The sequence below is a fragment of the Erpetoichthys calabaricus genome, chromosome 1 (genome assembly GCF_900747795.2).
Source record: "Erpetoichthys calabaricus chromosome 1, fErpCal1.3, whole genome shotgun sequence".
Lineage (NCBI taxonomy): Eukaryota > Metazoa > Chordata > Cladistia > Polypteriformes > Polypteridae > Erpetoichthys > Erpetoichthys calabaricus.
The window spans coordinates 338,973,220-339,088,487 of NC_041394.2; the positions used below are offsets into that span (position 1 = coordinate 338,973,220).

General features: G+C 39.8%; 3 protein-coding genes and 2 pseudogenes across 4 annotated transcripts in view; 2 read left to right on the forward strand and 3 right to left on the reverse strand.

Moving 5' to 3' along the window:
• Positions 1-641: 641 nt before the first annotated feature.
• LOC114667243 (gastrula zinc finger protein XlCGF57.1-like) lies at positions 642-19,310 on the forward strand. The gene is made up of 3 exons (XM_028822477.2): positions 642-846; positions 4,209-4,522; positions 17,383-19,310. The coding sequence occupies exons 2-3, from the start codon at positions 4,246-4,248 to the stop codon at positions 18,813-18,815; spliced, it is 1,710 nt and encodes a 569-aa protein (XP_028678310.1). The 5' UTR covers positions 642-846; positions 4,209-4,245; the 3' UTR covers positions 18,816-19,310.
• A 19,343-nt stretch (positions 19,311-38,653) lies between these two features.
• Positions 38,654-47,368, reverse strand: LOC127525827 (myoglobin-like; annotated as a pseudogene).
• A 3,660-nt stretch (positions 47,369-51,028) lies between these two features.
• LOC114667834 (uncharacterized) lies at positions 51,029-54,421 on the reverse strand (annotated as a pseudogene).
• A 19,397-nt stretch (positions 54,422-73,818) lies between these two features.
• LOC114667370 (zinc finger protein 501-like) lies at positions 73,819-91,101 on the reverse strand. Of its 2 annotated transcripts, none has more exons than XM_051926200.1 (3): positions 85,559-85,627; positions 84,762-85,135; positions 73,819-77,533 (listed from the first exon to the last, which is right to left on the reverse strand). In XM_051926200.1, exons 2-3 carry the CDS (start codon positions 85,096-85,098, stop codon positions 76,380-76,382), a joined length of 1,491 nt encoding a protein of 496 aa, XP_051782160.1. In that variant the 5' UTR covers positions 85,099-85,135; positions 85,559-85,627; the 3' UTR covers positions 73,819-76,379. The 2 variants fall into 2 exon arrangements, with proteins under 2 accessions (XP_051782160.1, XP_028678484.1); XM_028822651.2 differs by lacking the exon at positions 85,559-85,627 and adding an exon at positions 90,854-91,101 and having other exon boundaries at positions 73,820-77,533.
• A 7,475-nt stretch (positions 91,102-98,576) lies between these two features.
• The window catches only part of LOC114667922 (zinc finger protein 436-like), an 84,573-nt gene continuing 67,881 nt past the window's right edge, over positions 98,577-115,268 (forward strand). The window contains exons 1-2 of the mRNA XM_051933754.1: positions 98,577-98,876; positions 106,812-107,273. Of these exons, the coding sequence (XP_051789714.1) occupies positions 106,850-107,273 (424 nt within the window). The 5' untranslated portion in view covers positions 98,577-98,876; positions 106,812-106,849. The remainder of the gene's footprint in view (positions 98,877-106,811; positions 107,274-115,268) is intronic.

Consider the following 115,268-nt stretch of genomic DNA (forward strand, 5'->3'; position numbering starts at 1 on the left):
ACATTATCACCGGAATTTGCAGTAAATATTGCCACCCCATGGGGCTGTGTCATGATTCCAGTATTGTTTAATATTATCATTAATGTCATTTTTGGACCATTTGTGACAGAATTAGGTGCTCTGTATTATATGCAGGTGATGACGCCATGTGGAAGTGATGCCATAATGTTAAGTAATTGGTATAGGTTGTACAACAGACATTACAGATGGTGGAAAACTCGTCGTTGGATTGGGGATTTAAATCTAAATATTTTTTAACTACAAGAGTATACGCAATGGATTTTTTTTTAAATATGGGCAGTCTTTATCTAGTGTTCCAGTGTTTAAGTATCTATCTAGGCCTATGGTTTAATACAAGACTGGTATAGCGGCTGTATTTAAGATATTTAAAGGATACATGTAAACAGGTCTTCAAACTAATGCGTGGTGTGGTGGGATACGACTGAGTATTCCTAGATGAGTAATGCAGACAGTATATTACGGTTTAAGTTTAACTGTTTATTGTACAGAGGAAACCGCTTAAAACAAGTTTGCTATTGATAAAAAGTCATTCAAGCAGCTGCTCTAAGAATCTGCTGCAGAGCGACTTACATTTCTCCAGTTACTGCCGTTCTCCTAATCTGTCTTTCATTGTTTTAATGGAGACCTGAGGCGAAAGAGGCGGCGCGCAGTTTAAACCACAGGGAGCGAGCACGTAAACGGCGTGTGACGTCACCTAGAGCGACGAAAACGGAAGTCGACGCGCGCCTCGTGTTTGATATTTTACTTGTACAGAAATCTGTAAGCGAGATGTTGGGTTCTTACTGTTGAGGGAAGTGGTTTTACTATATCAGCTGGAAGCAGACGGTGAGTGATCCGAGTCTGGGGCCGTTTTTTTTTTTTTTTTTTTAAACTAAATTTAAGATTTTTATATTCGCTTTTGTCAGAGTTGCTAAATGTGACTTAAATCAACGGTAGGCGGATTCTGACTGCACGACCTAGTTCCCATATGTTGTTCCGCGTGATTTGTCGTTTATTGGCTTCATGTTGTGGGTCAGTGCATTTAACTTCATAGTGCTCAGACACACTCGTACTGGTTGTTACTGTAACGGGCACAGTGACGGAAAAACGGATAAACTCGCAATCAGACACGATCTAACCTCCTTTGGAGCCTAGGCGGGGTGTACGGATATCGGCCCTCGTTGTCCGTAGCTGGAAGTCGGCATTACTTAGTCTCGCGTAGCCAGGCTTGATACTCAAACGAGAATACTGTACACGTCCGGGGATAATCCATTCATCCATTTCTCGGTGCTTATCTGAAGCCAGATCGCGGGGGCAACGGTATGAGTAGTGAGGCCCATACGCCCTTTTCCACAACCAGTGTGGAATTCCAAGGCGTTCCCAAGCCATCTGGGAGATAAACGCATCACAGAGAACCGTTGGTTTTCCCCGGGCCTAAAAAACCTCCACAGGGATGCGTTCAGGAGGCATCCGTATCAGATGCCCGAACCGACTCATCTGGCTCTACTCCGAGCTTCTCCCGGATGCCTGCCTTTCTCACCCTGTCTGTAAAGGAGAGCCCAACCACCCTTCGGAGAGAGGTCGTTTCGGCCGCTTGCATCCGGGATCGCATTCTTTCAGTCATTACCCAGAGCTCATGACCACAAGTGAGAGTTGGGACGTAGATCGAGAGCTTCGCCTCTTGACTCGGCTCCTTCTCCGCCACTACAGATCGGTATAGCGACCGAATAATTTCAAATTATGTTTTATTATACTGTTACATTGTATTCACTATGCTACTGCTTTGTTCGTCCGTGCGGCGTGGGTAAAAAAACTGGTCCACTACAAAGATATCCGTCAGGAAACCTTTAATAATTAACTAAACATTATCCAGAATTATTCAGCCATACATTTGCGTTAAATTTAATGAAATAGATGCTATTCAACAGGTCGTTGCTCCAGCTCAGAGTACGGAGCGCTTTTAGTGTGCGTCCATACACCAATCCCACGAACAAACAATAACCAAAAACCCGCGCTTTTACTGTGCCTGACAACCAAGACAACTCGGCACGTGTCAGAGTCACCCTGAACTTTAGAGCCGTTCAAACAATAGCCCTGAAATTTTTCTGGTCACTTCACTACCCCCCTTCTGCTGTGCGGAGTCTCTTCAGCACTGTATGGGCTTGGCAATATACCCAGAATAAGTCCTTATTAAGAACTGATTAATACTAAGCCAACTTACTTTTTTTTAAGTAACACAACAAAGCCAAGTAGTTTTCTATTACTGCTGGAAATGGACAGGTTTTCTTATAGCCCTCCCTGCTCTGGTAATATGCAAATTCAGAGCATCATCTCCAGAATGAGATTGATTGTGGGAAGCTGGCAATTCACATTTTTCTTTATGATGCTTACAACTGGCAGCTGTCTGCCTTTTCTTGGGTGTTAGTGTGCTGCAAGTCTCTTCACTGGTGAGAAGCTGCATGTGGCCCGAATCCTCCTTTTGGTTGGATGTGCCAGTTTGTAAGGGTTCTCCCTCCTCCAGATTGTTTTCCAGCACAGAATGGCATAGCCTCCTCATCCACACTGGAACACTATCAGTAGTGTATGAAAGTGATGCAAAACCTCACAGCCCCTTCCTCTGATTTATGGTGAGCTTCTTCCAATATCTTTTATTTGGTTATTTATTAATCTTTATCTTGCCAACTGAAGTAGCGGTTCAAAAGTGCGCTTATTTTTCCCACAATACACTAACTTTTTTTTTTCTTTTTTTTACGTGCCACAGGCTACTGTGGTGCTTCAGATGCTAGTGTCCTGCTCCCTTGTCACGTGACCTTGAAGCGCTGCCGGCAGTCGTTCTGTATCTCTATCTCTCTCTCTCTCTCTCTCTCCTCTTATTTATGTATTAATTTACGGGCCCTTTTATACTTCACGCACAGAACGAGTAGGAGCACGCATCGTGGCTGCCACGCGTTCCCAGCTTTCATTTGAAAAGTATACAAATGTTCGTTAAGAATTGTATTATTTAGCTGCTCTTGTTCATCATGAAGCACCTTTTTCCAGACAATTTTATTTGTAAACCATCTGCAAACGCCTAATGCCTGACCCTCCTTGAGCCTTCAGACTGTGAGGTCAAGATTGCTGTTAAGGCTTTGGGCAAAAGCAGTTCATTTTAGAAAAGAAATTAGGAGACAGTGCAGTAAATGGCTAAAAGTATTCAATGGTAGCAGTTTACTGGATATTTTACTACATGTGTTCACCAAGCAAGATATTGTGCATTGCAGTTTTTTGTATTGAAGAGAAAACTGTTTAGATGTGATAGTTTTTTTTGTTAAAACAAAGTAAAAAAAAAAAAGTCATAGTTGGGCGCTTTTCAGTGGGGTAGACTCCCACCTATCCTTAAGGTTTGTGTTCGACAGCTCAAAAATTGCAGGCTGCTGTAAATTTACTAAAGTGGATATCACATTATTCATATCTAATTATCTCAGGCTCCATTGCAGGAACACAACACACACAGTTGCAGGGAAGCCCTCATATAGCGGACAAGCAGCCCTGCAAGTAACCTAATGATTTAAACGAGTACAAACCTTTCAGTTTTCCAAAATATCCTCTTTACTGTTACATATGTAAAACACTTTGTTGTTTCTGTCCACATCTTTGAGGAAGAATTACAGCTCCTATTCATGTTGGCTTCATTGCATTTTTTAAATGTATTTTCTGCTTTAATTGTGTTGTACTGCTCAGTTTTCTTTCATCCTGTATTGTAATGTTTTCTCTGTGAAGTGCCTTAAGATGGCATCTGCTTTCGGTGCTGCCATGTAAAATAAGGCCTGCGTGATTTTCACGCTGTACATTTGCCTCCATGTGTCTCCCATGCTTTTGCTTTGTTACACTTAGCTGTCATAGAAATTCAATAAGCATATTTTAAATTTAACTCGTATTTGAAGTAAATTTGATGACCTGACATTTTAGAAGTATTACTGTTAAATATGGTATGAATAAATACTGGTGGGCAGCAACTGTGTGAGGTGGTCCTCCTCAAGCCTTCACTCCGTACTTATAAGTTTGTTTTACACCTCAAATGTGATATTAAGAGCAATGAGCTGCGGTCAGTATGATTTCTCTAAACTGTCTGATCTTGTTCCAAACTTTAGATGAACAAGGTGCTATAAAAATATATATTTTTAGATATGACAGGTATATTTATGATGAAATTCTCTTTCTTTCAACAGCAAGGAGGAAGCAGCTGGCATTTACTGTGACATCAGAATGGATGTGAAAGAGAAAATGTGTGAGGCTGACAGAGATACCATGGAGAAAATGACTGTAGATATCAAGGAGGAGGATTGTAAAGGGGAGACTGTCCATCCTAAAGAGGAGAATATGTGCATTAAGGGTGAGGATTATGACCTGGGGTCGGCAGGCATGAAAGAGGAGGCTGAGGTGAAGTCTGAATCGTTACAATGTGACGCAAAGAGGACTGATGAAATTTCATCTCATAGAACACAGGAAGAGCAGCCATCCTCTTCAAATCAGTCTGGAGAAAGTAAGTGTAAAATTACAAAATTTATGGTTTAGGGCAGATTCAGTCCTGGAGGGCCGCAGTGGTTGCAGGTTTTTGTTCCAACCCAATTGCTTAATTAAAAACCAATCCTTGTCAATTATTTAATTGCATGGCTTGCTAGTGCTTTAACTCTGCCATGTCAGGTCATTCTCATATCCTAGATTTATTTTCCTTTCTAAGGATATCATCCAAATGATTTGAAGGCTAAAATGGAGGAGTAATTCTCAGTCCTTCACTTTTTTCTCTTCACTTTCCTTCCAAGTATTTAATTAAACCAAATAGTACATGATAAATACACACAGGTGTAAATGAAAACAAGCTAAATGGAGAAATGCTGGTCTCTTTTGTCATTTGCGTGGTATTGCTAATTAGGAGCAATTAAAAACCAAGACTACAGCTGTTTAAGACTAAAATAAGCAATAAGGGTTCAAAATCTTAACGAGCGAGACAACTAAAGTGGAGCTGAAGTGTTACTTGAGCAATAAGGGCTTCTTATTAAGCAATTGGGTTGGAGCAAAAACCTGCAGCCACTGCGGCCCTCCAGGACTGAATCTGCCCACCCCTGGTTTAGGGTAAGGGTATGAGCCTGAAAGGGAGGTCTTGTGTTTTTTATGTGTGTGAAAATTGAAACTGTACTAAGGTTTAAAATTTTGTAATGAAGTGGGGACAGTTTATTTAAAATAAGGTATTGACTGAACAAGTGTTGTTAGTAGTTTTTAGATTGTAGAAGAGCTTGTTTGTGTTTATTAAAGTAACCCCAGAGATGTTAGGAGTCTTGTTTTCATAAGGGAAATTGATTTCTTCTTAGACTTTTCTGCATGTATTTTGATATTGGGCAATGTCTGTAGGCTGAGTTATAGATTAGCAGAATTACGATGTTGTCTGTTAAACCTGACTACAGGGCCTCCCAGGGTATTTTTTTTCACTGGAGTTGTTTTGTTTCCCTCCACTGACAGTTGAACCAACACAAATCACATTAGGAATTTCCTAAACGACTGTAAATTAGTTCATTTTAAAGTGCTTTAAATATTTATCTGTGAGATGATTGCACTGGCTGCTTCCAATCAGGCTCATTGTGGAAAACCTGGATCTGCAGAGGTAGGTTGATGTGATCATAGTCAACAGAAAAGTGCAAATCTGTGGCTATTCTTATACTGAAAAGTGTAGTGAACCCAAAAAGCTGCCATTATGATGCTACTGCCAATTTGCTTGCTTGCCTATGGAGAAGTTCTTTCTGATAAAGGAGCACTGGAATCATCGGGTCAAACGGTACTTTCATCAGACTGGCTGACCCAGCACTGACTCCACTGTAGAATGGCCAGTGGTGGGGACACTCTGTCTGTGTCTTGCTAGTCAATGACTCCTTCTTACAATCTGGCAGTAGTTCTACTATTAGCTGAAGGACAAATATTATTTGTAAGTTTTGTTAGTTAGTTTCTAATTTGTTTTTGTTGTATTTGAACAAATCTGTATCCGTATATGTGATGGTGCTGTGCTTGACATTGTGGTACAGTCCAGTCATAATAATTTGAACCTTAACATTCAAAACAAACAATAAAAAAAACTCTGGGGATGATTTTAATCTTCAAGAAACGGTCAGCTGCTCACTTATCACTTGTCCCAATGGCTGAGCCATCTATAGCAACAGAGTCATTTAGGTTTCTGGGCACTGTGGTGTCACAAAGCCTTAAGTGGGACAATAACATCACATATACAGTGGGTATAGAAAGTGTCTCCCCCTTCGAAATATTCCCATTTTTTTACTTTTCAGCCTTAAATGAAAACACACACACACACAATATATTTTTTCCCAGCTTTACTTACTCAATGCAACCTATAACATCCAAGTGAAAGATATCACAGCTACAGTTCAGAAGAATTATAAAAAATCAAAACAAGACCTACTGAGATTAATAAAGGATCACCACCAATGCCAATGTCATTTTGTTGAACCCCCTTTTGCTTTAATGACAGCCTTGAGTCTGTTGACATTCTTCTCTATCAGCTTTGCACATCTAGATTGAGCTATTAATATTTGCCCCCCACTCTTCGGTCAAATTGGATGGTGAGCATTGGTGGTCTGTTATCTTCAAATCTTTCCACAGATTTTCACTGTGATTTAGGTCTGGGCTCTGACTGGGCCACACGAGGACATTCACTTTTTTCTCCTTAAGCCACTGTGTGGTCAATTTTGCTGTGTGCTTCAGGTCGTTGTCATGTCGGCAGGTGAACATTCTGCCCATCTTTAACTTTCTGGCAGAGGGTAGCAGGTTTTACTCTAGAATTTCACGGTATTTTGCCCCATCCATTTTTCCTTCTACCCTAATAAGAGCCCCAGGCCCTGCGGCAGAGAAAAACCCCCACAACAGGATGCTGCCACCTCGATGCTTTACTGTAGGTATGGTGTGTTGTGGGTGGTGACCTGCATTGGATCATCTGACCGTAAGACCTTTTTTCACTTCGCATCAGAATCTTCAAGGTGCATTCTGGCAAAGCTCAAATGAGCCTTGATGTGGCCTTTCTTAAGAAGTGGCTTTTTCCTGTGACCCTCCTGAACAAGCCACAGTTGTGGAGCTCTTGTGAAATTGTTGTCACCTGCACACAATGACCACTCTTTGCCATAAAATCCTGTAACTCCTTCAAAGTGTCCATTGGCCTCTTGGTAGCCTGTCTTACCAGTTTCCTCCTTGCTCTTCCATCCAGTTTGGAAGGATGGCCAGATCCAGGGAGGGTCCTAGTAGCACCAAACACTGTGCCACTTCTTTATTATGGACCTTGCTGTGCTCCTTGGGATTTATAAAGCCTTTGAGATTTTTTTGTATTCATCTCCTGCCTTATGTCTGTCCACAACTCTATCCCTGAGATCTTTTGAAGGTGGCTTGCCACCCATAGTCAGTTGTTTGCTGTCAGTTGCACTACCAAGGAAGGGAGTGAATGCTCCAGGAACAGCTTCACTAATCACACGGATTACAATTGATCACAGGTGGAAGGACGCCAGTAACCGTGGTCTGCAATGGAAATGGTGGGCACTTACGCCTGCTGGAGTTTAAGGAGGGGGTGATCCTGTATTAATCTCAGTATTTAAAATTCTTCTGAACTGTAGCTGTGATACAATATCTCACAAAAGTGAGTACACCCCTCACATTGTTGTAAATATTTTATTATATCTTTTCATGGGACAACACTGAAGATATGACACTTTGTTACAATGTAGTCAGTGTTCAGCTTGTATAACAGTGTAAATTTGCTGTCTCCTCAAAATAACTAAACACACAGCCATTAATGTCTAATCCGCTGGCAACAAAAGTGAGTACACCCCTAAGTGAAAAATGTCCAAATTGTGCCCAAAGTGTCAATATTTTGTGTGGCCACCATTGTTTTCCAGCACTGCCTTAACTCTGTTGGGCATGGAGTCCACTAGAGCTTCACAGGTTGCCACTGGAATCCTCTTCCACTCCTTCCTGATGACATCACGGAGCTGGTGGATGTTAGAGACCTTGCGCTCGTCCACTTTCCGTTTGAGGATGCCCCACAGGTGCTCAATAGGGTTTAGGTCTGGAGACATGCTTGGCCAGTCCAGCACCTTTACCCTCAGTTTCTTTAGCAAGGCAGTGGTCGTCTTGGAGGTGTGTTTGGGGTCGTTATCATGTTGGAATACTGCCCTGTGGCCCAGTTTCCGAAGGGAGGGGATCATGTTCTGCTTCAGTAGGTCACAGTACATGTTGCCGTTTATGGTTCTCTCAATGAACTGTAGCTCCCCAGTGCCGGCAGCACTCATGCAGCCCCAAACCATGACACTCGCACCACCATGCTCAACTGTAGGCAAGACACACTTGTCTTTGTACTCCTCACCTGGTTGCCACCACACACGCTTGACACCACCTGAACCAAATAAGTTTATCTTTGTCTCATCGGACCACAGGACATCGTTCCAGTAATCCATGTCCTTAGTCTGCTTGTCTTCAGAAAACTATTTGCAGGCTTTCTTGTGCATCATCTTTAGAAGAGGCTTCCTTCTGGGACGACAGCCATACAGACCAATTTGATGCAGTGTGTGGCATATGGTCTGAGCACTGACAGGCAGATCCCCCCCACCCCTTCAACCTCTGCAGCAATGCTGGCAGCACTCATATTTCTATTTTCAAAAGACAACCTCTGGATATGACGCTGAGCATGTGCACTCAACTTCTTTGGTTGACCATGGCGAGGCCTGTTTTGAGTGGATCCTGTCCTGTTAAACCGCTGTATGGTCTTGGCCACCGTGCTGCAGCTCAGTTTCAGCGTGTTGGCAATCTTCTTATAGCTGCGGCCATCTTTATGTAGAGCAGCAATTCTTTTTTTCAGATCCCCAGAGAGTTCTTTGCCATGAGGTGCCATGTTGAACTTCCAGTGACCAGTATGAGAGAGTGTGAGAGCAATAACACCAAATTTAACACACCTGCTCCCCATTCACACCTGAAACCTTGTAACACTAATGAGTCGCATTACGCCGGGGAGGGAAAATGGCTAATTGGGCACAATTTGGACATTTTTCACTTAGGGGTGTACTCACTTTTGATGCCAGCGGTTTAGACATTAATGGATGTGTGTTGTTATTTTGAGGGGTCAGCAAATTTACACTGTTATACAAGCTGTACACTGACTACTCTACATTGTATCAAAGTGTCATATCTTCAGTGTTGTCCCATGAAAAGATAGAATAAAATATTTACAAAAATGTGAGGGGTGTACTCACTTTTGTGAGATACTGTATCACCGCTACAGTTCAGAAGAATTTTAAATACTGAGATTAATACAGGATAACCCCCCCCCCCCCCCCCCCCCCCCCCCACTCCATCAGGTGTAAGTGCCCTCCATTTCCATTGCAGACCACGGTTACTGGCGTCCTTCCACCTGTGATCAATTGTGTACTCACTTTTGTGATATACTGTATCTTCACTTGGATGTTATAGATTGCATTGAGTAAAGCTGAAAACAATATTGGTTTGTGTATTTTCATTTACGTATGTAAAGCAAAAAACATGGGAATATTTTGAAAGGGGTGTTTTTTTTTCTATACCCAATGTATTATTAAGAAACTCCATCAGAGAATGAATTTCCGCAACTGATGCAAAAAGAACAATCTCCTTAAGATAATATTGGTACAACTGTGCACGGCCATCATCGACCTCATGTTAAGTGTCTGGTTCAGTGCTACCTCTGTTCACGCCAATGTCGGTCTGCAGCACATCATCAGAACCTGTGAGAAGATCACACAGGCACTGTAACTTACTTCCCATTCAAGTCCTTTGTGAATGCAGGGTAAGGAAGTGAGCCACAAAGATCATTGATGATCCAACTCTCCCAGGGCATCACCTGTTTTAAAGACTCCCCTCCGGCAAACGTCTTAGTGATGTGGTGTTTTACATTTCACTGCACAAACAGTTTTTCTGACTAATCGAGTCGGAGCTTCTACTCAGTACCTGTACGTTAGACTACCATCGTTTTATTTAATGTTACCCTTGTATGCTGCATCATATTTTGTCATTTTATATTTTAATAATAATAATAAATAATTCATTACATTTATATAGCTCTTTTATCATTACTCAAAGCGCTATCCACACAGGAAGGAACCAGGAAGCGAACCCACAATCTTCCACAGTCTCCTTACTGCAAAGCAGCAGCACTACCTCTGCGCCACCTGGAGCTTGAATGGCATTTGCCATAGAATACCAGAATTGGCAGGTCCACCACTGGCGCCCTGTGCTTTTCACATATGAGAGCAGGCTCACCCTGACTAAATGTGACAGATGTGAAAGGGTGTGGTGAAGCCGTGGAGAACGGTATGCTGTCTGAAACATCGTTTAGCATGAGCGGTTTGGTAGCAGGTCAGTGATGGTCTGGGGAGGCATATCCATGGAGGGACACACAGACCTCTACAGGCTACCTTGACTGCCATTAGGTTTATCTTCTTATATTTATCTTTTGTTTTCTGTTTTGTCCTTGTATGTTGCACCAATACTATCAAGATAAATTCCTAGTATATATTAGTGTACCCAGCCAATAAAGTGAATTTGGACTCAGTGAGTGGTATCGTGCGTTCCTGCATTTTGCTTTGAGAGTTATTGTGTTGCTCTGTGGCTGCACTTGGTGAAGATCACAGTGTAAGAACAAAGTCGTTAGTACTGTTGTATTTCTGAGGTGGCCATGATAGATTGGCCATCTAGCTCCGTGTTCTGTTTTGTGTATTGTATTTACCCCATTTTTTTGATACCCTTTGCATGCCCAGCCTACCTAGAAGGGGTTGTTTCTCTAAATGGTGTTTCCCTAAGATTTCTTTCGTTTTTCTCCCTACAAGCTGTGTTTGTTTTTGAGTTTTTTTTTCATCTCTTCTTAGAGAGTCCAGACTGGGGTGCTTTTGAAAAATTAGGGCCTGTTAAAGCCAATTGAGGCATTCCTTGTGTGATGTGTTTTTTTTTTTTTTTTTTTTTTTGGTTATGCAAGAAATAACTCATTTCTGAATGATATTTATAAGACTTCATGTGCTGAGGATTTGTACCCTCTCTAACTAAAGGCTGGACTGTGTCCATATCTAGCAGAAGTCTCTTGACTTTAGGCATAATTTCATGACTGGGGTCTGAGAATGGATCTGTGACAAACAGAAGTACACTTCTGACTTTTCAAATAAATACTTTTAAATAAGTGTCCAATTTTTCATTATCAGCTTGTGCTCGGAGAGAACTGTTAGGGCTAGCTGTATTTGCAGTGCAGTAAATATACTGCGGGGAAAAAAAATTAAAGGCACCCTTTTTAATGAGAGTATAGCATCAAGTCAATTAAACTTCTGGGCTATTGATCTGGTCAGTTAAGTAGCAGAGGGGCTTGTTCATCAGTTTCAGCTGCTTTGGTGTTAATGAGGGGCAACAATGAGACGACCCCCAAAACAGGAATGAATGGTTTCACAGATGGAGGAAGGCCACTGACATTTTTCCCTCCTCATCTGTTTTGTCACTTGTTTTGCATTTGGCTCTGGTCAGTGTCATTACTGGTAGCATGGGGACATACCTGGACCCTACAGAGTTTGGTGGCACAGGTTGTCCAACTTCTCCGGGATGGCAGGCACATCAATACATGCCACTGCTAGAAAGTTTGCTGTGTCTCCCAGCACAGTCTCAAGGGGCATGGAGGAGATTCCAGGAGACAGGTAGTTACTCTAGGAGAGCTGGACAGGGTCCCTCGTAGAAGGTCCTTAACCCATCAACATTACCAGAATCTGCTCCTTTGGGCCAGGAGGAACAGGATGAGCACTGACACAGCCTACAAAATGACCTCCAGCAGGCAGGCCACTGGTGTGAATGTCTCTAACTAAACAATCCGAAACAGACTTCATGAGGGTGGCCTGAGGGCCCGACATCCTCAAGTGGGCCCTGTGCTCACTGCCTGCCTGGCACCATGGAGTTCGAATGGCATTTGCCATAGAATACCAGAATTGGCAGATCCACCACTGCCGCCCTGTGCTTTTCACATATGAGAGCAGGCTCACCCTGACTAAATGTGACAGATGTGAAACGGTGTGGTGAAGCCGTGGAGAACATTATGCTGCCTGAAACATCGTTTAGCATGAGCGGTTTGGTAGCGGGTCAGTGATGGTCTGGGGAGGCATATCCATGGAGGGACACACAGACCTCTATAGGCTACCTTGACTGCCATTAGGTATCAGGATGAAATCCTTGAACCCATTGTCAGACCCTATGGTGGTGCAGTGACTCCTGGTGCACGACAATACCCGGCCTCATGTGGCGTGAGTATGCAGGCAGTTCCTGGAGGATGAAGGAATTGATACCTTTGACTGGCCCCCACACTCTGCTCACCTGGCCTCAATCCAATAAAACACCGCTGGGTGGGACATTATGTTTCACTCCATCCGATGCCTCAAACTGTCCAGAAGCTCAGTGATGCCCTGGTTCAGATCTGGGAGGAGATCCCCCAGGACACCATCTGTCATCTCATTAGGAGCATGCACACAAACCTACACGCACACACCTCCCCGACACTTTTGGGAATGCATTCAAGCACATGGAGGCCATACAAACTACTGAGTACAATTTGGAGTTCCTGCAATGAAATTTTGGCAAAATGGACAAGCCTGCCTGCCGCATTATTTTTTCCCTTTGATTTTTGGGGTGTCTTTGAATTCAGCCCTCTGTAGGTTGATGATTTTCATTTCCATCAAAAAATGTGCCATCCTTTTGTTCCTAACACATTACCATATCAGTAGAGATAGCCAGCAGGATTTTTTCTCCCATTGAGATCTGATGTGTTTTCAATGTGTCCCTTTAATTTTTTTGAGCCGTTTATATCATAATACTGTTTTGCAGCTTTTTTTCCCCCTAAAACCAACTTCATACAATCATTATTAAATGTACTTAATGAGATTTCAAAAGCAGTACATATTAATTTTACTTCTATTTTAAATAAATGGTGTAAAATTGCATAGTGGGACACTTCGATTTTACTCACTTGGCCGGTTGTGGCCTGCAGGCTGCCTGGTAAGTATTGCTGATGTAGTGGCTCCTCTCTTAAAGTTCACTTATGTTGCTGGTTAACAATATAACTTTGTTACTGTCGCCTGCCCTACTGCTGCCTTCTGTGTTGCAAACTGAACATTGGCCCGTTTTCGCTTTTATCACATGATCAACATTTCTCCCATGCCACCAAAATATACCAGAAAAGCCTTGAAGTTGTAAAAACTTGCACACAAGTTGCTTGCAGCACTCCACATCCAAAAAAATAAAAAACTTCAAATTTCAAAGCAGTGTACTTTTGGGGTTGGCATCTCCGAGGGAACTTGGTTTGAATCAGGAAAGTACAAAACATAGAACACTTTTACACATCCACCAAAAAAATAAGCCAAGAAAAGCAGCAAATGGCAATCCCTACACACACCTGCATAACATTATTCCCAATTAGGAGTAATTCTAAAATAACAGAGAGAAAGCAGAACTTAGCAGTATATCTGCAATTACAAGAATTCAGAATGCTTTTTGCACTGGGAATGAAAGAGATCTTTAATCTGTTGCTCTTCAGCTTTGGAAACCAAAGTACGCAGCCTGATGGTGAAAGCTGAAATAGGAGGCAGGATGGCATCTGTCTAACGCAGTCAGGTTAGTCTTCTGTGTGATACAGCTCAGTTAGAGGGCACTGCTGCAAACCAATCGCTGTACCACTCATTTTGACAATGAAGTTCAAAGCAGTTCATGTACCTTTTTATAAAGCTAAAAAAAACCACGCAAATCTAAATCTAATGAAGAGTTCAGGATTTTTGTTTACTTGGTGCAGTGAAATTGTTCCTTATGTAACCCTCAAACCACCAGTGAATGTAATATAATACTAGCATGTGACAAGCATAAAAACATTCAGAAAAGGATATATACAGTAGTCCCCAATCTCAGTCCTTGGGGCCCACTATGGCTACAGGTTTTTGTTCCAATCAATTTCTGTTTTTCATTGGACTCTTAGCCTAATTAAGTGAGTCATTAATTCCCAGTTTCTGTGTTTTGGAGTCAATGTAGAAATTACAAACTAAGTTTGGTAGACATTTATTAAAATGTAATAAGCAGTTATACTGGGAATATATATATATATATATATATACATATATATATATATATATATATAATATATTTAAGTTGTTAACAGTACAGTGAAACCTTGGATTGAGAGTAACTTGGTTTGCGAGTGTTTTGCAAGACAAGCTAAAATTTGTAATAAATTTTAACTTGATAAACGAGAGAGGTCTTGCAATACGAGTAGTATGTATACACTTTGTCCACCGAGCGTCACGTGGGGATTGTGGGTAATCGTCTCCCATGCTCGTTCTCAGTCGGCGTGCCTCACTCATATAGTCAACATCCGTATAAGCGTATACTGTTTACTATAGCATGGTGACCACGTGTGAGTGTGTGTGTGTGTGTGTGTGTGTGTGTGTGTGTGATGTAACGTGCGAGTCCCTGTCATGCACCCCAAAACACGAGGCTCAGTACTTTAGCAACACCAGCTTTGGATAGGTTTCCTTGTTAAAGTCACAAAAAAGAAAAAAGATTACATTGAGCCAACAATTAGCAGTGATTCCGTTAGTTAGAGTGAAGATTTTGTAATGATCATTTTTATATAAATGTTTGTGGGTTGTGAAACAAATTATCTTGAGTTTCCATTATTTCTTATGGGGAAATTCGCTTTGATATACGAGTGCTTTGGATTACAAGCACGTTTCCGGAACGAGTTATGCTCACAAACCGAGGTTCCACTGTATTTTCAACCTAATTTTCATTCTGCTTTTCCAGGTGTTCTCGTCATTTAATTGATTATTTTACTAATTAGCGGGTTTGACACTGAAGTCATTACTGCTTTCATTATCCTGGGTGTCTGCTGTGCTGGTTGTTAATTGTCATTATTAAGGTTAATTAAAGAGGGCAAACTACACAGGAAAAGGGGAAAATAATAGGAAAACAACAAGAGTTAAGTAAGCATTTATAGCTTTAGAAAAAAACAGAAATATTTCTAAAGGTCTTATGAATGTTAACACCATACTGTTGTGTTTTTATGAATGCAGAATAAGAAAAGAGTATAAAAAGACCAGCCAATTAATTGAGATCAGTTTTTATTGATTATTATCACCGTTCTGTGTGGAACAAAAACCTGCAGCCACAGTGGGTCCCCAGGACCGAGTTTTGGAACCACTGATATATGCAGTAGTGTGCAGAAAGGGGTTAACACACTTACACCTGGCAAATAGTGGCAGAAGTTGGCAGACTGCGAGGAAACAGCTGGTTTTCCCAAGAGAGGGTGCAATAACTACTCTCCAGCTAGACATTGTCATGTGGTCTGTGGTGGAGAAGAGGGTCCTGCTCATTGAATTAATCATCCATTGGTAGGGGGGTATGATAGCAGCCCATGAAAGGAAGCGGAGTGCCAAGAGGCTGGCTGGAAAGCCAGAGTTTAACCCTGTGGAGGTCAGTTGCCAGGGCTTTGTTGGCAAAGTGACAGTCCAATTGATACACGGTATGAGAGTGGCAGGCTCCAGCTTGAGGAAAGCCATAAAGGCACTGGGAGAAGAAACAGAGAAAGGGAGCTACTAGCTTTGGCTGTGAAGGAAAGATATTGATTGGGGGTCAGCACCCCAGTGAAGGCAGCTGCAGGGGGTGGCAGGGAGACGTCCCCAGGATGCCACTGGCCCTCATCCCCGCCGGGAGATGTACTGGTTTAGGGGGCGAAACATCTGTGAGTGGTGGTTTCCAGCTGACAACTGTAAAATAAAAATTACATACCCCCCTTACTTCTAAAGGTGAACGTATGGCCTGTCATATCATATGCTGGACTGCTGAGCAAGAATGCACTCTGTGCTTAAAGTTCAAAATGCTTTTTAAGAACTTCTGTTTTTGTGTTAAAATAGCTGTATGACTTATTAGCCATATTATGACTTATGCTAGAAAGAGGAACTACTCCTTAAGAAGCAAACAAGCTCACACTATAAGGAGCTGTTTGGAGATTGTAAGAGGGGTTGGCTTGTAAGCAGAGAACTCACAACTTCTCACCTGTTGCTAATAAAAATTGATCGATGAGGCTCCTGTCTTCCTCGGTGTATTTCTTCCACACGACCCTGCAACTAACCTAATAGCACTGGTGGAGGTGCGACAGGCTGAAGCTCCGAAGAAGGATATAAAATCTTACCTATACAATGAACATTCTATAAGAACATAACATATCAAGTGTTTGTTACTATGACTGACTGCAAGTTACCCAGAAGCCACTGGACAGATACATAGGATCGATAATCTTGTTAATTGCCTTTCACCAGCAAAGACACGGGACATTTAATTATGTTTTATTTTGAATGTCAGAAAGACGTGACATTTTTCAGATAAGGAAGCCGAGAGTTTATAGGTCAGGTAGTTTTACTTCTTGATCTTGGTACCATAATAATGATTAACTCAGGCATGTAAGAATTAAACTGCACTCTGTACTTGTGACTCTGATGACGTTATAGAACCCAGTAGTGAATTTCCTGTCTCTCTTGTATGAAATCTACTTACTAACTGTAGCTTTATGTGGTGAGTAGTTTCAATACAGAGAGAAAAATAAGCAAACTAAGTGACTTTTCTCTTCCTTTCCCTCTCTCTACCACTATTATTATGTATTTATTCAAGTATTTTATAGTAAGATTAAAAGACAAGATTGAGTGTTGGCTTAAAACAGGAGTCTTACTGCTTTTTGTGTGCCTCATCAGTGTTTTCCAAGTTCTGTTTTTCTTTAGTACTTAAGAAAGCAAACATGCCAAAGTCAAAAGCAGAGAAAAATTGTCAGTAATAAATAGTTGGTTCTGGGGTTAGAATGGTGGTGTTGGTTGAGTTTATTATTATATGCGGAGTTCAGACCTGGGGGGGGGTGGGGGTCCCCCTTGTGGCTGCTGGTCTTTGTTCCAACCAGTTTCATGTTGAGCAAGTAATTTTTACCTTTTGTTGGTCTCATTGTTTAATTACATGTTCTTTCATTTATCTTATATTTGCATTCAGAAACGTACAGTAATATTATATATGAAATTTACTTGTGATATACGAAATAAATGAAATTACCAGTTTGTAATATAACACAATCTGGGAAGTAACATCTTACTTAATTAACAAAGGGGTCCAAATTAAAGTCGAAAGTTGTTGGAATGAAAACCTGCAGTGTGTTTTTCAGGCTCCAGCACTAATGTTGACGAGCACTGCAGTAAATGGCCACCACTAGCCACATCTCTTCTTTTTCCAACTTCACATGCCTACTTACCATTGTGCTTTTCTTATGTTTTCTTTCTGCAGATTCTCTGGGGAGTTGCAGCTTTTCTCCATCTTTACCCACTCAGACTCCTCTTCACTTCAAAGCGCAAATGGCATCTCGTATTGAAAATATGATCAAATCGGCACCTGGATCAGAGAGTTTAACTCTGGTCTCTTTACGGTTTATTTCTGTGCGTGTTGTGAAGCAAAAGAGAACAGCCGCAATTACCAGCCAGCAACAGGTTCAAAATAGAAACCCGGGGCCTTTGTATGTCTGCCAAGAGCAAAGGAAAAGTTCTGAATGCAAACCTATTGCAGCGGAAATCAGTGGAACCACCAGTGGAGGCAGTCTTAAAAAACAGCCCCGAGTTAACACTGGAGAGAAGTCATATTGCTGCACTGAATGTGGCAAGAAATTTTCTCGAAGCAGCTATCTTAAAATCCACACAAGAATTCATACTGGAGAGAAGCCATATTGTTGTTTGGAATGTGGAAAACAATTTTCTGACCGACGCACTTTGTATAACCATAGAAGAATTCATACAGGAGAGAAGCCATATTCCTGTCCAGAATGTGGTAAAAGATTTTTTAGGAAGACTGATATGTTTAAACATTCTAGCGTTCATACAAAAGAGAAACCATATTGCTGCACTGAATGTGGAAAACAATTTTCCCGAAACAGTTACCTTCAAGCCCACACAAGAATTCATACTGGGGAGAAGCCATTTTGCTGTTTGGAATGTGGAAAACAATTTTCACAAAGGAGCTATCTTCAAGCCCACACAAGAATTCATACTGGAGAGAAGCCATTTAAGTGTTCTGAATGTGGAAAACAATTTTCAGACAGGCGCTATTTCCATACCCACGTAAAACTTCACAGTGAGAAACCCTACTGCTGTTCAGAATGTGGCAAACGATTCACAGAGATGGGTGCTCTTCATAGACATTCTAAAGTTCACACCGGAGAGAAGCCATTTTGTTGCACTGAATGTGGAAAACAATTTTCCCGAAGCAGACATCTTGAAACCCACACAAGAATTCATACTGGCGAAAAGCCGTTTTGCTGTCCTGAATGTGGCAAACAATTTTCGGACAAGAGCAATTTTAATAGTCACAAAAGAACTCATACTGGAAAGAAGCCGTTTTGCTGCCCTGAATGTGGAAAACGATTTTCACAAAAGAGTGCTCTTCAGACCCACAAAAGAATTCATACTGGGCAGAAGCCGTATTGCTGTTCCGAGTGTGGAAAACAATTCTCACAACTGAGTGGCCTTCAGAATCATACAAGAATCCACACTGGAGAGAAATTATATTGTTGTTCAAAATGTGGAAAGGGGTTTTCCCAAATTGGCCATCTTCAGCGACACACAAGAATTCATTCTAGAAGGAAGTACTTAAAATTCAAAGGCACAAAAAAAACCGAGTACCAAGAAAGGCAATCCAGAATTGAGCTAGATGTGGAATTGAACAAATGAAATTGTGCCAGTAGTGCTGCGATCAACAGGTCTTATCAAAACAAAACAAAAATAAATAAATAAATAAAATTCCATGCCCATGTAGGTGCCCTACTAATTACTATCACTCTTTATATCCTAGAGAAGGGAGCACTGTTAGGGGCAATACAAATGGTATGCAGAGCAAATGTAAGAGAGTAACAACAGTAGCTTCATGACTCAGTCGTGAGTGAGGGTCCTGATAGTAAGCAAACCAACCATTGTTAAGAAATGAACTCGGTAAGAAGATATGGGTGTGCCTTGGTTTTAAATGATGGAGAAATATTATGGACAACATTAAATAAACATACAGATACGTAAATAAAAACATTGTGAAATTTGACAATAACGAAAGAGAGCCTGAAATGTGAGTATAAAGAAATGACAATGAGTTTTTTGTTTGTTGTCCATTATATTTCTCCAGATGCAATATGAAATATGTCTTGATTTTAAAACTTTCGCTTGTCAAAGTTGAGAGAATGGTCCGAGAGGAAACTAAATATTTTATTTGTTCTTCAAGCAAACTCTTGATGGTACAGTAGAGACTCGTGTTACACAAAGGACCTGCTCCTAGGTTAGTGGCTTCAAGGTAATTCCTGGCGCTGCCTACCACTATATATATTTTTTTTAAATTTAGAAATATTAATGCCTGTGATGGGTTGTCACCCTGCCTGGGATTGGTTCCTGCCTTGTGCCCTGTGTTGGCTGGGATTGGCTCCAGCAGACCCACGTGACCCTGTGTTCGGATTCAGCAAGTTGGAAAATGGATGGATGGAATATTAATGCTTTTGCCAAAGTTTTACATGTTTAGCTCTTTTCTGTCATTTTTCTATAAAATTTTTTGGGCTTTTGTGTCTGCTCCCATAATGAGGATGAGCTTGTGAGCATACGCTGATAGCACATTGCTGCACCCACCACATGACAAACCACCTGGATCTGAACCCGAGTGCAGTGGGTGACACCTCCGTACCACACGGGAAAAGTGTTGAGGTGTTTTACGGTGGCTGGAGTGCCAATCTCATAATGGTGTCCTAATAGTGACAATTAATGAGCGGAGTAGATTAGTGCTATGCTGAATGATGAGAGGATTGACTACACAAATTACAAAACCCAGTGTGCTAAATTCTATTGGGTTGTAACAAGCATTTATGTGAATTACCTGGAGGTAATTTAATGTTGATCCTTAAGATTTTCATTTTCCTAATTTTCATCTTACATTTCCAAATGCTCTGGTTATTTAGGCTGTTATTTCCTAATGGTCGAGGTATCGAGTTGGACACTGAGTTAGCCTCAGCCTGTCAGCATTCGGAGTCATTTGTTCCTGAGTCTACTCGTCTTGTTGCTAATTACTATTATTACGATATAATTAAGGGAGAAAACTCCAAAGGAAAACCTGAAGTGCTGGCCTAGGCACTGCATATGCTGGGATATTGCTGCCAATTAAATGTCTGTAGTCTGCCTCTTACATTTCACCAGAACCTCAAAGCTCCCCATTAGTTTGTACTGTTTACATGTTAATGGCTTCAATTATAAATGTAAACTGATAGCTTATCATACAGTGTACTCGTGTACAGTAACTAAGGCCGTGGGCACAACACTAGAGCAGAAGCAGATGTGGCACCTTGAATAAGCCTGATACAGTCAGAGCCTGAGGGCTCGCTTAGCCAAACATCATTTAGCCAGTAGAGACTCGCTCAAGTAAGACTGAGCACAGTGTGGGAGGCACACATTTGGTTCTTTTCTTATACTATAGTGCACAATATTAAGTAGAGCAGGGGTGTCGAACTCTGGGCCGGGAGGGCCGCAGTGGCAGCAGGTTTTCATTTCCTAATCAGTGACCAGTTTTCAGTGCTCATTAACTCCTTTTCCCTTCATTTTAATAGCCCTGTTTTTAAGGATTCCGTCCTCTGAATTGGTTCCTTTTTTCATTAAATGACAGCCAAACAGAAATGAGATGTGAAACGAGCTGACAGATGACCAGCTAAATCAGGGATTCAGCCTCCAACCATTTTCACTCCGATCACTTTCTTAATGAGAAGCTGATTCTTGCTCTTAATTAAACCCTTTATTTAATTCCTTGGCTTGTTGCTGCTCTCATTTTGCCACTGCAGACATTTCCAAAATGGTTGATTTTCTGTTTTTTTTTTTCTAAGAACACCGTCGATACGTTTTGGTCATCTGAGAGATCAGCCTTACTGAGACCTTCACCTTTCTTTATTTTTAGATATTGTGTGATGGGCACAGGTAAGCTGGTCATGTGGTGGCTTGTTTTGTGTCTCATTATTGTTTGGCTGCTAACTAAGGAAAACGAAGCAATTAAAGGGTCTGAGTCAAGTTAATTAAAATTTAGTAGCAAAAACTGGCCACTGATGAAGAAGATGGTTAGAATGAAAAACTGCCACCACTGCGGCCCACCAGGACTGGAGTTCAACACACATAGAGTGATACTGACTTCTCACTCTTTTAAACACCATCATGTGCCAAAATGAGCCTGAGAAAAACAAAACACCTGAAGTGTCTTGTCTGTTATCCTGTCACATACTGCACTGTCACGGTGAAAATACAACATGCCCTTCATGCACAATCCGCCATTCCACGCAGCAACCAATTTCACATTTTTCACACTTCTTTTTTTATGGTTTCAAGTTTGTGCAATGTGGGAATCATGCCAGTTTAATGTGCTTAATTTGAGATTATCCTGCATTTTAGGTGATGGGAGAGGTTGCTTTATTAATTAAATTATATATAACAGACAATCCCAGAAAGGTAATTGCTTATGTAAAATAGGATTTTAATCTGATGTAGTGTAGTCGCATACGGAAGATTTTATTTTATCAATAATCTACCATGTTAACTGAGCATTCCAGACACGCAGCTTAACTCTTAGAGGGCTGAATATTTTTCCCAAAAAACTCATTTTTCTGAAAAACACAAAGCAATGGTTTCACACATAAACATAAAACGTCTGTCGCTGTGTGCTGTTGCCGCCTATTTGCAGTTTCTGCTGGCAGCACAGGGACAGCTCAATGGCCAGCAGGCAAGCCAGCTACCTGGCTGTCTTCATGCAGCGGGTATCATTTGCATTGCAAAGCAATCTGGTGTACACCTCTTGTTACCATAAGTGTCTGTCCTCCCAGGCGAACATTGCCGTAAGGGCATCAGCTACACAAACGTCTTCAGCACCACGATCAGCAGGGTACCGTTCAGCTGATATCAGTACCTTGTTTTCGATCTTCATCTCCAGATCACTTGCATCAGAATCAGAATCTGACATGTCCGATTCAGCAATAATGCACAAAACATCGTCCATGTGGTATTTCGTTTTGTGCGTTCGCCTTGATCTCTCGCTAGATGTTGATGCATTTAAGAGGTGGTTTGCTCTTTGCTACTCATGCACGCCCAGGGAAGCGAGGTCACAGCAGCAAAGCCAACTTTCCTTCTAGCAAAGAGAGTAACTAAACTAAAATGGAAAGGTGAGTTTGTCTCTGATTACCGTCCTCTATCCCTGAATTTTGACAAAAGTCGACATCCGCCCTGAAAGAGTTAAATGCTGATGTAATAGAAAGATTAGATTGTTTCCTACAAATAGAACATTATAAAGGTGTAAAGTTTTCCAACTGGGTACTTATGCACAAGTGGAAACTTGAAGAAACATAACTAAGAGGTGTAAGCCTTGAACTGAAATATTATAAACAAGAAGTAGATTTGTGTGTGTTTATGTATTACCATTTTTTTTATTCATTTTTGTGTGAATTGTTTTTGCTGTGGAACACTAAAACTTTTAAGACTGTGGACTTTTTTTGTGCTCACATCAAACTCGATGCCTGAAACTTTCCAGTAGCTGTAAGACTGTGGAAACCTTCAAGGAATGCAGCTACAGTATAAATGGATGTCCTGTACGGTTTATCCAACGAGAGACGCATGTGACCTGGGAATGAGTTCTTTTGGAATTGCAGTCCCTACTTGAACTTTTGCATAACACAACAAAGATATGAAGACTATAGGAATACTTCCTATCCTAATTTAAATTACAATGTACTATATAATGCATACAGTTGCAGAAAATACATGGAACTGTACAATTGTCTTACAGTTAATTCTGCAGTTGGATCTTTGACATCTGTATGTCCACCTTCATAATAGTTGGAGGCATTTCTCTTAGCAGAGCCTTGATGGGATGATGTCCGTTCATGCAAACTGGCTCTAGGGTCAGTGATGCTCCGACAGGCCGTCTATTTATTTGGGACACTTTCTAATGACCGATACTCTGGTATATTGTTAATACTAATACCACCATTCTGTGTGTGGCTTAGACTCTGTTCTACCAATTTAGTGAGTTCTTTGCATGTTCTTCTGACCAATACTATAAATGGATTAGGCTCCCTTCAAACAATTGAACATGTTTTTAGAATATCTGATTGGCCATACATTCTTTAGCCCTCTGTCAAACTGGAGCTGTGCACTTGCTCTAATCGCTCACCTCCATTAAGATCCTATTTTACAGCCCGTCAACGGCTGCATGCGAAAATTTGTTTGACATCAATTAGCAAATCTTATAAAGTACTTGGCCGAAATGCATGTTTAAACATACTGTACATATTGTATATTCAATATAAATGATGCTAACAGATCACACTATTGCATCATTATTATACAACTGTGGTTATGTTATTGTTTTTTCAACCCATAGTTACAACTCAAATAAAAACCGTCAACCTCAGATATTGAGAGCTTCAACGTGAAGCCAAAAGAAGTGTTATGTTTTTCATACTGGATGCTAGTTTCAGCATGATGGTTTAATGTTGTATCAGGATTCACGTTGTTATACTATATTGTTAAATATAGTTTATCATTTTATACGCCTGATTGACACTGTAAATAAAAGTTTGCTGGTTTACTTCTGATTTTTTTTAACCCGTGTTTTAATGCCTCATGGATACAGATTGTTAAAATAAATAGCCTATTTAGCAGAATTGTATCCTTCGCTTTAACAAATTACTTTGTTGCAGGGTGTGTTGAGGTGCTTCTTCTGGGGTTTTGTTCAAAGCTTCTTAACTCTTTGGGGGCTGAATATTTTTTCCAATAAAACTTTTTTTTTTCCTGAAAAGCACACAAAGCAATGGTTTTACAAAGAAATCCACGTAATACATCTGTTGCTGCGTACTGTGGCTGCCGGTTCGCCAGGAATGCTCAACAAGTTGGCTTTCCACCCTGGCCATCGGGCCTTACTTTTATGCTATGTTAATTATTATTGCTTAATTTTATTTTTATGTTTTCTTTTTTTCATCCTTTAAAGCACTTTGAGCTACATCATATGAAAACGTCCTCTAGAAATAAATGATGATGTTGTTCATTGAGGTATGTAATAAACTTGGCAGGGACGAAAGGGGGCGCTTTCACTAACATTATCTTCACCCAGTGAGGGCACGTAGCCCTGCACCCTTCCGGTTCACCAGCCAAAAAAATCTATTCTGCCCTGAAGGAGGTGTCTTTTCCGACCAGAGAGATCCCCTCCGACGGACCCTCATATGTCAAATCTATTTTATTCCACTACATTGTTCCTAAGGGCAAAAAACAAAGTGCCAAGTGGTGTGCTTTTATTGGACAATTCAGGTAGCTATTCAGGTTGGCGTCCCAACTTTTACTTTTGCGTCATCAGTCATTCCTGTACCTGGCCACAAAGTGTATGCATGAAGTGGCCTTCATTCAGAGTTGGTTCCTGATTTGTATTCTGTGGTGTTTTGGTTTGTTCCATAACGCCTGGAATGAATGTTACAGCAAACAACCTGGTCTAAGAAGTGGGGATCCAGTTGGGGTCATCCTGTTAGCGTACAAGTTAGCCACACAAATGTTTATGGCCCATTCACAGTATCCTGAAAACATGTCTTTGGATTATGGGAGAAAACCCATTTGAACATGGGGAGAACATAAAGAAGGTTCTCAACCTGGAAACTGAAGTGAATCTAGCCAATGTCAGGCTATGCAATGTCTCCATGAGTAGTTTTGTATCTTTTCCTACCCTGCAATCAAAACAGTGAACAGTTGGTGCCCCCTAGGCTGCCTTTTCCACCTCGAGGCCAGTTGGGCCCTGATGATCTTGTATTTATAAGCGGTGCTCTTTCCCTGGCCTATGGTGTAAAATGAACAGGAGGTGACCCCACTGGTGTCTCTTTATTTTAGAACACTATAGTCTGGACAAACTTTATTCTTATCTCTTTGGCTCCAAATTAATGAAAACAAGGAAATAAATGGGTAGAGCTATCAGTGTTTCAAATACTACAGTCGTGGCCCAAAGTTTTCAGAATGACACAAATATTTATTTTCACAAAGTTTGCTGCCTCACTTTTTATGATGGCCATTTGCATCGACTCCAGAATAATCTGAAGAGTGATCAGATGAATAGTAATTCATTGTAAAGTCCCCTTTTGTCATGAAGATGAACTTCGTCCCAAAAAACCACTGCACGTCAGCCCTGCCACAAAAGGACCTGCTGCCGTCACTTCAGTGGTCCTCTTATTAACTCGGGCTGAAGGTCATTCTTATCATGGTGATGGAGTTAGAACAGAGAGGTGAAGAAGGCTTCAGGTCACTTGATTGACAACACCACCCGATCAAAGCACCTACATTAATGGATTGAAGGCCAGAGGTCCACATGACCATCATCATCATCTAATTCTTCCACGTGAAGCCTGAAAACCATGAGGACTGATTGAGATCACTGATGTTAGGTAGATTACCCAGTGGGGGGCTGAGTGGTCTCGTGGGCTCGAAACCCCTGCAAATGAATGTTGCTGTAGGTGCGTCCGCTACACCAACCTGTTCAGCAAAATGATTAGCTGATGCTGGTACCTCACATTCATTTTCAACCACTTGTATCAAAGTTGTAGTCTGAAGAGTCTAATTCAGCAATAATATGCAAAAAGTCTTCCATGAAGTATTTTGCTTTACGCATTTGCTTCAATCTCTCGGCAAATGTCAATGCCATTTTTACCGTTGTTTGCACTTCGCTACTCGCACGAGTGTACGGAAGCTCCGATATTACCAACAAAGCTAACTTTCCTTCTAGCAAACAGAGTCAAACTAAAACTTAACGGTGGGTTTTGTCACCATTTACAGTTGATTACCATGTCAACCCGTCCTTTTGACAAAAGTCGACATCCGCCCTAAAAGAGTTAAGGACAAGTTTGATCATCTGCAGTTCAAGTCCAATCAGTAATGTGAACTCAGGTGTCCATATGAATGGTGGTATTGCTCACTTAAGATAGTTTAATAAATTGATCTGATGGAGCTTCTACCGAACCGAACTCCTGAGACTTGGCACTGACTAGAGGTGAGGCTCGTGGTCATATGGGGTAACGGACAACTTGAGAACAGGACTGGTGCAGAACTTTAGTGATCGGCCCTACACTGAGGAAGACAGAATGGAGATCAAGTCCACTAGGTTATGGATTGCCTAAACAAATGCAACTTGTAATAATTACATTTTATTTAACTTAACAAGTACTTGAACTATTGAACAACAGCAAATGGAAGAAAATGCAAATGTCAGAAAGATTGTCAAACAATCCAAATCCAGAAAACACGAGAAAAAAAAGGCAAAAATGACAAAGACACAATTCTGAATTTGTTTGGTTTATTTGCACAGTTGTTTTCCCTTCTGGCTTTTGATGTCACCAACATTTTGGTCTTGTTTCCTTCTTCTGATCCTTACTCTTTGTCCTTGCGGTCTGCCAGTACCAGCTCTGGCACAACACAGCCACTGTAAGTGAAACGTGTCTTGAATCTGTCTGCCTCTTTAAGTAGGACATGCCGACTACATTTATACCAGCACACATTCAAATTAGAAAATGCAATCATATATAATGTTTAACGTTGTAAACTATATAACTGATAATAGTTGACATATAAGAAGTCTTATTTCTTTTAGTGAGGTATTACCCATGACTTTTAATGATAAACTATTTTGGGACTTTACAGAATACTTAATAGCAGAGGTGTGTTTCTGGCCCATACCATTTATCTGTATACTGATTGGTGAAAATCAAAATATATTCAAATGTGTTATGTAAATGCACTATGAAGAGATTGGATAGACACAGGAAGAAGTTTGGGGGCAGCTGCCCGTATACTTGAATTAGGCTGCCAAAATTGAAACGTCCGTTCCATAGAACAGATCTCAATAAATAGACTTCAGTCCAACAATAGAACAAGCATAACAGGCAAAGATGGCAGTTTTAGATAGATAGATAGATAGATAGATAGATAGATAGATAGATAGATAGATAGATAGATAGATAGATAGATAGATAGATAGATAGATAGATAGATACTTTATTAATCCCAAGGGGAAATTCACAAAAAGCCGGCCAGGGGAAGTGATGTCATCGGGGTGGGAACCGGATGTGAAGTCTTCCAGTCCAGACCAAGGTTATTATAATTTTGCCTTTCATTATTAGTTTTTATTTCTATATTTTTTCTGCCCTTATTTATTTTTAGTTTTTATTTCACAAAGACATTTCTATTTTTTTTTTTATATCTATAAGTTTCAGCTTTAGTTTTAGTAATTATTATGGTTAAGGAGCTACTATGGAGTTTAGTTTTATGTCACAGTCAACACAGAAGACTTGAATAACCCATCATAAGAACAATAAACCCTTAATAAGCAGAGAAAGAGTAGGTAATAGGAGTATGGATTGGCACAGAATGACAGAGACAGCATCAATTTACAATACAATTTATTTTTTTGTATAGCCCGAAATCACACAAGAAGTGCCGCAATGGGCTTTAACAGGCCCTGCCTCTTGACAGCCCCCCAGCCTTGACTCTCTCTAAGAAGACAAGGAAAAACTCCCCAAAAAACCCTTGTAGGAAAAAAAATGGAAGAAACCTTGGGAAAGGCAGTTCGAAGAGAGACCCCTCTCCAGGTAGGTTGGGTGTGCAGTGGGTGTCAAAAACAACGGGGGTCAATACAATACAATACAGTACAATACACAGAACAGAACAAATCCTCAATACAGTATAAAAAATTTTTTTTTAGAAGTACGGAGTAGAATTTATCAGTAGATGATATCACATAATATGATTTTGATTTGTTTAGAGTCCTGGAGACCTCATCCATCAAGCTGCCTCCCCCAGTTGGCCATTCCACAGCTGAAATAGCATTAATCCGATGAAAGGACCCCTCTTTTCCTGTGATCCTCCATCAGGTATGACTTTACCTTAGGCTGGCAAAACAACTTGACAGGTGGGCCGTGGCACCAAGTGCCACATTTGAGTACAGAGAACAGAAACAGAATAGGTGAGTGTTAGTATCCAATTACAGCTCTCATGTTACTTATGTTTTAGTGCTAATGACTAACAACAGAGATGTAGTCTGTACAGTTAATCAGCAGCTCTAGTCAGGGTACGCTAAACTGAAGTAGTGAGTCTTCAGCCGGGATTTAAAACTGAAACTGAAGGGGCATCCCTTATAGTAGCAGGCAGACCATTCCACGGTTTAGGGGCCCTGTAACTAAAAGCTTGACCTCCCATTGTTATTTTATTAATCCTTGGAACCATAAGCAGACCGGCATCTTGAGATCTTAATGTGCACTCTGGTTTGTAAGTCATGATAAGTTCAGACAAGTAAGTCGGACCTTGGCCATTCAATGCTTTATATGTTACAAAGAGGATTTTGAAATCTGCCCTAAACTTAACCAGGAGCCAGTGTAAGGATTTAAGAACTGGAGTTATGTGTTCGTATTTTCTTGTTCTTGTAATAATTCTTGCAGCAGCATTTTGGATTAACTGGAGGCTGTATAAAGAACAGATTGAACATCCAGTGAACACCGCATTGCAGTAGTCAATCCTACTAGAAATGAATGCATGAATTATTTTCTCAGAATTCTGTTTATTTAGGAAGCACCTTAATTTCCCAACATATTTAAGATGGAAGAAACATGATTTGGACAACTTTGTAATATGTGCTTTAAATGACATGCTAGAGTCAAAGATAACTCCTAGATTGCAGGCTGATTCAGTAGTACTAGGGTGTAAAATTAATGGTGATTCCAACTGAGTTAAATGATAACAGAATATTGTTGTAATCAGCGTCATTCCCTCCAACAATTAACATCTCTGTTTTATCGGTGTTTAAACACAAGTAGTTCTCATCCATCCACTCCTTTAATTCAGTAACACAACTAATTAAAGACAACATCGGAGAAACTTCATTTGATCTAAATGAAAGGTATAACTGGGTGTCATCTGCATACGAGTGAAAATTAACATGATGTTTCCTAATAAGAGATCCCAGTGGAAGCATATAAAGTGAAAACAGTAAAGGTCCAAGTACTGAGCCCTGCGGGACACCATATTGAACTTCTGTGTATAATGACGGAGTACTGTCAGCACATTTCTGTACATATTGGAATTGATTTGATAAATAAGAACTAAACCAAGTGAGCACGGTGCCTGTAAGCCCAACATCATTTTCTAGCCTGTGCAGTAAAATAGAATGGTCGATGGTGTCAAATGCTGCACTTAAGTCCAACAACATAATTACAGTGGAGTCTCCTTCATCATAGGATCTCAGAATGTCGTTTACAACCCGTGTTAGTGCCGTTTCTGTACTATGACCAGTGCGGAAACCAGACTGGAATTTCTCAAATAAATTGTAATACGTAAGGTGTGACTGAAGCTGACTGGCGACTACTTTTTCTAGTATTTTAGAGAGAAACGGTAGATTTGAAATAGGCCTATAATTATTAAGTGTATGTGGGTCTAGGTCTGACTTTTTAAGTAATGGTTTGTTTAGGCTTTTAGAAAGAACACTTGTAACTGACACAGCCTGCTGACATGTTTTCCTTGTTTAGATACCTACACAGGGCTTTTTAAAAGGTTATACATAAACAAGAAATCTTATCAGGGTTTGACCAACAGACGTCTCAAATGTGACAAAATCATTTTGGGTTTAATTTCAAGACCAGCTTAATGCACTGTGAGAATGTCCAGGCATTTTTAAAATTATTTTCCTGTATCCTACATGGTCCTTTCTTTCTCAAAAAACAAGTCTTACTTTTCTTATTTGAATTTTTCATTTTTTTTTTTACATTCTAAACTTGGGTTTAATTCATCATTTGTCAGTAATGATAATCATCAAGTTTTTCATCACTAACTTGGGTATAGGATTATTGGAAAAATAATAAATTACCAAAGGCACATTAAGTACAGCAATGTACAGTTAGGTCCATAAATATTTGGACAGAGACAACTTTTTTCTAATTTTGGTTCTGTACATTACCACAATGAATTTTAAATGAAACAACTCAGATGCAGTTGAAGTGCAGACTAATGGAGCTCAAACCCACAACCTTAATAAACCTCACAGCACAGAGGTAATGGCAAAACTCCGGCTGCTCCAGGTGCTCAAAGAAATCTACCTTATTACTTCAATCACTCTAAACATTAAGACAAAGTATAAAAAGTTAAAAGCAGCATGGTATTTATTACACAAATAATATAAACCAGTAGAGAAAAGCATAAAAGAAAATGTGGATAGCATAGTCTGGATATATATAGTCTTTAGAAAAGGTTTATGAAAAGTTAAAGATGACAAGGATGAATGTCACAGGTGGCTTGTGATCTAGCACTCATAGTTGTTCATTAAATGCTTTTCTGATGATTAGATGGAAACGGACACATGTTCACGTTGCTCTGTTCTCTTCTTTGGATTATTCTGATGTTGCTCTTCAGACAAGGCATATTTATTACAAAAGTTTACAAGGTTAGATACACCTGATTGACTGGGCGAATCCATTCATCATATTGACAGCCAGATTCTTTACTCTTGAGTATGTCTGTTTTCACAAACAATAAAACTTTTGCTGTTGCTTAGTACTCCTGGCATGTCTTCCTTTCCCAGACTGCAAATCAATTTAGCAACTTCTTGTCCCAGATCTCAGGTTTTAAAGTAATCAATAGCCTGAGGCATCTCCTGAATTGCTGGTCAGTTCAAACAAATGATACTGTGATTTAGGAAAACAGATTCCCTTTGATCTTAACTGTCCATGCAAGTATTAAGTTCATCTGTTGTTTGGTCTTGAACAAAATATACTGCTCAAAAAAGTTAAAGGAACACTTTTGAATCACAGTATGGCATCAAGTTAAACTTCTGGGCTATTGATCTGGTCAGTTAAGTAGCAGAGAGGGTTGTTAATTAGTTTCAGCTGCTTTGGTGTTCATGAAATGAACAACAGGTGCACTAGAGGGGCAACAATGAAAGAGTTTGGTGGCACAGGTAGTCCCAATTCATTGCCAGAAGGTTTGCCGTGTCTCCCAGCACAGTCTCAAGGGCATGGTGGAGATTCTAAGAAACAGGCAGTTACTCTAGGAGAGCTAGACAGGGCACCTCATAGAAGGTCCTTAACGCATCAGCAGGACCCATCAGTATCTGCTCCTTTGGGCAAGGAGGAACAGGATGAGCACTGCCAGAGCCTGCAAAATGACCTCCAGCAGGCATGCCACTGGTGTGAATGTCTGACTAAACAATCAGAAACAGACTTCATGAGGGTGGCCTGAGGGTCCGACGTCCTCTAGTGTGCCCTGTGCTCACTGCCCAGCACCATGGAGCTCGATTGGCATTGGCCATAGAATACCAGAATTGGCAGGTCAACCACTGGTGTCCTGTGCTTTTTACAGATTAGATCAGGTTCACCCTGAGCACATGTGACAGATGTAAAAGGGTCTGGAGATACCATGAATGTGATGGTCTGGGGAGGCATATGCATGGAGGGACGCACAGACCTCTACAGGATAGACAATGGCACCTTGACTGCTATTAGGTGAAATCCTTGGATCCATTGTCAGACCCTATGCTGGTTCAGTGGGTCCTGGGTTCCTCTTGGTGCACGACCATACCCAGCCTCATGTGGTGTGAATATGCAGGCAGTTCAGGGAGGATGAAGGAATTGAATCCATTGACTGACCCCCACGCTCACTTGCCTGACCTCAATCCAATAGATCACCTCTGGGTGTGACATTATGTTTCAATCCATCTGACGCCACCAGGTTGCACCTCAGTCTGTCCAGGAGCTTAGTGATACCCTGCTGCAGATCAGGGAGGAGATCCCCAGGACACCATCTGTCATCTCATTAGGAGCATCCCCCCCCCCCCCCCCCACGTTGTCAGGCTTGGATACAAACATGTGGGGGCCATTCAAACTACTGAGTATGATTTGCAGTTGCTGCAATGAAATTCTGGCAAAATGGACTCACCTGCCTGCCTCATCAATGTTTCACTTCTATTTTCAGGGTGTCTTTGAATTCAGCCCTCTGTACGTTGATAATTTATTATTTCCATCAAATGTGGCATCCTTTCATTCCTAACACATTAGGAAGTCCATAGCAGTAGAGATATCCAGCAGGAATTTTTTCCTCCCCATTGAAAGCTGAAGTGTTTAAGCACTTTATAAAGTATTTGTTTTATAGTAAAATAATTTTAGCCTATTTTAACATATTGTGCACACAAATTTTGAAAAATCTAATGTACATTTCTTGGACTAGGACTCTAGGTCCAGTGATAATGTCATGCATACTCAAAGAGTTCTTCTGGATCACTCATCTATCACTTTCTGGGGTAGATAAAATGGCTGCTTTGAGCTCTTCTTTTGGCATCTAATTGGTACCAAAATTAAGGTTTGTTTTCTAAGTGAAAAATGAACCAGGCTATCCCGAGTAGGGCTTGGGTTTCCTTTTCTTCCAATGTTTCAAAATTGACATGTATACTTATTCAGCTTGTCAATGAGTTGGGTGTTTAAAGCAAATAATCGACCAGTGCCTTCCTTTTCTTATGGCACTTGCCACTGTGCCAGTAATTTAGAGTGGGAAGTTGTCAAGCACTTATCTGCAAGGCTGATTATTCATTAACAGAGCTCCAGTAATTGAATGTGGGCGAGTGCAAAATGACATGTCAAAGGGGCAAATATCAGCAAAAGTGCAATATCCCCCACCCCCCTCAACATCATGAAACAAACTTGGGACCCCTATTGATTATATATGTGAATTTCCCCTTGGGATTAATAAAGTACCTATCTATCTATCCATTTTCCATTACATTCATGGAAGGCCTATATTAAATCAAATCACAATCTCATCATGTAAAACAGTACAGGATTGTTCATTTTATTCACTTGGGGCTTTTTCCAATTCTTATGTCAGAAGAGCTCACTGGTAAGCAAACAAAATACTGAATCAGAATGTTACTGTATTACTTATGTTGAATACCATCAACAAGGAGCACTGCCGTCTAAATTTTGTATTTTTCTTTTATTGAACACAGCACTATTAAAAAATATTTCAGCAAGTACAGAATTAAAAACAAAAAAGCCCACTTCTAGAATAAGGAATGGAATTTGGATAATTACATTTTAACTTCCATTGTTCCCTTTTTACATACTGACATTTTTAATGGCTTTGTGGTAGAGTGCCAAATCACAATCGTAGGTGGCTTCAGAAAAGTTTGCAGGATGAGGTTTTCTGTCAACCACAAAATTAGATCAATAGAACTAATGAGAGAGAAAAATACGCAGTATGTCGGATATTAAACATCAATATTAAATAGCCTCAGTCACCTGCTATGTCCTAACACAGGGGTCTGCTGGAGCCAATCCCAGCCAGAACAGGGCGCAAGGCAGGAACAAACCCTGGGCAGGGTGCCAGCCCACTGCAGGGCATACACACGCCAAGCACACACTATTGACAAGTTAGGATCGCTAACACAAACTCTGCCCCATCCACATCAATATTCAGAATTATAAAACCTGCCCAATCAGACAAAAATAAAGCATTTATAAAAGTATGAGTCTTGGGGGATTATGATAAGCGGGTAATGATCAGAGCAGTGGTGTCATAGGTCACTCTTAGATAGATAGATAGATAGATAGATAGATAGATAGATAGATAGATAGATAGATAGATAGATAGATAGATAGATAGATAGATAGATAGATAGATAGATAGATAGATACTTTATTAATCCCAAGGGGAAATTCACAAAGATCTCTTATGAGATCATACATTTGATTTGCAGTACCACAAAAAGTGAAACCTCCGTATGGTCATTCAAAACAAGAGTCCACTGGAGCAGCAAAAACTAAGAAACAAAAAGACCCCTTTGTGCAGAAAATACCATCCTTTTAAAATAAGTAAATAAATGATTGAGTAACTACTTTGAAGAACTCTGATACTGCAGTGGAGATGAATGAGAATGATTAAACAGACAGACAGTCAAGAGAAGGTTGATATCACAGCTTCAAACACCTTTAGCATCAGCATGAAGTCCAGTGCTACAGAGTCACCAACACAGCCGTGAACAATGTGGCAAATGGGCCACCACAGAAGATGCATGTAACAAAGCCCAAGTCAAAGAAAGAAACCTTTCAAAAATAATTCAATATTTTTGCTGCAATCAACTAAAAGTCAGAACTCATAATTGCCGACCTCCAACGTGACCCAAATGGAAACATATCACAGTCCAAGGATCAAATAAAAGGCATCAAATCACTAATGACCTACTTCACAAATAGTGGGTATATTTGCAGTACAAATGTAAATAGGATTCTACACATGCATATTATGATAAACATGTAAATCAATTCATGTTAATGATGCTTAGCAAAGTAAAGAATAGTTTACTTTTGACACTAACCAAATTCAATGTGGTTAAGAGGGCAACTACACCTTCATCTCCACTTGCCACCTGAAAGTTTTGCACAAATTTTAAAGTAAAAAAAGTCCACAAAGGCACAATACAAACATTTAAAAAAAAAAATCACATGCAGCCTTAATATGCCAGACCCTAGTATCAGCGACGTGCGGGGAGGTTCATGGCTGTTGAGTTACTGATTCTTTCAGAGTCAGATTTACAAATGTATGAACCCAAAAGAGTAGCTTATTCACTATTCAATCGGCAGCCTGCACATTGACTACTGGTTATGTTTCATATCTCATCAGCATTCAAACACACTCGTACGTAAGGCACATATTTGGCTAAGAAAAAAACTTTACATTTATAGCGACAAGAGAGTGCATTTGCTCTGCACCCTCCATGCGCTCTGAATTTTTTTGTACACCTCAATACTTTAATTTGTTCTGAACGAGTATTAATTCTGAAATTGCAACGGTAAATTTAAATTTGACCTTATTTGAAATTTAGTTTTTAAAAAGCTTTTAATTCTGATGCTTTAATCAATTTTAATACAGAGACTGTTCAACAAATGGATAAGAAAAATTTTATGCAAGGTCAAAATTTCATTTTTAAAAATTGGATTGTTTTCTTAATATGATCCAATTTTTTTTTAAAGTTTGAAACCTTTTATAGTCTTACATTTGTAAATGAAGTCCATGCACCAATCCTTCACAAAAATCTGTCACTTTCTTGTAAAAGTACTTTTTTTCAAAAAAAAATGAAGGAAAATAAGATCTTAATCTTCCATTTTGGCAGTCAGTTGGAACAAAAACTAAACGGATTGCTGTAGCGAACTTGACTTTCTGATATCGCTAACTTATCAGCGACTCTGCGTAGAAGAACAGCAGCAATGAGCACCTGTTGGGCTCACATGCACCCCCTTCAGTGAGACACGGTACTGTCTGCCTCACCGTGTGCCTTTTCACTGCAGTTATGTCTGATCAGCAAGACTAAATAGGTCACACACATTCATTAAAGATATTACCCAGACTGGAACGGAACGTCCAGGTGTATAACAAACATGTCTGCAAACATTATATTGGTGACCTGCAGAGAGACAGCAACAGGCACGCATTAACCCAGTGTGTGAGGGAGAGTGCAGTCCAAGGTGAGGGGAGTCTCGTCGCTGCCGCACCTCCTCACTTTTCTCCCCTATATTTGAACAGGAAATGCGCCAATACAATTGACCATAAAAATCAAAAAAAAAAAAAAAAAATCACTGGAATCCTACAGAAAAATTTGTAGCACAGACCAGTGGACACATTTAGTCCCCCCCCCCCCCCCCTTTTTACTTTTCATGTCTACACGTCCCTGCCTAGTATGTTCTTCATTTCAGGAGAACCATAAAAATTTCAGCTTTAACCAACATGCACAGATATAGTTGTAGTGGATAATGGACTTTGAATGCAAATAGAAGAATAAGTAGCGGTTTAGTCACCAAAATCGGGTTACTGTTTAGTGAAAGCTCAGTGTAACTACAAGTAATATCATTAAAACTCCACCCCAAATCCTTAAGGAGCTCTTCCCACCACCTATGGGCACAACATGAACTGTACACTCCTGTGTGTGTCAACTTTAACTTTACATATGCTGAATTCAGGACTGCAAAATGGAAGAAATAAAATTTCTCCTACAAGGTTACAATTTACTAACCAGAAGCATCACTCGCATCAAGAGTGTGTGATTAGTCCTAAAACAGGCACCAGAAGTCAGTAAGAACTACTTGGGTCACTACATAACTTTGTGATCCTTGATAGGCTCCAACATGCACACAGCAACAAGAGTCTGCCATCAGATGTAGCTAAATTCAATGCTAGGTCAGAGCTCAAAAGCCAGGTCTAACCCATTTACAGTTAGATTACTTGATCATCTTTAGCTAAATGCTGAAGGCAATTATCTAGGTGGGTTGGTCTGTAGTCACAAACCACTCAATGTTTGACAAGAAAGTTGCTCCCTGAAGTTTGGGTGATGAACAGTCACTGCATTACCAAACCCTCCCTCAGAGATAGGGGAGCATATACAGTGAGGAACATAAGTATTTGAACACCCTGCGATTTTGCAAGTTCTCCCACTTAGAAATCATGGAGGGGTCTGAAATTCACATTGTAGGTGCATTCCCACTGTGAGAGACAGAATGTAAAAAAAAAATTCAGGAAATCACATTGTATGATTTGTACAGAATTTATTTGTATTGCACTGCTGCACATAAGTATTTGAACACCTGGCAATCAGCAAGAATTCTGGCTCTCAAAGACCTGTTACTCTGCCTTTAAGAAGTCTACCTCTACTCCACTTAGTAATCTTAATCAGTAGCACCTGTCTGAGCTCTTTAAAGACACCTGTCCACCCCACAGTCAGTCAGACTCCAACTACTACCATGGGCAAGACCACAGAGCTACCAAAAGACACCAAAGACAAAATTGTGGACCTCCACAAGGCTGGAAAGGGCTACGGGGCAATTGCCAAGCAGCTTGGTGAAAATAGATCAACTGTTGGAGCAATTGTCAGAAAATGGAAGAGGCTAAAGACGACTGTCAGTCTCCCTCGGGCTGGGGCTCCATGCAAGATCTCACCTCGTGGGGTATCACAGATGATAAGAAAGGTGAGGAATCAGCCCAGAACTACATGGGAGGAGCTGGTTAATGACATGAAGAGAGCTGGGACCACAGTTTCAAAGGTCACTGTCGGTAGAACACTATGCCGTCATGGTTTCAAATCACGCATTGCACGGAAGGTTCCCCTGCTCAAGTCATCACATGTCCAGGCCCGTCTGAAGTTTGCCAATGACCATCTGGATGATCCAGAGGAGGCATGGGAGAAAGTCATGTGGTCAGATGTGACCAAAATAGAACTTTTTGGTCTAAACTTCACTCGCCGTGTTTGGAGGAAAAAGGAGGAGTTGCATCCCAAGAACACCATCCCTACTGCAAAGCATGGGAGTGGAAACATCATGCTTTGGGGGTGCTTTTCTGCGAAGGGGACAGGATGACTGCACTGTATTAAGGAGAAGATGAATGGGGCCATGTATTGTGAGATTTTGAGCAACAACCTCCTTCCCTCAGTCAGAGCACTGAAGATGGGTCGTGCCTGGGTCTTCCAACATGACAATGACCCGAAGCACACAGCCAGGATAACCAAGGAGTGGCTCCATAAGAAGCATATCAAGGTTCTGGAGTGGCCTAGCTCGTCTCCAGACCTAAATCCAATCGAAAATCTTTGGAGGGAGCTGAAACTCCGTGTTGCTAAGCGCCAGCTCCGGAACCTGACAGATCTAGACGAGATCTGTGCGGAGGAGTGGGCCAAAATCCCTGTTGCAGTGTGTGTGCAAACCTGGTCAAGTACTACGGGAAACGTTTGACCTCTGTAATTGCAAACAAAGGCTTCTGTACCAAATATTAACGCTGATTTTCTCAGGTGTTCAAATACTTATGTGCAGCAGTGCAATACAAATAAATTCTGAACAAATCATACAATGGGATTTCCCGATTTTTTTTGTTTTTAACATTGTCTCTCACAGTGGGAATGCACCTACAATGTGAATTTCAGACCCCTCCATGATTTCTAAGTGGGAGAACTTGCAAAATCGCAGGGTGTTCAAATACTTATGTTCCTCACTGTACATGTCAAAATGATACTGCCCTCCAAAAACCTTCACACGGCCATTTACTTATTAGAATGCACATGACATCAAATAGGGTTAGATCAAACCCTTGTGTTGAAGTCTGACCACCCAAAATCATTTAATTCAGGGAGAAGGGGACAGTTGGTTTAGGGGCAGAACTACACTAGGCTAAAGTACTCCATTAACATAGAAAGGTTCAAAATGACCTCACATCAGATCATTCAGCCCAGAGTGTGGCTCAGTGGTTTTCAGTCACAAAGTAGCTTCAGGTATTAGAGCTATTAACCTCTGTGGCACAACAACAATGCAGAAATTCTGGTCTTCATGACAAAGCCACTGTTCAATAAAATAGAGAAGGGTATTTTCTAAACACACTAAAAAAAGTCAAACATTTAGTCAGTCAATTAGAAAATCCATGGCTCCTTTAGTTTTATTCATACAGGAAGCATCAGATCAAGGCAGCTTACACAAAGTTCAAAAAGAATTTGTCAAATCATAGCAAGCTCCCAAGTCAATTTGAAACTTCTTCAGGGCTGTTTGAGCATCAGTGCCAATCTTCTCTACTGCCACCAGTACAATCACATCACTGCTGATCTGTAAAGGAAAATTACAATTGCACATTTGTTACCCATTCTTGAAGATATGGGTGCACAAGTCAAATTCTACCAGAACTTTAGGGTTGGCTCTCAAGGACACATTTAAGAGTTATTTTAAAAAACCTGTTCATCTAGTAGGGTGGCACAATGACAGCAGTAGCACTGCTGTCTCACAATAAGCAGACCTGGGTTCACTTCCCAGGTCCTCCCTGTGTGGTGTTTGCATGTTACATGCAGGTTAGGTGCATTGGTGATCCTAAATTGTCCCTAGTGTGTGGGTTTCTGTGCCCTGCAGTGGGCTGGTGCCCTCCCTGGGGTTTGTTCCTGCCTTACACCCTGTGTTGGCTGGGATTTGTTCCAGCAGACCTGCCGTAACCCTGTGTTAGGATATAGCAGGTTGGACGATGATTGACTGTTCATTTAGTATAAGCCGACAGAAGGTCATGCCAATACTGTATCCCCAGATAGGTGCCCCAACCGTTGGGAAGGTACAGAACTAGGTACCCGCAAAGGAAAGGCAATGGTCAATAGAGTACTCAGGCGATTATATAAACATTTAATTAGCACGTTTTCATACCAAAAAAAAAAACTAAACATTAACAGAATAAGTAAGGTCCAAGGGAGGACAGAACAAAAACACCCAGACAGCTGGAGGAGAAAAAAAAAAAAAAAATCTGCAGGGGTTCCAGACCATGAGACTGCCCAGTCCCCTCTGGGCATTCTACCTCACATAAATGAAACCTTCCATGAGAACTCTAAATACAAAGAGGATGGACTTGATGGTCATGTAGACCTCTGGCTTTTAATCCATCAATGTTGGAACATCATGATGCTTTGAGTGCGCCACCACCACAAAAAACCGAAAAGAAATGAGTAGGGGTTAGTACGGATTTTAGAGCCACCATGAATAGTTATAATAATGAATTAATTTAATCCTGATACTGTGTGTATATTCAAAGTTATGAGAAGGCCATGTTAAAATAGTGTTTTCAGCATTTTTTTTTTATATGTAAATAAAAATGTAATTTATATTTTATAGTGCTCCACTGTATTAGCCTGGCAAATTCCTATTGGCAGGCTATTCCAGATTTTAGGTGCAGAACAGCAGAAGGCCACCTCACCACTAAGATTTGCTCTTGGAATTCTAAGGAGACACTCATTTGAGGATCTAAGGTAACGATTTGGAATATAGGGTGTCAGACATTCCAATATACAAGATGGAGCGAGATTATTTAAGGCTTTATAAACCAGAATTTTAAAGTCAATTCTGAAAGACACAGGTAACCAGTGTAGCGACATCAAAACTGGATAAATGTGCTCGAATTTTCTTTTCCTAGTTAAGATTCTAGCAGCTCCATTCTGCACTTGTTACAAATGATTTATGTCTTTTTTGGGGTAGTCCTGAGGAGTGCATTACAGTAATCTAGTCGACTGAAAACAAAAGCGTGAACTAATTTCTCAGCATCTTTCAATGATATAAGAGGTCTAACTTTTGCTATGTTTAAGTGAAAAAAATGCTGTCCTAGTGGTCTGATGAATATGCGATTTAAAATTCAGGTTACAGTCAACAGTTACCCCTAAGCTTTTTACCTCCGTCTTGTCTTTTAATCCTAATGCATCAAGTTTATTTCTGATAACCTCATTGTATCCATTATTGCCATTCTTTATTTAGCTTGAGAAAATTTCTATTCATCCATTCAGAAATACGTGTTAGGGAATCAAGAGAATTGGGATCATCAGGTGCTATTGATAATTACAGCTGTGTGTCATCAGCATAGCTGTGGTAACTCACGTTGTGCCCCGAGATAATCGGACCTAACGGAAACATGTAGATTGAGAAGAGCAGTGGACCCAGGATAGAGCCTTGTGGAACACCATATAGGATATTCTGTCCAAGTTGTAATTACCACAACTAAAAGAATTTTTTCCCTGGCAGGTAGGATTCAAACCAATTTAAGACACTGCCAAAGAGGCCCACCCATTGACTGAGGCAATTTCTAAAAATATTGTGATCAATGGTGTCAAATGCAGCACTCAGATCTAGGAGGATAACCGAACAGATAAATGGCCTCTGTCTGCATTTACCTGCAAGTCATTTACTACTTTAACAAGTGCAGTTTCTGTGCTGTGATTTGTTCTAAAAACCTGACAAATTTATCAAGGATAGCAGGTTTATTGAGGTGGTCATTTAACTGCATAATGACTGTCTTAAGACTGCTGTAGTTAAACCCCTACTCAAGAAAAATCTTAACCCATCTCTAACCTGACTTTCTTAAATTCTAGAGAAGGCAGTCTGAGAAGACCCCCGTATCGAATGAATTTACTAGGTCAAGAATATTATCAATTAGCACACCCGATACTTTGAAAAAACTTGTTGGTATTGGGTCAAGGACGCAGGTAGAGGGTTTCAGTTGAGAATTTAAGTCAGGTAAATCTATCCTGGTGAAAGAATTTAGTTTATAACGGAATACTGGGGCTTAGTATATCTTCCCAACACTGCAGATCCTCCCATTTCTAATATTAATTTTGATTGAAAAAGAGCAATAGCCTCACAGGTTTTACTGGAAGTATTTGAGGCATTCCTTTGCGTTACCCAGGTTTAGCAGATCAATCATAGAGAATAAGACTCCGGGATTACTAGCATGGTTATTTATAATCTTAGAAAAATAGCAGCGCCTTTCAAGTTGGACTGTTATTGTATTCTGTTATTTTAACCTTCAATATTTCATAGTGGATAGTTTAGTTTTCTCCGTTTATGCTCAGCTCTATGGCATGTTCTCTTCAGATCAGACACTGTTTGGGTCTTCCATGGTATAACAATGCTAGAAAATTTTTTAACTGTCTTTTCAGGTGCACCTATGTCAACAGCAGCTCTCACTTTAGTATTAAATCTTTCCACCTTACTATTTACATTATCCTTGATATTGTAGTTGGCACTATAAACTGACTGTTTAAGTTTTAAAGCTGCGGATGAGTCAAAGAAGCATTTAATATGCTTCTCATGAAGGTTTATCATTTCTACAATAGAAGAAAGTGGTCTGATAGACCCGTATCAATGACCTGCTTTACATCAACTTTTAGTCCATTAGTAATTACCAAGTCTAACGTATGACCTGCTTTATGTGTAGGCTGATTAACGAGCGGTCTCAAATCAAAAGAGTGCAGGAGGTTCATGAATTTTTTATTTTGGTCACATGGATTGTCTATATGAAAGTTTACTGCCGACTATGAAGAGTCATAATTCGTAATTAAAATTGACATTAAGTCAGAATTCCTCAAAGAAAGATGTGTTAAATTTAGGATGTCTACATCGATAACACTAGAACGTGAGAATCTCCATGAACAACAAGATACCCAAAGGACTTGAATTTACCAAAACCGACATCTTTACACTTTAACTGGCTCGAGTAAATGCTAGACCACCACACGAGTAAAACTAATAGAGGTGCAGATTCAATTAGAACAGCCGTGCCATCTGAGCTAAGCCATGTTTCACTTAGAAAAAAAATTGCACTCACTAAGATTTAAAAAAAACACAACCCACACATCGTTAGAGATTTAATGTTTGAGGAGCAGAGCTGAATTCTATGTGCATTATTGATATTTGGAACAGAAGTTTTTTTGTTAGTGCTGCTCTGTGTAATTTTTTTTATCTATAATCTGTTTATAGTTTTAATACATTGTTCATCTAAAGTAGTAATTGTAATTATTGGCGTTTATGCCGCACTGCCTAGATTTTCTACGTGCATGGACATTGGTTATTAGAGTATTAATGTTGTGCACTTACGGAAGAATCATCATGCCCTAGCAAAGCAATAGCATTACGGAAGGAGTTAAGAGTAGAAATAGATAACATTGCTAAAGGTAATTAGTCTGTCTTTTTGGAGAGGACCCGGGCACTGAATATTCGGATGCAGGCCATCCCGCTTGAAGAAACGCAGCCTTTCCAAAAAGAGGTCCCAGTTGTCAACGCCGATGTCTTGAATACTACAGTCTGCTGGGATTAAACTGGCAGAAAGGCTTCTGCGAGAATCATTTGATCGTCTGACAAAAGGTAGTGGACCCGAAATGAAGATCTTTGCCAATGGGGTCCTCTCCTTCGTGTCTTTAGTGCTGCAAAGTCAACCTTGAGAATTTCCGACTGTCTGTGCCTTACGTTGTTTACACTGGCGTGTAATACAATGGATCCCACTGCCCTGTTCTTGTGCTTCTCGTAGATTGTCGACACACGTCTCATCACATCTTGTTTTTTTCCAGTGCTCATGTCCGAGATTTCCGATTAGGGCATGCGATATTGAGGTTTCTTACAATCGAATCACCTGGGGTTGAAGACAAACTGGGGACGCAGAGGGTCAAAACAGTTCTAGGTCAAGATGCTCACCTGTGCCGATGGAGGTGTTCTAGACTTGAACCCCTGCCTGCATAGCTGAAACACACCGAGGTCTTCATCTGTGTCGTCGCTCATACGAGGCATGGGGTGAAGCTTACTTGTCCTTGGAAGCGAGTGGTACAACGTGGGGTTGATGTTATGTTGATTTCAGATGGCGAGGATGGTTTATGCAGCAGCCGAGCCTTCAAATCCCTAAGGTACCTTCATCTGGACAGGAGTTTCTGAATCTGTCGAGTGCCTGGAGTTTGACGGCAACGCGATTCATCTCACTGTCGGCCATTGTCTGCTTCGTGCCCTAGGAAAGAAAGAGATTGATTAGTTTGGTGAATTCAAAGAAGTTTTAAGGCTCTCATCTAGGGCAGTGTTTCTCAAACTCAGTCCTGGAGACCCCCTGTGGCTGCAGGTTTTTGTTCCAACTCGATTCCTAATCAGTAACAACACTGATCTCGTTTAATTAGCTGGTTTTTTTTTTTTTTTTTTTTTCGACATTCAGAAAAGCACAGCAGCATGATTTTTACATTTATAAAATTTCTGCTTTTGCTAAAGATTTAAATGCTTAACTCGTTGATTTCATTATACTTTTCCCTCTCTGCAGTTTTTCACCCTTCATTGTATCTTAATGACAACTTAAATACGAGAAGATCAGACACGCTGGCAAAGACACTGAATAATCAAAGGCTGCAACTACTTTAGCGTCAGACCCACTAATTACTAAATAATGGATTAAACAAACAATTAGAACACCTAGAAAAGTAGAATTAAAATCAAGATGAAAATACTGTTTTTATAAAAAAAAAAAAAAAAAAAAAAAAAAAAAAAAAAAAACCCACACATTCCTATATAACTGCTTGGTACATTTTTTTTAGCAAAATGAATATATTGTTCCCTAAACACAACTTGGGAAATATCAGTTCACTTAATTAGCCCAGGAGGAGTTCAATTAAAAACAGAAGCTGGTTGGAACAAAAACCTGCAGCAACAAGGGGTCCCCAGGACCGACGTTGAACCCCTGACTAGGGTATATTAGGGTACCACACACTGACTGTTGAGGTATTGGTATACAGCTCAGATCAAACCTTTTCCATGACTACAATCATTTTTTGGGGGGTAAGCAAGAAGAGAACAAAATGGCTAGTCAATTACTACCTTGTACACAACATGGGTTCACCACAATCCTCAAATCTCTTGATGGTGAAGATGCTACAGAATTTACAGAGTGGTTTAAAATACATCTGTATTAAGGATAGAAGCTATATTGGCATGGGCAATTGCATGATTAACATGTTTACAAAAAGAGCTTCCAAAGTCATTCCCTTTCTGAAGATCAGAAACCCCACACTGCTACTACATCCATCCATCCATTTTCTAACCCGCTGAATCCGAACACAGGGTCACGGGGGTCTGCTGGAGCCAATCCCAGCCAACAAAGGGCACAAGGCAGGAACCAATCCCGGGCAGGGTGCCAACCCACCACAGGACCTGCTACTACATTCTAGTGACTAATGCCATTGGTTTAAGCCTTTAAATCCAGTAGGAAGTGAAGTACCTGAAAGTTGACCAGAGGGATCTTGTGCTGCTTGGCATGACTTGCTGCTAGACCCTTCACAGTTTCCATGTTTTCCCCGTTCTGTTGCAGAAATTCTGTCAGCTTGGAGAGGACAATTTCCCCATGGGCCTGGAGGTCAGGATTGTTCTACAGCTGCTCTTTGGATAGGGTAGCAAACTTAGGGAAAAATTTTCTGAACATCTGGATTGGTCTCAAACAAGCCGAGGATATAGAGGGAGAAGGTTACAATGTCATATTACCTGCCAATTTAGATACAATCCAATTGTCTTCAGTATCAAGGCATTCTTAAAAAAAGGTAAGGATAAGGGTTCCAATAAGAGTACTTACTAGTTTGTGGGCATCAGAGAAAGTACTTGACAAACAATTTGGGGGAAGTGATCTTTGTGCTTTGAAAAGTAGACAGACAAAAACTATATACTAAGCAATCCAATATGAAGCTAACCAGGAAAGCCTATCCATGCTGCTGCTGCTGTTATATGCAACAGTAGTCCTTTTAAAAAAGGAAATCATAAATAGTTAAACTACAGATTTTATTAATGGATAAATGTTAATAATAAAAATAATTCATTTTAGAACCATCATGCAGATTTGTCCCACTATGGCATCACTCAGATTTCCATTTTCACATCTTTAACTGGTAGCCAAAATAAAGACGACAGCAGTAGGGAATTACACTAAAGAGCCTATGCTTTTTCCAATCCAAACCTTTATCCATTTGGTACATTGCACTACCACTTGTCCAACATAAAAAACACTACTGAGCCTCTACAAATACGAGGAGAACAAGGAGTTTAAACGCTAGAAATAAAGCTACACAGTTCAGTTAAACGTTGCTCAGGAGGTCATAAGCAATCTACATTTGACTTTTAGTTCACTCAGACTGTCAGCATATATCAAATCACAATGCAATTCCTACCCATTTAATGGCAATGCTAGAAGAAATAAAAATTGAATTAAAAAAAAATTGTTTAAACATAACTCCATAGGCGGCCTTAGGAGTTCGCGGGGCCTTGGGCGAGTGTCATATGCGGGGCCGAGAGCCATAAGTGTAGCCTATATACCGTACCACCACGCTCACGGGCTTGTCCGCCTCTAATGCTGTACGCCTTATTAAAAAACAATGGTTCCTTATGTAGGTACCATTGGCCGTTTGATTACATTACGTATTGTAATTGTTATATTGGTTTAGTGGCCTTTAACCAACTTAATGATTCAAAAACATTTTGCACGCAAAATTAACAAACTAGATAACAGTCGTTTCTGCCGAACCCGCTGGAGTCGGCAAATTACAGAGAACCAGAACACTTGTAATAAAACAAACACTTACCAAACAGCTGCTTTGACAGTCACAGACGGAAGTCCACTTTTCTGGCTTTTCGCGAAGCAAAATCGTTAAGATCCTCGTAGTCCAATGTTGAGGCAAGTTCCTTTTCGATTGACAAAATAGCTAAACTGCAGTGTCTGTTTTGCGACATTGTTGATCGTAGATAATTTTTGATCAGTTTCAACTTTGAAAAGCTTCTTTCCGCGCTCGCAACGGTCACAGGAATTAGAAGAAATCAACCACGTAGGCCTACCGTATTTCAGTCTATAATGGATTTGAATGTCTTGCAGAGGCCCCGCATATTTGTAGGATGAGCTGACGGTGACAAAAGAATCTCCTATCGCGGGGCCCCCCTCAGGCACGGGGCCTAGGGCGATTGCCCTAGTTCCCACCCCCAAAGGCCGCCTCTGATAACGCTTAAAAAAAATGTAAGGATTTAAATTATAGAACTAAAACGTTTTTCCATGGGGAGAAAAAAAATGGACCATACACCTCCATTAAAGTATAAAATAAAAACTTACAGCTGAAGAACAATCTCCCCGTAGGTTTTGGGATCAGCTTTCACATGAGTCCAAAAACTGCACAAGCAGACATTGTGAAGAGACGCTGGTCAACCAAACTGGTGAACTCTGACTGCTGTTATCCACGGCTTCCCCTTGTCCTCTTTATGGACAGACGGCGACTCCGCCCACTGAGCACGTACGCCCTGCCAGCTGGAGAAGCCACTAATTGAAGAGCCAAGGATCACACCAGCCCCTCTGTTTAAAAGAAAGTCCATCCATCCATTTTCCAACCCGCTGAATCCGAACACAGGGTCACGGGGGTCTGCTGGAGCCAATCCCAGCCAACACAGGGCACAAGGCAGGAACCAATCCCGTGCAGGGTGCCAACCCACAGCAGGATACACACAAACACACCCACACACCAAGCACACACTAGGGCCAATTTAGAATCGCCAATCCACCTAACCAACATGTCTTTGGACTGTGGGAGGAAACCCACGCAGACACGGGGAGAACATGCAAACTCCACGCAGGGAGGGCCCGGGAAGCGAATCCGGGTCCCCAGGTCTCCCAACTGCGAGGCAGCAGCGCTACCCACTGCGCCACCGTGCCGCCCAAAAGAAAGTCTCATTAATCTAATTATTTCATTTTGATTTTTTGAGAGAGAGAAATAACAACAGAGTTAACACGGGGATTTTATATTTCCTGTAATGTTTCGTATTTTAATGCACATTTCTAGTGTTTGCATCCTGCAGCACCAGTTCTGCTTACCAAAAGTGGCCCACTAGGCAACAAAATGACAGAAACATGGCCTAAAGTTTGAGAGTCTCGAGAGACATTAACACCTTTGGCAATGTCTCACTTCAAAATTTGTGTATTTAAAAATTGACTCATTTGAGGTTTGATGGTTTGTGGAATACTTCCGTACATTTCTCTCCAACTTCAATATTCAGGGGCACTTTTTGTTGTCCTCTACTGTAATAAACATGGCCTGACACACTAAAAAAGACACAAAACATCATCAGCATTTTAATTAATGGTGTGAACTACTGTAAATTAATTCATATGCACACTATATGCCGCAGCATTTGCGAGTGTCACTACAACAGTATAACTGAACAGAAGCAGCCTTGAGCGAGGATCACTCGTGTCAATGCAACCATATAATTGCACAGTAACAGGCTTGAGTCAGGCTCACTGGCAACATTGTACACATTGTAAAAGGTTCTGGCGTAATGACTCTGCAAATTGCTACAAATATGTCCTCTGCACATTGAAAACTGTTTTATTTCTACAAAGCAAAGGGTCCAAAGATTGTTCAGCACTTTCCATGCTAACAATAAAGAGCTGGGTCAATGGTCATTGTCAATACAGGCCTTTCACAGGTTCAAGTTTGTCTGTGTCAAAGCTCCTGATCAATGTTCCAGTCTTTTCAAAAGTGATCATCACACATTGATGAGTCTTACCTCAATGCAAAAGTATAATATATATATATATATATATTCAGGTCGGGACTCAGACTACGAATGCAATGAATGTAATTACTCTGGACCTACAGGCTGTCAAATAAACGAACCACTCGCCGTGACACAGCATAAAGGGGCTTCGTATGTGACGTCCGAGGTTCGATCCCTGAGAGGGGAGCAGTAGAGTGTGTACACCTGATGAGCCCAAATGAGGGCAAAATACATGTCGAGTACTCTTTGCATTATTTGACAGTAAACTATGCAACATATATATATATATATATAGTGCATGCAGATATATGTTGGAGAAATCCTTAGAGGAGGGGTGTTGAACTCCGGGCCTGGAGGGCTGTTGTGGCTGCAGGTTTTTATTCTAACCATTTTCTTAATTAGTGACCAGTTTTTGCTGCTAATCAGCTTCTTTTGCTTTAGTTTTAATTAACTTGACTCAGGCCCCTTAGTTGTTTTGTTTTCCTTAATTAGCAGCCAAATAATAATGAGACACAAAACAAGCCACCACATGACCAGCTCCCCTGTGCCCATCACACAATATTTGAAAATACAGAAAGGTGAAGGTCTCGGTAAGGTTGATCTCTCAGGTTACCATAACATTTTGACAGTGTTCTGAGATAAAAGAGAAAATCCGCAGTTTTGGAAGTGTCTACTGTGGCAAAGTGACAGCAGCAACAAGCCGTGGAATTAAATAACAGGTTTAATTACTAGCAAGAATTTGCTTCTCTTTAAGAAACTAGTTGGAGTGAAATTGGCTTGAGTTTGAAGCCCCAATTTAGCTGGTGGTCTTTTGTCTCATTTCATATCTCATTTAATGAAGGAAAGAATCAATTCAGAGGACTGGATCCTTAAAAACAGGGCTATTAAAATGAGGGAAAAAGATAAGATTAGCGTTGAAAACTGGTCACTGATTAGGAAAAGAGTTAGAATGAAAACCTGCAGTCACTGCAGCCCTCCAGGCCCTGAGTTCGACACCCCTTGCTTTAGAGCCATACATTTCTGTCCCATTTTAGCATGCAGGGGCACATGAGGTTTTCCTGTACTTTAGTAAACATGGCCTGTCACACTGAAATACACACACAATATCACCAGCATTCTTTATTAAAGGTATAACTGTAAATTAATTCATAAGCACACTGATAACCAGATATGCAGCAGTATTTGTGTGTGTCATTACAACAGTATAACTGAACAGAAGCAGCCTTGAGTGAGGGTCATTTGTGTCAATGCTCACTGGCAAATGACAAATTGTAAAAGGTTCTGACCAGGCAACCCAGTCATGTGCACCCAAGGCAGAAGGAGAAGAGAGTGAAAGTATTCAAAGGGGTCATGTGGATTTAACAAAGGAGCTGGAGCTATAGATTGACATGGAAGTGATGCCTAAGGAATAGATAAGATGGAAGTGTAATACTCAACACCTGGATCTGGGACCTTTTCTGGAAGTGTCTTCTTGTTCATTCATTCAGAGTCAAATGTGCTGAATCTTGCTGCCCTAGATAATGACCCAGCTAAGAAAGACGAGGTGTTCAAAACTCCTAAGATAACAATTGCAGATGCAGCTGGTGTGGCATTGATGGTTTTGAGATATTGAAAATCAGTGTGTGTGACTTAGAAACAATACTTCATATCAAGTTCAAACAGGAAAAGAGCTGCAAGAACTCTCTTTTATTCTATGTTAATTAGTTTTCCCTAATTTTAATTCTTATTTATTTTGTTTTTTTTTCTCTTTTTTAATCATGAAAAGCACTTTGAGCTACATTACTTGTGTGAATATTGCTATATAAATAAATGTTGTTGTTGTAGACAGCTACAGAAGTAAAGGTCTCCAGCAGTCACTGATTCAACATACAAAAGGAACTGTAAACTGTAAAAAATGTGACTGTAAATTTACAATAAATTACTGCCTACTAGATGCATTACTTTTACAGTATTTTACTGTATTATATTACAATATATTACAATAAAATTGCCATACAGAAAACTGGGCAACAAAATTACTGTGATGTAGCAGTATGTGCTGTTGAATAACAGTAATTGACCATTTCCAATTTACATTAATCTACTTTATTTTTACATACCAACTGTAAAAGAAATGCAACTAGGGAGCTAGTAATTTACTGTAAATTTACAGTTGCAATAACAATATTAAATACTGTAAAGGACATTAAAATAACCTTGATCCTATTCACCTAATTTCCCCAAATTGACATCAAGTTGAGTTCTGAAGGTCCCTAAAGTCCCCTTGTCCACCTCACTACTTGTTCCTTGCGTTTGTGGTTTTCTGCAGGAGTGAAAACGTTTTGATGTTTGCATAAAATATGTTTCCATCAGTGTCCCTGTAGCCAGGATTTGACTTTTATCAGTCATTTTACCACAAATATAAACTTCAAATTATTAAAAATGAATAAGTTGACAACATAAACAAAAATAACAACAAAAACACAATCCATTTTACATATTTATTCAGCAGCGTTTCTTCAAAAGTAAACGCACAGAATGCCTCAAGTACACACTTTTAAGTGCAATACAAATCTTAACAAAATGACCAAAACCTCACATACAGTAGGTTTATGTACAATAAACAAAAACAATTTTTTTACTGTATATCTAATATCATCTGAAGTAAACAACTTGCCACATACCACAGTGCCTGCAGTTATTATGGGCTGTAGAGGAGTAGTAGTCAACACTATATTATTTGTAAATATATGCTACTTTCTCCAGAGATCTGAAAGGGTCAAGTACAGAAAATCAATCAATAATTCTGAAAGCTTGTTTCCTTTTAAAAAGTATATTTTAAGACATTAAATTAAAGACATTGAACTTCAGTGTCTAACATTTAAACAATAATGTTAAAAAATAAAAATGTAACTACAAAGTAGTTTAACATTTTTAAAGACAGCAAGATAGAAATTAAACAGGGGATAAAAACATTTGAAATCTATTTTGAGTTATTAGGAGTTCTTTTTAGAACATGATGTCTACATCGACTTCTTCTTCTTCTTTCGACTGCTCCCATTAGGGGTTGCCACAGCGGATCATCATCTTCCATATCTTTCTGTCCTCTCCATCTTGTTCTGTTACACCCATCACCTGCATGTCCTCTCTCACCACATCCATAAACCTTCTCTTAGGCCTTTCTATTTTCCTCTTCCCTGGCAGCTCTATCCACTCAAAATCAATAAGTTTCCTCAGAAGTGTACAGACTTGTTGGTTGACGTGTCCATGCTTCTTTTTTGATTTTGAGCTCTGGGTTAATACCCAAAAAACGCCTGTAAACAAAATATAGAAGCTATCGGTTTTATTCGAGCTTTTTCACACTGTTTTTCAAAAGACATTAAATACAGAATACTGATGCCTAACACTCCTCCTAAGTGAGAAAGCCAAACAAGATTTCTCTGCCATTTTAACAACATTGTGGTGATTTACTGGTCTCACTATCACCCTTGCTTCTTTAAAAGGACAAGTGTTATCTACAATGTTAGTGTTGTTAGTTTACCTTTGGATAAAGGCAGAGTGGTGGCTCTGATGCTAGGGATCTGCACTGGCAATCGGAAGGTTGCAGGTTCAAATCCCGTAAATGCCAAAAGAGACTGCTCTGTTGGGCCCTTGCGCAAGGACCTTAACCTGCAATTGCTGAACCCTTTGAGTAGTGAGAAAAGCGCTATATAAATTCAAAGAATTATTATTATTAAACTCCAAAGGGGATGAGGCATCTTCAGGATATTAAAGTTGTAATAACTTGCAAAGATTGCAGCAATACCATTGATGAAGTCATGATGTGGTCTCATTACCACTTGTCCTTCAGTTGACAACATCCAGGCTTTAGGCTTCATCGTGTCATCTGAAATAAACAAAGATATTCATCATGTACTTATGCAGAAGAGCGGAATTCTTAATGAACAACAGTGTGAAAGGAATGGGTCTTAGATTACAACTATTAAAGTGATTGAAATAGTTACTGTGTATTAATCATAAAAGTAGAAAGGAGTCATAGGTCTGCACACTGTTCTTCTGGTCTTTGTAAAGTAAAGGGCAGCTGCATGAACCTTTCAAAACATATACAGTATGAGAAGGTAATACAGGTTTAGATATTACTATAGTTGCTGGCACTATAAGCTACACGTGTTGCTAACATTACCTTGTATAATCAAGCGGGGAATGCTTGGTAGCATCATTGTCCTCTGAACAGCAGCGCCTGTGGCACATGTCTGTAAAATACAGTAATACATAACTTTAACATATGCTGGATATACAGTATGTACAGTGTATACTGTATATCTCTTAGTGAAGAGTAAAAATGATGCCAGAAGAAAATCCTTTGACCCCAGTGATCCACAATTCTAGATTTAGCAATGTGAATTTTACTAAAATTCAGTAGTCAGAGAACTATGTGTCTGCATGGGGGATTAAGAGTGTATGAATACAAGTATGAAAGTTCCTGTAATATACTGCATTGTCTACCCAAGTTCCAGCATTGGCACCTGCCTTTTTTACTCTTGGTCAGGTTGATTTGAGCCGTCCAAATGGGGTGGGTTTGAGGATATGACTGTAATTGAATGAAAAGATGGAACTCTGGAGATAGCAACATACAATTGTCCGTGACTGAAAACTGGTTTTGGCAGATACAGGCATATCTTTTTGAAAGTGTGTCCCTGTGCTTTATTAATTGTCATTGCAAAGGCCAATCTAACGGGAAATTGTCTGCGTGTAAAAGTAAAAGGCAAATTTGAATCTGATGGGGTCAGGGAAATCCAGCGAATAAGGACAGTTTGTGAGGTAGGAGCTGCGATTGTTTTACACCCCAGTACATTGCGGTGAATGCTGAGAACAGTCAGTCTAGTGCCTTTACAGAGACTTCTTGCTGGCATGAGGTTTCTGAGAAGCATGACGACTGAACCAATTTTAAGTTTCACTTTATGCGGAGGCATGCCAGTGGGGGTAATGGCTGCCCGGCGGGTCATGGGAATAACGCCGCCGGATCGCCAGTCGGTATCGTTTATGGTCGGAACTACGACGGTATGTGATCTTCTTCGAACCTCCGACTTTCGTTCTTGATTAATGAAAACATTCTTGGAAAATGCTTTCTCGCTCGCACGAATTGTTGGCTCTGTATTGCGTGTGCCATGGTCGGCTGCTTAGTGAATTGTTGGTGAGCGTGGCTCGGTCTTGCGTGCGTCTTGCTTGCCATGGACTTAGTGAATTATATATGTAGATTGTCTACCCGAGTTCCGGCATTGGCACCTGCCTTTTTTACTCTTGGTCAGGTTGAGTTGAGCCATCATATTTATCTCATTGATTCTAACAAACTAGTTCTTCATATAGAATACTGAGCATTTAGTGCTATAGAAAAATCAAGCACATCAAGCACTCCTCAAGATAGCCCACTAATTTTCTAAAATTCCAAGGCATTGATTTTAGAAAAATAAAAACTAAAATCAACTCTAAAACATTTTCAATGCCAGTGGGGTTCCTAGTCTATTGTAAGCAAAACTCACTCTTCTGTCTCTAAACCAATTACTTTGTGAAAGTCACAAATAACTTACATCAGCTTGAATTAAGATTGCATCCTTGGGCTCTTTAAAGTATTCCATCAGGAGGAGAAAGACACATGCAACCTTAACTGAAACCTCTGGTTCAAACTTAGACAGGACATCCTGAATTCCTGAATGATGGTTTAGTTCCTGGCAGAACTTTATAATTGTACTGCCTTTGTTGTCCAGTGCTACTTGCAGCTGGCTGAGGATGGAGATGTCTGATAGAAGCCTAAAGTGGGAGTAAAGACATCTTTGTGAGAAAAGGAAAGACCATTCCTTCTGAACTTGTGCAATGTGTGGTGCAGGCACTCCGTTAAGGTATTGGCGCTGGGTGATATAGGTCTTTTCCACCCATCCCTATCTCTGAGAAGATTTTAAGTAGCCGCATTTTCATTTCATCTAATGATGCCTCAGCTTCTCCAGTGGGCAGTTCTACAGGACACCACTTCACACATCCATACTGATCTACAGGGCCTCTTGCCTCCCCCGCTGTATTAGCATGGGACCTTCTCTCTCTGTGTCGCCTTGCAAGAGTATTTTTTCTGTTTTTAAATTCCACTCTTGTTTTAATTTGCTGAAGAAGAGAGTGGCAGCCCTCTCCAACCATGTTTCCTTTTTTTCCAACATCTGCAAAACTTTTTGGGTATTCCCTTACAATTCCTTGGACTAAGTTGTGACACATTGCTCTAGTCCTAATGTATTTCTCCAGATCCTTCTCTTCTACAAAAGCAAGGTCTTTCCTGCTTTCCACACCAAGCTCTTCTAACCGTTCAAGAAGAGATGTTAAGGATTCATTTGAGAGGCTTGGCAAGATAGACAGCACCACTTCCTTTAGGTCTGGACTCATTTTCTAAAATAAAATTTGGGGCAGACAGCTAAATATTAACCAATTAATTCATAAGACACCTTGCTTGTTTGTTTATTATCAGTAATGCGTTATTTGCTACAATTTTATGTCTATACTAGACAAAGAGTCCGTTTCGACAACGTAAGATGAAACGGGCACGAGTGCAATAGTAGTAAGTATAAGCACCACAAACCTGATATAGGTGTATTGAATGAATGCGTAATTAGGCCTGGAGCTGTAGTTGAAATCGCCTTTCAGGCCTCTAGAGCTTTAATCGAAGTCGCTTTTCTCTTTGAATTTTTGTGGCCGTAAATCCGCCGCCTGCCGCGATGTTGGTCGAAGTTGCCTTTCTCTTTGAATTTTCGTGACCATAAATCCGCTGCCTGCCGCGATGTCGGTCTCATAAGGTTTTTCGGACAGCTGCACAGAAGGCGACTGCGCATTCGGCTTCAGACATGTGCAGAAGGTGACTGCACATTCGGCTTCGGACAGACGTGAGTGAGTGAGTGAGTGAGTGAGTGAGTGAGTGAGTGAGTGAGTGAGTGAGTGAGTGAGTGAGTGAGTGAGTGAGTGAGTAGACTGGTGAATTATATATAAGATGATTTTATGCTTTATTAAGGCACTAGTGAGTACTCCCAGTTAGAAGGGGTCAGCAAAGCTCCAAAACCAGTCACTGTAGGACAAATGATGACCTTTTTAGGTATGACTGGATTTAGTTCTGAGTGGATATTCTCAGAAATCGCCTTAGTCAATGGGTGGGCCTCTCTGACAGTGTCTTAAATTGGTTTGAATCCTACCTGACAGGTAGAAAATTCTTTGTTAGTTGTGGTAATAACAACTCAAAGACACATGATATTCTATATGGTGTTCCACAAGGCTCTATCCTGGGTCCACTGCTCTTTTCGATTTACATGCTTCCATTAGGTCACATTATCTCAGGGCATAATGTGAGCTACCAGAGCTATGCTGATGACACACAACTGTATTTATCAATAGTGCCTGATGACCCCAACTCTCTTGATTCACTGACACAATGTCTTACTTGTGCTTCTGAATGGATGAGTAGTAATTTTCTCAAACTAAATAAAGACAAAACAGAAATTTTAGTGATCGGCAATAATGGATATAATGAGGTTATTATAAATAAACTTGATGCATTAGTATTAAAAGTCAAGATGGAGGTAAAGAATTTAGGGGTAAGTATTGACTCTGTCCTGAATTTCAAATCACATATTAATCAGATTACTAGGACAGCATTTGTTCACTTAAGCAATATAGCAAAGTTAGAACTCATAACATTGCAAGATGCTGAGAAATTAGTTCACGCTTTTGTTTTCAGTTGGCTAGATTATTGTAATACACTCCTCTCAGGACCACCCAAAAAAGACATCAATCGATTGCAACAAGTGCAGAATGCAGCTGCTAGAATCTTAACTAAGAAAAGAAAATCTGAGTGCATTTCTCCGGTTGTGATGTTATTACATTGGTTACCTGTGCTATTTACAATTGATTTTAAAATACTGCTTATAGTCTATAAAGCCTTAAATAAACTCACTCCATCTTATATCTGAAAATGCCTGTCACTTTACACTCCAAATCATAACCTTAGATCTTCAAATGAGTGTCTGCTTAGAATTCCAAGAGCTAAACTTATAAGAAGTGGTGAGGCAGCCTTCTGCTGTTAAGCACCTAAAATATGGAATAGTTTACCGATAGAAATTCACCAAGTTAATACAGTGGAACACTTTAAAACACTGCTGAAAACACATTACTTTGACATGGCTTTCTCGTAGCTTCATTTTAGTTGAATCCTGATGCTCTGTATATTCAATGAATTATCGTTATTATTCATGGTGGCTGCAAAATCCTTACTAACCAATACTTTCTCTTCTGTTCTTTTTCCGTTTTTTTGTGGTGTCGATCTGCACTACCACCACCTAATCAAAGCACTGTGATGTCCCTACATTGATGGATTAAATGCCAGAAGTCCACATGACCATCATCATCAAATTCTTCCATGTGAACCCTGAATACAATTAGGACTGATTGAGGTCATTTATGTTGGGTAGAATGCCTCGAGGGGGTTGGGTGGTCCCGTGGCCTCAGAACTCCAGCAGATTTTATTTTTTCTCCAGCTGTCTGGAGTTTTTTTTTTGTTTTTTCTGTCCTCCCTGTCCATCAGACCTTACTTTTATTCTATGTTAATTAGTGTTCCCTTATTTTGTTATTTATTTTGTCTTTTTTCTCTTTCTTCATCATGTAAAGCACTTTGAGCTACATTATTTGTATGAAAATGTGCTATATAAATAAATGTTGTTGTTGGATTCCTGACTATGTGCTAAAGACTGCCCCACTGAAGGATCTCATGAAATCTGTAGGACTGCAGAACCTGAGAAATCCACTTGATTGGACCATAGATGCGAATGCTACTTTTAATGTCATTTAACAGAAAATTCAGTCTGTATTGGCACTTGCCCTCCTGAATTATGGCAAACCATTCCTGCTTTTTGTGGGAAATGCGTGCTCAGGATTTGCAACGATTGTCCTCATGCAGGACACCTGTACTGGAAGGAGACGACAACCTATTGCCTATTATAGCAACAAACTTGTCAGTTTGGCTCAGGGTTATTCACCCTGCTTTCAAGGGTTGGCAGCAGTTCAGTTTGTGTATGACAAACCATCTGCTATTACGATGGGCTACCCAGTGACAATACTGGTGCACCACAAGATTCTTGATTAATAAGTTCAACTGAGATTTGTAATGACACCTGCCAGACTGATTGCTGCATCTTTGTTGCTAACATATCCAGATGTCACCATTCAGAAGTGTGACACATTTAACATTGCTGAGTTTGTTCCAGTAGAAGGAGAGCCACATGATTGTGTTGCAGACTCACAAAGTTTCACAAAGCTGCAATGTGATTTGGACTCTGTTCCGCTCCATAATTCTGACCATGTGTTTTTTGTTGATGGTTCTTGTTTTAAGGACCACTTAGGCCTTCATGCGGGATTTGGGGTTGTGAAGTATGTTGGGGGACAGTTCAGAACACTGGTTTCTCAAAAATGCGAACAGCCATGCTTAGCACAATTGGCTGAGCTCAAAGCCCTCACCGAAGCATGCATGTTAGGAGAACAAAAAATTGCCACTGTCTTCACAGACTCAGCTTATGCACATGGAGTCTGCCATTTCTTTGGAGCTATATGGAAACAAAGAGGGTTCAAAAAGAGTGATGAATCACCCATTCAACACTGCAATCAGATTATGCAATTAATAGCAGACAAAGTTAATGCCAAAAAAACTTGCCATTATAAAGTTCCAAGACCACAAGAAAGGAAATAACTATGTGACAAAAGGTAACAACCTTGCAGATTCTGTGGCCCGTCAGGCTGCCAACTCTGCAGTGGCCATGCTAGCACCACTGGTAAATATTGAGACAAATACCACAGAAAAAGACATAATTACTATGCAAGACAGAGTCGGAATGGCAGAGAAAATGCTTTGGGACTGCCGAGGAGCACAAAGGTCAGCTCAAGGACAATGGTCTGCTCCAAATGGTTCGCTTGTGGCCCCTGCCTCACACTTACAAATGCTGATTAGGGATGCGCATTGTTCTGTCCATTGAATAAGATTAAAAATTATGGTCAAATTTGGTCACCTTATTTACAAGCAGCAGTGGACAAGTACCTGTCAGACATTGAAATTTGTGCAAAAACAATGTCAGAAAAGGAATCACTGCCCCCATAGGGCACATTCCAGTACCGGAAGGCCCATTTAAACATGATGGACTATACAGACATGAATGTTAAGATTTCTAGAAAAAGATACCTGCTAGTGATAATAGACAGATTCAGTGGATGGATGGAAGCTATCCCCTCACCTAATCAAAGTGCTAAAACAGTGCTCCAGTTCTTGACACGGGAAATCATACCAAGGTTTGGCTTCCCGTCAATGATTAGCTCAAAAAATGTGTCAGCCATTATTGAAAGGACAATAAAAAGGAACTGCAAACACTGCGACTAAAACAGAGACTTGGTTGTGTGTGCCACCCCCAATCACAGGGAATGGTGGAAAGAGCAAATGGGATCCTAAAGAATAAAATAGCTAAAATCTGCGCAGAAACTGGTCTGAATTGAGTAGATGTTTTGCCAATTGCTTTAATGTTGTATCATTTGCAGACTAACAGAGTGATGCACCTAACACCGCATGAAATGCTTACTGGCCGGCCAATGCCTTCACCTGTTTGGAGGGGACCCTTATGGGGTTCCCCAGTGGAGCAGCTAGAGCTTGAAATGCAGCACTATGTAAGGCAGCTAACTACTATCCATAAAGCTATATATTCACAGGAAAAGAAAAGACAGCTTGTTCCAGAAGAGCCTGAACACCCTATCAGGCCTGGGGGCCAGGTTTACCTGAGGGTTTTCTGAGGAAGATGGGACCAAGCAAAACGAGAGGGCCCATTTGAGGTGACGTGAGTCCAGGTGAAGGGAAGCACAACTTGGTATCACCTGAATCACTGCACTAAAGTGCACCTAATGGACCACAAAATGATGACGACTCCGCTTCTGATGAAGGAGGAGGAGCAACATTAGGAAACACCCCAGATGTCTCACCAGATGCTACTCCAGTTGATACCCAAAGTGGACGACGGAGTCCAGGAGACCAGCCAGGCAATCGAGATGTCAGTCTTCAGGGTGAGTCCAACCAAAGAAGTGCCAGTGCGATTCCGCAAGATGATGATGATGGAGAACCGGCTGAGGAGTTCTCTGATCCAGATGACACCAGCTGGACATGTGAAGATCCGCTTGCTGTTGACGCTTCTAGTACTGCTGGGCCTGTGGACACTGTTGCTGATAGACATATGGAGAGCCAAGCAAGCCCAGGGGAAGGTCCGTCTGACCTCCTCCCCACAATCGAATATTTAGATATTGCCTGGACCCCACAATGACACTGACTCTTGTTTGGACAATGGGGCACAGGTATTTGGGACAAATGTTGATTATCCTCACAGAACTAAAAGAACTATTGAGATTGAATGGGACAATAAAAATGATAGTGAGAATTTGGAGTTATGGGAGGAAGCCCTGAACAATGACTGGTAAAGATGGACAATGTACACAGCCAAAGAACTAGCAAAAAAGGAATGTTGCCTTTGTGCTAAAGCAAAGCCAGCAATAACTGTAGTCCCATTTCCGTATTCCTCAGAATCCCCAGAATTCCTTTGCTGATCCACACCCAAGATTTGCATTGGGTGTGACGAGGATGGACAGGATTAGAAATGAGGACATTAGAGGGTCAGCTCAAGTTGGACGGTTGGGAGACAAAGTCAGGGAGGCGAGATTGCATTGGTTTGGACATGTGCAGAGGAGAGATGCTAAGTATATTGGGAGAAGGATGCTAAGGATAGAGCTGCCAGGGAAGAGAGAAAGAGGAAGGCCTAAGAGAAGGTTTATGGATGTGGTAAGAGAGGACATGCAGGTGATGGGTGTAACAGAGCAAGATGCAGAGGACAGAAAGATATGGAAGAAGATGATCTGCTGTGGTGACCCCTAATGGGAGCAGCTGAAAGAAGAGGAAAGAAAAAAGTTATATAGCACCTTTCCCATGCTTATGGCGCTTCACAGAATCTCAGAAAGAAACAGCAGGTATATGTTACATTGGATACAAATGTTTCCTGAACAGAACACTAAAACAGATAGATACGGGATATACAAAGCATTAAATGGAATAAAAGACAATAAACCAGAGTAAAATACAAAATTCAATACTAAAAACTAGTAATAATACAGTCTTGCATTCCACAGGCCATTTCATTTCCTCATGGAACAGGAAACACAGTTATTATGACAGCAGAGAAATTTATAGAAAACTTCTGATGTACTTATGAACTGGAGTGATGATAAAACTAATTCTTCATATTGGTCTTAAAAATAAAGGTGCCTGAGTGGTTCTTTAGGGTGATGCCATAAGGTAGCCACTTTTGGTTCCCAAAAGACCCCTCCACATGACGGTTCCAGAAAGGACCCTTTGTTTATTTAGATCTGTAACAGACTTCATAATGAAAAGATGGTAACAAATTTGTGAAACACCAATGATACGTACAAATAACAGAGGCTAAGTCCAGGTTGTTGTAATCTGTTAGCGTCCTACAAGGTAACCTACAATACGTAAAAAATTGCATTTGTTTTTCTACATTTTAGGACACCTTTTCAAAAGAACAAAGAACCAACTTCATAGGCAAAGACTCTTCCCAGAATGAAATGGTGCTTTGCCAAGCAGTGGCTCTGTGGGGAACCAAACAACCCAGTGAAGAACCATAAAGCGCCATTAAAGAACCGGGATTTTTAAGAGATTCTCACAGATTGAGAAGAACTGATCTTTATGATTCTTTTAATCTCCCAAACCTCATAATATCCAGACCAGGGGTCTCCAGCATGTAGCTCGCCAAAGGGTTAATGAATCCTACATAAATTTAAAAACTTGATTAGTCAAATTAGGGGTGGGTGATCTTTCCAAAAAATCATATCACGATCTTTTTTAACACAAAATCACGATCCACAATCTGAATTGCAATCTATCTTTTCAATGTGGCATACACTTAGGAGAATATCTGGACTCAAACTCATCAAGACCTAAGTAACACTTACTGGCCCGGATACAGACAGGCAGACTTTGTTGTTACACCCAACACACGTTTATTAACAGTCCCAGTAGTTACAAAGGTTCCCCAAAAGTCCAGGCCAACACACACTGCCTTCTCACTCTTCAGGCCACCTCCTTGCCTCCTCCAGAGACCTTGTCCTGCTTCTCTCCCGACTCCAGCCACTGTCTGAAGGGAGGCGGACCCTTTTATGTGCACCCAGATGTGCTCCAGGTGCTTCCCGGCAATCTCCCACCGGCACTCCCCAGTGTGGCGGAAGTGCCGGCTGCGTACCCAGAAGCACTCCAGGTGTCCCCACTTGTCTTCCCCCTAGCACTTCCTGGTGTGGCGGAAGTGCTGGGGTCAAGGGCTCTCCAGGCATGGGGGAGCCCCCTGGCGGTGACCACGGGCCCCTACAGGGTGGCCCCCAAAGGAACCAGGGCAGTCGGCCCCTTGTGGTCTAGAGGAGGCACAAGCCCTCCTCCGGTCTTCCTGGGCATCCCGGCTGGGTACCACCCCCAGCCAGTTGCCACACACTTTATTTTAAATATCAAATAAAGTTGACTTCAATTGTTCTCTCGTTCACTAGCTAAGTGGAGTTAAGGACCACGCCCCGATCTCTCGGATCGAGCAAATAAATCGGTACTGCAAGAGAACTATGATACGTAGCGAAATGAGAGAAGTCGCAAAATCAACAGGAATGTTTAAGTAAATTGTAGAAATACAACCTGATCTAAATCCGTTAAGTAGTTCTCTCGTGAAAAGCGGACAGACATACAGACAGACAAACATTGGATTTTATATATTATATATTAGTAAACCTTCAAAATAATGTGCAGTTAAAGTGTCAACAGTATTGTCACCATTTCTGGAGCTTAGTAGAGCCAGATAACTATAAGAATCTTCACCAAACAGCTCTGAAAATGTCTGCTTTGTTTGGGTCTCCATACCTCTGTGAGTCTGACATGGATGTCATGAAGTCAAAGTTCAGAACAAGACTGAGAGATGAACATTGAAATGACTCCAGAAGAGTGAACCAAAGTGGCTCCACTCCACCATACACCTCAGTGCCAGTCATCTGACTAACTAAAAACACATCACACATGCAACTGGACCTGTGAATAAAGTGACACAGTGACATGGAGCAAAATGACAAATGAAGAAGTCATATCTGTGTAACTGTAATTGCATTGTTTTGTTTTGACAGCATTCATGTTTTAATTCAATAGTGTGAGATACACTAGAAAATGCATACAGACATACAAAATGCACTTGCAGGTGAACTAAATATTTTTTGTGATGTTTTAATGCAAAATGTGAGTTTTTGTAAATGTTCAGGCAAAACAAGCTTATTCAGATGTTTGAGCTGAAATAAGCTACGAGAATAAACGTTAGAAAACATGAGTAGCTCTCGGCCATTCACATTTTGTAAAAGTAGCTCTCACGGGAAAAAAGGTTGGAGACCCTTGCTCTAGACAGATGGATGGCTTATGCCTCCTCCAGACCATGAGGGGCCGACCGCCCTGGAGTGCTTCCGGGGAGACAGCCGGCACTTCCGCCACAATGGGGCGTGTCGGTGGAAGATTGCTGGTGCACACCTGGAGCACATCTGGGTATGGATAAAAGGGGCCGTCTTCCTTCATTCGAGGCTGGAGTCGGGTGGAAGCAGAATGAGGTCAGAGAGAGAGAGAGACAGAGAGAGAGAGAGACAGAGAGAGAAGGAGGTGGTCCAAAGAGGAGGCAGTGTGGTTGGCCAGAACTTTGGGGAAGATTGGGGTTTGTGGAGCACTTTTGGACATTGTAAATAATAGTAATAATGTAAATAAACGTGTGGTGGTGCAAAAGAACACGTCTGCCTGTCTGTGTCCGGGGCTCCTTCCACGATACTTAATTGCACCAATCCTGAAATCAAAACTATCCCAACACCAAATGTTTTTTCTTTTGATATACATACACACTCTTGATTTTTTTTTTCTTGTGCATTTGTTTTACTTCATTTTTGCTGTTGGAGGAGCTTCCAGAGCCCGAGATAAAGCAAGAAGGCTACCTTCATTTTTGGAGTGTGTGTGTGTGTGGTTTTTGTAGGAGTGCAATGTTTTTGTAATTACACCATATTTTTCCTTTTTTGTTTTTATTTATTTTTGAAGGAGTGTCAGTGCTGAAGGACTGTGAATCAAAGCCCACCTGACACTACTGCATTTTTGTTGTACAGCTCTCTTGTAAATAAACCTGCATCTTTCACCCTTCAATTTTTGTCTGTGTCTCTTGTCTTCGCTGATCCTGTTCGGTTCATGAACTATCAGATGTCCAGAGTTCACGGGATATCACAGGTATGCATTTGTCAGGAGGGAACTCTGCCAGCCAATGAAGTTCTGCATCATCATGATTGCATATGTATGAGGTTCATTAGCATATGCCATATATGGATGTTTTAGGGCAGCATTCAACACAGTCCCATATGCACACTTACAAGGTGACTGTGATTAATAAAGGGTAAATTGTTTAAAAACGTTCATACGGCAGGTTTTATAAATCTGATACACATATATAGATATATATACAGTATATATATATATATATATATATATATATATATATATATATATATATATATATATATACAGTATATAACAGGAAAAGGTATACAGCAAAAAAAAAAAAAAAAATATATATATATATATATATATATATATATATATATATATATATAATTTTTTTTTTGCTGTACAGTAGTCCCTCGCTACTTCGCGGTTCACTTTTCGCGGATTCACGACTTCGTGGATTTTATATGTAAGCATATCTAAATTCATAACGCGGATTTTTCGCTGCTTTGCGGGTTTCTGCGGACAATGGGTCTTTTCACTTGCTTCCTCAGTTGGTGCTTCCTCAGTTGGTTTGCCCAGTTGATTTCATACAAGAGATGCTATTGGCGGATGGCTGAGAAGCTACCCAATCAGAGCACGCAGTTAAGTTCCTGTGTGCTGCTGATTGGCTCAGCGACGGAGTGTTGCATTAACCAGGAAGTCACGTCTCACTCATTCATCATTAACGTGCTAATGCTTCAGGAGTCGTGTCCAAGCACCAACAGAAGATGCAAATGATTGCAGAAAAGGTAAAAGTTTTGGATATGTTGAAGGAAGGGAACAGCTACACCGCTGCAGGACATCGATTCTTTTTATTTAAAAAGGAGGAAAAGCATATAAGATCTACGGCCGCAGTGTCCTTTAACCAGGGTGCAAAACGAGTTGCAAGTGGACGTGATAAGGCAGTAGTCTGGATGGAATCTTTGCAACAAGGTCGACGACGTCATGACCGCCTACAAGCTGCTGCGTGTACTTCGCTATACAGTAAGTGTAAACTTATCTACCGATTTCATATTGCTTAGCAGTTGTCCCTGTTTTTAATAGAGTAAATGGTGGGTTGTAAACAATACAGGGAGGGTTTAAAAACGTCCAAATACACGTTAAATAATTAAATAAATATAGTGTCCCTACTTCGCGGAAATTCAGTTATCGCAGTCGGCCTTGGAACCTATCTCCCGCGATAAGTGAGGGATTACTATATACCTTTTCCTGTTTTGTTTTGGCGTGTTCATATTTTCACAGTCAAATTCATGCAAAGTTTTACAAATGGACTGCTCCCTCTTTCGGGTCAATGTTGAAAAGCTAGGCCTCAGAATCCCCAATTAAAACCTACGGAATTGGCATCAGATTGAGTGAGTTTGCTATTATTATGCTTTATTATGATAATAATCAAATGCAGAAAATTATGGTAATATACAAGACAAAAACAATTCCAGAAGTCTCAGTACTGTCAAAATAATTTAACAGGTAATCAGTTATGAATACTACATAGTGTAATGAGATGAACATCTTATTTGTTGGTCTTCATAAGTCTTGTGAAAAAGAAATCTACAACTTATTTAAAGGGTAACAACCAGCACTAACTGCTGTTTTTGGCATCACTGCTCACATGAAGTGTGGCTTTCCAGTTTGTATGGCCTACCTGCTCAGCGCCTCTTCACACTCCATTTGGCAGCACTGTGAGGATTATGTGATATTTTGATTTCTCTGGTGCCTTTAGTACCTTCCAACCTTCCTGGCTGGTAAGCAGCAAGAAAAAGGATATGTAGGTGAATAAACCTATGGTGTCCTGGATAATGGACTATCTGTCAGGCAGACCAAAATTTGTGAAACTCAAGGACTGTGTCTTTGATATGGATGTGAGCAACACTGGAGCACCACAAGGAACAGGCCTGTCTACTGTTATCTTCACTCTGTATACCTCTGACTACAAATATAACACCAGGTCATGTCACTTGCAGAAATTCTCAGATAATTCTGCACTTATTGAGTGTATTGATAAGGGGGATGAGACAGAGGAGAGGAGTCAGGTGCAGAACTTTGTTTCTTGGTGCAAATAGAATTATCTGAGAATTAACATCAGCAAAGCCAAAGAACTTCTTATTGACTTTCACCACAGCAAAGAGCCTCTATGTCTGGTCACTATTTGGGGAGTGGATGTAGAGGTGACATCTTTTACATCTTCTATAACTCTATGATGGCCAGTGTGAATTTTGTCATTGTGGTGTGCTGGGCTCATAACCTCAATTAAAGAGAGGCCCACTGAATCAACAAGTAAATTAAAAGGACAGGCTTGGTTATGGGACACACTCTGAACTCCCTGGAGGTTGTAATGGCGACAGAATTAAAACAAAAGTTAGTGCCATTATGAACAGTGCTGCACATCCACTCTCTGACACACTAACACTGAGGACTTCCAGCCAAAAACATCTTTCAGCAAAAGTGTCAAAAAACAACACAAGGGGCTCCTTTATACTAATAGTAGTAATCCTTTGTAATCCCTGACTGCTGTTAATCTTTTTATCTTTAGCCAAGTCAACAGTTTTCTTTTTTGTTAAGTAATTATTATGTGTACTTTTTATCATGATATTTATGTACTGTATTTATAGATGTATTTACTTTTTTATTGAGCTTCTATAAAAAGTCCAATAAAGTTATATCTATCTGTCTGTTGTAACGGACTGCACACATTGGCTGGCATCCTGGCCAGGACTGAACAATGATCCTGGCCCAGCTGGGAGGCCATTGCAATGGAAAAAGAGGACTGGTGACTATTCCCCCAATAAATTACAGTAAATGGCAGCATCCCTGGGTTAGGATTCCCACACAGATATGCAGGGCATGCTGGAACTTGTAGTTCCATGGGGCAGCCCTGAGATCTGCGGGCGCCTCCAGATGGAGCCGATAGACTCTAGCTGCAGACCTCCAGAGCTCCACTCCATTGAGAAGTTTGTCACTTTTTATGTTAGTGATGATGCTTAGTTACTATTGATATGCAATGAATGAACAAACTAGTTCTTTTGTACTTGTCTTGGTCTGTGAGTGAATGTTCTGGCACAAAGACATTAAAGAACAAATCCTTTCAAGGCATGTGCAGTGTGTACTTTGTTTTATATTGTATTCCACGATAGTCTGGAGCTATTATCTTAATTTCACTTAAATTGCTGTTGTCTTTGGGAAATAGCCGATCGGTTAACTGTTTCAGTATAACGGTCATGACGACAACCAACCAATGATTGACTTGGTAGATGACACCAAACACCTCCCATTGATCGGTTCACTCTGACTGAGTGACTATGACCGTCTCAGCACACTGACTGGTTGAATGAACCAGTACGTCCCTATTGATCTGGTGAACCAGTACAAGTACATTCATGAACTGCAGGACAAGAGACTCTCAGTACGGTGTACTGAACTAGTTCACTGAAAGAATCAGTTTGTGTGCTGAACTGCAGCTACTTGTGATGCAGCACATTGAATCTCAATATGTAGGGGAGATTGCATCAGAAAGGATGGGATGTAAAATAAGGAAATTGTGGGAGACTGCAGGGGGTCATACAAAGAAGGATCAAGACTGACAGCCAGGAAGCTGCGTTTTAATTTATTTTTTATTTTTTTGTGGAAGGTTCAATTACTTCTTTTGATATATTGAATAAAGTAAAATGACACCTGTTGTTAATCCAGTCTGCATATGTACAAAAGACACAATAACTGACTGATGGTAGGACGCAGTAGAGGGCCATCTACTGCAAATTGGTAATAATTTTACAGAGCTACATTTATAAATGTGCAATTATAGTATGAACAATACAACTTTGTTAGAAACATTTTAACTTCTGCATATGCTAACAGCATATTACAGGTACATAGAACTTTGCCATATACAAACTACCCCATTCTATTTATGAACTGAACTGAAACTGGAATTTTTTTTTTAATCACAAAAGATGCAAGCACTCACATGTTGTGTTTCTATCAACATCTACGGTATAAAAATATTTGATTATTATTATATGTGAATTATTTATTTTGTTTCTTGCTTTTAATATTGCTTATATTGTTTGGTCATTAAAGTTGTTACACTGTAATGAAAGAATTTTATATTTTAAACTAGAACATAGCTTGCTGTTGTTTTTGAAGTGAATAAATCAGTGATTCAAAGATTCAAATCATTTTGGTGAACTGAATGAAATTAATCGAATCACTAAGTTTTGCACATCACTACTGGTTACACTGTGGTTAAGGTGAGGGTTGTGGGAGGGTTATCTAACTGAAGTCAAGTAAACCAAACGACAAAAACCTGCAATCCAATTGGTTGTCCAGTGAAGCTATTGCATCGCGGAGGTGTGGAGGTCTGCAGCTGGACCCATCTTGGTAAAGCTGCCGGGATTTGCAATCCTTACATTCAAGGACTTCCATTTGACCTGGAAGAGCTTCCAGAGGGCTATGCCCTACCACCAGAAGTGCTCCCGGCTCACAGATAAAAGGAGGCTCTTGATCTCATCTAGGCGAGCTGCATTTGGGAGAGAAGAGAGAAATAGTTTGTTTTGCTTTGCTGTGCTATAAAAGAAGAAGCCTATTAAAGGTACTTTACAGAATGAAAGTATGCATTTGAACCGAGAACTGTGTGTGTGAGGTTGTGTTTGCTGATTGGGCAGTGTTGTTCCACCCCCCTACTGGGGTATGCTATTTTTTGGAAAGGTTTCCAATGGTTTCCAACAGTTTGGAGCGTTTGTGGCGTCTTACTATATATAAACCATCAGTCATGTTGTAACCTGATGCAGTGAGTTTCTACTTCTATCCAGTAGACTCAGCACATAACTGTTTTATTATTTGTGTAACGGCCACGGGTATGATAGGGAATTCATGCAAAATGTATCTACATCCATTCCCAATGTGAACACTCATAAAATTATAATGGCTGGGGGACATTAATTGTGTTTTAAATCCAGTCTTAGATAGGTCTCCTGTCACAGGGGGGATGCCATCTAACACTGCATAGACAATTACACAGTTTGTAACTGACCACAACTTATCAGATCCCAGAAGGTTTTTAAACCCGAACTCAAGAACATATTCCTTCTACTCACCAGTGCATCATTGCTACTCAAGAATTGATTATTTCTTTATAGATAATAATTTCTTGCTTACGCTTAAATCTTGCAAGTACGACGCTATTGTTATTTCTGACCATGCCCCTCTGATCTTGGAGCTGAAATCATTATACCTCACATATTCATCTCACAGATGGTGTCTTAATCCACTTTTATTAACAGACGAGAACTGTACAGAATTTATATCAAAACAAATTAGGTTTTTTTTTTCTATAGACAAATACATCCTCAGTGGTCTCTGCAGGAATACTCTGGGAAACCCTAAAGGCCTTCTTAAGAGGACAGATTATTTCATTTCTTTCCCAAATAAATAAATTAGAAACCAAGAAGGTATCAGAGCTAACCAGTGAAAATACTAGAATAGATCAAGAACATGCCAGGTGTCCAAGTGAGGCTCTTAAATAGGAAAAGGCAGGCTCTGCATTCAGAGCTCAATCTCTTAACAACTGAAGAAACTGAACAACTCATTTTTAAATCAAGACATCATTACTATGAGCATGGAGAGAAAGCTAATAAGCTCTCAGCTCAACAAATCCACAAGCAAGAAGTTTGCAATGCAATCCCAGCAATCACCAACCGAATGGAGAAAAAATCATTGACCATAAAAATATAATGCACACATTTAGAGACTGCTATAAATCCTTATATTCTACTGAATTTAAAGAAGACAATACACAATCTAATGTATTTCTTACTACATTATAGATACCAAAAATAGATACTCTTAGTGCAGAGGAATTGGATAAACCTCTGGCGCTATCAGAATTACTAGATGCTATAAAGTCATTTCAGAGTGGGAAAGTAGCAAGCCCTGACGGCTACGCTGTCGAATTTTATGAGTAATTCTCCACTCAGCTAGCTCCCCTCTTATTAGCAACATTTACAGAAGCTAGAGACAATCAAATACTACCTCAAACTTTTCGCCAAGCATTAATCACAGTCTTTCCTAAACAAAATAAGGACGTATTACAATGTGCATCATACAGACCAATTTCACTTCTGAAAAATGATGTTAAGATACTCTCCAAAGTCCTAGCTAGAAGGATGGAGAAAGTGCTGCCTTCAGTAATATTGCAAGATCAAACTGGATTTATTAAAGGCAGACACTTAACTTCCAATCTTCGATGCCTGTTTAATGTAATATATTCACCCGCAAAGTCAAACACCCCGGAGATATTATCATTGTTTGATGCAGAAAAAGCATTTGATATGATTGAATGGAACTACCTTTTCACTACATTGGAGAAATTAGGGTTTGGCCTGAACATTTGTGCATGGATCAAACTACTGTACACCAATCCAGAAGCTTCAGTTTGTATTAACAACATTAATTCAGACTACTTTAAACTAGAACATGGTACTAGACAAGGATGCCCCTTGTCACCACTACTTTTTGCAATCGCCATTGAGCCACTGGCAGTTCACTGTCAAAATGCTTATGAGATAAAGGGGATTATCAGAGAAGGACTTGAACAGAAAATTTCTCTATATGCAGATGATATGGTACTGTATATATCAGACCCACAAAATACTGTACCTGCAGTCCTAACAGCACTTACAGATTTTTCAAAAATTTCTGGTCTCAGAATTAATTTGAAAAAAAATATGCTCTTCCCAGTGAATTCTCAAGCACACAATATTAGATTGGACACCTTCCCTTTTATCATTGCAGATCAGTTTAAATACCTAGGGGTAAAAATCACAAGTAAACATAAAGCTCTTTATCACCAAAATTTTGCCATCTGTATGGAAAAAATTAAGCAAGACTTGCATAGATGGTCAACCCTTCACCTCACTCTGGCTGGAAGAATTAACGTTGTTAAGATGGATATCCTTCCTAAGCTTCTCTTTTTATTTCAAAACATTCTAATATACATCAATAGATCATTTTTTTAAGAAATTAGATTCAACCATAACATCATTTATTTGGAATTCAAAACATCCACGTATCCAAAGAGCGACCCTACAAAGACCTAAGGGAGAAGGTGGCATGGCTCTACCTAACTTTCAGTTTTATTACTGGGCAGAAAACATACAAGCTATAAAAACCTGGACACAAATAGATGAACATACACAGGCCTGGTCCGCAATAGAAATAAAATCCTGCAGTACTTCTTTATATTCCCTGCTTTCTGCCCCTATAAATGCAAGTTATTGCCAATACACTAACAACCCAATTGTGCTCCACTCACTCAGAATATGGAACCAATGTAGGAAGCATTTTAAGATAGAGAATCTTATCTGTGGCACCTCTACACGAGAACCACCTTTTTCAACCCTTGCAAACGTATGCAGTTTTTAATATCTGGAAAACATTTGGGATTAAATCACTTAGAGATCTTTACATAGACAACGTCTTTGCATCCTATGAACAATTACATTCCAAAATTTAACTTTCCAGCAACACATTTCTTTCACTATCTTCAAATTAGAAACTTTGTTAAACAGAACCTGCCCAATTTTCCTCATCTCCCACCTTCCTCTATGCTGGAAAAAATATTGCTCAGTTTCAAGGACTCAGACAGGATTTCTGCAATATATAAAATCATTTTACAGTTCCTCCCTTTCAAAGATCCAAGAGGACAATTGGAAAAGGATCTCTCACTCAATATATCAGAAAAGGAGTGGAAGGTAGCAAAGCAGAGAATTCACTCGAGCTTTTTCAAAGCATACAATTACTCAACTCAAAATTATATATCGAGCATATCTGTCTCATTTAAAATTGTCCAAAATGTTTCCAGGGCAAGATCCAACCTGCAAACGCTGCAATCAAGTTCCAGCCTCACTGGGTCACATGTTTTGGGCCTGCACCAAATTAACATCATTCTGTACCAAAATCTTTAAATGCCTTTCAGACAGCCTTGGTGTCACAATATCTCCTAACCCATTAACAGCTGTGTTTGGGTGTTCTTCCAGATGGGCTTAAAGTGGAGAAGGACAAACAAACTGTGATTGCCTTTTCTACACTATTGGCACATAGACTTATCGTGCTCAACTGGTAGAATCCTAACTGATGTTTTAAACTATTTGAAATTGGAAAAAATCAAATATTCACTTAGAGGATCTGTGCAGAACTTTTCAAAATCTGGCAGGATCTAATTAATAACATTTTAGATTAAGCTCTTAACGCACTGAGGAAGCAAGCAGATTCTCTTCCCATTTCTTTTTCATCTCCATTTATCTTTATCTGCTTATTAAACTCATCAATTTACTTATTTTAACTAGCTTTAAGTTTTACTCTGTTGGCCATGCTCTCTTTCTCAGGGGTGGGGGTTGATTTGTTTTGTTTTTCTTTCTCCAAGTAAATAATCGCCACACAATCAGCTGTGTGATAGATGTAAAGCCAACTGTCAATCAGCTGTGTGATAGATGTAAAGCCAACTGTAAGTTGAGAATGCCAATTCTTCAAAACTTTTAAGGAACATTGAAATATCTTCGTAGTACATGTTTAATTATTCTATCCATCTATCCATCCAGGGTCGCGCCAGTCCCAGCAAGCATACAGCGCGAGGAAGGAACAATCCCTGAACTGTGTGCCAGCTCGTCACTAGCACTGTCCACCATGTCCTCACATGTTTAATTATTAACAATATAGATTATTTAAATGATGTTAAAATTTTATCTATATAATGTAATAAACATACTTTGCTGCATTTTATCTTAAAAATTATATCAAGAGCTCCAAGAAGATAGCGCTTGGAAACCTAAATCGACTTAGAAGCCAGTCGTCATCATCTGTAAATATGTGCTTTATAAAGTGGCTCAGGTTGTGCAATATTATAACTGTATCACAAGTTTACAGTGAGGTGATTGTATTTATAAGTACAAACAGTTCTTCTATGAGGAGCACTTGATGGACTGATTGAGTGCATTTATAGTTCTTGGAATGAAACTGTTTCTGAACTGCGAGGTCCCAACAGGAAAGGCTCTGAAGCATTTGCCGTATTGTATTGAAGCAGTTCAAATAGACTGTGCACATAGCTGAGGCAGCGTGTGCTTGATGCTGTATACCGACAATCCCCTGCACTCTTGACACAATCTGCCATAGAGCTTTCCAATCAGGTACTGTGGAGCTGTGATTCCACACTCAGATACAGTGGGATAAATACTCTTGAGTGGTGCAGTAAGAGTAACAACGCTAAAGCAGCTATGGTATTTGGAATAGTTTGGCCATTCCGTAGACCATTATATTGTTACAGGTTAATTACAATCAGATGCCTTAAACTAATAAACGATATGCGGTTAATTTCAGTGTATTTGATAAAGCTGCGTCAGGGATGTAGATGTAAAAAAGAAAGGTAAACCACACAGGAACAGTAGCATTGCTTTGACGCTGGGTGCTGCCAGTTTGTAAAGCTGAGCGGAGAACTTGCATATGGCAGGGATTGATTTGGCGTGAAAATGTGTGTGGCTTTACGCCAAGTTTAGTTTTTATATATTGCGATGTGAGCATGGAAATGGGTGAACGCAACATTTTTGTCCGTATGCACCGTTTATACATGAGACCCCTGGGGCCTCATGCATAACGCCGTGCGTAGAACTCACACTATAACATGGCGTAAGCACAAAAGCGGGAATGTGCGTACGCACAGAAAAATCCAGATGCAGGAATTTGTACGTACGCAAACTTCCACGTTCTTCCACTACATAAATCCCGATCAGCGTGAAAAGTAACGCACGTGCACGCGCTTTCTGTCCCGCCCCAACTCCTCCCAGAATTACACCTCTTTGAATATGCAAATCAATATAAATAGCCCTTAAGCTCAGCCTTCTGTGAAAAGACAATGGAAAAAGCATGGGGGAAAATATAAGAATTTCAGCAAATACCAAATGGAGACAAAGGAAAAACGCACTATTTGTGGTTTAAACAGTGGTATAATCAACAAAATGAAGTTGATCAAGTGACTGACTGTCGGAGAAACTCGAAAGCTCAAGTTCACAACGTCGCACAGTGCTCGAAATAAAAAGGAAATCACATATTAAAGTCGCCGTGAAAAGGCGAGTCGTAGCCCACCGTCTGAGTGTCATATGAAAGCTTATTAGGGTACAGACAAAAAAAATAGGCACACAGTGGGAAAAAAGCACGAAATGTCAACTTTAATCTCGAAATTTCCACTTTAATCACGTAGTTTATTTTGACATTAAAGTAGAACATTATAAACTTCATCTTAAAATCGTTTAATTTACTAGTTTCTCAAATCCCATTGTAACTAAAGTAGCACATTAAATGCTTTGTTCTGTATTTGATCTTCTATGTGTGTGAATCACTACCTGCTTCTTAAACGGGCTTTATCTTTCTCCAACAGGACACAGAATCCATTACATTCATGATATTACAGCTCTCCGAATAATTAAAATACTGAGATGTATACGTGATATCTTTTTCATGATGATAGGAATGAAAGCATGTTATTAAACATGGGAACACGGTGTCGCAGTGCTTGTTCATGTCTCACACAAGAGGCTTGCTGCGCCATGCGCGACCTTCGATGAAATAATTTATTGCAGCAGTACTGTCTCTTACAAACGTACTAACCTCCAATTCCTGTCCTTACTTTTCTTTCTCCAAATACCCAATCGCCACACAATCAGCTCTGTAATAGACGTGAAGCCATCTATAAGCTTAGAACGCCTATTCTTCAAAACTTTTAAGCAACATTGAAATATCTTCGTAGTACATGTTTAATTATTCTATCCATCTATCCTTCCAGTGTCGCGTCAGCACCAGCAAGAATACAACGCAATGCAGGAACAATCCCTGAACTAGCTAGTGCTGCGGCACCGTGTCCTCACATGTTTAATTATTAACAATACAGATTTTTTAAATGAAGTTAAAGTTTTATCTGTATAATATAATCAACATATTTTGCTGCATTTCATCTTAAAAATGATATCGTCATCATATGTAGATATGCGCTTTATAAAGTGGCGCAGGTTGTGCAATATTATAACTTTAGTGCAAGTTTACAGTGAGGTGATTGTACTTATAAGTACAAACAGGTCTACAAGGAGCACTTGATGGACTGATTGAGTGCGTTTATAGTTCTTGGGATGAAACTTTTTCTAAACCACGAAGTCCATACAGGAAAGTCTCTGAAGCGTTTGCTGTGGCTCAGGCAGTATCTGCTTCATGCTGTATACTGATAATTCTCTTTCCGATCAGCTGCGGCTGTGATTCCCCACTCAGATACAGTGATATAAATACTCCGAGTGGTGCAGTGAGAGTAATATGGAAAAAGATGGTCTGCTGTGGCAACCGTTAACAGGAGCAGCTGAAAGAAGAAGAAGATGCATTGAGAGTAACAACGCTAAAGCAGTTATGGTATTTGGAATACTATGGCTATTCCCTGGACCATTATATTGCTGCAGGTTAATTACAATCAGATGCATTACACTAATAAACAATCTGCAGTTAGTTTCAGAGTATTTATAAAGCCGCATCAGGAATGTGGATCTAAGAAAGAAAGCAGGAACAGTAACACTGCTTTGCAGTGCACGCAGGAACAGTAGCACTGCTTTGACGCTGGGTACCGCCAATCTGCAAAACCGAGCGGAGAAATTGCGTACGCCAGGGTATGAGGTACCGTGGAAAAGTGCGTGACTTTATGCCAAGTTTAGGTTTTATACATCGCGATTTGAGCGTGGAAACGTTTGTACGCAACATTTCTGTGCATATGCACCGTTTATACATGAGGCCCCTGGTGTTTTGCTTCATATCTGGCACATCTCAGATCGCATATATTAATGTGTATCAGACAATTTCTACCAAGATGAAATTTCCAGAATCAGAACAGTAGTATGACTCCACTTCTGTTTAAAGTCTTGTGTGAATCCAAACATTGCTACAGGTGGTGCATTGTTTTCCATGGTCATAACAGCAGTACAGTTTTTCTCCAGTATGAATTCTGCTATGAGTCCGAAGTTGGCTACAGTGCAATAATCATTTTCCACATTCATAACAGGACGAGGACTTCTCGAAGTTAAATTCTTAACACTGGCAGGAGTAAACTTCACCCTTGAGTCATGAAGTGACTTTTCTTCTGCAAGAACTTGAGATTGCACCTTCATTGTTCCTAGTAGTACTTCTTAGGGTAGCTCAAATGTGTTTATGGTAATTGGAAAAATTTCAAGGTGGTTCTTCAAGCTCTTTTTAATGAGTTCTGTTGATCATAGTACAACTTCCCCAATTTCAGTCCTTTTGTTTCAGCTGTGGGTTATTTCCAATTATATTTTTTAATAATTATTTATTTTTTGTCCCTCCAGTCTAAGTGCTTAGGATTGGTACTTCAATTACCCAGGAATTTTTCAATGCGATTTTTTTTTTCTCTCCAATAACAATGTCTGGTTCCCAAGCATCTGTTTTTCTGTCTGTTAGAACTGGCATGTCCCAAGAGACTAACAACTCCTCATTTTTTTTTTACTGTTTCTGGAGTGTGGTCCCAATACATTTGTGGTATATTTTTCCAGTGCAGTAATCCAGCTACTTTGCTGTGTCTCTGATTAGGTGTTTGGCACTCGGTCTTATGCCATCCAGGTTTGGGACTGGAGCAGGAGATCTTCTCAGCAGTATCATACATTTATGTTTCTGAGATTCACCACTATTAATAATTGGTTTGCCACACTCTCTTGAGGTTATAGTCTCCAAAATATCTTTGTGTGCTTACTAACTAAACAGAACTGAACCTTATTGTTTAGTCATGACATTTTTGTTGTAGAGCTGTAAATGTTATTCCTTAAAAAAAATGATCACACTAATGCTTCTTTTTTTCCAATAGTATGGGGTTCTGGTAATAGGCGAGATGTCAACATGGGCCTTGAAATATCTTTTTATTAGTCCTGTGAATCAGGGATTCTCTCCAGTATGAATTCTTCTGTGAGTCTTAAGCTGGCTATTATGCAAAAATTGCTTTCCACATTCAGAACAGCAATATGGCTTCTCTCCAGTGTGAATTCTTTCGTGCGTTTGAAGATGACCTATTTGCGAGAATTCTTTTCCACATTCAGAGCAGCAATATGGCTTCTCTCCAGTGTGAATCCTTGTGTGTATCTGAAGGTGGCCTATTTGTGAGAATTTCTTTCCACATTCAGAACAGCAATATGGCTTGTGCCCGGTGTGAATTCTTGTGTGTTTGTGAAGATTCCCTACTTGCGAGAATTGCTTACCACATTCAGAACAGCAATACGGCTTGAGTCCAGTGTGAATTCTTGCATGCCGTTTAAGAGTGCCACTGGTGGTAAATTCTTTTCCACATTCAGAACAGCAATATGGTTTCTCTCCAGTGTGAATTCGTATGTGCCGCTTAAGAGTACCATTGGTGGTGAATTCCTTTCCACATTCTGAGCAGCAAAATGGCTTCTGCTCCGTGTGAATGACTGAATGTAACTGAAGATTGCTATTGTTAACAAATCGTTTGCCACATTGAGAACAGCAATACGGTTTCTGTCCAGTGTGAATTGTTGTGTGATATTGAAGATTGCAATTGTTAGCAAATCGTTTTCCACATACAGAACAGCAATATGGCTTCTCTGCCCTGTGAGTTCTTGTGTGCGTCTGAAGATTGCCATTTCTGGAGAATCGTTTTCCACATTCCAAACAGCAATATGGCTTCTCTCCAGTGTGAATTCTTGTATGAGTCTTAAGCTGGCTGCTATATAAAAACTGCTTGCCACATTCAGAACAGCTATGTAACTTCTTACTTGTATGACTGTCCTGGTTATCATTGTATTTACATTTCTGTTTAAACCTTTTCTTTCTCTTTTGTAAAACAGGCAAAGGAGATGAATTTGTATTGTTAATGTGTTGTTGAGAGTTTCTTTTATCTGTCTTTGTTAGCTTCACAACTGGCAAAGAACTACTTTGAAAAACAACTGGGGTTGAGATCTCTGATCCAGAAGTCAATATCTTCATATTTTCATTTTGCTGTGCATGTTCTGTTGTGCACTGTAGGGATGTCAAAGGCAATGAAGATAAGGACATGGTGCCAATGTCTTGTAAATCTGCAGAAACATACAAAGGCACAATATTATGCAAATATAAAACATTCATAGATTTGCAAGGAAGATAAATCATCTAGCGTAGAATAGCTTTTCTGTGTTTACATATCCTCAATCTGGAACAATGAACCAAAAAAGTACTTTAATTGTGTTTTACATTACAAAGAGAAACCACATAATTAAATTAACTTCACTTTCACTTAAATATGCAGCACGCTATATACAATGAAAAAACATAACAGAGAAAAAAAAGATGCATGTTATGAAAAGACAAAATATAAATGCTGAAATATCAGTGAAACACTATAAAATAAATATAAAAAAACACCTATCTTAAAATATTACATAAAACACATACTACATCCATGTTTTGATAGCCATATTTTAAATCAATGCCATATACAGTAAGGGGAGCTTTGCAACAGAAGACCCTGGACCTTTGAGAAGCTACATATGTTGGTGCATTTAGTCACGCCACAGAGGATACCATATCACTTACACTTCATACCATCTTGCCATACCTGGACAATCAAAACATCATGCTAGAGTCCTGTTTATAGACTACAGTACAGCTCAACATTTAACAATGCTATGGCACCAAAGCTGACCACCAAACTCATCTATTTAGGACTTAACACCACTCTGTGCAACATGATTTTGGAATCTGTAACTAACAGATACGTATGGATTGGTAGCAACACACACTTCAGGCCAACCTACAACAGACACCTTGCACAGAATAGTGTGACAAGCTTGTTTTTTGTACCCTTTCTTCACCTCTGATCATGTGGCCAAACACAGCTCTAAATCCATTATTAAATGTGCTGATGATACCACCATCACAGGCCTGATCACCAACAACTAACTTTGACTTTCATCACCACCACCACCTCTACTTCCATATTCATCTGAAGACAATAAAAATTTTCTTTTCTGTTTTTACAATGATGTCTTCAGCTGCATGGTGATGTCCATCACCACTAGCTGCACCACATCTTGATACGGCACCTACTCAACTTAAAAGCGTAAAGCTCTGTAGAGGGTGTTGTAGATGGCATGGAATATTATCAGCACTCAGCAGCCTTCTGCTCAGGACATACACAACACTTGGTGTCTTAGAAAGGCAAATAGGGTTATTAAAGAGTTTACCTGTCATGCAGAGTCACTTTCCCTACTCCTCGCCATTGATACCCACACCAGTAGATTCAATGACAGTTTCTTACTCACAAGTCGTAAGATGGCTGAGCATAACATAACAAACAGTGCAAAAAGAGGGTGCATAAAGTGCCCTTAGGAAGTATTGAGATACCTTCACATTTTTCATATTTTGTTATGCTGCAGCCTTCTGCTAAAATCATTTAAGTTAATTTTTTCTCTCATCAAAGCAACACTCAATATCCCATAATAACTAAGTAACAGCAGGATTTTATAATTTTTTGCAAACTTATCAAAAATAAAAAAATAAACTACCCATTGACCTACACTATACTGTATTGCCAAATGTTTTGGGACATCTCTCCAAATCATTGAATTCAGGTGTTCCAATCACTTCCATGGCCACAGGTGTATAATATTGAGCACCTAGGCATGTAGACTGCTTCTACGAACATTTCTGAAAGAATGGGTCGCTCTCAGGAGCTCAATGAATTCAAGCGTGGTACTGTGATAGGATGGCAGCTGTGCTATTATTCCATTCATCAAATATCCTCACTACTAAAAATTCAACTGTTAGTGGTATTATAACAAAGTGGAAGCAACTGGGAACAACAGCAACTCAGCCATGAAGTGGTAGGTCATGTAAAATCAAAGAGCGGGAACAGCACATGCTGAGGCGTACAGTGTATAGAAGTCACCAACTTTCTGCGGAGTCAATAGCTACAGACCACCAAAAGCTCAAAAACAGTGCGAAGAGAGAGAGCTTCATGGAATGGGTTTCCATGGCCAAGCAGCTGCATCCAAGCCTTACATCACCAAGTGCAATGCAAAGCGTCACATGCAGTGGTGTAAAGCCCACCGCCATAGCAGCAGTGCAGACGTGTCCTCTGGAGTGACAAATCATGCAATCCGATAGACAAGTCTGGGTTTGGCGTTTGCCAGGAGAACGGGACTTGCCTGAGTGCATTCTGCAAAGTGTAAAATCTGGTTGGATTATGGTGTGGGGTCATTTTTCAGGGGTTGGGCTTGGCCCCTTAGTTCCAGTGAAAAGAACTCTTAATGCTTCAACACATATGAAGCTATTTTGGACAATTTCATGCTCCCAACTTTGTGGGAACAGTTTGGGGATGACCCCTTCCTGTTCCAACATAACCGCGCACACACCAATGCACAAAGCTAGGTCTATATGATGATGAACGAGTTTGATGTGGAGGAACTTGACTGGCCTGTACAGAGCCCTGACCTCATCCCGACAGAACAGGTTTGGGATGAATTAGAGTGGAGACTGCGAGTGAGCCAGGAACTTCTTGTCCAACATTAGCCTGACCTCACAAATGCTCTCCTGGTCACAAATTCCCATTAACACACTCCTAAACCTTGTGGAAAGCCTTCTAAGAAGAGTTGAAGCTGTTATAGCTGCAAAGGGTGGGCCAACTCCATATTAAAGCCTATGTATTAAGAATGGGATGTCATTAAAGTTCATGTGTTTGTAAAGGCAGGTGTCCTAAATATTTTTGTCAACATAGTGCAAATATTCAGACCCTTTTCTCAGTCCATCCATCCATCCATTTTCCAGCCCGCTGAATCCAAACACAGGATCACGGGGGTCTGCTGGAGCCAATCCCAGCCAACACAGGGCACAAGGCAGGGAACCAATCCCGGGCAGGGTGCCAACCCACCGCAGCTTTTCTCAGTCCTTAGTGGAATTGTTTTGGGGTTGGTGTGACAAGCTTTGTACACCAGGATTTGGGATTTTTTTTCCTATGCAGATCTCAAACTCTATCAGGTTGGATGGAGACAATCAATAGTCAGCCATTTTCAGGTCTCTCCAGGGTTGTTCAAAGGGGTTCAAGTCTGGGTTCTGGCTGGGCCACTCAAGATCATTTTCCAAGTTGTCTTTAAACTACTCCTGTGTTTTCATTGCTTTGTGCTTATAGTTACTGTGCTGTTGTTAGGTGAACCACTAGCCCTGTCCGAGGTCAAGAGAGCTCTGGAGATGGATGTTATTAGGGATATCTCTGTGCTTTGCTGCATTAAGGTTCCCCTCAACACTATCTAGTCTCCTAGTTCCTGATACTGCTAGCAGCATGCTTTACAGTTTCCTCCACATATGTCGCTTAGAATAGAAACCAAGCTGTTCAATCTCAGTTTCATCAGGCTAGCAAATCTTGTTTCTCACAATTTGAGAGTCCTTTAGCTGCTTTTTTACAAACTCCAAGTGGACTTCTAAATGTCTTCTGTCTGGTTATTTTGCAATAATGGCCAGATAAGTGGGGTTTTGATGTGGTGGTTGTCTTTCTGGATGTTTCCTTCCATCTCCACACAGGTTCTTTAGAGCTCATCCAGAGTGAAGACTGCATTCTTGTCAAGGTCTTTTTCCCTGATTTCTCACTTTGGCCAGGCAGCCTGCAGTAGGAAGAGTCATGGTTGTTCCAAATCTCTTTCATTTAAGAATTATGGATGCCTTTGTGCTTTTGGGAACCTTCACTGCTGTGTAAGTTTTTTTTGTAGTCTTCCCAAGATCTGTGCCTTAACACAATCCTGTTTCTAAACTCTATAGGCAGTTTCTTTGACCTCATGGATTGGTTTTTGCTCTGATACATGTTGCCAACTGTAGAATCTTTTATAGATAGTTGTGTGACTTTCCTAATTATGTCCAATCAATTGAACTGAGCACAAATGAATTGCAAACAAGGTGTAAAAACATCTTAATGATGATCAATAGAATGAGATGCACATAAGGCAGGTTTCAAGTGTCACAGTAAGTGGTCTTAATACTTTTTAATTTTTTAATTTTTAATAAATTTGTAAAAATTCCTAAAATCCTGTTAGCTTTGTTATTCTGGGATGTTGAGTGTTACCTGATTATTATGTATTTAAGATAAAGATTGCAGCGAAAAATTTAAAAAAAAAAGAGTGAAGGGGTCAATGAGCTATACATATACATATACATACATATACAGTGTGGCAAAAAAGTATTTAGTCAGCCACCAATTGTGCAAGTTCTCCCACTTAAAAAGATGAGAGAGGCCTGTAATTTTCATCATAGGGATACCTCAACTATGAGAGACAAAATGAGAAAAAAAATCCAGAAAATCACATTGTCTGATTTTTAAAGAATTTATTTGCAAATTATGGTGGAAAATAAGTATTTGGTCACCTACAAACAAGCAAGATTTCTGGCTCTCACAGACCTGTAACTTCTTCTGTAAGAGGCTCCTCTGTCCTCCACTCATTACCTGTATTAATGGCACCTGTTTGAACTCGTTATCAATATAAAAGACACCTGTCCACAACCTCAAACAGTCACACTCCAAACTCCACTATGGCCAAGACCAAAGAGCTGTCAAAGGACACCAGAAACAAAATTGTAGACCTGCACCAGGCTGGGAAGACTGAATCTGCAATAGGTAAGCAGCTTGGTGTGATGAAATCAACTGTGGGAGCAATTATTAGAAAATTAAAGACATACAAGACCACTGATAATCTCCCTCGATCTGGGGCTCCACGCAAGATCTCACCCCGTGGTGTCAAAATGATCACAAGAACGGTGAGCAAAAATCCCAGAACCACACGGGGGGACCTAGTGAATGACCTGCAGAGAGCTGGGACCAAAGTAACAAAGGCTACCATCAGTAACACACTACGCCGCCAGGGACTCAAATCCTGCAGTGCCAGACGTGTCCCCCTGCTTAAGCCAGTAAATGTGCAGGCCCGTCTGAAGTTTGCTAGAGAGCATTTGGATGATCCAGAAGAGGAATGAAACCAAAATAGAACTTTTTGGTAAAAACTCTACTCGTCATGTTTGGGGGAGAAAGAATGCTGAGTTGCATCCAAAGAACACCATACCTACAGTAAAGCATGGGGGTGGAAACATCATGATTTGGGGCTGTTTTTCTGCAAAGGGACCAGGACGACTGATCCATGTAAAGGAAAGAATGAATGGGGCCATGTATCGTCAGATTTTGAGTGAAAACCTCCTTCCATCAGCAAGGGCATTGAAGATGAAAGTTGGCTGGGTCTTTCAGCATGACAATGATCCCAAACACACCACCCGGGTAACGAAGGAGTGGCTTTGTAAGAAGCATTTCAAGGTCCTGGAGTGGCCTAGCCAGTCTCCAGATTTCAACCCCATAGAAAATCTTTGGAGGGAGTTGAAAGTCAGTGTTGCCCAGCGACAGCCTGAAAACATCACTGCTGTAGAGGAGATCTGCATGGAGGAATGGACAAAAAGACCAGCAACAGTGTGTGAAAAACTTGTGAAGACTTACAGAAAACGTTTGACCTCTGTCATTGCCAACAAAAGGTATATAACAAAGTATTGAGATGAAGTTTTGTTAATGACCAAATACTTGTTTTCCACCATAATTTGTAAATAAATTCTTCGAAAATCAGACAATGTGATTTTCTGGATTTTTTTTCTCATTTTGTCTCTCATAGTTGAGGTAAACCTATGATGAAAATTACAGGCCTCTCTCATCTTTTTAAGTGGGAGAACTTGCACAATTGGTGGCTGACTAAATACTTTTTTGCCCCACTGTACTTTTTAAGCCCATTATAACCAATTTTGATACTATATACAGTATAACAAAGCTGGTAGAATTATTTCGGCATGTGGAATAACATTGTAAGATAGGGTCGGCACGACACCGCTGAAAAGTCTGCCTTATAGAATAAGAACAAACAAATTGCACCTAATTGATCAAAAAGCCCCCACCTCTACTACCACATCAGTCTGACCAAATACAAATTGATGAATACTCCTACCAGAGTACAGACTTACGGTGCTTACTTGTGATGGGCCAATTAATTTCTATTGGACAAGTTTCACTCCAAATAACTCGATCAGTTATTAGTAACTTGAGCTGATCTTAAAAAATTATTTTTTTCTTTTGTCAGCATCCCCTTTTCTAAGCTTCATGCTAATTTAAGTTGTGCTGTTCTGTTCTGCAAAGTGTTATGGCACTTGGAAAACTGCATATGAATTTTTATTGCTGAAACGGAATGTTCACGCAAAGTTTGCAAGAGATTAAAGATTGGAATGTTGGCTTTTACATTAAGTAAGGTGTGGAATATGTGGACAAGATGATCCGCTGTGGCAACCCCTAACGGGAACAGCCGAAAGAAGGAGAATGAACTAAGAAAAATGAGAAAAATGAATCTGAAGAGTCACCTTGTTAATGAAGAGGAACAGCAGATGTATATGTTGTCCAGCTGAACTAGGAGTGGATGAAAAAGGAAGCACATCTTTGGCAGAAATTAAACAAGAAGATGCTTTAATGAGTTCAGACCTTTTCTTTTTGTTCTTTAATTAAAAAAAGATATGCCTTGTCTGTATGTGGAAAGTGAGCAAGCTTGTATTTAGTATAGCACCTCACATTCTGAATTAGAAGAACAGATAAAGATGAATTTACCATTGCTGTTTAGTAAACAGTAGGCTTGATAGCTTAAGAACCAAATGTCTCGGTTTTAAATGGAAACTTGTTAAGCATGTTAGGCTTGTATGCCCTTGATAAACATCTTATAAGCATTTGATTAAAAGTGTGGTATGACATGCAGTTGGTATGACAAGTGTATGACATGCAGTTCATATTATTTAATGCCATACATATTATGGATGGATGTTTTGATAGATGAGCAGGAAGATGAAGCATACAGAGGGTCTCATGTTGAAATGACTGACACTCACAAAACGTTTTGCCCTCCTAAAATGGTATGGATATTCTAATTTGCAATATGTGTGCAATTTCAAGACCAATACTCAGTAACACTCTTACCTTGAAAAACGGATGCATTTGGTTAAGTTAAGATGTTTTTTTTTTTTCTCACTTGGATCCTAGTACTCTTTGCCTCAATTTTAATGTCAAGTACAACTTACAGAAAATATTTCACTTTAGAACACAATTTCTATCAGCAAATTAATATATACCATGATTGTGAAGAAATAACTTTGACTTGAAAAATACTGCATTGATCATTTAAACCTCACTGCAATGTTTCACATAAAATGCAAGAGATCTCCCTTTTGGGCCCATAATCTCAACCAAAAAACAAACATTTGTTCTTCCACACTTACTTTCGACAGACTGATGCGTAGGTGCTGGTTGATTTCCTTGAGTTCTAACAGGCAAAATGTCCTCAGTCCTCTTTATGTCAGACTGTAATGACTCAGACTTCAACTTGATGTCGACACACTCCATACTTTTTTGCCTGTGCCACTCAATGCTGACAGACGTCTCCTCAGCCTCTTCTTTAATGTCCACAGTTACCGGTTTATGATGCTCATCCTTAATGCAAAGATTCTCCTTGTTAGGGTAGACAGACTCCCATTCAGAGTCCTCCTTCTTAATATTTGCAGTTGTTATCTCCATGTTGTTTATGTCAGCCTCACACATCTCCTCTTTCACATTCATCTTGATGCTATGGTAAACGGAAACTGCTTCTTCTTTACTGTGGAAAGAAAAAGATATAGTCCCATCATAAATATGCCAATCATATCTAAAAATAGTTCATTTTCTTTTTATATCACTCTCGGTTAAAGTTTGTGTCAAGTCAGGCAGTTTAAAGAAATCACCTTAAAACACATTGACAGTAAATTAGGAAATGTGGTGTGAAAATCTAAAAGGCCTTGAGGAAGACCACCTCACAAAGTTGTGTTCCACAAGTACTCATTCGTAGGCTTACACATACTGTGTTTAAAATTAAGTGTTAAATGGCAGGCCTCTGGATTTGTTGCATGTGTTAGTTTAACTTAAGATGTCTTTATTGAGTTTTTAGGACAACTTAGTGGAATCAAAGCAGTAACATGGGATCCATTAAGGGAAATTTACAGCATGAAAATTAAGCAGATTTCAGTATGAATATCAAGCTGACCTTACTATAGATGGTATCACTCACGTCGGGCACCATAACAGGTCTCCAGTACAGCAGCAAAGCTGTGAGAATAATATGAGGCACCATTTAAGAAAAAAAAAAAACCCTATAAATATCCTGTCAAACAACTGTGTGTATGTGACTCAGTACATGCACCAGTATTTCCATATAGCTCTACTCAGATCCTTTTTGTTTCCCACTTAAACAGCACTTCATTCCATTAGTCCTTCCAGATTCAGCATGTTAAAGTCTTAAGACGTGTCAGTATCTTCATGTAGCACAAGAACAGTAAGCGGACTGTTTATTCTTACATTTGTATACGTCATCAGATCTACATGTTTGTGAAAGCGTTATGAAAGAGTTGCCTTTCAGTGCATACTGTATCACTCATGACTTGCTCCATCCACCATGTCCCATCTTAAGTGTTCTCCTTCCCAATGTCAAATTCATGCTGGCCATGAACATCATATTCCAAATTGTATGAAAAACATTGTGATGCCATCTCAACTGAGTTGATATTACTTTTCTACCTAACAGAAATAACTACAGTGCTGACAGTTTTCCAGATTAGTCAATGAGTTTCCTTATTTCACACAATTAAACTATATGAGCCATTATACAGTAAGCATGAAATTTTTTCTTTCGATATTTTCTAATTTCCTCTTGAAGAAAGAAAGCAATCTACATTTGGGCAGGATATGCAAATGTGTAAAAAGAAAATACAAATGTGGTCAAAATTTGTACAGGAGAACAATCCTCAAACTTCAAAAAGGATGCATTTAAAATAGAATATCAGATGGAGAACATAATGTTGTTGACATCTCCAAACTCAAGTAAACTATTAAAATTAGTCAAATCAAAATGTTTCTTAAAAGTCTTTCCAGGAAACGGAAATGTACACCTAGTTTCATTTTTAACAAACATGGGGGATTACAGTTTCTACTATTATAACCCTGCAAAATTAAGAAATTACCTATGAAATTATCAGCCTTTCATTAACAAATTTAAATGAGTTAACTTTTACTTAACAGACACAATTCCTCTCCCCATAACTTTTCTCTTTGAGACACTGAATGATTTCCTATTCTCATGTTTGTTGAAAACTTGGAAGTCTCTCTTAACACTAGAATTACCAGAGCCTATGAAAAAACTTGTAGATCCGGCCCACCTTAAATCGCTTCTTAAAACCATTCTCACCTCTCCGCCAGCGTCTTTTGTCATCTAAATGTACTGATAAAGACAAGCTGCCAGCAGCCGGCTATTCCATCCCCCCAACGACTTAGAACGTAAACGAGCTTTTCCCAGCTCATGCCTTGATTGATTATCTGGGAGTGAAGTGGAGTTTTAGAGTAGAAATAATAGATTGTTATTTGGAACACACACATTTCATATGTGTTGCATTTCTACAGTAATCTGTGTAAACACTTTGTTAAAACAGAAATGTTTTATATATTCTAGTAGCAAATGACAAAATGTAGGCATAAACTATATAATGTATGAAGCCTGAAGTCCAAATATCAAAGAAACACTTTCACAAAAGGTACAAAAAAAAAAGCCACCGCCAAAAAAATCCACCTTAGTGTGTGACATTGACACTCATTTGCTATTGCTGCTTCCGTGGCGCAACAGTATCAGTCGCTGACTGAGAATCAGAAGGTCATGAGTTCGATCCTACACAACTCCCTTTTGAGAAGTGTTCTTATTTTCACTATTTTAGAATAAAAAGATACATTTGATTTCAGTCTGTAACAGCCGGTGTAATTTATGATATTTGTAAAGGTTAGCTTTATTTTTTTTTTTTTAATTCACTTTTCATTGTCTCAGTCGCGTTCAGGATCCTTCCCTACCGCCCCCCACCTGACACTGCTGTTTTCACATAAAGACGCGCTATAGTTCTGCAGTTTATCACGATACATATGACCGCGTGTTTTTTTCCCCCAATATTGCCAGTCCCCACATGTTGCTGTATGCTGTTTCTTTTGTACTCCAGGACATGCAGATGAAAGCATAGTAAAGAGCAGTAACTTCAGCGCTATATGCAATCATCAGACACTCCCTATCTGATGCTGTTTTCACATAAAGATGCGTTAAAGTTCTGCAGTGTACTTGTGACTGCATTGTCGTACCAATGCTTGCGAACTGAAGTGTCTGCATGCACTTTTCGTGGCATTATACGTGTATTTTTTGAGCATGCCCATGTAGCTCAAACACAGGAACATATGTTGATGTAAAAGTATAACAAAACAAGTGCACTTTTATTCAAGACTATAACCGAAGAAAACAGAAAGCAAGTTACAGTAGGAGGTTGATATGACAGCTTGCGTGGTGGAATGCTAAGAACTGCTGATTTCCATTCTGTGCTATATAACTGTTAACATTTGAATCTGATGATTGCATATAGCGCTGTCTTATTCAGTGTGCGCAAGAACATGCAGGTGGCCAGTTGCTGAGTGCTACAACGCACATTTTAAAAAAAGAAAGAGACAAATATATGTGACGTTTTGAAGAAATCATTTTTATGACGCGAATAGTACCAATCAGAAAACATCGTCGAAGTAATGCAATATTATTTGAAAACGAACAGCATCAGATCGGGTGTGAAGTTATACTGGCGCTGTTTGAGTCAGATCAGAAGCTGAATAAGCTGAAAAAGCTCCTGTTCTGACTCTAAGTAAAAAAGCATGAATTAATCAACAAAAATAACCGCGATTGACATTTTAAAGTTAACGATTTACAGTGCATACCAATTTATAAATTCAATGTCCATTTGAGGAAAAAAAAAACACTTTCTTCAAAGCTGGGAATCGAACTCACGTCTCTGTAGCACAGTAGGGCAGCTGTGCTCCAAGTCAGCAAACCGTAGCGTTAAGCCACGGAAGGTGTCGTAGCATCCTTGAAACTTTTGTAAAAGTGTTTATTTAATGTTTGGACTTCAGGCTTCACAGATTCTATAGTTTATGCCTACATTTTGTAACATTTATTACTAAAATATGAAAAAGTTTCTGTTTTAGCAATGTGTTTACACAGATTACTGTAGAAACGGAACACGCATGAAATGCATGTGTTCCAAATAACGATCTATTATTTCCATTCTAAAACTCCAGCAGTTCAGTCACTCCCAGGTAATCAAACAAGGCATGAGCTGGGAAAACTTAGTGAACGTTCTGCGACGGTGGGGGATGGAATAGCCGGCTGCTCGCTGCTCCTCTTAATCGGCACATTTAGAAGACAAAAGAGAGGTGAGAACGGTTTTAAGGTGGGCCAGATCTACGAGTTTTTTCGTAGACTCTGGTAATTCTAGTGTTAAATGCGAAAAACATTAAAAGATATGTGACTCTGTCCCAGATTTGCCTTTTTCCTTAATTAAATGCAATAATACCATTGGACATTCTTTCATTAAATAGATTACCATTTACAAATGAAGTTAACATTATGGACAAAAATTAAATTATTTTATAAAATGTTTATTAATTCATAAAACTGATCCTTTAGCAACATTTCAATGGTGAAATCGACAAAGGAAATGCTATCACTCAATCTGGGCCTTTTTGTAGAAGTTTTTAACAATATGAAAATGAAAGTTTTGGTGTTTAAAACACAGAATACTGTAGATAGATAGATAGATAGATAGATAGATAGATAGATAGATAGATAGATAGATAGATAGATAGATAGATAGATAGATAGATAGATAGATAGATAGATAGATAGATAGATAGATAGTGTAGCTGAGATCTATCTAAAACTAGTATCCACCACAACATGACTCTCACACATAATCATACTGGTTAAATGAAAGAATCCAAATGCATCTCTCATAACTCCATGGACAGAGCTTTAATAAGTGTATTAGTTTAATATGTCAAAAATATTTTATAAACCTATCTTTTTCTACTTACATGCACAGAACCAGATTTAGCACAGGGATTCACCATATAAGAACTGCTAGGCAAGCATTATAAGACAAGAAAGTTAGGGACAACTGTGAAATGGCCAGTCAGACTGATGACCATTGTATACTACTTTTTTGTCTAAGTCAGCATGCAACTGTATGTTCTTTGCCTTGTTTAGAATGGCATGATTCACCTAACTAGGGGCCTGCACATGAAGAAAGAGTATAAAGCCTTGGAACATCACCTGGCACACCTTTGAAGCTGACGGGCGGATGGGAGATAACGTCATCCTATCCTGAAAATGGCAGACTCTACACATCGGGCCCCCACTCTCAAACAGTTTTTTTGTTTGTTTTTTTTTTGCCATTGGCTTCCTTTGTCTGTTATGCAGCTTAAACCATCATTAAAGAAAGCTAAGATATTTCTCCTATGTGATTTCTTTATACCACTGTATCACCAACGGAGGGGTATCGCCTTTTAATATCATATGTATATAGATTTGGATTATGTAACACACCACATTAAATTATTAAAAAGTTTTAAAAGCATGAAGAACCAACTTCATATGCAAAGAACACTTCCCATAATGAAATGGTGCTTTGTTAAGCAATGGTTCTATGAGGAATCACACAACCCAGTAAAGAACCATAAAATGCCATTAAGGAAATAGTATTTTTAAAGAGAACGATTACTTTATTTCGAGGCTGCTGGACGTGATGGCTGTCTTGTTAGTATGGTGACTGGCTGAACCTCACTGCTTCATATGGCCTGAACTATTCACCATAACAGCAATCATGGCATTACATGTGTAGGTGACTTCAGCTACCCGCTCATGCTGGGGCTTTAAACCTTTCCTTTTAAACCTTTCCTCACATGCAGGCGGTGTCTGGATGCATAAGATGTAAACTAGCAAAAATGTCAATGTAAACCTCAAGTTCGGAAACAAATTGTCTATCAGATAAGCGTGCTTTTTAAATGGATAATTTAATGAACTGAGCACTACATTAGCTCTTGGAAATATCACGTTGATTTCTATATTTCTTTTTCTTCTTCTTTTTAAGTGATATTGCCTCCTTCTCGAGCTGAAAGCCCAGGGAACATCTGACTGAAGAAACAGAGGACACCGAATTAATATATGAACAGGCGCTTTTAAAGAAGAAATAGAAGAATAGAAATCGATAACCTGAAGGGCGCCGAGCCGCAAGCAAAAGAAAATGAATAGCAAGTCACTCGCGACATAAACATAATCAGTCGATCAGAGTCCTTCTAACTCCACTTGTCTGCGATTCAAATCGCGCAACAATGAACACAGCGAATGAAAAATCCAATGTACGAACAATGACAGAGCCGATCTCGGATCAATCACTTCTGCTTCCGGGTATTACGATTAAAGGCGACTCACCCAACTACAAGAACACGCCGTCTTGTTTACTGCCTCCAGGTGACTGCTCAAGCTTAGAGGCACTTCATTTTAGTGTCCTTCTCAGTTTAAAGACACTTGTTTTTGTCGCCTTTGATGACGTGTTTAGATTACAGTGCCCTGTGACGTCACCAAAGGCGACAACAGAGAAGTCCACCTATGCATTGTCACTACCAGATTTGCTCAAATTAGCCTTTGTCTAGAGAAAGGTATTCTGTCTACGGCTCATTTCACGTCAAGTCCCGCATGTTTCCGCTTCACACATGCGTAGAAAGGGCTGCTGTCGAATGAGGAAGGAATGCAAACGAGTATAGCAAGAATCTCATTACCGAGAGACGGACAGAGGGTTAATGCTCGCGGTATGGAGACGGCACTTCAAAAATAGGTGAGTTTTCACTCGGTCCACTACGAGTTACTATATACTAGAGCTGAATGACAGTCGGGCGGCCTATTCGAGTGACCTCCCGGTAAGACGGGGACAGTGCTTTTTGTCTCCGATCTCTTTTAATGTTGCTGTTTGGTTAATATACACTGCTGAAAAAAATTAAGGGGATACTGAACCATCACAGTCTCATACCAAGTCAGTTAAGCTTCAGGAATATCAGTCTGTCCGGATATGAAGCATAAGCGATTGTGAGTCAACTTCACCGGCTTTGGTACAAATGAAAGTAATGACAGGTGCACTGGAGAGGCAACAGCAAGACAACACCTAAAAAGGGAATGGCTTTGCATGTGGTGGACACAGACAATTGCTTTCTTCTTATCCTTCCTGATTGATCCTTGTCTAGTTTTGCATTTAGCTGGTGTCCTTGTCAGTACTGGTAGCATGAGGCAGTACCTGCAGCTTCCTCACAACCCTGCTCAGGATAAGCGGGTTTGGAAGATGGATGGATTATATACTGTATACTAGCTGAAATACCCAGCGTTGCCCGGGAGGAAAATAATTTTTTTTAATCGTTTGAGAAAAACATAATAGATAGATACTTTATTAATCCCAAGGGGAAATTCACATACTCCAGCAGCAGCATACTGATAAAGAACAATATTAAATTAAAGAGTGATAACAATGCCGATAACAATGCAGGTATACAGACAGACGATATCTTTGTATAATTTTTACGTTTCCACTAATAAAACATCTCTTTAAAAATAAAAATAAATTAACAAACAATAAAGACTCACTAATGTGCTTGTCTTGCGGTCTTGTATGTATGTTATCATCCAGTTGACGCTCTGTACCGGCCAACTCTATTTTTAATTTGAAATGCAACAGGGGAGCGGTGGTGCTCAGACATAAAGAACTTTAAAAATAAAAATAACAAACAATAAAGACTCACTAATGTGCTTGTCCTGCGGTCTTATATGTATGTTATCATCCAGTTGACGCTCCGAACCGGTGTGGACGAAGGTTCGAGACAACAGCAGGCAGACACCGATTCAAACAAACAGAATTCTTTTTTATTTCTTTCTTTTCTTGGTGAGCAGAGAGTCTGTGCAGAGCCTGTCAGCTTGTCACTAACAGTATCACGTCACAGCACCGTTCCTCTTTTTCAGCCGTTTTTTTTTTATACGTACACAATTATAGCAAAGCTTATCTTATATTTGCAGCTTCACAAGCAGCCCTTCCTTACTGGTGGAGTAACTTCTTCTTTTCTAACTAAGACAGGGTGCAATTACCTAAGAGCTGACCCACCCTTCGTTTATTTCTTTTATTTATCTTGCGGCTATTTTCTACAGCAGGCTCTAATGCTTAATAACCTTTAACTTTCCCACATCACATACTTTAACAATCTTAATGCATTCATATGGTTAACACAAAGAACTCTTATACTTGCAAATATATACATTTTCTTAGCATCAGCTGGTTTGCATAACATATTTTCCATCCACCCAAACGCACACAGATAGTAATCATCAAGGCGATTTAGACTTGTTTATCTAAGTACAAAAATATTCGTTGCACTAAGGCGTAGTCACGAAATCTTCTTCCCCTCCCTTTGACTAGGTCAAAAGGCCCTCAGCCCAAGACTTTTTGTTCAATTACTATTTCAAATTTTTTATCATTCCACACCGGCCAACTCTGTTTAATTTTAAAAGCAACAAGGGTGCGGTGGTGCTGAAAAATAAAGAATACTGGCATTCACCTCTAGTTCGCCATCGTGTTTTTTTTTTTATTATTGTTTGAGAAAAACAATAAAAAAACACAACTTTAAAAATAAAAATAAATTAACAAACAATAAAGACCCATTAATGTGCTTGTCTTGCGGTCTTGTTATCATCCAGTTGACGCTCGGAACTGGCCAACTCTATTTAATTTCAAAAGCAACAGGGGGGCGGTGTTCGCTCAAACATAAAGAATGCTGACAGTCACCATCAGTTCGCCCTCTGGTGGTCGTTCCGAGTGTCAACTGGATGATAACATGAATACAGTGATCCCTCGCTATATCGCGCTTCGCCTTTCGCGGCTTCACTCCATCGCGGATTTTATATGTAAGCATATTTAAATATATATCGCGGATTTTTCGCTGCTTCGCGGGTTTCTGCGGACAATGGGTCTTTTAATTTCTGGTACATGCTTCCTCAGTTGGTTTGCCCAGTTGATTTCATACAAGGGACGCTATTGGCAGATGGCTGAGAAGCTACCCAACTTACTTACTCTCTCTCTCTCTTGCGCTGACGTAGGGGGGTGTGAGCAGGGGGGCTGTTCGCACACCTAGACGATAGGGACGTTGCTACCTTCTGTGTGCAGCTGCTTCCTGAAGGACATGCTACACGGTGCTTCGCATACTTAAAAGCTCGAAGGGCACGTATTGATTTTTCACTGAAAAACAAACTCTCTCTCTCTCTCTCTCTCTCTGTCTGCTCCTGACGGAGGGGGTGTGAGCTGCCGCCTTCAACAGCTTTGTACCGGTGGTGCTTCGCATACAGCCCTATTGATTTGTTTGCTTTCCTCTCTGTTTCCTTTGAAGAGGAAGATATGTTTGCATTCTTTAAATTGTGAGACAGAACTGTCATCTGTGTCTTGTCATGGAGCACAGTTTAAATTTTTGAAAAAGAGACAAATGTTTGTTTGCAGTGTTTGAATAACGTTCCTGTCTTTCTACAACCTCCTGTGTTTCTGTGCAAATCTGTGACCCAAGCATGACAATATAAAAATAACCATATAAACATATGGTTTCTACTTCGCGGATTTTCTTATTTCGCGGGTGGCTCTGGAACGCAACCCCCGCGATGGAGGAGGGATTACTGTACAAGACCGCAAGATCACCCCCCATCCTACCCAGAAGGGGGTGGGTTAGGGTTGATATCACCCTACAGTATTTTTAGTCGACCAATGAGAAACATGTGTACCAAGTTTCATGAAAATCGCTCCAGCCGTTCGGAAGTGATGCTGGAACATACATACATATATACACACACACATTGACTTTATATATACAGTATATAAATATAAATATATATATATATATATATATATATATATATATATATATATATATATATATATATATATAGATGTATCTCGTATGGTGTCTATTAACTTTTGTGTGAGTGCCATAGCATTCAGAATTTGTAGCACAAAGAGTAACCAAAATGCAAATATGCTTTTGGACTTAAGTAAATAGAAGGGGTTAGTGCAAGAAATGTCACTGCTTATAATGAAAGATGAAACATGCTAGTAGGTGGCATACATATTGACATGAAATAATCAGTACACCCTTTATCCACTGTATATTTTAACAAGCAGGACATAACTGACCGACAAGCAATCATCACTGTATCTTAGGTCTGGTTAATTAGTTGTTTTAATTTTGTATGTTATAACATACACAGTAAGGCCAACTTTAACAGTCATAGTAATTAAGAAGGGAAGTAAAGCCAAATGCTGTCAATCATATCCTCTTCTTAAATGTTGTCACCTCCATATAAAAGCAGAAGTTTTGATGTTAAAGTTTAAACATTTAGGATCATAATGACACAATACTAAGATATCTGCAGTGGTCTTAGAGAAGTGATTTTGGAAATTTCATCTCGTATGATCAAGATATTTTAAAACCCCCAAAAGCACGCACATGAATTATCACAATTATCAGAGTCTTATTCCAAGTTTGACAGTCAATTTGCCCCATGTACTGTACCTGCATTAGCCAGGCAAAGCTCAGCAGCAATTTTACAAAGAAATATTTCTTGTCTCAAACCTGTCAAAATGAAGGTGGCTGAAAGTGATGTAATCATTTACAGTGGTCATCGAAAATTATAGTTGGTCTCATGTATTAGATATGGGAATGTGCCAAGTTTGCCTTGGTAGATTGTTGTACCAGCATTGGGCTGGGCCATTTTAATGACACAAATCAATGTATACCTTGTAGAATTATTATTGTTTCTTGTTATTAAGAATAAGTAAAAGGTCTGTATAAGCTTTGTAAACGACTAGATGGGTGTAAGCAAATATGTAGAGAGTCAGAAAACAGCTGAGAATAAATACATTTGAGTCACAATAACCATAAAGTAAAATATTCCTTACATAAATACTTATTTTTTGTATGCGTCACTTATAGTTTTTTAGTTAATACATCTGTCATACTGATACCCATCTTAAACAAGGCTAAGCATAGACAACTCCTGCTAAACTATTGACACTGAGCCAAATGTACTTTACATTTAATCAAGAGAATTGCTGTGAATTATACATCGGGGAAACCAAACAACCACTGGCGAAGCGGATGGCACAACACAGAAGAGATACCTCGTCAAGGCCCTTAACCTGCAATTGCTGAGCGCTTTGAGTAGTGTGAAAAGCGCTATATAAATCCATCCATCCATCCATTTTCCAACCCGCTGAATCCGAACACAGGGTCACGGGGGTCTGCTGGAGCCAATCCCAGCCAACACAGGGCACAAGGCAGGGACCAATCCCGGGCAGGGTGCCAACCCACCGCAGGACACACACACATACACCAAGCACACACTAGGGCCAATTTAGAATCGCCAGTCCACCTAACCTGCATGTCTTTGGACTGTGGGAGGAAACCGGAGCGCCCGGAGGAAACCCACGCAGACACGGGGAGAACATGCAAACTCCACGCAGGGAGGACCCGGGAATCGAACCCAGGTCCCCAGATCTCCCAACTGCGAGGCAGCAGCGCTACCCACTGCGCCACCGTGCCGCCCCTCGCTATATAAATGCAAAGAATTATTATTATTATCATTGATCACACGGTCCATTGTTAGTCAATGGTGCTAGTTTCGGTCATTATGCAAAGGTACTGTTTATAAGGTTGGAGAAACCTGCAGTCAACTGAGACTGAGGAAGTCACTTGGATGAGTGATGTAACATATCTCCCTAGAAAAGAACTATGTCCAGATGAACTGAATCAACTTTCTAGAATTTCCTTACCTGGATTATTCAACAACAACAACAACAACATTTATTTACAGTTAGGTCCATAAAATTAGAAAAAAGTTGTCTCTGTCCAAATACTTATTGACCTAACTGTATATAGCATATTTTCATACAAATAATGTAGCTCAAAGTGCTTTACATGATGAAGAAAAAAAGACAAAGTAAAAATTAAAATAAGACAACATTAATTAACATAGAATAAGAGTAAGGTCCAATGGTCAGGGTGGACAGAAAAAACAAAAAAACTCCAGATGGCTGGAGAAAAAAAACTAAAATCTGCAGGGGTTCGAGACCATGAGACCATGCCCCCTCTGGGCATTCTACCTAACATAAATGAACAGTTTACTTTGTATGTAGGGTTCTCATGGAAGAACTTGATGATGATGGTCATGTAGACTTCTGGCTTTTAATCCATCAACGTAGGGACATCACAGTGCTTTGATTAGGTGGTGGTGGCGCAGGTCACCACCACAGAAAACCAGGAAAAGAAACAAAAGAGAAAGTAGGGGATAGTATGGATTTTGTAGCCACCATGAACAGTTATGATAATTAATTGAATATACAGAGTATCAGGATTAAACTAAAATGAAGTTATGAGAAAGCAATGTTAAAGTAATGTGTTTTTAGCAGATTGTTAAAGTTTTATCAGCTCCACCGTATTAGCCTGGCGAATTCCTATTGGCAGGCTATTCCAGATTTTAGGTGCATAACAGCAGGAGGCCGCCTCACCACTTCTTTTAAGTTTAGCTCTTGGAATTCTAAGGAGACACTCATTTGAGGATCTAAGGTTACAATTTGGAATATAAGGTGTCAGACATTCCAATATATAAGATGGAGCAGATTATTTAAGGCTTTATAAACCATAAGCAGTATTTTAAATTCAATTCTGAATGACACAGGTAACCAGTGTAGTGACATCAAAACTGGAGAAATGTGCTCAGATTTTCTTTTCCTGGTTAGGATTCTAGCAGCTGCATTCTGCACTAGTTGCAAACGATTTGTGTCTTTTTTTGGTAGTCCTGAGAGGATTGCGTTACAGTAATCTAGTCGACTGAAAACAAAAGTGTGAACTACTTTCTCAGCATCTTTTAATGATATAAGAGGTCTAACTTTTGCTATGTTTCTTAAGTGAAAAAAATGCTGTCCTAGTGATCTGATTAATATGTGATTTAAAATTCAGGTTACAGTCAACAGTTACCCCTACATTCTTTACCTACATCTTGACTTTTAATCCTAATGCATCAAGTTTATTTCTAATAACCTCATTATATCCATTTTTGCCAATCACTAAAATTTCTATATAATCTGACCTATTCTAAAATAATCTGACCTAATGGAAGCATGTAGATGGAAAAGAGCAGCGGACCCTGGATAGAGCCTTGTGGAACACCATATAGAATATCATGTGTCGTTGAGTTGTTATTACCACAACTAACAAGTAATTTTCTACCTGCCAGGTAGGATTCAAACCAATTTAAGACACTGCAAGAGAGGCCCACCCATTGACTAAGGCGATTTCTAAGAATATAGTGATCAATGGTGTCAAATGCGGCACTCAGATCTAAGAGGATGAGAACAGATAAATGGCCTCTGTCTGCATTTACCCGCAAGTCATTTACTACGTTAACGAGTGCAGTTTCTGTACTGTGATTTGTTCTAAAACCTGACTGAAATGTATCAAGAATAGCAGGTTTATTGAGGTGGTCATTTAGCTGCATAATGACTGTCTTCTCTAAAATTTTACTTAAGAAAGGCAGGTTAGAAATGGGTCTAAAATTTTCAAAAGCAAAGGGGTCGAGGTTATTTTTCTTGAGTAGGGGTTTAACTACAGCAGTCTTAAGATAGTCTGGGAAGACCCCTGTATTTAATGACGAGTTTACAATGTCAAGAATATTATCAATTAGCACGCCCGATACTAATTTGAAAAAACTTGTTGGTATTGGGTCAAGGACGCAGGTTAAGGGTCTCAGCTGAGAAATTATTTTATTTAAATCAGGTAAATCAATCCTCGTGAAAGAATTTAATTTGTTTATAACGGAGTACTGGAAGATCCGCAGTGTTGGGGAGATATACTATATTATTGAGCATGCAATACATTACATGAGACATTTACGTTTGAAGCGACATATGAATGGAAATTAAAGATGAATAAATCGACATGCATTTCAGTCTAGTCCGTGTGAGGGAAAAAAAGTTGAACCGTTTCAATGGGTCATATCTGACATTTATTTTGAAATGACAAGAAATGGGTAACAATGCACACTATCGTTGTTATTTCCTGTGAATATTTTATGCGTACACACTTCACAGGCAACGTGTGTATAGCGTAGAAAATAAGCTTATGACATCGACGATTTGTGTGAAGGCAGACATGCGGCTCCCATCTGAACATCGCTGCAGTCCGGAGAAAACTGGGCGTGTTTGGCATCGCCTCATTCTGCAGGTGCCGTGTGCGTGACGTCATCCAAGGCGACGGAAACTGAAGCAACGCTACCTCCTGGCAGTGGGCAGTCAGAATACGGGAGGTGAAGCTCTAGCCAAGTGTGTGAGGCCAGTGTGCGAACAAGTTTATAAAGAATCCCGTCAGGATTGAGACAGAAGGTAAGTGCTCGGGGGTTTGAGGACACTCTGTGGATGTGTGCGTTTTCATTCGCTCACATCAGAGTTGTCGCGCCTTGCAGGCAGGTAGCTTGCTCTTGTTTACGCTCTATTCCCCGCCACCACTTACGCGTACAACTTTGCTCTAGTGAATCACCGTGTGGCCCGCGTCTCTTTGCTATTCATTGGTGTCCGTATTTATTTTCCGTTTTTGAGTCTCATTTTTACTTCAAATCACCCCCCCCCCCCCCTTCCGTTTATTTATTCAGCCATGACCGTCTCGAAGTTTAATAGGCGGCGATTTCAGCTTACATAGAGTTTCGATTTATACCTTCCTTTCTCTTTATCGGTCCGCGATGTCCAGTTAAAAAAAAAACCAAACAAACAATACAGGAGTTGGTAACCGGTGTTGTATCAAATTCAAGAGGCACAAATGTCAATAGTACGTCGAAATCCGTGACGTTTCACAATCGGGGCTTGCGCAGAAATTAATACTACAGCATGTTCTCTGCTGATCAGTGCTACGCCCTAATCCAAATTCCTTTCTCTTAAAAATTCATAAAGACGTATAACCCATTTTTTTTAAGTCCCAGCACGGAGTAGAAAACACGCGGATGACATCACGTTTTGCAACAAACGATACAGGCGAACATTGCACGCTGAAGGCTCGATTCATTTTTTAAGGAAGTGTGGCGCAGTGGTTAAGGCTTTGGACTTCAAGCCTTGAAGTTGTGGGTTCAAATCTTGCCACTGACACTGTGTGACCTGAGCAAGTCACTACACCTACCTGTGCTCCAAATGTGAAAAGAAATGTAACCAATTATATCCAAAATGTTTGTGAGTCGGTTTGCATAAAGGCGTCGTCCAAGCAAATGTAGAGATCACAATATAAACGAATGATCACGCAAAGACAACTTTATACATATATACAATGATTTTACAGATTTCTGTAAAACTTTTTTTTTTGTCTCTGTGGCTTAGTCCTCAGGCATATTGCAATGCAGCTTTCCCAAGTACTGTATAAAGTATCGCTGCTAGAGGGGAGCAGGTTGGATTAACTCAGTGGTCCCCAACCTTTTTGACAGCAAGGACCACTTTATTTGATGCAAATTTTTCCACGGACCGGTGGGGGGGTGGGTCAGTTTTATACACAAATCACATAATATTTCTATTATTATTAAGTTATTAAGCAGTTCGCATACGTTTACAACCCAAGATTTTTCTTCTTTTTTTGCATAAAACAAAGACATATGCTTTGCATTTGCCATTACTACAGATTGCACATCACAAACATTAACACTATCTTTTTTTCGTGTCTGCCGCTTCTATAGGAGGGTGACAATAGCCAGGTTTCCATCCAAGGAGTTTTTGCGAAAAAATATTTAGCGCTTCAAATTTTTTACCGATATAGCTGATGGAAATGCTAATTATCGATGAAATGTTGTACATGTCGACATAATATTTTTCCGTTTAACTTTAGCGCATAAATTCCATGTCGATACTTCAGATGTCGCAAAAACTACATTGGAAACAGTTTTTGTCGGAAAAAAGGGCTTTAACGCAAATAAATGTGTCACATTTTCATCACGTGCAATCAAAACGAGAATGGCGGAGCGGCTCGCATGGTCTGATGAAGAGAGTTTTTTTTTTTGATTAAACGTCGTTATTTTGTATTAATTCAAATTTCAGTTTTAATTAAAAACCTTAAGGGAAGCAGGTTAATTCAGTTGTTATCGCACTGTGAAGGGATGTTGAAAGGTAGGCTCACCTGTACAGATCCGATGCTGCAAACACAGCTGCATCATGGGCACTTCCAGGAGTGCCAACGCAAATGTCTCGTATCATGCACCTGTCATCAACAAGGGCCTGGAGAACAATAGATGGCCACCCTTTGCGATTAATGTAATCGCGGTAGCCTTCCGTCGGGGGAAGAATAGGCACATGCGTGCCATCCAGCGCACCGTAAATCTGTGGCACAAGATGCACCAAGGAATTGCGGTATGCAATTTCATTGGCCTCCGCTACAGTCGGAAGTCTGATATAACGCCGCATTAATTTTTCTTTAATAGCGGTGCACACAGCATATACACATCGATGGACGGTAGTTTTACTAACCACGAAAGTTTCTCCAACTACTCTATACTCGGCACAGGTTGCCAGCTTGTAAAGGGCGATGGCAATCCGCTTTTGGGTTGGAACCGGTGGTCGGTGGCAACCTGTGATGGGCGCAACATCAGGACTGATGAATCCACACAACATGTCAAACGTCGGCCGTGTCATTGTAAAATGTTGCAGCCAGAGATTTTCTGTTAAGTGTCTCTCCACCACCTCCTCCCAGAAGGTCTTATTCCATCGTCTCTCCCATACCCGTGGGTTTCGTCGCACTGGGGTACTTTCTTCGAGCTCTAGGGCTATTCAGACAAGCAACTGCTTCATTCTGCTGTCGTCTTCGGATATTATGTACAATTCCAATTATTTGTGAAACTGAAATAACAGTAAGCTGGCAAATTTCAAAAAACTGTCTGAATAATCTCTCCATTTCTTTGTTTAGTGGAGGGGGTGTAACGTGGAAAACAAAAGGTAGATAATTTGCGACATACACAAAATTATGTATGGAAACGGCTCAAGGGCAGATTTTTTTCGCGATACAACAAAAGTTATGCGACAGTTCGTTTTGGGGGGGGATGACGTCATCACGCACACCATTTTATCGATAAAAAGCCAGTTTGATGGAAACAGGCTGGAGACAGCAAATTTCGCACATTTTTTTTTTACGTATATTCTGTTTGTCGATAACAAAACGTCGCAAAAAACTGGATGGAAACTTAGCTAATGAGTTAAATTCCAATGGATGTTTTTCAAATGTTGACAAGCAATAAGCAAAAGGTATCACTGAAAACCACCGAAAACAGAAACAGAAAAAAAAACAGTACGAGGAAAGTTCGAAGAAAGAGATTTTTTTTACAATGTTTCTGTTTGGGGATCGTTGTGCTAACGTGCACAACTGAGCTGCGACCACAGATCTAACTTCTCTGTGGATGATTCGTTCAAGCATTTCAAGGTCACTTCGTTGTAATGAAAGCATCTGCTGAATGTACTTCGTAGTAACGCAATTCCTATAGACTCATGTCATATGGGGAAACTGTCGGGACCATAAAAATACTTTGTTGTAATACTCTCTCACCTCGGTCTCTCTCCTCTCTCTGCGCCGCTGCAAAGCCCCGCCCGCCAAGCGTTCTGAAAAGTCGGAGTGAGTCTCCGTTGCCGGCAGTTCTCTCGCGACCCTGCTGCCAGACGGCTGCGGACCGGGGGATGGGGACCCCTGGATTAACTTATGATGTCCCAAACTGGAATCTTATCCATAACCAATGCATACATCTGTTCTTTACATGTCATCAGTGAATGAAGTCTTAGAAAAATAGCCATTAAAGATCATTAAAATTCATCTTATGTCTCACAATATTTTTCCTGAAAAATATCTTAAATTGTCAGTTTTTTTTATTTGAAATTTTTTTAATACATTATACAGTATGTATTTGCATTCATATATTAAATACATATATTCATTATTTTACGAATATATTAATATTCATCTTATTATATACAATATAGTTCATATTAATATAGGGTACCTAACACTTATTTGTTTTGCTAAAGTTCTGTTCTCAAAAACTGTTATAGATGTGAATAAACAAGGATAAAGGTATTACTGAAAAAAAAAATCATTTCTTTCTTTCATTAAGGTAAGGGACAACAGTTTCTTACTGACATTCTTAGTCAATCAAATGTAAACCCAAATATATGCAAGTTCACTCTGTTATTTTATTAACTAAAACTGGGGTGTTTTGCTCACCAACCCCCCCGGCCTGCGCTACATGCCAGCCACTTTGTGTCTCTGCTGCTCGCGTATGTGTATTTCACATTCACCAAACAACAAATCTTTTAATTCTCGTGGATACGCCTCTTCATTGGGAAGAAACACTACTTTTCCCTGATGGCAACACGAATTAGATGATCTACAAGTCTCCGAGTTAAAGTTTAAATCCGAACAATATATTCTTTCTGTTTTCACTGTTATGTTATTTCACCAAGTAATAATTTCCATTTGTTTGCGCTAATGCAATCTTTACTATCATTTTTGTTGAGACTTTCGAATTTTCGTACTCCCATTATCTCTAACCTGCTGTGCATGTGTATCACTCCAACATTTTTGTCTTTTATTTCTGGCCCCGGGTGTGGTTAAATCTCTTGGCACAAAGTCTCATCTCGCGGGGTGTGAAAGTGTCTCTCTGAGAAAGTCACGTCTTGTCCCAGGCTAAAAAGTCTCATCTCGTCCCAGGATTTTTTTTATTATAAAAGAGAGATGACACTTACTGGATATAATTTGTGGTTAAGGTACTCAGTCAGACCACATAAAGGGCACAAAAGCAGGCCCATGTGAAAACACTCTTAAGCCTTGAATAAATGAGGAATAGGAATTCAGAATTAAACAGTTTAATGTGGTAATAACGTGACAGGTCATCAGATTTGGTCCTGCTATAATTTAACATATCGGTATGGAAAAAGAAATTGGTTGATACAAGCCATGTGCCTCATTATATGGAATAAAGAAACATTCCCTTTGATTCTTTGTCTAACATTTAAATATAAGGGGTGGGGGTGGTAACAATTGAAGGGTAGGTCACCAGATTCTGTCCCATCTGTAATTTAATGTGTCAGTAAGGAATAATAAATCAGTTGATAGGTGTTTTAAACCATTCTTGTCTGTTGTAATAGACAAGGGACAAACCATTACTTTCTTTGTTTGAACTGAAAATAAAGGGGGCAAAACTGATGGGTAGCACAAGTACTGTAAGCAATCTAAATTAGATGAAAAATGAAAAAAAACATGGATTGAGTAAATGTTTAATGTTGGAGCTTTCATGAGTAAAAAAAAGGGGCTAACTTTGTCACTTTGTTTTTGTGAAGCAGTTTCCCATCCATGTCAACTGGGTGGAACATCATGTGGTGCTGCATTCATTTTGAAGGCACATGCTTTCAGGAATATCTGTAAAGGAAAAAAAAACAACTTGGAAAAAGTATGTTTTGTTGTGGAATTTTGCCTTAATATATCTGTTTTGTAGCACCCCTTGTGTATAGCCTTACTTTCACATGGACAGCTGTTTTAAGCAAAGAGACTTACTAGCTCAGATGTCTGAATCCTATTCCTCATTTCGCAAACTCCCATGCAGCCCTTCAAGCATCCATACCAGGTCTCACCAGAAGGGATGCTGCCACCCAGCATATGGGGGGATGATCTGCCCGTAACAGCCAGTCCCCCACTGTCCCATATTTTTGTCCTCTTGACGGGGAAAGGGGCTGCCAGTCACCCTGGTTGGGTTGCTTCCCTAGCTAACATGCTCGTCCGCAGCTGCTAGGATATCAGCTCTGGTGCACCCGCTGCCTCAGTGTCCCTCCATGTCTGGTCCATGGCACAGAGGGTGAAGATTGAAGCTCCTTTACTCCTGGTCATCCCTTATTTTAGTTTCCAGGCCAGGTAAGGGAGCAGGGTCCATTACAATATATAGCTGCAGACCCACCGACTACTCTGTAGGCAAGCATCAAGGACTGGAACTTAAGTGCTGCTACAGAGAGCCAGTATAGTGATCTGGAGAGAGAAGTGCCCTCCTCGGCTGTTTGATTGTCTGATATGCTGCTACATTTTGAATCATGTGCAGTGGCCTGGTGATACATGATGTTGCTCCTTCCAGCAGAGAGTGACAGTATTCCACACATGACAAAACCAAATCCTCAACCAGGAGTTGTGCTGCATAGTCTGTCAGATATAGTCTGATCTTGCAGATATTGTAGAGTAAATCTGCCAGACTGAGAGACAGTAGCAACATGTTTCCTAAAGGACTATGTTGGTCATCAAACACCATCTCAAAATTGCATACTGACTTGGCCAGTGTTAGCGATAGTGAGCCAAGCTGTACAAAGATGGAGCATTGAATAGACAGACTGACCTTCTTGTTATCCCAGTTTGTCATTGCCAGGTTAAGCTGAATATGATGTTTCTTCTTCCAGTTTGCAACATCAGTGAGCCATGCAGATATTACAGCTGATAGCTTATGGTTCCTCTGGAGGGAACAACAGGTATAGCTGTGTATCGCCAAAGTGAGAAGGTGTATAGAGATAAGAGGAAAAACTCCAGCACCAGTCTTCGGGGCACTAGTGCTTGCCTGACGCACACTTGACTTCTCTATTTGCCAGGAGACACAGTAGGATCTGCCAAATAGGTAGGATTTAGACCACCCAAGGGCAATCTCAGTGATCCCAAGGTCAGAGAGGCTGGCAAAGAGGATGTGGTTGTTCAAAGGCAGAGAAGAGATTTAGTAAGATGAACACAGATGACATATTGGTAGCTCTGACTTGTCATAATCCGTCGACAACAATGCGTAGAGCTGTCTTGGTGGAGTGACCCTCCTTGAATTCTGGTTGTTTAGGATCAAACCGTCTATTCTGCAGAATTTGTAGAAGAAAGAAAGAGACTTGATTAGAGATCACATGTTCCAGTCTTTTGAGTAGAAAGTAGAGAAGAGGCACTGGTCTGTAGTTACCTACTTGTGATGGGTCAAAAGTGGGCTTCTTCAGGAGTGGATGTATAAGAGGATGTTTTAACTTTGTTGAAATCAGAGCTGACGTTCGGTATTAGAGATTTTAAAGTAAAGTCTAGAGATGTTCATTAAAATTCAGTTATGTTTCTGGTATCCTCCATCAGTAAGCACCTTTTTCCAGACTGTGTTATTTATAAATCCTCTGCTGATGCTTAATTTTTTGGGGTACATGACCCTCTATAAGCCTTTAAACTGTAGGGTCTGAATTGGTTGTATGAAAAAGGAAGCAGTTCATATTATAAACTAATTTAAGTCAGTTGGAGAACATTACATCACTTAAAAGTTCACCATGATTCTGGTTCACTGGATATTTTACTACATGTTCATTGAGATTCTGTATTTTAGTTCTTTGATTTAGGGAGGAAATTTTTCAAAAATACATTTCTTTTCCACTGTAGTCAGGCTGGTGAGTGATACAGGACCCCATTAATGTTTTAGTTGAGCAGCTCAGGCTGCTGTTCTTTCACTAAAGTGCATATCTAGTTGTTAGTCATGGGATGCAACAGTCTCCATTACTGTGGTGCATCAAAATCCTTGTCAAAACTACACACAGATAACACAATAATTCCTTTTAAATGCATAAAAAATGTAAATTATTAGTGATACGAATTACAATTTGAAAAGCAACCGTACAAACCTCCACCTCAAAACCAATGATCATATGACAAAGGTTAAAAAGAAAGCGGATTAGATTTAATTCAGACACTAACAACCGCCTATTAATGACCAGCAGAAGGCTGGGAAATTACAAGGGATGGTCAAAAAGTTTCAGCACTTTTTTTTTTATTTATTACTTTTTTTATTGAGATCACACAACATTCCATACAAATATATCAGTTTTTACAAAAATAGGATTGAAAACAAATCAGTCCCCAGTTTTTGCACTTTTATATTTTCATTGGAAATGGTGAAGGCGGGAGGAGTAGTAATTGGGCATAAAAACGTTTGTACGACACTGGGAAAATTGCATCGCAAAGGAAGGTGACTATGTAGAAAATGTTTTTAAAATTCTTAATAAATGTTTTTTAAAAAGTGTGAAAACGTATTAAATTAATAAATAATTCAAACCAAAGGAAACAGCAGCCAACAACAGCCACTGTTAAGAATAAAATTAAAAATGTATCACTCTATGATAATCACCTTGAATTTTCAAGTAGGGCAATGATTTACCTCTTCATTTGCCAAAAAGATTATGGTACCAGGATGTCATAAAATTAAATTCAAATGTTTTTAAATTTGAATGATGCTGTTTTAATGAAGTTAAATTGTGTTTTCTCCACAGACAAAAAGAATACGCTCTTTTTGTACTGTAACATCTAGATGGATGTGAAAGAGGAGATGTGGGAGGAGGATACAAAGATCATGAAGATAACTGTAAATATTAAGGAGGAGGACTGTGAATGGGAGTCCATTCATCCTAAACAGGAGAGTGTGGGTATTAAAGAGGAGGACTGTGAACTGGAGGCAGTGGGAATTAAAGAAGAGGCTGAAGAGGAGCCTATCAGTGTTGAGATACACAAACCTAAAACTATGGAGAGTGTAGAGGAAGATAACCTTCGTTACGGGTGTCGAGATAGAGTGGTGTCCCGGTTCGTCTCTTCTCAAAGCAGACCCTGTTCTTCTTCAGAGTCTTCTGTCAGTGTGAATTCTGAATCATTACAGCCTGACCCAAAGAGGACTGAGGAAGTTTCTTCCGTTAGGACTCCAAAAGGTAAGCCACCATCAACAAATAAGCCAAGAAAAAGTAAGTGTAAAATAAAAATGTGTAAGGTTTTGTGTTGGGGGTTTATGAGCCTGGCGGGTTTCTTATGTTTTGTTTCTGAGAAACCTAGAAATGTAGTGAAATTGCTGTGTTTTTACTGTGTATGTAATATAGTTTGAGAGTTCACCGATGTTAATGTTGTATGGTTTAACAGTTTGCTATTCTTCCATTAAAGTTGGGACTTGATGCAAAATTTCTAAACGTGTACTTGGTAAAGACCGCTATACAAAAGTACAATTGCAAGAAAAATATTATGAATCATTTGGAATTCATGCTACAGTTCTCAATATGCCCTGTGGGTGCCTGTATCGATGCTGGAGCTCAGGGATGCTGCCATCTACTGTACTGAGGAAGCAGATAGTCTGAGCCAATTTTCTCCTTCTGTCTTTCCATTATACTGGCCTTCCGGTCAGGTAAGGATCTTTGGTCCATCCCAGGCGGGATGCCAGCAAACCCACTTTCACAAGAGAATCTCTTGCTTGCACCCTGGTTGAGGCAGTACAGTCCTCACCTTTGTTCCACCCATGTACTCCATCCATTAAATAAGGAAATACATTTAAATGTTGTCACGAAACACTGTCTTCGGTCAGTGTCCGCTAGTAGTTCATAGCCGGTTGGCGCTCAAGGTACCCCAAAACCCAGATAAAGTACAAAGTCACCAATGTTTATTGCTAGAAAAATCATAAACCGGTATTTGCAGGTGAGATAAAGGACAAAATCCACAAAAAATTATGAAGGAATAAAAAATAAATAAATAAAATATAACAATCCAGCAAAACTAAATAGTTTCATCCAACAAACAGGACAAATTCAATAAATTACTGAAAACATTCATGCATAGTAATTATAGCCAGGGGCTCATAAACTGCACATAGTCCAAAGCTGCCAAAAAAATAAAATGGCAGAAAGAAGAAGGTCAAATAACTGTTCCAATGGCTCTGTAGCAGCCAAAACCCATCTCTCCCCAAGTGCTGAAGCTCTCCCCGAAATCTAGGAGGCTTGCTGGCTTAAAAAGGCTGAAAAAATACCTTTTAGACAACCTACAGCAGGGGAAAAAAATAAACCTTTGCAATACGCACAACAGCAGCACCATTCCTCACCACTCACCCTTACTAGAGGCCTTTTAAGTATTCCTTCCCAGTCGCTTAAAGGCAATGGGCTCCTACCATTCAGATAGATGGGGAGGAACACCCCCTTATCCTCACTTTATTCCTACACATACACGGTCTTACCTACATATCGCACATCCCCGGGGATTACATCTAAACTCTTAAACAACAAGACATAAAATACATGAATGAGTGGAGTAAAACTATTATCATGTCTGTACTGCGATTGCTTTCCCGCTTTCCTGTTTTGTTCTGCCTGACTGTTGCAAAATCGGCTGCTTGCCAGATTTTATCAGCATTAAGGGAGTACGCAGCCACAGGCACGTAGAATAAAAACTGCCCATCAGGTGACCACTAACGTGGCTAGTCTGCTTAAGAAGAGGACTGCGCCAGGCCAGTAAGTGAAGGCATTATCTAAAATCAGAAATCTGATATTTACCGGAATGATGCGTTAACATTAAGTGTCTTATCAGGAATCATTTCACTGTACGAATCTTTTAGCACTGCACCTGTCAACTCTTTACTGTATTTATTTGGCTAAATAGCAGCTGCTGCTGGATCTTCTGGCTCCCCGCGCCAACAAAAGACCCAGTGAAGGTTCTACTGCCGTCACAAATGTAATCATTGGCTCTAGAAAGAAAGTTCTTAATCAAGGGTGATTTCACTTTTAACTTTGAAGTTATCTTACTGGAGTGGCTTCAGTCAGGTATGTGAGTACACAAGTAACCTTAGCTGGATACCTACAGATTGATTTTCTCTCTGTGGATTAAAAAGACACCTTAATGAGAATTTGAGTTTCATAGAGGAGAACTTTAATCATTGTGTGTGTGTGTGTGAGAGAGTGAGTGAGTGAGTATACCAAGCAACTGTTTGGCCTTTTTAGAAACATTGCATTCAGGATGTTAAAGGGTACTTATCTGTGGACTATGTAGACCTACTAGCACAGGGGTCTCCAACACGCCGCTCGCGAGCTACCAGTAGCTCGCAACCCCTTTCCAAGTAGCTCGCCAAAGGGTTATTGAATCCTACATAAATCTGAAAACTTGTTTAGTTAAATTAGGGGTGAGCGATCTTTCCAAAAAATCATATCACGATCCTCAATGTGAATTGCAGTCTATCTTTTCAATGTGGCATACACTTAAGAGAATATCGGGACTCAAACTCATCAAGACATAAGTAGCACTTTATTTTAAATTTCAAACAAAGTTGAATTCAATTATTCTCTCATTCGCTAACTATGCGGAGTTAAGGAACACGCCCTGAAGCTAGCGAGTGAGTGAGGAGAGCCCCCACACCCCACATCACTCCCACCCCTCCGCGGCCCAACGCATCTTTCTCGGATTCATGTAAATAAATCGGTACCGCAAGCAAACTCTGATACATAGCGAAATGAGAGAAGTCGCAAAATCAACCGGAATGTTCAAGCAAATTATAGAAAAAACCTGATCTAAATCCGTTAAGTAGTTCTCTTCTGAAAAGCGGACAGACATATAGACAGAGAGACATTGGATTTTATGTATTATATATTAGTAAACCTTCAAAATAATGTGCAGTTAAAGTCACAACACCATTCCCAGCATTTCTGGAGCTTACTAGAGGCAGATAACTATAAGAATCTTCACCAAGCAGCTCTGAAAATGTCTGCTTTGTTTGGTTCTCCATACCTCTGCGAGTCTGATATGAATGTCATGAAGTCAAAGTTCAGAACAAGACTGAGAGATGAACATTGAAATGACTCCATAAGAGTGAACCTAAGTGGCTCCAGTCCACCATACATATCAGTGCCAGTCATCCGACTAACTAAAAACACATCACACACGCAACTGGACATGTGAATAAAGTGAAACAGTGACATGGAACAAAATGACAAATGAAGAAGTCATACCTGTGGATTTGGAATTGCATTGTTTTGTTTTGACAGCATTCATGTTTTAATTCAATAGTGTGAGATACACTGGAAAATGCATACAGACATACAAAATGCACTTGCAGGTGAACTAAATATTTTTGTGATGTTTTAATGTAAAATGTGAGTTGTGGACACCAACATTTTGTAAATGTTCAGGCAAAACAAGCTTATTCTGTTTGTTTGGGTTGAAATGAGCTATGAGAATAAACATTAGAAAACATGAGTAGCTCTCAGCCATTTACATTTTGTAAAAGTAGCTCTCAGGGGGAAATGGTTGGAGACCCCAATACTAGCAGATTTCAACAGGCTTTTATGGAAAGAAATAGATATTTGGAGGAATGACCTGTATGATTTGAGCCCAAGTGGTAATTGGTTACTGGATTTCTGTGCTGCTGATAGAATGTGACAAGCTTTGTCCTGAGCATACCTGTTACCACAATATTTTAGGTCAGCGGTCCATGATTGACTATAGTGTTATCTACTCCAAGGCTAAATGGTCTGGATATTTCGGTAAAGAGCTGCTGACCTGTCAACATGATCACCATTTGGTGCTGAGCTGACTAGAGTAGATGACCCACAAGAGTAATTAAAGTTTCTGTTCAGAATGGCAGAGTCTGAATAGGCCATATTCACAATCTCAATAGTGAGAGCCATTGGAAGGAGCTGTTTTCAGAAGCTTGGTGGTGCCTATCATGAAGGCAGTCCTAGGAATCTTTAGAAAACACCATCAGTAAGAGAAACTGTCAGGGTGTGGAAAGAGGCCTTTCTTCAAAGAGGTAATGCTAGCAGGAGTGCCCATGATGTGATTGGAATGAACCAAAAAGGTGTCAGCCACCTGCTTTTGATTAATGAAAACCTGCAGAAAGTTGATTAGAAACACTTGTGTTAATGATAGAATTAATAAACTTTTTGTTCATCTTCACTTATTTCAGTTTTGTTTATTTTTGTGTAGCGCTCTCCATTGAGTCATGGTTGAATTGCTAGATGTCTCCAGCTATAATGCGATAATGGAAATAATTAAACCAGTCAATGAGTACACAATCAGGTTAAATATACAATAAAGTAGAACACATTTCAATGTGACTAGCATAAATAAATCATGACACTGTATGTACATTACCATTATAAATGAGAGAACAACTGTCACCAGTGTGTCACTATGTTGGGTAATTTGGGTGTCACGTGATGCTGCCTGTCAGAGCAGAAACACCTATAACTGCATTGATCCTGGATTTCCTTAAGTTCTAATTTTTCTTCCCATACCACTGCAGCTCTTGTACACCTGTGCATTAATACATCTTTTTTTTATTTCTTTGTTTTTTTTTGCTTTGGTGATTTAAATGATCCCTTTTGAAGTATGACTTGGAGTCAATTGGATATGGTCTCCATGTGAAGAAGTGTCAGGACACATTCTGATTATTAAAGGTGCATTTCACATGCTTGATATGGCCCTATGTCTCTTATATTATATAAAAAAATCTTTGGTCGAGACATGATCATCTCGGAGACACACTTTGACGTCATGCAAGACTAGACATTACAACCTTAGGAAGCAAGACCCATGAGATGGTGACTTTTGCATGTCACGCCCTACTTACAAACAATTTAAAACAAGTTCACGAACATCTGACCTCGCAGTTGTTGGAATGGTTTTGGCAGACACACTTCATGTGCTTCCAACTCTTAAAGATGTTATATGTTCTAGTTGGCACAAGAACGACTAAGCGAAGAAGAAAGAGACAGGAAAAGAGACATGAAAGCATTGGACAGAAAAGAAGGCAAAAAAGATGCACGAGAACAATAATAATCTATGTGTAAATTCAGAAAATATGGAAAGTAATAATCAGCCCGGACCAAATGGAATTGAAAAGCTCATAGGTCAAATCCGGGTCAGAAATAAGACTTCATAATGAAGTTCAAAAACGTTGGCACGATACACATGCAGAGCAGGTTAGAGATTATGAAAGTAGGAAAATTCGAAAGTATCAAAAAAAAGATAATAAAGATTGCATTAGCACAAACAAACGGAAATTATTACTCGGTGAAATAACGGAATAACGGCCAAAGAAGAGGCGTATCCGCGAGAATTAAAAGATTTGTTGTTTGGTGAAAGTGAAATCCACAAACACTATAGGCAAAATATCCGAGTCTACAATAATCTTTTCACGTTTGCATCATTCAATGCACAAAACATAGATTTGCACGATTCAATACCATACGAGAAACGATGAAGTCAAAAGAATTAACACGAAAATTGTAAAACGATTACACAGCAAATTTGGTTAAATGCGTATCAATAGATTATGCTGAAGCAGTTAGTGCGGAAGATGAAAACATCAACTTACAATATCCCGTAGAATATCTACAAGCGTTAACACCGTCCGGACTCCCACTTGCTGAATTACTTTTAAAAGAAGGATGGACCATACGCTATGAGAATCTATGGTCCCGCAAGTGTATATTTATGATCACGGAGAAGCAATGCAACATAGGATTAAAACGGGGTTCGGTCAAATCAGAGCATACATTTATACAATCGAATTTCAAAAACGGGGTTTACCTCATACGCATTAATTGGTTACTTTGCAAAATAAATTATTAACTGCTTATGATGTAGATCGGTTTGTCTTTGCTGAAAGTCCAAACAAAGAAACCTATCCTGAATTATGGTACAAAGTCATTAAGCACATGTCTCACTGACCTCATTTAAAAGATTCAGCATTGGGACTAAAAAGAAAAAAACTGTTAAAAGAAGTTTGTTCAGTTAACAGGTATGACTAAGGCTGGCTTTCCTGATTATCGCCGAAGAGATAATCGTCACGAACAACACACTTACCACGCAAAGAAAGATTGAATTATCAATCATCAAAAAATTTACAATGATTGTACAATATAACACGTATTTGCTCAAACGATTTGTCATATTAATGTTGAGTATTGTGCATCGGTTATGAGTATTAAGTACATTTACAAGTACATTCATAAAGGGGACGATAGAGTACACGTAGCTTTATCCAAAGAACAGTCTCAAGACGAAGTTCAAGCATATTTAGATACTCGGTACGTCAGTGCAATACAAAGCGGGTGGCATTTAATGGAATTGCCAATGCATGATTGAAGTCATTCTGTTGAATTATTGATGATTAATTTACTAGGTCAGAATATAATTCAATTTAAAGAGGATGAAGCAGAAGCTTTAAAGGTAGCGAAAATAGAAATACAAAATGAATGGCTTATTTTGAATTTAATAAAATAGACGTAAATGTAAAAGCATATATGTGTGCGCAAATCCCTCAACATTACACATGGCAGAAACAAAAAGGTGTGTGTATGTATGCGTGTATGTATATGTACAGTGGTGTGAAAAACTATTTGCCCCCTTCCTGATTTCTTATTCTTTTGCATGTTTGTCACACAAAATGATTCTGATCATCAAACACATTTAACCATTAGTCAAATATAACACAAGTAAACACAAAATGCAGTTTGTAAATGGTGGTTTTTATTATTTAGGGAGAAAAAAAAATCCAAACCTACATGGCCCTGTGTGAAAAAGTAATTGCCCCCTGAACCTAATAACTGGTTGGGCCACCCTTAGCAGCAATAACTGCAATCAAGCGTTTGCGATAACTTGCAATGAGTCTTTTACAGCGCTCTGGAGGAATTTTGGCCCACTCATCTTTGCAAAATTGTTGTAATTCAGCTTTATTTGAGGGTTTTCTAGCATGAACCGCCTTTTTAAGGTCATGCATAGCATCTCAATTGGATTCAGGTCAGAACTTTGACTAGGCCACTCCAAAGTCTTCATTTTGTTTTTCTTCAGCCATTCAGAGGTGGATTTGCTGGTGTGTTTTGGGTCATTGTCCTGTTGCAGCACCCAAGATCGCTTCAGCTTGAGTTGACGAACAGATGGCCGGACATTCTCCTTCAGGATTTTTTGGTAGACAGTAGAATTCATGGTTCCATCTATCACAGCAAGCCTTCCAGGTCCTGAAGCAGCAAAACAACCCCAGACCATCACACTACCACCACCATATTTTACTGTTGGTATGATGTTCTTTTTCTGAAATGCTGTGTTCCTTTTACGCCAGATGTAACGGGACATTTGCCTTCCAAAAAGTTCAACTTTTGACTCATCAGTCCACAAGGTATTTTCCCAAAAGTCTTGGCAATCATTGAGATGTTTCTAAGCAAAATTGAGACGAGCCCTAATGTTCTTTTTGCTTAACAGTGGTTTGCGTCTTGGAAATCTGCCATGCAGGCCGTTTTTGCCCAGTCTCTTTCTTATGGTGGAGTCGTGAACACTGACCTTAATTGAGGCAAGTGAGGCCTGCAGTTCTTTAGACGTTGTCCTGGGGTCTTTTGTGACCTCTCGGATGAGTCGTGTCTGCGCTCTTGGGGTAATTTTGGTCGGCCGGCCACTCCTGGGAAGGTTCACCACTGTTCCATGTTTTTGCCATTTGTGGATAATGGCTCTCACTGTGGTTCGCTGGAGTCCCAAAGCTTTAGAAATGGCTTTATAACCTTTACCAGACTGATAGATCTCAATTACTTCTGTTCTCATTTGTTCCTGAATTTCTTTGGATCTTGGCATGATGTCTAGCTTTTGAGGTGCTTTTGGTCTACTTCTCTGTGTCAGGCAGCTCCTATTTAAGTGATTTCTTGATTGAAACAGGTGTGGCAGTAATCAGGCCTGTGGGTGGCTACGGAAATTGAACTCGGGTGTGATACACCACAGTTAGGTTATTTTTTAACAAGGGGGCAATTACTTTTTCACACAGGGCCATGTAGGTTTGGATTTTTTTTCTCCCTAAATAATAAACACCATCATTTAAAAACTGCATTTTGTGTTTACTTGTGTTATATTTGACTAATGGTTAAATGTGTTTGATGGTCAGAAACATTTTGTGTGACAAACATGCAAAAGAATAAGAAATCAGGAAGGGGGCAAATAGTTTT

Excerpts from the sequence above, each read along its gene's own strand:
- LOC114667243 (XM_028822477.2), top strand. The coding sequence starts at position 4,246 with ATGGATGTGAAAGAGAAAATGTGTGAGGCTGACAGAGATACCATGGAG. Across the intron at positions 4,523-17,382 it reads TTCAAATCAGTCTGGAGAAA|ATTCTCTGGGGAGTTGCAGC; the intron begins GTAAGTGTAAAA and ends TTCTTTCTGCAG.
- LOC114667370 (XM_051926200.1), bottom strand. The coding sequence starts at position 85,098 with ATGAATGTGAAAGAGGAGATGTGTGAGGCTGACATAAACAACATGGAG. Across the intron at positions 77,534-84,761 it reads TACGCATCAGTCTGTCGAAA|ATTTACAAGACATTGGCACC; the intron begins GTAAGTGTGGAA and ends ATGTTTCTGCAG.